Source organism: Echeneis naucrates, chromosome 21 (genome assembly GCF_900963305.1).
Source record: "Echeneis naucrates chromosome 21, fEcheNa1.1, whole genome shotgun sequence".
In the NCBI taxonomy this organism is placed as follows: Eukaryota; Metazoa; Chordata; class Actinopteri; order Carangiformes; family Echeneidae; genus Echeneis; species Echeneis naucrates.
In genome coordinates, this window is record NC_042531.1 from 5857009 (window position 1) to 5960252 (window position 103244).

The window sequence follows — 103244 nt, forward strand, 5'->3', positions numbered from 1 at the left end:
GACCTAACGACCTGCGTGGCTGTTCAGGTTTGGAGGATTTGCTGAAAGTTGCACAAACGTGGAGGGAATCAAAACCAGAGCCACATGTCTGGATTAATTTTGTGTTTACAGCTGCCGGAGTGACATTGGGCTCCAAGAATTATTTGTACAGATAGAATCAGGTAGCTGGGAGCCGGAGCCCAGAGCACACTAAAACACACCTCAATTATTGGTAGAGGTATATCCAGGAGAGTATTATAAAAACGCAAGAATAAGCATGAGAAAAAGTGAAAAATGCAACCTTTAATTTCTCCTCCACTCTACGTTACACACAAACATGTACAAACAACACACAAACCAAATCTAGCCTTGGAAGAAACTAACAGGAAAAACACAAAACACACAACAGAGGAACGTCCCCATGGCACGAGACAGTAGATGTCAGTCACCACAGTCTATCCCGAACACCACAGACCAGCTTCGAATGCGCCCCTCACAGCCATGTGTCGCAAAGGCAGAGGAGGCTACGCAGTGCATCTCAAATACATGATGACAGTTTTGCATGAAGAGCTTTCTTTGAAGTTAAACTTGCAGTATATCATTGTTTACAGCCAGTGAGCTCAGTTTTTATGTCTATTTGTGTTCAGATGTTCGTGTAGTTTTTGGAGACGGTTTTTCAGGGTCAGCCAAGACATTCTGCCAGAACTGGGCCTCAAGGACAAGAAGTGTGTGTGTGTGTGTGTGTGTGTGTTTGTGCACAGCTCACACATGTTTGCTTGCACATGTATGGTGGTGTGTGTATTCCACCCTCCAATGCAGTCGATTATATCCCACATGTCATCCAACGAGACAGGAAATGATGTTGTGCGCTAGAGGAGGTGTGTCTCCTGAGGAAGTCCCCGACCAGATTTTAAGAGTGGAACCCCGGCCTTCATCACGCCAGAGCCCATTAAACACAGATGGATCACGCAGTGAGCACACTGAATATGATAAAAGAGCTTGGGGTGTAACCAGTCTGACTAATCCTGTTTTACTGATTAGGTTTATTTGTTTATGAAGTCACAGTAACACTGGAATATAATAAAGGGAAACATGATAGATACATATTAATGACCCACTCCCTTGTTTTTCCACACGGGTGGAAATATTCAGAGGCTTTAGTCATTGGCATTTGATGCAGCGTTTGTGTAAAGTACTGATTCAGCTTAAAGAATCACAAGTTAAAGTACTGGTGGCTCACAAGTGTCATAAATACAACTGTAGCTGCTTAAGACGGAGCTGCGCCTCAAACCTTTAAGGGGGAAGAAAAAAAAAATCATGCTTCACATTTTTAAATTACGTTCCTCTAATCATGTTGCTTCTATTTTTCTTTGACAACTTTCTTTTTGGCCTCACACAGTTAGTGGACCAAAATAATTTAAGGAGTTCAAATGTCTTCTAGACTCTGCTTGATTTATATTTTTTGTAGAGTAATAAGGAGATCGTTCAACTGAAAATAACATACCCTCTGGAATTTAGTAGAGGAAAAAGTACCATAAAATCGAAATACTCTGGAAAGTACAATTACCTTAAAACATACTTTCCTTCACGGTTTCATTTCATCGTCCACAAAATTGCTCGTTACTATTTCACCTTTGATCTTCCACCATCCTTCTCTTCCAACACCTCCCACCTTCACCTCTTCTTCCTCCTTCTCCACCTCCACTTCCCCCTCTTTGCTCTTTCATCTCACTTTCTCTTCTGGAAGAATGCTGTCTGGTTTGTATCAACAGTAGAACCGACTTGTCGACATAATTGCCCTGCAACTCTATAACGGACCTCGTTTGTGTTACCAGGTGTGACACCCTGAGGACGTTTGATGATCTCTCTCTCTCTCTCGCTCACGGACAGTCTTTCTAAATTAAATTCAAGTTAAATTCAATTTCCGCTGGTATCTTGTGACAGGAAGTAACATTTTAAGAAGCCAGAGTTCACTTTGATTTCTACTCAAATGAAAAGGATTTTATTGCTGTTTGTCAATTTCAGAATCCAAAATCAACTCTGAACACATTTAGAAAGAATTTTCTTTGATGCTGGTGTATTTCCACACTCCAGCTTTCTAACTCTTGGCCCTTTCCTACAGCCAGATGATCCACCACTCAGTCTGAATATTGTGATAGTCTGTTTTAGTTTATTAGGAGTTGAATCTCCAAACACTGTCAGGGCCGTGACCGTGTTGTTTGTGTTTGTTACCCTCATAAAATCAGCAGTGACAGGCAAAAGAAATCAGCTTTCTCTCTCACACAGTTTAATTTTCCGATGCACCTGCCAGGTGATGTAGGTGGTGTTTGGCCTTTATCGTTTCAGTTTATGTCTCTTTAGATCTGCGGCTGCAGGCGAAATTGCTAATAAAAAGGACTGGAAAGCTGAAGGAAACACAAACGCATCAATTGGTATGTCACAGAAGAATCAACCAAACAAGCAGAAACTGCATCTCCAACTTCCTGAATGTAGTCAACTTCCAGATTTTCAGCTCTTCAGACTGGACTAAAAATGAAACTCAATAAATAAATACAAATCTTACCAAAGGCAGCATGTGCGGTCACTTTGGATGTAGATTTGTTGTTTTTTTTATACAAGTTTTATAAGTCATTTAACTACTGAAATATTTTGGTTGTTTGTTTAATAAAATGATTTATTAAAGGCTTTTGGAAAATCAGATCTCTCTCACTTTGTAATTTGTGTGTCATCCTTCGTTTGTCACTGTGCCTTATTCGATTCTCGCCACTACATTTCTTTCACGACTCTTCCTCGTTCCCTCGGGGTGTGTGACAGAGGCACAGGCTGGAGGATAACGAATCAGGCATGCCGTCCTCATTCTGCTTTTGTCATCACTGATTTGCCTTTTCTTTCTTCATTTTATTGCTTTTCAACACATCATCAGCCTCACCTGCCAACATGCGCCACGCGTCCCTGAAAACTGTGTCAGGGATGGGTACCAAGAACACACTCGCATATTAGTCTGTGTGTACATCAGTTTCCATGAGGTCAACGACAGAGATACAAATAAAAGTATTTACTCCTTCTCTTCCGTGGACTAGTAGCCAGCACGCTCCCTGAAGAGGAATCACCTTCACTAGGTGGAAAAACACTCAGTGAAAGCAAAAGCTTCCCCAATATGAAAGTGACATGATGAACTCTTAAAGCTCTTTTTTTTTTTTTGCATCCTCCTCAATTTCTTCCTTTCAGTTGCAGGTTATTGGAAAACGTTTGCTGCTGTGGCCAAAAGCAGAAGGTCCTTCACAGCTTAGTTGAGTGTGCAAGTTTCCTCACTTGGACCGGTTACGATTTTAAGTATGGAAAAAGACAATAATTTTAATTTTTTTTCCACTCTCCTTTTCCGATGTGCTGACGCCATGAATGGAGTGGCTTATTGAGTTACAGTGTTCATTACCAGGTCACAGCAGTTCCAGGCTGAAAATGTTGCAGACATTAAAAGACACATATTTGTACTTCGACTCTACTTCATGCCACACCATGGAAATCAGACTTTCCCTGTCATCACTATTTCACTACATTCTATATTATAACCTTGTACCAATGCATTTATTGAAAGAATATCTTGGACTTTCTTCTGTAATTTTATTATGTGCCTGTCAGGATGTGTGGTAGTGCACGAAGTCTCATTTTCCTGCCAAATAAACCGGATCTGCTCTCCATTCAGTAGCAAAGTGGAAAATGTGATGTATGGAATATTCTTCCAAATATTTACACAGTTTCTCAGAGGTGAAGGCCAAACTTACACATATGCTCTCTTTCTGTTTATGTAGATAACGGCAGGATCCGCTCAGGATCGTGTTGCTGATAATAATATTAAGTCATAAATTTTGGGATCACAGCAATACCTTCATGCACCCTGAGCATGACTTCATCCATGATTACTGTAACAGTTGCGGTTGCTGCTCAAAAACTACACAATGGTGAAACATCATACATTGCCACACAAACACACAAGAAAAAAAAAAAAAAAAAAAAAAAACACAGGTGAACAACATGTGTGTCTTCCCACATCTGCTGAAGATTTCTGAAAAGTCAAAAACCTACATAAGAGGCTATAGTATGTCCAAAATGCTTACATCACCACAGTTCAAGGCCAATAGTTCTTTTTGAAAATGAGACCCGTAACCACAATATGATGATGTTTGATGGACAAATATTATAGCCAACTGCCATGTGGCATTCGGTAAACCTTTTCTATTTTTTTGGAAAGCCAGGGGGGACAACAGTGATGATGAAGCAGAAGGATTTAAGGGGACCAGAGGACACAGAAAAAAGTCAAATATAATTCATTTAGTCTAACTTTGTCTCAGAGAGCAATCAAAAGCACAATATGGTTCTCATCTTGTGTGTCTTTGTTTGTGTGTATGTGTACGCACACTCACTGTGCCTGTGTCGGCGTGCATACTTGAAGTACGTGAGCGCGCCTGTCAGGATGGATCCTCCATCTGAGAGATAAAGAAGCACATTACATGGGAGGATCACGTCTGCAGCTTAAAGCTGACAGCAGATAGAAAACTAGACAAATCAAGCAGCTCTAAGTGAGAATATGGCTCAACAGCAAAACACATGCTGGCATCATAAATTTAGCACTATTCTTCTTTTTTACGCCGTCTTCTCTGCTACTGGTATGTTATTTCACCCCTGATCATTTAAGAGCTCTTTAGTACATTCATCCTGACTGACAGACTGACCACCCTCAGTTAACCTGTAAAATAAGTCTGCACGGGGATTTTACATCTGTACATGTGGAGGAAAGATTTGCGTTTGTGAGGAAAAAAAAAAAGAGATTGAATAAAATCTGTGCACAAATTATGTCAGCAAGACGGTCACACCAAGACTCTGAAATCTGAAGTGCTTTTGTGAAGATCTGTGCATCGATCCAGAGCAGAAAACTGCATGCAAGAATCTGCACTCAGTCCCCATAGTGTGTGTGTGTGTATGTGTGTGTGTGTGTGTGTGTGTGTGTGTGTGTCTGTGTGTGTGTGTGTGTGTGTGTGTGTGTGAGACACTAAAGTGTAAATTTTGAAACGGTTCTTAAACCTGAATCTGATTGTGCGATGACATTCCAATTAGAAAACAGATGTTATTTCTATCCTCGTCCTCAAAGGTGATTTTTCTGAATCAACAGCATTTTCCAGCACTTGCACTACCCAAGTGGCTTAAATCACTTTTGACGATATTTAATGTGATGCGTACGTATCCACCTGGATTTTTCCCCGAAACACTGCAGCTCCTTTTTGTTTTTAAAGAGAATTCATGTGAGATTCAGCTCACTACTTCAGTTTTTCACTCAGAAACTTCTCTGCGCTCACGAGAATCATTTTCAGATGCAGGAGACTGACATCTGTTTGGAGCAAAAAAAAAAAAGCTCCTACACATCTCCTGTGTGATACCTGAGAATCACCACACACACACACACACACACACACACACACACACACACACACACACACACACACACACACACACACACACACACACACACACACACACACACACACACACACACACACACACACACACACACACAGAGCCAGATATTTCTCTCAGGAGATGGAGGACACCAAAACAGAACTAAAAGGAAAGATGATAATGAAGTCTACCGGGAGAAGTCCTAGACCTCCATAGCACGAATTTCTCCAAAATCTTGTAACCCTTTTAAAACTTAAATTTTGGCTAAAATGCAATTAAATTGAATCATGATGGTGGTCAGATTTTTACAGGTTTAGCCTCTAGGTCTATACCGGATACACTGGTGATATATTTGGCTATACTTTGATATTTTATGTAAACCAGCTGATGGCTGTTGCTTCATAAGTAACAAAGATGAGATTGGTAATTATTCTCAAGAAAAATCAAATCAGCATATTTTCCAAAAAGTTTAACTACTCCTTTAAGATGAGTGCTTCAAGCTAGAGCAGAAAAATATGTTTTCCCTGTGAATAAGCGGAAAAGTATGCATAAAGAATAAACCAAACATAACTTAAGGCTCAATGAGGTGTGTTATTAACCACTCAACCATCATATATTACGATATGCACTGCGTTCTCCATGATTCCATTAGTCCATAAAGCATCCAGATTCAAAACACAGACTAGTCAAACAGGGAAAAGGGTGCGTCCTTGACAGTAGTTAAAGCCGTAATACTTTACGCAACACATTTGACTAAAATCACATAACAGATGCGCATCATGTAAAAGTCATTTTCAGTCCACGACACACTGAAAACCGCTCACCTCTACCTTCATTCAAGTACAAATCCAGCATCATATTCAGTTTTAAAGTTAAGAAACATTCAGATAATACTGTTTTATAGTGGAACGTTGGCAGGCTGTCAGAGTGCAGCCTTGTACCGTACATGAATCCTGCAAAAGCGGCTCTGTGCGCAGACAGCAGAACAAATACAGGAGGCCACCAGGAGCCAGTGGCTAAATTATTTGGACGCGTTTGTACACAGAACATGTCTGCATGCGTCCTTTCACTCCTGCTCGTCATTGTTTGTGTTACTGAGCGAGGAGATGTCATGAGGAATGAAATAAATGTTGGGGGACGATGTCGGTGCAACAGTTACAGTATCTGTTGTCTCGCCAAGGAAACATTTCAGACGTCGCATGATTTTGATTTCAGTGACTTACCACCCTAAACTATAGTGAGCCATCTTGAAATAGTGTTAGACTCGACGCCGGACAAAAGGAAAATACATTATTAGAAAGAGGCTCAGTGACTGAAAGGAAGGAGACAAAGCTGCTGATAGAAAGTGAGTTTGATTTCCTGGCTTGATGATATGATTGCATTATAAAGCTCTCTTTGGTTCCTTCTTTTTTCTTCTGGGTGATTAAGACAAACCTCTGGACCAAACTAAAACAGCTCCTGAAGACAGAACAGAGGAATGCAGGACAGATTTGGGTGCATGAAGCGTAACCCAGCTCAGTAAGTGACCTGGACTTTAAAAAAGTCATCAGCCACCTCACATCATCACCTCATTTCACACCAACAGAAAATACGAGCACCAAAGTTTACAGCAACTAATTTTTGAATTCTTTTATCTGTCTGCTGAAACAATCTGGATGGGACAAAAGAAAAGGACCCCCCGGCAGAGTTTAGCTGGACGTGAACCAGAGTAAGCTTACATACAAACAGACAGCAGTCCTTATTTGACCTCACGGGAGTTGCATATATCTCTCCACGGTTTTCATCCATTTGTCTGGACGCCAAGAAGCGGCAGGGCTGGTTACCACTCTGTGTGCTGGCAGGATATTCCTACAATAACAGACTGAGGGACCAAAACAAAAAGTGACTCAAAGGATTAGATTGTTTAAGCTACAGAAATCTGCAGTTAAACAGAAAACTTTTTCCAGGTGTAAAAAAAAAAAAAAAAAAATCAAGCTAAGACAGAAGTCAATTATAAGTTTTATCACCCTAAAGAGAAAAATTGATGACTTGATTCCAACTAAAACATCAAGGTGTTTCTCGCAGTAAGAAAATGGTCTTGTGAAAGGAAATTCTACGGTAGGAACTGAAAGAGGAACATATGTCACTGAACAACACTGAAAAGAAAAGGATTACAGATTTATTAAGACTTGTGTCTTATCTATGGAGAGTTCCTCACGTTACGCATTATCTGGAGACTCTGCACAGACATGAGTAATCCGATGATCATTCACGTTGGATTACACTGAAAGGAGCCAGCTGAGGTGGCTCAGCCATCTGATAAGGATGTTACCAGGGTATCTCCCTAAGGAGCTGCTCCTGGCACGCCCAACTGGGAGGAGACCTCGGCGCAGACCCAGGACCAGGTGGAGAGATTATATCTCCTCAGTGGGATCCCCCCGTCAGAGCTCAAGTTTCCAGGGAAAAGGAAGTCTTGGGCTCATTGCTAAAGCTGTTCGCCCCCCCCGCCCCCGCCCCCGACTTTGGATAAGTGCTTGAAGATGGATGGATGAAGTTCCCGTTAAATAATATTGTACATTAGGGACACCACTACAAATGTTTTAATTACCAAGTAAACAACGCAGTGTTGTTCTAGAAATAGATCACAGTGAATGAGAATGTCTTGTTCTTGCAACCACAGCAACATCTGTATTCCTACTGGGAGACGTACACAAAACATTGTGTTAGTAACTGAAGCTTATTCACACATCCAACTGTGAGGGCTCAATATTTGTTGTTATAAAAAATAGTCAGCTGCTTTAAGAGCTTAAAGAGATGAGTTCAGAAGTGGGTTTGCAAAGTGAGCTCATATTTCCTTGTCCTCACAGATTTCAGTTGAGAGTGATCATGGAGCATTTTATATCTGCTAGTTTAAGCTAAATGGACTCCGAAGAAGAAACCAGAATACAAGATATGAAACTCTGGATTCAGGAGATGGAGATGTTTTCTTTAAAATCTGTATATTATATTGAAAAGAGTTGGTTGTTAGTGATTTACCACTTTATCTTGGTCCATTCATCTATTAGACAGTGAGAGAAATGGATAGGAACACTTAAAAAACAGGTCACTGCATGCGCAGGTTCTGCAGTGGGACTCGTTCACAGTCATGCCACGACATTCAGCACACGCTGGATGCAGACTGAGGTCTGGATGTGATGAAGCCAATCACAGCGCAGACTGCTGCACACTGTCTTAAATCAAAACACCCTGATGCCCTCAGGAGCTGTGTGCGAAGTGGCTCTCAGGGACAGACAATGATGAGCAGCATTAGTGCTGGAGAGGCGTGTCCCTGCCCTGCCAGGGAGATTCATGTGCCAGTCGTCTGTGGTTGTTTACTATGTTTTCAATCTCCTCAAATGACAGAAGCATTCATTCACGCGCAAGTTGGTTTTCTGCTGTGCATACAAAGAAGGGCTGCTTTTAATACAAAAGAACAGACAGACAGAGACTTTGCATTCTGGAAAATATTTAACACGCCAGCATAACGCTGCTGCATCACAAGCTGCAATTAACACATGCAAGATTACAGATTGCATTACACTTCACGGTTCAGAAATGTCAGGCTAACTCTCAAGTAACGTAACCATCTCATGGTTAAGGAGCTAAATAGTCAAGCTATCCTCCCTCATGTGGTGCAAAAACCAAAGCTGAGGGTGATGTTCCTTGAGTTATAATTAAGTATTTGGTGGATAGAAACAAGTGACACTTGAATGGTTTGGCGTGTTTTATCCCATTAAGTATGTTTGAGTTTCCACTTTCCAAAGCACACTATAAGGTTTTTTAAATGGATTTTCCCAAATTCAAGGAAACCATTGGTTTCAGTTTATAAAAAGAATTTGCAGAGACTTTAAAATTGCTTGAAATGTAATCCATCAAAGTAATCCATTTTGTTATCTTTAAAAGATATTGTCCGACCTACAGGCTGTCATTTGCTCCTTTTTTTTAGAAAATGTTTGGTGTTTCAGGAAATTCTCAGTGTCCAAGTTTTCAGAGTGAACGGCTGCAAAAAAAAAAAAAAAAGCCTAAAATGAATTGTCTTTTTAGTCTTTTTAGAGTGGCTGCATGATTAAAAACAAACCAAACACACAATACCTGCACATTGGTCTTCCAAAATGTACAAGCAATCACAACCACAGGTTTCATCCTTTGTTAAGAATTTTTTTTTTTTTTTTTGAAAACCATCAGAGACAGATTCCTAGAATCAACTCTGACCTCTCCTAAATGAGCGTGACTGCTTCCAGCAAAGAGCAGAAAAGTGAATGAATAAATACCTGAAAGGCTCCCACAGTAATTCAATGTAGAGCAGGCTGCAGTGAACTGCAGATAACCTGACATCATGTGCAGCATGTGGGAGATATTCTCCATGGCAGCAGTCAGGTCCAGCTCTGTAATGACCATACTAATGCCTGATTTCGGTCAATTTGATACAAATAAGCACATTATCGAGCAATTTACCAGGAGCAATTATTATATAATATCTCATCTGATTACCAAATTCGGTATTATGAATATGATGGCAGGTCAGATGAAACAAGTGTGTTTCGTGAGCTGGGTATTGTGTCGATACACTGTCCGTGTCTATTTTCTTCACTGTGGAGAGGAGATGTGCTGCTGGTGTTACAAACTACGATTTTCAGAAAAACTGCTGAAGGACTCCCGAGAGAAAGTGCCCGACAACTAATTGGGCCTGGAAAAAAGGAAGTTCCAGCTCTTAACACTTTCATTTTTTTATTATTCATCCCCCGTGTTTCCCATTAAAATAGTTTCCAGCCACTGAAAAGAGTATTTGAAACAGCCAGCCTCAGGTAGTACCTGCTGGAGCTTTTGCCAGACAGGTGGGTTGAACTCTAAACCTCTTTCTGGTGTTGGAATTTTCCAGTTACTTGACTTTTCAGCTAAGACATTTATTTATTCCCCTTCCTAAAAAACAACAAATCACACTAGTCACAATGCATAAAATAAGCCTGTGCGTCAGAGAATGTACAGCAATTTTTGTCCAAATCAGGAAGAAACATTTTGACTCTTTTGTCCTGTGCGAAGGCTAAACATGAACAACCATGCAGCCTCCGATTCAAAACAATGAGTTATGGTCTCCTTCAATTGGTGCTGGACACAGAAGGACTACATGAAGTAATTCTGAGTTAAATTCACTCGACTTCAGACTTAACCTCGGGTGTGGTAACCAATCTAAGGCTCATTTAGAAAGCCATATGGACAATGTGTGGTGCGTGAAATAAGACGTTTGACAAAAGAAAAAATGTACACGAAAGCAGTTCCATGTGTAGACGCACATGGTTTTTATCCAGCTGGAAAACTTCTGTCTGTTGGGGAATTATGCTCACTGCGATCATGGATTAAAAACACTAAATTTAGAATCACTGATATAAACCAATCCTAGCAGCTCAATTTATGTTCAGAAAATATTAAAGACATTCCAATAAATCACACTGTTGTGCAGGGCGATATAGTTTTCCCATCTGCAATGTAAATGAGCCTTAGAGCATCATCTGCGTTAATTCAACATCCACCATCAGGCTGCTATAAACGATTTGATCACCTGAAGTGAATTAATCTGCATCTGGAAATAGTTCCCAACAATCACAATTACTGCTGTTTGAGTAGCATTTTCTAAAACTATGATTCCTTGCTGCTTAATAAAATTCTGAAACTTCTTTTAATGAAAATATATATATTGAGACTTTTCATGTTTTTATACCTTTTAAGTTTGTTTTTTTTCCCACCAATCTAATATAATTGCCATGTTGTTTGATGTGATGTGTAATTATAGCCAGCAAATCCCTAATCGGACTCAATAAGACAAGTCTGAATCAAGGATTGGTCCGAGGTTTAGACCATTTCCAAGCAGCAGTATTGTAAGTGATTTCCAACTCATTTCAAACATTGGTGACAGCCTTTGTGGCGGTCCAAGACTTCAAGCTGCATATATGGAAGGTATGACATAGTTATTGTTTTGTCAAAATAAGTATTGAGCTGATAAAATGAAAGTCACCGGCTTTTCTTTTAAGTCCTAAATTAGTTATTATTTTGGGAGCGCCAAACTGTCCAATTTTGTTTCATAACTGGGCTTGGAAGAAATTTGAGTCATTCCATGTGATCCTGAAGTGCAATAGCAAGTTTTTGGTTTAAAAAAAAGTTGTGCTGCAATTTTTAATTTTGTTGATTAATTGTGTTTAACATGTAATGTTTAATGTACATTTAACGTCCAATCCATCCTGAACATAAAACTAAATTTGTTGACACAAAGCTGCGTTACTGGACTTAGTTTCCAGTCCCTGATGTGTGTGAGAGAGGTCCTGTCTGGGCAGTGATTGCTGAGGAAGAAGGAGAGAGGAGCAGACATCCAGGTCTAATTGTGACCAGGTGATCAGGAGGCAAACGGTGGACAGATTGGAAAAACTGACCCCACTTCCAAATGCCACAGCCACCCTGACTGGCCCTTTTCCCTCACAGGCCTTTTTCATTTTCCATAACATTCCTTAATCCACCTGGCCGACTATGCACGCACCATACCCAGACACATGCACGTACACACATAAACGCACATTTTTTGCTTCGACGGAGCATTATATTCCCAGTAAATGTTGTGTGTGTGTGTGGGGGGGGGGGGCAGCTTTCAGTCATGCATGATGAACACAAACAGTTAGTCAACAAACAACTGAGAAAAATCCACAAACATTTCTTCCAAGGACACAAAGAAGTACACATTACATACACACATGTACATGTGTTGTGTTATACTATGCATGAAACAAAATGCAAGACTGAATTGTTTATCTTCAGTCAACAGACGGGTGCGTAAGCCACAATCGCTTGATTACACACGCACACACACTCTCTTTCAGCATGACACACACACACACACACACAGACTGGTTAAAGACCTGGAAGATTTGTTTGGGCAATAGACCATCTGGTTTCCATATGTAAGTCAGAAACAACTCTTACGATTGGCTGGAAACCAAAAAATATCAGCTTTGCTAAGATCAGCATTTGGCCAGGGGGTCTGTCCCTTCCTGATGAGAACAAAGAGATCTGATCTATTAAAAACCCAACACAAAATTCAATGTGGGGGGGTAAAAAAAAAAGATGTTTACAACACAAAGCTAGAGCTTAGTTCATAGCAAAATGCCATATTTTGTCAAATGCATAATGAACGGCAAAATGTGTTGAGTTTTTGTGATTTTACTTGATTTGCAAAGATTTAAAGAAATAATTTTGTACTTCTGTAAACATGATTATTGTCTTTCTTTGCAGGGTTAGATGAGAAAAATTGATACCAGTTGCATGAAGTGACCATCGGCAGCCGCTAGCAGCCACTTACTTTGGCATAAAGAATGGAAACAGCTAGCCTTGATGTGTGGAAACAAAAAAAAAAAAAAAGGGAACAAAATCTGCCTGACAGAAACTCAAGAGGAGTATCCCACTTTTAGGAAACTAAAAATAACCATAAGACCTGATGTGTTCACAATGAGACAATCTGAACTCATCAGAGCAAATGAAACTGTTTCTCAAATGGTTTCCACATTTGAGATGAGAGTGGAGAGGCTGTGACGCAACAACAGCATCTATATAAAAACGAGTAGTCTGAAAAGTGAAACCAATGTGCCACCATCACATGGCCACACCCCTGGTTGTGAAGACGGCCTGACTCTAACAAGTTCTTAGTCTCAGTCTCTAGTTTCAAGTCTTCTTCAACACAACATGGAGTTAATTTTTTTTTGTTTGTTTGTTTTTATCTTGAACCCACTTATGCAGGGTACAGTATGCGTTGGGTTGTTTTTGCCCCCGTGATTGACAGACGGCGCCACACATGGCAACCTTTCCTGGCAATCAGATGAATAGAGCAAGGTGGAGCCACCCTTCACTTCTCAGCAGCTCCGAGAACAGGTTTTCATGGCTCCAAAAAAACCAAGATGGCAACCGCCAAATTAAAAACATTATCGTCGCACCACCTGCTGGGACACACACATTTTTTCTCATCGGTGTAAAATGACTTCCTCTTGTAAAAATGCTGAATGTCGAGATCAGTTCAGACAAAGTTTTTGGTAAATATGAGGGCTCCCTTCTGAGGTCCAAACTCTTTAAAGCGCATGTCATCCAGCCAGGGAAGAATGTGCTGAAAAGCAGATGGAGGCGAGTTATCAAGTCTGAAAAGGAAGCACTAAGTGGATTATGAGATTCTTTAAAGGGAGTATTGTAATCACATATGATTTAAAACATCCTTTCCTTTTGAGCTCAGACTGTAATTTCTGCCTCAGATTGTTCAGTAAGGCACGGTTTCCTCCTCACAGCACCGGGTCTCTAAAAGCATTTTCACTATCGACAGCAGATATGAGCGATACCTCAAAAGTCCGGCCAAGCAAAACAAACAGACAGCAGCGCTCTGTAGCCTGCAGGAAACGTATAGAGGCGAACAGTCTTCCAAACTCAGTTCTCTGGTCGCTTTGGGATCCTTTCTTCACGCTCCCTATGAACTGCAAACCAAGACACATCAAATCATCTCTCATTATGTTTGAAGGATGATTGCTATTGATCAACTGGAAGTCTAAATGTCCTTCCTTCCTTGATGAATAACAGTTGTCCTTTCGTTTTCAAGTGGAAAGACACTGGTTCACATTAAAAGGACAGAGTGCCTGGAAAATGAAAAGGAATATTTTTTTTCTTTCTTTCGCAGTTCTTATTTCCCCCTTCATCTAACTGAGTAAGATGAGAAGACTGATAGCACTATCACATCTGAACACTAATATGAAGCTCCAGCCAACATCTGATGGAAAAAAAAAAAAAAAGGAAATTACACAAATAGGTAGCCCAGCTCTTTTCAGAGGCAACATGACGGTCTACTAGCATTTCTAAAGCAAGGAACAAAGAAAAGTAATAGTCTACCTATTCTTTAACATTGGGTACCTTTCTGCATAGACAAATATTTGGCAATAAACATTTTTTGTTTTGGTATTTGTGTCTTCCATCTTGTTACATAAAGGCTTTATGGATTTATACTGATATTGTACAAATGCTTCACTGCTTGATGAAGTCAAAAAGTAATTAAAGAGACATGTGTTGCCATTCCTATAAATAGATTCAGCTTTGATGGGTGTCAGATTCACACAGCTTAAAATTGTTTTTAGGGACCATTACAAAGTAAGATATATTACAATGCAGGGGGAAAAATTGAAGCAACAGGTGAAGGCAGTCCATCATCCCTCATTGCTGCAGGAACCTGCGCTTGTCATTTTCATATGATCTTTGACACTGTTGTACAGATGGCCCCACAGATTTTATTGCAGTTTTGAGGCCCAGGATAACAAACTGTCCCAATAGGGAGAGGACCATGATGTGGCTTAAGTGCTCTGCCTGCTCCTCAGTCTGCACACAGAGGTTACTCACTTTCCTGTCCTTTTTAGTCCTGTTAAGAAAATCCAAAGTGCAAAGAATCAATTGATAAAATAACTAGAATAACTTATGTATATGCCTTGACTAAGTGTATTGTATTGGTAGGTAAATAGATTATTTAGTCATGGGCAAAAATGTAGTTCTGTGAGGTAGCAAGGAACTTAATCCTGAACGCTGAATTGAAGCAGTTCGTCTTCAGGTCCAAGCAGAAATTTGAGCCAAATTTGAAGAAGCTCATGTAAAATATTCCTGGAATATTGTGTCCACAAGAGTCTCCAGCTATGGCTGGCACCTGTGTAGTGTGGAGACACAAAGATTAAACAAAGATTAATCCAGACAGTGTTGAATTTTGTCATTGAATCCTCACAGTGCGACTGTTGCTACGACATCTACAAAACAAGCAGAATATGATGTGAAAAAAATCTGCGTTATGCAAGTTTTGCACATCTCTGAAAAATATTTAGGATAAATTGCACATGCGCAAAATTAAATTGTGGAGGCTAAACAATAAGACACGAGTAAGTGTCAAAGAAGAAAACCTTGCAAAGTTTGAAGTTATTTTCCTATTTACATTGTTGATGTCATGCACAGTCTAAATTTGCATTTGGTAGAAAATCTGTGGTGTAATCATGTAGTTTATTCAACTGGTTGGTGCTATGCAAGTTACACCCTGCAGGATGAGGTGCACAGAAACTTCCTTTTCTCCTGTTGTTTTAAGTGATCATATAATGCTTTTTTTACTTGTTCTGGAGCAGTTTCTATTTTATTCTACATGCGAACTTCCAAGTTTTCAGATTGATTAGCTGCCTCCAGGCAACTACAGCTATCCATTCATTTCAGCACACCATGAGAAGTGTAATTGAGATAGATCACAGTGAATATTCAACAGACCTCAGTGTTACATTTGCCAAAGATACATACGCCCATAGAAATTCAAGATGTAAGCTGGGAGGGATTTTCAAATTAAAAAAAAAAAATTTATTCTATAAAAGGTGCATTCGAGGAATCTCCAGGGTCGCAGACAGCAGCCAAGTCAAAGCAAACAATAATCTAACTTACATCATCCTTCTCCTGACACTGATGTTGGTTACTGCTTATCTTTGCTACAAACCACAAAGAGGGAGTATTTAAATAAATCTCTGCTGCCAGCTACAGTATAAAAACATTTTTTAAAAATTGTACCACATTTTTTCTGTGATGGATTATGTTGTCCAGGTTTCTGCTTTCCCACAAACTTAATTTCGATACCACGGAAATTTCCAGAAACCTCGAGCTATTTTGTGAGCTGGAAAACGTGTAAATCTGGCACGTTTTAGAATACAGGACTTTTCCTTAACTAGCGAACTGTTAAGAAACCAGGTGCATCTCAAAAACTGCTTGGTGGAGTCTTGAAGAACACATTATTTGGCTAAAAAGCTGAATCATGTTTGTACAACCAGCTATAACAGGGCCTGGGCCTGGAGCACACCTCTGCGAAATGCTGGGAACAACAATAACAGGCAACAGATGTGCCACTTCCCACCACAAGTTCAACATGTACGGAGAGCAAGAATAACAACTTCTAATCAAAGGAAAATCATTAAATTGCATGCGTAGAGCATTTGTACAAATGTAAATGAAATGAAATGATGAGTGCAGTTATGTTGTTGCTGTCTTGTATTTACAGACTTAAATTAGACGCTCCAGCTGCTCTGTCCACATGACGAGAAGTCTGCAGAGGTTTTTGGTCTGCACGTTGTCTCAGACTGTTCTTTTTCTCCACCCAGTGTCTCTTTTCCAAATAATGCCTTGATGCTCGTGCCAGCAGGGTCAACCCCTGGGGTTTAAAAAAAAAAAAAAAAAAAAGAAGAAGAATAAAAAACTGGACCCCCATCACAAAGGATTCTGACATTTGCTTGTGGACAAAAAGTGGAAGTTTCATGGAGGAGATCTGAAGTGAAACCAGAACTTCCAGGTTCTTTTCCAGATGTAAGAAAAAGGACATTTGTAACTACACTCGTAACCTAAAACCACCGCAGCCTTGGCACAGAGCTTTTCTCAACAGTATCAACATATCTAGACAAGAACAGTAGTCTTCATAACAGAAATGGCTTGTTTATGATCTCTCATTAAGTAGCATTCAAACGACATCATTTCCCAAGCTGTAATCCTGCTGTTTAAACATCACAGCTAAACAAAAATGTTTTTAATTAATCAACCTTCAACATATCTGTAACAACAGAGGACTGAACACTGGACACCTAGTCCACCTAGTCAGAGGTCAGCAGAGTTTTGAGGTTTTGTCACTTTTATGTACGATTGTGAAATAAAATTAGTGTGTTTGTTTTCATGGAAGCTGTAGGACTGGCATCATATTGGGTCTCCTGGAGTGCCTGCAGTTAGAGATTCACAGTGTGGGGTCTTTGATTTTCTGTCTGCCATGCACATGTTCAAAATGTTCAACAGAAATGTTAAAAAAAAAAGAAGTAAGAAAAAAAAAAAGAGGAGTAAGAATATGTTTTGTTTTGTCAGAAGGTCCTGGACAGGACGTGTGACTTCAACTCTATGTTTTTGCAAGATCTATCAAGGCCAGCAGTCCGACATTTGGGTCAATATGGTGAAAATCAGTGAAAAGTTAAGTTCTAGAGATGGTGACATAAAAGCAAGCACAGAATTCAGACTCAAAGAGTCTTGTCAAGAGTTTTGTTATTCAGCACAGAAAGCCAAAGATAATATCAATGGATCTTTACAAAGTCGATCTTTGTTCAGGATCCTGTTTTGTCGTCTGTGACACAACAGTCTTGCCTCATTAATATTCAGGATGGAAGCAGTGACGCGGCCAAAACAGCAAAGAACTCCAGATGACCATTACTGTTGTCGCAAAAGCAATATTGTAATCCCATATTCCCATTTCCCACTTCCAACTATTAACACTGTACAGTACTCTCTAAAATCTACTGTCAATCACATCCATTTGTGAGCACCTTCTTCTCCAATCGAGAATGTGTTACCTTGGCTACGGGGTGCTTCCCTGCATCATCTACTTCCTGTGAGGAACTATTTGTTCCTTCCCACCCCCTCAGACAGTGGAGGTCATGTTTTCTTGCATTGCACACATCAAGTCACGGGGTAAATGCTCCATCACAGCCATACAATAGCAGAAGAACATGAAATGGAAGGCATACAAAACCAATATTCCTTTTTGCAGTTTTTATGTCAGTAGGGACCAATGCCTCATCCCATCAAAGGGAAATTTTTTGACAGACTGTCCCAGTGTATTACTGGAGGCCGAGTGTTTGCACATCACAACAACAATCACCAAAACAAAGGGATAACCAGTACCAAAGAACTGATACTTGCTGCTTCGGGTAAATGCCAGAGAACTTGGCCTGAATCTATTCCTAATTAAATAAAGATAACAAATTGCAAACAGTGCTGCTATATATAGAAGCCCAGTTTTTATCCTCAGATACATCTTCCAGTCTTGAAATGTATAATAATCAATCTAATGAAGTGTACCAGGTGTTTAAAAATGTGCCAGAACATTTTAAAAATATGTGAAATTATTTTAATGTTTGAAATATTTAGCTACGATGGTTACATAGCTGAAATTGTTAGCTAAATGGAATTAAGTAAAACAGGAAAATAAAAGAAGAGATGTGTGATAGTTACCCAAAGGTAACAGTCAAATGGCTGAGACAGATTACAAAAAGTAATGGATTAATTACTTATATATCTAAATCTAATGGTAAAATAGCTAAATGTCAGGGAATAATCCAAGAACGACAAAAAGTAATGTTTAATATGGTTAAACAAAATGCGACCAAAAAAAAAAAAGGAGTAATGTAATTTATTGACTTCTGCTGCTTGGGGAGGTGACAGTATAGCATGAATAACCAACTGCTGACAGTATGAAAGATATATCATACATATAAATAAAATAAATCTCTTTATTTGAGCACTTGGGGTGTCCCGCAGTATCAATCTAAAGGTAACTGTGTTTGTTGGACTGACCTGTGAGGTAAAAAGGTATTGAGAGGCTCTTTTAATTTCACAGCCATAGGACTGTATGTGTTCGCCCTGGAGGCTACTTTGGATGGCTGCGTATCAGAGCAAATAGCATTACACTCATCATACAGACATGCACATTGCTTCCCAACAGGAAAACTGCTCATCCTGGAACATCTGTGGGATATAAATCACCCTCAGAGAGGTTACCTCACAAACCACCAGGCCTCAGAGTGACAGAGACAAGCCCTTGGCAGCGACCGCCAAGCAAGAGAAAGGGGTTTAACTATCACAAATTGCAGTACATCATCTTAATTGCCAAAGCTCTGAACTTATGGTTGAAGTGGGATTTGAGGATAAGAGGTAGAAGTAGGCTGAAAAATGGACTGATGCAATGGCGAGCAGAAATCAACACCCCATTATGCTAAATGTATATTCAGAAGTCTGTAATGGTGTAGATGTTAACATGTCTGCTTTGGTTACGACGGGTGTGAATTAAATGGCGCACAATAGATAGTTCAACTACTCCACTTTGCTGAGAACTGACTAAAGCCCGTATAGCCTATATGAGTCCATATAGCCGATCAAATTCTGACTGACTAGCAGCCAGACAACAGTCTGACAGACCAACCAACAATACTACTCCTATACATCTGTTTGTAATCTAGCCTATAAACATGAAAGCAGAGGTTTAATAAAAGTTCATCTTAAGTGTTCCTCACAATATTAACAGGAGGTGACCTTCAAAACAGGATGTGAAGTTTAATATTTACATGTTCAAAAGATAATCACTTAACTAGAAATATGAGCTTGCCTTCCAAAGCACTATGAACGGCTTCCTGCTACATCTGGAAGCCGTGCTAATGAGAGCAATAAGACTGAACCAAAACAGTTGCAGGCTGGAAAAGCAAAAAAGAAATTCAAAAAAGCGAGTTAATTAATGCTAATTCACTTATAGCAGTTTTATGAATTCTGGCCCTGCTGTGAGCGTTCAGTAACAGAGTGGCTGTTGGGCCAGCAGGAATGTGGAACAGCTAAGATGACTTGGACATTTGTATCAGCCAGTGAACTTTTGGTCACCCATTACATGCATTACCCTGACGGAGAGGCACGTGGGCTGAAAAGGGAACGACAATCCTGCCACGTGCCTCATTCTGATTCTTTCTCCCCCGATACGTTTCCCCTCTCCCCTCTCCCCCACCCTTCTCATTCTGACACACACACAAAGAAAATATTCTGGAGACACCAATGAGGCCTCATCAGGCTAAGAAACAAAATATACATTCATGTCTAAAAAAAAGGAAATGACAACAGGAGGAACGAGAACGTCTCGGGAGAAATAACAAAAAGAGATTAAAGAGTGTGTAAAATGATCAAATCCATGTTCTTGAATATTAAAGATGACTTCACTGAAAGAAAAGCCGCCGCTTAAATTGTTTCAGTAAAACATTTTGTTTTTGATTATTTCTGATTTACATCAAGACATAACAATTTAATTTGATCTCTCATAACAAAAACCTTCCCCAGGCAGCTGCTACGAGCAGTTTAAGTCCTTGCTGTAAATAGGGTCACATTCAGACGCAGCAGCTTGCCGGTAGCAAACAAGAGCAGTAAAACTCTTTTTTTTTTTTTTTTTAATTTTGCTGCCCAGGTACAGCAGATAACAGAGTTCCTACAGAGCATCTCAGGCAGCTGGTGAGGGGCTAGGATTACACTTCTCTCGCTCTGTCATTTATCTGCTCATAAATCTGCACTTTTATAAGACACTTAACAAGAGTCTGCAGAGACACGAGGGGATGAGCTGCAGACTTATTGAGATATCAAATAACAACTCTGCAGCCTTATCAGCATAATTACATGTTGAGACAGATGTCAGAGACGGGGAAAGAGCTGTTCACTTACATAATCATGTGATTTATTATCTTCAGGAAGAAGCAGAGTTTACTTACAGTGTCTGTCCAAAAACTGGGAATCCCACGCTATCAGGTATTTCATCAATGTTTGAAAGTCATGCACCTCTGCCAGACGTAGTATCCATCACAAAGTTCCCAAATCTCCCTACTGGAGCTTCTCCAAACTGATTTTTCGACACAAGACATATCTGCTAAACGCACACCTTGACTTATAAAATGAAAACAACAAAAGTTAAGAATCAGTTTTGAAGAGTCTTCTTTGTTTTCAAATAATGTATACAGTTTTCTTAACCGTTATATAAATTTTATGGCCCATTTCAAATAAAAACACAAAATGAGCTTTTTTTGCAAATTGCAATTGATAGAGCCATCTTTTAAAAACACACAAACACATGCATGGCCCTCTTGTGGTTAGATTGTAGCAGACACATCCAACAAACCACAGACTCATCATGTCTTATCTCTGTGCAGAGATTTGACAACAAAAGAGTCCTTTTCAAGCACAACTCATATTATAAGCTCTGGACGACCAGTGAGTTCCCTAACAGGTTAAAAAAAAAAAAAATGGTAACAGGTCCAGCAATGGATGCCAACACCATGCGGATATATTAAGTAATCAGTATGAGTGATTAATGCCTCCAGAAGATATACTGGCTCAGTTTAAAAAAAAAAAAAAGAGCCAAGCACAAGACAACAGAACAACAAACTGCCAAAATTAACAAAACATCAGCGTTCATCATCATTTACAAATACTGAATCAGACAATCTTTCACCATCCTGCTCTTGTTCTGAAATGCCAACATGCATCTTTAAGAAGCAACTGAGATACAAAAAAAAAAAAAAAAAAACAGGAAAACGGATGACAAAAAAACTTAAGTCATATTACAGAAGTTCACTGAAGTAAGCTGAGCTGGTTTGCCTGCAGAACACAGCATGCACTGTAAATCCCTTTTCACTCATTCAGCTCAAACGCTTATTAGAAAGGGCCTGCACAAAACTATGACGGCTCTGGAACCTGTAAGGTAACACCTGCTACATGACCGCAGCCTGCACTGTAGAACAACCGCCTCAACTGCGACCGGCTTGGTGCACTGCTGGACCTCCGCCCAAACACCAACTATTTCCACAGCAAGGGGCAGGGGTCATCTGACCTACTATCAAATTTAAAGGAAAAGGTCATAATATATACATATAAATATCAAATGTTATGGTAGCTAATCCCAACAAATCTGCAGGGGAGGTGACACCTTACAGCCATGACTTAGAGGATTTCTAATGTAGATTTTGCAGCTTTTCAAAACATTTAAAATTACACATTCGTGAATATTCTGTGAAGATCATCAGCCTGCTGGTTGTGTGGGACCATTTTGTCCTGAGTTGGATTCTACTGTCCCTGTGAAAACATGTAATCACGCCAAATAAAATGACTTCCAAATGCAGAGCAAAGAGGGTGTCTTTAAGCTTACTAAACAATGTTTTCAAACTTTTTTTTTGTTTTGTTTTGTTTTTACATTTTATCAGATCTCGATTTTAATGATTGCATACAATTTTAAATTTAAGGTGAATTTGTTTAGTGGCAATCGTCAGGATGTGACTGGAACCGCTTACAGTTTGTGTTTGGTTGTCTGTTTTTCTTTTCCTTTCTTAGCTGCTTATTATCATAACTCATAAAAGAAGAAAACTTCTTGGTCCCAAAGCAGAGACAATCAGCCAACCTTCCCGGATGTCACTAATGTTTTCGGTTTTTTTTTTTTTTTTTTTTTTTTTATCCCCCTGTTTCCCAGCCTGGCCAGCAGATGTCACACTGTTCAAATGAAGCAGTGAAGGAGTTAAACTTTTCTTTCACCGTAGTGTGTTGATGAAGGAGAAGCTGCTGTCCTCACCTCAGCCTTCTTCCTGATGTGAAGTCCCGGTTCGTTTGGAGGCCGGCTGCAATTCGCCGTTGTCCGCCGCCATCTTGGTTTTGGGGCCGACACGTGAAGCAGTAATGGCGCCTTGCGGTACCCGGATGTTGGCAGCTCCTCAACGCAAATACCTTTTTTTTCACCCAGCTTCCGTAATTGTCTCAGGTTTATGTTTCTGCTATTGCTGCTGTTTGTTTTCCTAGTTTATTTTTCTAACGCTGTTGTTATTCAGATTATTCTTTCAAAACCAGCAGCCAATCAGGTGCTTGTTTTTCATGCACGCACACAAAAAATAAAGCAACAAATCAAGCAAAATGGGCTGCAAGTGAACGTTCATCCATAAAATTCAGCTGCTCACAGCTCACTTCAGTGCAGCTCACAGGCTGCACTGAAGGACCCGAGCAGCTGTGTGTGAAGTCCAAGTTACTTATCAATAAACAACCATGAAATCTTCCTTAACATTTGAAAGCAATTTTTACTAAATGAAAGGCATGAATATCACTTTTTTTTTTTCCTGTGTTGAAGGAGATAGCGGATATCCTCATACACTTGGAATATTATCAAACCTAATAACAGGAAGCAGTTCTGTCTGAACCCAAGCTCCATGTAGTAATGCAAATGTTGACTCTAAATAAGGGTTGGATTAGCTTTTCTGTTTTTCCAGAGTGGTTGCAGAGAAATTGGGCTGTCATACATTACACACCCAGTAAGTTGGCAGCAATTGGAGCGGAGGTCAGAGGCTGGAAGCAGAAGCTTTTCTCACACGGACGAACATCGACCCACCTGGTCAGGAACAGCCAGCTCTATTGGAGCCTGTCGTCTTTTCAGCGGGTCTATGATCAAATCATGCTCCAGTATGAAAACATCACATGTCAGCGTTTCACCATGCAGCAATGATTTCTGCTCTCATTTGGTGTTTTCCATTTTTCTGCGCTGAAGTGACACTGACGTTATATGCTGCTAGATATAATTTAATTTGGGTCTTTGCGGAGCCAATTAGCATTTAATACAACGAACGCTGAAGCAGACACACCCTCCTGCTCGATTACCAAAGTGGTTTTGATTTTCTAAAATTCTGAAAAACTTTAAATGACGCCATCGTTGGCTACCGACGCACACACTTACTTCATGTAACCACAACAAATACAATCCAAACCTCCAGACCAAAGCTTTTACTAAAAACATAACAAAAAAGGGTGCAGCAGGATGTAATTTCTCTTTTGCATGCCGTACAGTGACACATTGTTCAATATTATTCCACCGGGCCAGCGATATGTTAACACAATGTTGTGCTTTGGCTTCAAAATGCACATGAAGGTTCTGGCATGTTTATATACATGACACAGAATAATTATTGCTGTACGCTCTCTTAGACACTGTCGTGGCCACGTGATAATCCACAACCTCTGAACCTAATCTGCTCGTCAGATTATCCGGGTCCAACTGAACACTCGGCCCAACAGCATAGTGGAGGAAGCCAATGCGTCAATGACTTGAAGAGTCTCACTGTTTGTGCAAGCAATCAGGAATAAAAATCTTTACATCCATTATTTACATAAGTAAAAATAAGTAAAAAAAAATAAAACAATCATGCAACTACAAAAAAAAGTCCTGCAGTCTTTATGTCTGAATTTATGTGACATCTTACCGTCAGAATGTTCAAGTATGAAAATTAGAAGTTACTCATTTGAGGAGTGGCACATTCAAAATGGTTAATATGATTATTACTAGAATTATCATTGCAGCTACAATACATCAATATAAGCAGTAACATACATCCTAGAGATGTGTTTGAAAAAATAACTACAAGATAGGGACATAAATTCTATATGCAAATATTCAAAAAGTACCTTAACCTTAAGTAAATTTCATAAATTTAACCACCAGAGCCTGCATTTTATATAAAACATTTTATTTTTCTTCATGTTACACTTTTTTGTAATTAGTCATTTACACAGCTGCACAGTATGATTATACAGTTAAAGTGGTGAGAGTTATCAGTATAAAAAGAACATGTTCATATATTGAAACATTTGCGACACACAGTCTACAATGCTGTCAGTAATACAGTATATTCAGTGATATTTATGTGTATGGGATGATTGGCTGTTTATCCAGGTGGCAGATGGAGGCTGCTGACAAAAACTGTCTGTAGACACATTAAAAGCATGCGTGTAAAAATAAAATTGGATATGCAGGTTATGAAAGGCATGACACTCACAAGAGTCTGCTTCACGGCCATTTATCGCTTTTGTAGACAACATCTGAAGAGGAGCTGAGGATGAGAAGCATGTAATGTAAACAAGAAGCTAGCACATGCTCTACGTGTCAGTTTCTGACCCCCAAAGGAGCCGAAGGTTACACCGGCCAACAACGAATAAAAACCTACAGATTGTAATCAGCAGCAGCTGTTAGGATCCATTCAAGGGATAAGAAGGGTCAAGCACAATAAGTCCAGGGAGGAATGTATAAAAAATACCAAAGAAAACCCAAAGTTAGCCTGTCAGACAGCTTGAGAATGAGGAGGGGGATCATGGCCAACCAAACAGTCTGAGGTCAGAGCTTTTTTCTTTTTTTGGGGGGGTGGGGGGGCAAATTGCTGGCAACCCTGAATTTCTTATTTTTTCCAATAAGGAGACACAGCTTGAGGTTGTCTTTTCAGAGAGCACAGCTTGTTTTTCCTGGTTTTCCTATTCTTTCTGTTGCACTACATATGACATCTGAAAGCAGAGTATTTGATCAAATCCCTGGGCCGCTTGCCTCACAGCATTTTTCCAGTGAAATGTGTTTTCACTTATTTCTGGATCCCAGAGCTGTAGAGGGTTCATGCTCACTGCCTTTTTCGCCTCACCACTGTTTTTGATTTTCTCATGTCTGCCAAGCCGTACATTTACAAACATACAAAACAGCTTCTGAGTGATGGAGGCGAAAAAAATAAAATAAAACAAATCACTCGCCAGCAGAAAACTACTTGGAATATCTGCTTAATTATTCAGACTGTGAGGTGCTGCCTTTACATCTTCGGATGCTATAACTTGTGCTATGCTACGCTAATGGCTGCAGTCTCAAGCTTCATATTTATGGACCAACTACAATATTTATATTTCTCAAATTGTTGAATTATTCTATTCGTGCAAAGCAGTACACTAACATACATGGCTGATCCTTTGGTTTCCTTTTAAATTGTAAAACTGAGCTATTGCAGATTACTACATTTCAAAGAGTATTTTAAGTTAAGATAGCACCAAAAAGCAGCAACTCTCTCTGTACTTTTCTGTGAAGACCTAAAAAGTCCATTTTAGCCTCTGAGACACAAGAGTTAAGTGAAATACTTTAAATATGTTCCTAACTAGTAAAACATCCATTTGTACATATTCACAAAATTTTTATGTTCTTCCTCGTTTAAGATTGGACAAATAGGATATGATGAAATAAAACCATCATGCCACTACACAGTATTGTTTGTGTCCGTCAACATTTCAAGTAACTGAATGTGGTGCAGTTATATTTCCAAAGGGAGTCCAGTAGATGAACAGCAAAACATGTCCCTCGATGTCACAGCCAGCTCACCCAGTGAAGAGAAGGCACCGAGGAAGGAGGAAGGACAGTCAACCACCCTGCCAGCTCAGGCAGAGGACCTTCGCTGAGGAAATAACGGTGTACAGAGTGATAGTCCTTTTCAACAGTGCAGTCCAGCCTCCATGAACAATGGCCAAGAAGAAGAAAGTCTTGACAGGGAGCTTCGCTTTTTGAACATAGAGGTATTTTTCTGTAAAGCAGAGGATGTGTCAACATATCAACTATCACGCTGAACAACCTTCAACGACCATGTATGTCTTTTCTCATATGATCATATTATATATGATATTATTATAAGGCATATTAACACGGCGGTGTAGTGGTTAGCGCTGTTGCCCCACAATAAGAAGGTTGTGGGTTCGGTTCCCTGGGGTCTTTCTGTGGGGAGCTTGTATGTCCTCCTTCTGCCTGCTTGGGTTTTCCTCCCACCGTCCAAAGACATCATAAAGCTCCTGGAAGGGCCCTGTCAACTTTGATTTAAGGGGGTAATATGCTGTGAGCAGATGCTGTCGATCAAGACTTTAGGAAATACATGAATTGCTTTCTTAAGTGAGATGATCAGACACTGGAGCAGTTCTTATCTTTGTTTAGCATGACGTGTGTTTCTTCTGTATCGTCAAGCCTTTATTTTATTCCTTGCCCATATGAAACAAGACCATAATTTGTCCCATTCCTAAAACTGTTCCCTGGGTATTGACTGAAAAAATATATATTCTTGACATCTTCATAACTCTAACTTCATCGGGGGATTGTAGTATAATCGAGACACGCAGTTTTCAAAGGAAAAGGAAATACCTTGTTGTTCACAGCAGCGTTTCATGTCAGCGTAGAGGAGCTCTCTCTGCGGGTATCCAGGACACTGCAGCAGATCCAAACACACAAAAAATATTGGATTTCATCTTTCAGGGGGAATGTGTTCCTCTATTTACTGCAGAAAGAATTATACACAGCTTAACTCGGGCTTTTCTGGCATCTCCATGGCAGAGAAAAGGCACTTACAGCCAGATACAACTTAAAAACATTCCTCTGTCTGCCAACGGTTTGGCAGTAACAGTGGATCTGCGTCTCCTAATGTTTTCTGTCTCACTGTATCAGCATCAGACCTCACTGGTGAGGATTGGGGGCGTGATAAATCTGTCTGCTTACTGGTTTGACATGGCTTGAGCTCCTCATCTCCTCCAACTCTCAACCAACAAACCAAGCCTCTTAGGTTTTGTTTTTTTTTTTCATCCACTACAATCTTGTCAGCCTCCTATTCCCACACAACCTGCCTGGCCTGTTTATCTCATTGCAGCGTAAAAAGGAGAAAAACAAGAAAAGAACTCACGCTTGATGCTGCCGGACAAAGTCTGCAAACTGTCGGTCTTTTGCGTAGAGCTCAATGATGCGTATCCTGTCTTGGATTTCCTGTAGACACACATGACAACATTCAGGAGGGAACATTACATCACAGAACAGGCTGTGGATGAATCAAAACATTGCACAGAAAAGAAGCTAAAACGACATTCAAATTTCAAGGATTTATGGGTGTTTTTTCAGTAAAGTTTAGATCTAGGAATGGAAAAAAGCTAGCCTGGTGAGGGTCGAAGGTATCTCTTAGGCGCATGATAAAGATAGCAGTGTTAAAAGGTGGTTTAGGACTTCATTAACGTGGCTAAAATAGCCCCCCCTAAATCAACCACACACACACCTCCTTGGTCAGTTCACTGTTCTCATAGATGTGTCGAATCTCCTCGCTGCTGAAGTCGGTGGAGGCCTCCGCGCTGGCACTGCTGTAGACTGGAGGCTCAGGATAGCGGCGGTAGTAGTGGCTGTAGCCCGTGGTGGCTTCACTCTCATACATGGGATTGTACTTGGTGGCTCTCTCCAGAGATGGAAGACTCTCTGCTCGTCTGCAAACAGCAGAGACGGGACAATGAAGCGACAGACCAAGCTAGAAAGCACAATGGGCACGACTCGAGAATGTGTTGGAGGCTTTTTGGAATTAGTTCAGTGCCGTATCTGATCAGTTAACACAGCGTTTCCCTGCAGGCTGCTGTGGTAACCAGGCCACACATGCACGAAGCCCATATCAGATGTGTGTGTAAGAGAAAAAAAAAAAAAAGACACAACGTGGAGACAAAAAAGCAGACGGGAGAAGAAAAAACAGCCAGGCATGAGGGAGTTGGGAGGCCACAGTGCTGATGGTAAAGAGATGTTGCACTGGACGGCTGCCGGGGGATATTATCCTCTCCACTCAAGAAAATAGCCAGACTCCGTTAATATAAATCTGATCATGTGGAAGAGAGAATTTTTTACGATACATTAAAGTGAACTCTTTCTGTTGGATGATTTTACTTATACAGAGCAGTAGAGCTGGCAGCTTTTGCCAGCTGAAAAGGTTTTCATTTTACTAAGCTGAGTGATTAAAGTTATCTCCACAAAGAGTAAAATAACCGTTTGTTTACTTGTAAAACATAATACGGTGAGTATTAGATGCGTGTATCGTGTATGATTAATCATTTCTGTAATTAATTTTTCAGCAATGACTTCTCACCTAATGGGGTCCTCAGACTCATCCTTGTCATACTGATCCCTTAAGGTCCTGGCCAGGAAAAAGATCACTCCGGAGGCCACGAGTAGGAAGCCAGCTACAGAGGCAATGGCAATGCCGACCACCAGCGGCTCAGACACATACTCCTCACAGTGCTCTCCTCGGTACCACCAGTTCTCCCCAACGCGACACCTGGAAGTTTGTCACTCTTCCATAAAACACTTTCAACCTGGACCCTTTTCAGTTTAACGGCCAACAGCAAAAGACTGAAGAACACAAAGAGACTAACAGGAAACAGCAGAAGAAGAAAATGTTACACATTTCTCCCTCTTCTGTCTTTTATTTTCTGCTGAATAAGTAAGGAATGGAAAAATGGTTTGCATTTTGTCTTGACATAATTAATAACTTGTCTATGATTATAGTATTCTGTGGGCAATAACTCATGTCATGTTTAATAATATGATGTCAAGAGCTTTTCCTGTCTAAATGCAACAATGCTGTACTTCAGCTGCACAGCAAGAAGTAAACAAGAATCCAACAGCATGTGGAGCTGCCTGCATGTTTTACGATGTGGTAGTGGGTGTAAAAAGAAGGTTACCATTCATCTTGGCACACAGCCTCGTATGTGTCTGTTCATAATTACTACAGACAGCCAAAGGACACGTTTCTGTCTCTGATTGCAAATGTACATTTGGACCTGGAAACACAAGCACAGATACTAAAACCGTACTTATTTATTTATTTTTTGATTTTTGGTAAAACAGTAGGGCTGTAATATTATGTAATAGCATTACCATGTGGCCCATTTCATAAAACAAAACAGTAATGATGTATTTGCTGCGGTTGAAAAATGGAACAACATAACCAGATCCTAGCAATTATGCCTTTGCTTTTATACGTGGTATTCATTTCATTTATACACTGCACAGTACTTAAATATCTTGCAGTGTAAATAAATTAACATTGTGAACTGCCAAAGGTTTGAGTTAAAATGTTGACATGCTGATTTCATTTTAAATCTGTTCATGTCCACAAAATATAAATCTCTGAGGAGCCTTATTTTTTATTTTTTTATAGCCAGCTAAGGTGTAAAACCAAATCTTTATTCCATTTAGTTGTTTATAATCCGGATTCCTTAGGCTATAAGATATATTTACCACATAAACACATCGAGGCAAATTTAAAACAGGAGTTTTGAACAGAGCCTCGGAGTTCACTGGATAGCTCACATCGCCACATGATTTTGGAAAAGCGACTCCATTTCAAGCTACAACTTGGGCCTCCTGCATGAACTGCAGTAACATTTGAAAATCTGTTCCAAACCTACCAACACAGAAACTCTGCTCAGATCACTTCACCTAATCCCCACCCACCTGCAGATGGCCCCCTGGCCGGGGATGATGTCACACTTGCCGTCATTGAGGCAGAAGTCAGTCCGCAGCTCACAGATGCTCTGACAGGGCAGGCCGTCCACGCTGAAGTAGCCAGCGTTGCAGACACACTCCGCCTCCCCCGACCACTTGTTCACCTTACACTCCGCATATTCGTTGCATGCCTGGAACTTACAGGGGTCAGCCTGCTCACCTGGGTGTTAAACAAACATGAGAGAGTCGACTTAAAACTGAAGGACTGCAGGTCTGCTTCATTTTAATGCCTTAACGCCTGCTTTATTTCAAAAGAATCATCAATAGGCTCGACCCCTCCTGAAAGGTGAGGCAGACTCAAAAAAACTGTTCAATATTCTGCATGTTTATTTACTTTCTTGCAAAGATTTAGCTGAATTAAGACACTTTCACGTCTGTACAGTGATTACAGACGCATCTTTGTGCAAAGAGATCCAGGATTGTGTGCAAGCTGTGACTGTCAACAAAAGCATGTTTAACCAGTCAATCTTTAATGGACACATACAAGCTGACTGATGCTCTCTCACACAGCAGCTTGGACTTAGATGCCTCACGTGGAACTGAGGGAAAGTGTCATCCTGGGCCCATAACTGAGATATGCTAAAGAAATGAAGTGTAGTGAACAGTGTAAAGAAGCACACAAGGCTTCACAGTAATCATGCAGTCAATGACATGTGACAACTTGGCTGCAGACCAGGGAAGTACTGATTATCTCACTGAAGCTGATGTGACCGTGACTTTGCCCAGGCACTCTCTCACTCAAACCTGTTTTCCAGAGTGACTTATAATGTGCTTATTTTTGTTCTCTTTGCAGCTTTTTTTTTTTTTTTAATCACAGCCTACATCTGTCTGCACCTACCTGATTCAACGTCGAGCGAATACTTATCGATGGCCAGGTTCATTGTCTGGTAGGCTGTGTTACAAAAATCTTCCAGGATCAGATAGACAGTGGTGGTGACGCCACGAGCCACAGGTCTCCCAAACTTCATCCGGCTGTTGACCACAATGCTGCCGTTCCTGAAATTCAGGATCTCCAGGTTCTCAAAGTGACTCAGGTTGGACTGCAGGTAGGGCACAAGCTGAGGAGCGATTTCAAAAAATATACTTTTATTTCACAAAGTAATAATTCAACAGTGAGACTCCACATGAGTGAATGGGAAAGCTTTTACCAGCTCCAGAAAGCGTTGCTCCAAAGCTTTGTACTCCGGAGAGCTCTTGTTAAAGAGGTCCTCAGAGAAGATCATGTTGGTCACCCTCAGGCTGAAGAAGACCATCAGGGCTCGGCCGGGGTTCACGGGCATGGCGATACTGGCCTGGTCTGTGCCGTGTGCCACGCTGAAGGGGAAACCAGTGCTGCCCTCCTCTGTGTGGTTAATCAAGCCATAACCATAGTGAACCACGTCAAAGTCCTGGTCTCCAACGGTGGCATCATCCAAGCCTTCGTTAGAGGTCTGGAACACATTTTAAAATGATTATTCAAAGTGAGGAACAACATTTTTTAGTTTGTCTGGACTCAGCATTCTCAGTGATGGATCGTTTTTTCCAAAGAAATCAGCATAGATGACGTTAAAGTTATTTGTTTAAAATGGTTGTTGCCAAAAAGAAACTCAAAAGCAAAAAACAACCTCCTCTTCATGCTGTGATGTCTTTACACTACCTTAGATACTGGTGAGTTACCAAACAAAGGAAGTGTTTGTGTTGATCTTTTTTCTCAACTTCAGTCTTCAGTATTTCTGCTTAGTGTACATTTTTGGCATCATCATCATTGGTCGTAGTAATTTCTTTGGTGTGATGAGTGGCAGGCAAGACAAAATATTTAGTGACTGCTAAATATTATCATCTGTCACTTGAGAACTTTGTGCATCCGCCTGTGATAATGATACAGTGATCTGAAGTTACAGGACGGCTTGACACTGCTTTTAGACAGTCTGATCCTTTGATCTCACCACGTCTGGACCAATAAAAGAAAGATAAACCCCCTTTCCTGTGTAGACTATAGGAAAAACAGAAAACGAGCTTCTGATCAGCAGCCGTCACAGCTATCATCAGTAAGCTCGGCTTTTACTTGGAAGCCACAGAAGTTGGGAGTGTGTCACCTGGAAACACTGGCTCTCAAATGTCAGCCAGCTAACCTGAAGTTTAAATTAAGATCTAATGGATTTTCGTGAAAATAAATTTCTTTTATCCATCTTTGAAAAGACAAAAACAACAAATACATTGTTATTATTATACTTTATATCCTTATTTGAGAGGTGTGACCTGGTTGCTCAAAACATTCGATGTATATGTATATATGTTTAGTTCTTAAGTCTCATTTTTCTTTTTTGTTTCCTTTGTCGTGCTGAATTGGTTGAGTGTCTCAGTCTAATTGCTGTTTTAAAATGAGTTCTACCTCCACCAGCAGCGGGATGATGATGTCAGGTTGCCCATCAGAGGAGGGATTCACATCAGCAGTAGGAGTGAATGAGGACAGGACGGTTGGTGCGACGGGGCTCAAAGACTCTGTCAGTGGTGGAACTACTTCATCCTTGTTCACCAGAAAGATCTCATCCTCAGTGAGATCACCTGCTGAGATCCTGGGAGCTTCTGCGACCTCTTCCTCTAAAGCTGGAGCTTCAGGTCTTTCTGGGCCTTCCCTCACCTCTTGGCCGTTGCTCTTTGATGACACGCCACTATCATCCTCAAACACAGATTCTTCACTATTTTCAGGTGCCCCATTTCTGTCTGCATCTTCTTGGTTCGCCTCGACATCAGCAGGGGGAGTGTTCGTGGGGTTTAACTCTTCAGCTGCACCCTCCACCGAGTGTTCGCCAACACCTACCTCTGCAGCGTCTGGGGCTGATTCTTCACTCGATACATCCACAGCCTCAGAAGGCACCACGAGGGCAGGCGGGCCTTCTTCATCTGTGGTCTCGGTTGCAATTGTGGAGATCTCCAGCTCTCCTGGAATCTCTCCCTCACTCACAACAACCTCAGCAGGATGGTCTCCTGCTTCCTCTGTGTTAGCTGTGGACGTAGCATCCGCATCCACAGCAGCAGCATCTGTAGTCAGTCCATCTTGGGAAAGAGTGTTCCCCAGAGACTTGTCTTCTTCTTCAGTGGCTGCAGTTGGCCCCAGGAGGTCCTCCAGGTCCGCCGTGCCTAAGCCAGAGGCTTCAATCTCCACCGGTGGTTCAGGCAGGGTGATGTCCTCCGGCAGCTCAGGGGAGGGATGTTCTGCTGGAGGTTCCTCTGCTGGGGGGTTCTCCACAGCAGGAGTCTGCACTGTGTCCTCCAGCAGCAGACCCTCCTCCTCAATGCCTGGAATAACAAAACTGACAACTCAATGTTCCTGATACTCTCTTAGATACTCTTTTAGAAAGTAGTTACCTTTTTCCAAAGCCCACAGATCTATCTTTCAACTTAGACAAAACCTTTTTTCAATAAACCAACAAAGAGAGGAAAAAAAAAAAAAGAAATGTATCTTCTCACAAGTAGCTGAAATGTTACTTTAATTGTTTTTGCGTGCATCCACTTCACCATTCATCTCTGTTAAGCATAAAAGTGATACAAAAAGGAAAAACTAAAAAGAAAAAGGCAGATTTGACAGCGGGTGACAAACTGCACCTGTGATTCAATGCTTGTGTGCAGGATTAACACTCACTGCCAGCTGCGGGTGCGCTGGTGATGAGGATCGGAGCAGGAGACGCAACGACACTCTCCTCCAGGACAATGATGTCACTCTCTGCGGTCGCCGCTGCGTTGGATTCGGACAGCTCAGAGGGGATGCCATCTTCATTGTCCTCTTCCAGGATCATGACTTCTGGCGGCTCATCAGCTATACTGACCTGCATCACAAAGGAATTGGATTATCTCAAGTGTGCGGTGCTGTTTCAGTGCGAGCGTGCCACGCAGTCAGTTGAAAATGCTCCATCTTTGAACTGTCTCCGTCTCCCTGTGATGTCAAAGTGGACCGACCACAGCCTGACGTACACTTATACATCACCAAATGAGACGAGGTCGACTGTGAACGTTAACAGAGAGGAGACTTATTGTCTCCAGCTTTTTGTAATAATTGCATGGAAACCTAACTAGAGTTGGCAAAAAATAAAATAAAATAAAAAACAGCATTACATTGAAAAATGTCATCACAAAATGTGGAACCATGGATGGCATGAGATGGTCTGTGTGTTCTTCAGCTTTGTTTCAGTCTTATTAACAACATGTAAACTACTCCAACAACATAAAAACAAGATTACTACAGTTTATCGTGGATCTTTTGACAACGGTCCTGTGGAACTGCTCAAACTGTAAAACCAAGCCAAGCTGAATTTATGATACGCCAGAAATCTATCAGATCATTGATCGTTCATACTATTAATCGGAAATCTTAACCTCCTAAAAATGCAAAACTAATCTGGCAGAAATGATTTTTTCTAAAAGTAGTCAGGACTAAACGACCCGGAGGTAAAACTATTGATTTGTCATTGAATTTTTTTGTTTAATTCTATTACTGTCTGTTTTTTGTAGAGCTGTGCATATAGTGTGGCAGGAGATTTCCTTTGTGCTTGTTGAAAAAATCCCATGTGCACGTTTTTGTGTAGATTTGTATACAAGTCTTATTTCAGTGGCAGACCGCAGACTCCACACTTCTTATATTATCTCGATGAAAGACGTTCAGAATCCAAACCTGGGTCAGGAAAGGTTTCAGTGGCACAGTAGCTCTCTGCTCTGGCATGTGATTTAATTACTGATGAGAAGTCAAATGAATCACTCTGTGTGCCATGACATAAAGCGAAGCAGCAGACTCCGTAGTGCGGGCCTGACTGTCACTGAAAGGCACGCTTCACTACGAGACGGCAAAAATAAAGACAGTCTTTAGATTGTATTTCATGTCTGAATGAACTCATATGTGCCCTCTCTGTGGTGCGGCGCAGTGTAGCCTTTGCCCCAGAATAGCACTGGATTATTATGGCAAGAGCCAAACTAATCCTCAAAGCTTCACTTCATCCGGGCTAGTGAGCTCATCCTCTACCTGTACTGGTGCGGTCTGGATAACATTACCGGCCAGTCACAGGCTACCACGACATCGCTCATACCATGAGTGTGAGCTGCTTTCAACAGACCAGAGGAGAGACCGCTGTTGTGATCGTTGTGGAGATAACTCACCGTGGATCCATCTGCAGCAGTGACAGACTCTGGGATCTTGGACACTGTGAAAGCAACGGAGGAACAAACATTAATACAAACTGACATGCAAAACACAAATGTGCCAAACAGCCTTAATAATAATAGCTGCCAGAGTTTAGAAAATCCTTTTAAGTGTATCTGTTACAGCAGTGACAGCTCTTATTCTGACAGTGTTACCTTCAGGGGTAAACATCTACAAATCAGTGCTAAAATCGGGAGTGAAGCTGTGAGCCACAGCTATTACTGCAAGCAAGCAAAAACAAAGCCAAACCAGGCTTTTTAGTTCCCCCGGCTACACATGTCAGCCATATGAGAGTGTTTAGTTTTCAGTTCACATGTCACAGCGTATGACTGATGCATCAGATAGCATCCATCACAATGGGAGCTCTCCAACACAGTATACTAATAACCCATATTCTCTCAAAAACATGAGCAGGGAGAAATCACATTGGAGGAGGAGATGGTATAGACATTATCACATCTTTCATATTTCTGGACATCAGCCCAAACCAGCAGCTAGCCTACTTCTGACAGACGCAGAAGTTTGGATCTCCCAACTGTGTGACTCTGTGACTGCGACTGCATTGATGTCTATCCACTCTGTATTCGAATACAGCCGCAGCACGGCTGCATATGTGAAACAAGAAGCGATGAGGTCGTCTTATGTCCTGCTGTCAAAAGTGCACAAACGCTCATTGTACACAAAATACCAAAACTTTCAAAAGACTGCCAAGTCGCGTTGTTAGTGTGTGTGATGATTTCTCTGATTGTGCTGCATCAATGTTGATCCTTCAATGTGAAAATGTGAAAATGATAGTCTTCTTTTTTAGAGTCAACTCTATGATCAACTGGGCGTGAGTCAAAATAAGGACCAGAAACCCGAGGATTGGCAATTCAAATGTCATTTTTTGGCTGAATACGTCGCAGGCCGTTTAATGATAAGGATTCAACTGCAGCACAGATCCTAAAACTGATGACTCTGTGATTTGTTCATTAAAAATGGCCCACTTTTGAGCTCAAACTTGTTATAAATATGTGTCTGTCTTCTTTTACAGAAAAAGCAGACAAATAAGAAACAGATGAGACTAATAAAACGTTGGAATGTTTTCTCAATTGCTGTACCATACAGTGTAATATCAGTGTTGGGTCTGCTGTGTCTCCATTCGATGACATTTAATGCACGCACTGACTCTGCCAGTGCATTCTCAGGGACTTCATTGCCATGCCAATGAATTAAAGAGCTATAAATCATATCAAAGAGGCATGCACAGTGTGGGATGCAGGAAAGGCTATCTCCTTACTGCTCTCCAGCTCGTCTTTATGCAGGGCTTCAGTGGCAAAGTTTCTGATCTCAGTGATGGCGTACACCACGGTGGGGCGCTCCTTCACCTCACGGTACGAGTTCTCCACCCGGTTCGACTGCAACGTCAGGTAGTCCAGCTGTTCGGTGCTAACCCCTGCTCCATCTACTGCCACTGTGACAGCATAGTCCACTACAACGCCGTCCAACCTGAAAATGCAAATATATATATATTAGCGGCGTGTTATTTAATGGAGCAATGTTTGGCCACACATTGGAAGAGATTATATAAGAATAAGGTTGAAAAATGTCCAACCTTATTCAGAAGAACTTGTTCACTTATGGGATTGGATGGTCTTTTCTTTCTCTGTCTCATTGGATTCATTGTCATAATATTTTATCATCATTATTTTTAATGGTTTGATGGTTTTCATTCTCATTTTATTTACAAGACGTCCGTGAAAAGACACATTGGCAAATCATAACATTTTATGTTTTATTGCAAGGTTTGAGGTTTGATAATTCTATTCCCTCTGACAATAGCAATAAAAGTAAGTCTAAAAAACGTAACTGTCACATAATTTATATGTAGTTTATGGAGATTTTACTCCCAATGGTAAGGGTTGGTTTTTGTTTTTTTTTCCTTCGATTTTAGCCATATTCCACCCAAAATATTAAAAATTATTATATATTATATTATTATAAAATTATTACTCTTCACTTCACTGCAAGATTTAGAGAGTTGAGTGATCTGCTGGAGAACGCCTTCACAGCAGAGGCTCCACACAGAAAAGGATTTCCTTTTTGATTAAAATCTGAAATCGGTGAGCGAAATTTCCAATCAAGCATAAACAGTTTTATCCTCAATTTATCTGCATTTTTACAATAAAAAGGGGGGAAACAAATGTCTCCTGGATGAGAAGAGGATGAAAGTCGGTCAGGCATTAGCGTGATTTAACGTCAAATTTGCTAAAAGAGCTGTAGAGCATGCTCACAGATGACTGATGACCCCAGTGATTTACTCAACTTGGAAAGCCGGGGTTTGACGATGTAGGTCAAAAACATCAGCGTAGGCAGAATGATCAATATCATTATAACAAACATGGAAATCTCACAAGACATTTCAGGCCATGGAAAAAAAAAACATTTATCAGGGTTTATTTGAAGGCTGGGAGCCCTCCACTCTGACCTAGTTTGTAGGGTTTCATGGCAGACAGCTGTGCACGTGCCGGCCCAGAGTCGGCCCCATTTAGAAGGAGATCCAGATTTAGTTTCACAAATAAGTGCAGACACGGAGAGTTCTGCTGCAAGTATCATTAACGACAGAATAAAAACGAGCAAGAATTGCGCGTTTAAATTTTTTTTAGAATGGTGGAGTTTTGAAATTTGGTGAATTGCAACTGAGTAAACACTGTATTCACACTAAGCAAGCATGTTTATGTACTCTACACTCGTTGGTGCCTTATCGTGCTGGAGGTAGCCATTAAGAGATGGGAAATCGCAGCCATGAAGGATGCTGAGGCTGTCGTTTTCAAATAATGATCATTTGCTAATGAGGAGCCCAATACATGCCAAGAAAATCTAACCAGCTAGCCTACTGACTTTGGCCAGTTACTGCAGGATTCAAGCTGGTGACACCAAATTCTGATCCAACCATCTGCCGCCTCTGCAGAAATCCAGATTTATGAAACTAGGTTTCAGTATTCAGCCCTGGTATTCAGTTCTGGCGACTCTGTGCCCACCGCAGCCTCAGATTTCTCTTCTTGGCTGACATGAGTGGAACCTGACATGTAGCCCATCGACCTCAAGGTTCAATGTGCAGCAAATCATCACAGTTGTAAAGCGTCATCTGAGTTTCGTTCGCCTTTTTGTCGGTGCCAACCAGTCCAGTCAGTCTCCTCTGACCTCTCTCATCTGTTTCTCTCTGCAGAACAGCCGCTCTCTCAATGTTTTTCCAATTTTCACCTCTCTTAGTGAACTGTGCCATCTGGCGCCATTCAATCATCCCATGCTTAACATTACTGACATCACTTTTTTTTTTTTTTACTTTCGCTGAGGTTTGATGTGAATATTAACTGAAGATAAATCAGACACAGGTCAGAAACGGGCCAATCATGCGGCTGCCCTGCATGGACCCTGGATGGACCCATGAATAAGCAGGTGCACTGTCAATATACTACCGCGTTAGACTCAATACAGCAAAGCTGTACTTAGTTTCTTTGCAGGTTTTTTAGGTTTTTTTTTTTTTTGAAGGTGAAGACAGGACACAGGGAAACAACAGTTAGCCAATTTTTCTCCTCACCTGCAAGCATGTTTAAAGCTGACAAAGTGACTTTATTTGCTCCGTATAGTAAAAATCTGACCCACATTTAAATTTCAGTTCTCATCCAGATTAAATAACCACAAACTATATTATTGGTGAGTTTTCAAAGTGCTTCAAAGGTGAAACTACCCTTTTAAATAAAAATTGAAATGCAAGGCTTGTGTTAATGTATGGCTATTTGCATTTAAGGAAAGTCACTGAATACTGGTACAGCAGCATGAGAAACTGACACAGCTTTTTTTTTTTTACTATTTCCAACGTGTTTTTATTATGTTTCTTTTCTTTACTGCTTTTAGACTTCATCTTCCTCTCTAACCCTTCCCATCTCAATCCGTCCAGAGGCTGATTGGTGAGGTCGTAAAGCTCAGATAATCGTCTCTTTGAAAGAGCACCTGCTCGCTCAGTTTGGCCCATACTGAGCCCACTTAACAGGTGAGTGACTGCACTAAGGCCATTAGCACAGGCAGCTAGTGACACACCTCAACACGTGCCAACGCTCACAGGTAAACACAGTGTGGGATGAAGGCGACGCCACACGCACTCACACTTCTCCAGCTAAGGGATAGTTGATGGGGATCTGAGGCTTAAATATCTGACTGAGAAGGAAGAACTATTCAAGGTGAAACTACTGCAGCCTGTAAAGATGACTCACCCTTGGGTTTCCTTCTGCGGTCTGAATAAATCAAGGAGAAGCTGTTAAACATGAGCAGACAGCTCAAATGGTGTTAAAACTACAAATTCAGATTGATTTGGCCATCATGCCAGGAAATCCTTTAAGTCCAGATGTTAAAAAACAAACAAACAAACAAACAAACAGAGAGAGAAAGAGACTGACCTGAAGTCCAGTACAGTCACACTCTTAAATCCAGGAAGACCCTCCAGAGCTTCCTCAATCTGTAAATGCAAACATGATCACACATCTTAAACAGGCCTCAGATAAAGCTTGTTTCTCATTTAGACAGTTATCATCAATGAGCTTATAAAAATAAATCTGATTTATTGTTCCAAAAGGCCTGATTTTGTTCCTAGTAGGTAAAGTTTGAGGCTGAGACTTTTATCTGTGGTCTGAATTATGATCCTCAGGAGGGGACTGTACCACAGTCCACTCATAACAATCTCTAGTTTATTGGTCTACGAGGTCGTGCTTCCATGTTCTTGGAGAAAACAATACTTATGCTGTTCTGCAGACTCATTGACCCAATTTATCTGATCCATCTGATGAGGAGGAAATTTGCAGTGTTCCCAGTACCTGTAAAACCACCGGAGTTGCATCCAAAGGTGAGTATCTGTGCGATCTGTGTGTTATGGGCAAGAATTTATCTTCTCTCAGGACGCATCATAAAGCTGAGTTTTCAGCACATAGTTACCAAAACCAAATGTGTACCATAAAATCTCTGTTTTTCTGAACCCCTGCCTTAGAGTTTGGTTTTAACTACTGCTGTTAGAGTGTGTGTTATTAAAACTAACAAGGCATCTATCATAGACCATAAACCAGAACATATAGCAGACATACACCCGAGCCAGGATACAGTAGCACTACGGGGAATCATAAAGAGCAACAGACAAAAGGAGGCTGAGCCAGAGACAAACCTTTTCAGCAAGTTGTCTGCTGAGTGTTTGGAACTGGAGGCTGGTTGGATCCCCGAGGTCATCGCTGTACATCTCTCCTGTCAGGAGGATGCTGAGCTCCACCACCTGCTCCAGCACCGCCGGTGTGAGCGGCTGCACGGCAATGTCATTGTCCAGCTGTGTCATGTGAAGACAAAACAAGTGGGTATGGAAAAAATAATACATTTGCAAACTGCACGTATGGTGTGTGTGTGTGTGTCTATGCACACTCTCTTCTACCTCTGGAATGATGGTAGCTGCTTCCTCCTGCGCTGCTCCTTCAGCTTCTAAAGGGTTAAATTCAAGTGCAAAAAAAGAATCACTTTATTCCATAAGCTGTCATTTGTGAGCTGTCAACCAGAAACAGGGCAGACGAACATTTTTTGAAATGTTTCCGGTGTGCAGATAATACTGACAGCAGGGACAGGGACAAGGAACGGGGTCCGTCTGCAGTGTCACTGACCTTGCTTAGATCCAGCAGCCTGTGAGGTTCCAGGTGTTGGAGTGCTGTGAAACAGAAGAAAAACTGAGGTCACATTATTCCATCACCTCAAAAACAAATGAAGTATACAGGCCTTACAGACAATTTAGATTTCTACAATAATTTTGAACTGACAGTCTCCTTTAAAAAGGATTACAACACATTAAGTTACTTCTTACTTAATACAGAGTTGAATGAGATGGCTTTGTTTTGATTTCATTTCCCAACAAATGTTTTGCTGGAATGGATACCCAGAGAGGAAAAAGTGGCTCAGTAGTGTGTTTTTGATAGTTTTTGTCGGGAAACAACACAATGGATGGGTGTGGCTACAAAAACAACGTTAAACTTTTAGTTCTGGGCTTTCAAAGGGGCTTTGTTGAAAATATAATATGTAAGGCCTTTGTTATACTTCAAAAATAATGAGAGAACACAAAAACATTACACTAGAACTTGGATATTTAGCATCCAAGGCTGAGACACAACAGAGGAACGTGAAGAACTGTGGAAACTGATGAGCGGGAATATGAACAGGTAAGGTTGAAGAGTGCTGACAACCTTACCTGCACATATGCTGCCAGGGCCTGGTGGGCTCACTACAGAGTCAGACACAGACACGTTTACAAAACAAAGATTTTTACAGTCGGATCAGAAGTATTCCTTCACACTTCTTATGGTTCGTTTTACCTTTTCAGGCCAGTCATTGACATTCTCTGAAAATAAAAATAAAACACTCTTATTGTCAGTTTCGGCCTCCTGCAGAGAAATGCATTATGTTTTTTGTGCTGTTAACATATCCACTTTTATTAAGTCACGACTTATCCACTAACCTTTTTAACCAGAGCCTGATGCTCCTCTGACTGGCTAAAGTAGCTGCCAATGTCCTGTGCTGAGACGGTGCCTTCCTGGCACTGGCTCATCCAGCTTTGGTACTCTTCTTGCTCCGGGAGGCGGTCCCAGAAGATCTTGAAAGCCTCCCATATGGTCTCCTGGCACACTGGTCAGACCAGAGAGAGACAACATCCACTGAAACAGACCATATTTCCAAAGCATGCTTTTTTTTTTTTTTTGGTGACACATTAGAATGGCTGCCTTTTCTGGGATAGAAAAGCTTTTGTTGGTTCAGTTGCTGCAGACAGTAGTAGCATTTAAGTTAATCAAACAATACCAGACATTTTGTATATATTACCTGCTTGAATTTGTAACATCCAAATCTACGTCTCCTGCCATGTTAACGCCATGACATAACGGCCTTTCGTGAATCAGCCCAGTGGGCACTGATCCAAGGCTGCTGCGCTGACATATGCTCCAATCTCCTCTAATCAGCACTGTGTTTGAGACCCGAGGCACCAGCAGACACCTCCAAATCCAACTTAGGTAATAAACTTCAGCTTTTCACTGTCACACACTCTGTTAATATCATATTCATCTTGTCAGTAAAAGTACAGGGTGATTAGCAACAAAAGCCGTGGAAAAGTTTGGGGTTAAAGGCAAAGCTGAGTTGAGGAAAAAGTGAATTACAAGTATAAAATAATTTGTGACATATGACCCTAATGTCCAAAAACCTTAATATCATGCAATTATGCATATTGTGGTATATAATGACTATCCAACCACAATTGTTTTGGACTTAGAGATAAGTCTGTTTCGGTTTCTGCAGTTCATTTCATTAAAACTGAAGGTAGTTTGTCTGTGGAGATAGAAGTATTTGGTATATAAAACTGAATTTTTTTTTTAACTCAGCAGCACTTAAACTTGCAGAAAGCCTCCTTTAGTCTGAATTATCCATATTTTTTAACCAGAACTACTCTCCATCAAGGAAATTGTGCATCTGTTGCTGTTAAAGTTTATAAAATATGATATTCGATACAGATGCGATGATATGACGATGGATCGATATTATTACACACAGGCGGTGCCTGACGATTACAAACAAACTCGACTTGTTTTACACGGCATAAAATTAACAGCTACATTAGGTCATCTGCTGCCTCATGGGGAGCTGAGAAAAGTGAAATGATGAAATCGTTTCAGCGAGGGCACCTGAGTCAGCATCAGGTGGGTCTGAAAACTAGAAGTTTGAAGCTGAAAAGATGGAGAGATTGGAAAGAGAACAACTCAGAGGCCTTTCTGTCACTTTGTCCATGTCTGCTTCAGTGGCCACAATAAGCATAACTCTTTTAAATGCTAATCTCTAAAGGTCTAATTCTCACTGACAACACCAACTCCCCTCAGCCTGACTTTGGTAGATTTGACGCTGTAAATACGGCAGATTAACACCATGAGTGGGCATTTCCTTCTACGCACACTGAGAACATGCTTTATAAAATCATTTTTGTTTATTTTACTTTGTTGGCATCACCTCCTCCTTGTGTCCTCCTCACCTCGGAGATGAAAGTAGCTTAGATGGTTTGCAACAACCTGCTCAGTTGTCTCCTGTGCACACAGTTTGACACCACTTGGGAAAAGGATGTTCCTTTTCTGTCGAGAGATAACTGCATGTCCATTGTGAGATGCCTTCACACTAGACACCCGAAGTACGCGTGGAAAAACTGCAGACTCCTGAGTGTTAGGCAGACCCAGGTATCCCATAGAGGAGCCTTCCAGCGTTGCACCTAGGGTACCACAAAAAGACAACATTTGACTCTTCTTTGGGTAAGCAGAGGATAAGAAGCTTTTTGCACACACAGTTAATACATACCTGTCCTCACGTCCAAAAATGTGACAAGAAAGCTAAATGCAACAGGATAAAAAACACATTTCCAAGATGTGGTGTTCATGTTAAATCCGTGATTGTGATTAAATCCGTGGACTTGGAAAAGGATCGAGTAGATATGTACTTCCTCTTAAGTCATGTAACAGCGGTGTGAACAGCTTCTTACACGTTTGCATAGTTAAAAAAAATAAATAAAATAAAATCCCCAAATGTAGAAAAGTAACAACCTCGTCAAGAAATCATGTGTCAGTACAGTCACACACACACACCACCACAGCTGAAGGGAGGTGTCACATGGTCCAGAGAGGACTGCTCCTGGCTCAGGTAGATAGGCAGATGGTTCCAGGAGAGAGGGGGGATTTTTTTTTAATGCTTTCTAATCCTGTTTACTTTAAGCACTTTACAGGAGCAAGCCAAGAAGTTACTGGAGCAACAGTGAGGAGGGAGGGCACTTAGTGTGGAGGAAACTGAGGCAAAACAATCAACAGCAAGCAGAGCAATGCAGTGACCCACACAGAGATCACGGCAGTTTCATTTATCTGGGAATTACTGCCAGAAATCTTAAGATCAGCACAAAGGCCTCAATCCTCGTCATTCAGTTTGAGGACACGATGACTCACAGACAACTGGCAGCATTCACATAAGAGTCTGCGCAGATTAAATTTTATCTCGTCAAGCTGATGACGACAGGATGAAACCAAAGTGATGATGTAGTTTCACATACAAGTTGGTGACGCAGCTGATGGTCTGAGCTGAGGTGTGACAGTTGAAATCCTCTCAGTATGCATATATTGACAGCAGTGAGAGTTAGGTGCTTAGCCTGGGGTCGACCTTTAACCCCAAATTCTCCCTCTGGGGTTTATCCTGTTTATAAATGGGGAAATCTCTCACTTCTTATCCTTAAATAGATGTTTTATGTATGTGAAAAGACGGAAGAATGGGACAAGTAATGAGGGCTAACGAACTTCTAGGGAATTAAATGTCTCCATACGTTTCTAAATATTTGTTCAGGCTGATGAGAATGTGATTAGTTTTTGGGAATATGTGGTCATAAGCCAATACTGAAGAGTAAAAGTACTCGTTCAGGATATTAACTAGGTGGCTTAGTCCAATGGAGGGGTGGACCCTCAAAAGGGTCGTTAATCTGCATAAATGTGGGCGAGGGTGGGAAAACTATTTTTAGTTAAATATCAGATCATATAAGTGATTCAAATCAAATCAGAGCCTGTGTGGTGGAAGTTTAAATTATTTATTTCCACCAAAACACAAAAAAGGGCATCTAATGTAACTTCAAGTGTAAAAAGCTGCAGATACAACTTTACATATAGAAATAAAAAAAATATTTCTTCCCATAGTGTCAGCATCCCCAGAGACTTGTACCTAAAAAGGTGCCAAGTTAAACTGTCATGTCAACTGTGCAACAGCTTGCTGGACAGCATTTGGTTCTTATTCAACTCCAGTAAGGACTTGATCCTGTAACCTGAGATAATGGACAGCTCGCAGCAGAGCCAAATGGGTGTAAAAGTCCTGTATGTTTCGATACCAGTGACGCAACGGCTGAAAAGACAAAAGCACAGTGGGAAGGGATGGCCATTCCCAAAAAAAAAAAAAAACCTACTAAGCACAGAATGGGGGGAGGATTACCAGTCAGTCTAAGAGGGGATTTGACAAACAATGTAATATTTTATCATGCCGCTATTCATCCAGAACACGGGGGGTTTGCTCAGTATAACTGTCCCAGGAACAAAGAACACAAACAAGTGGTTTGGTCTGTTAGTTTTAATACACCAGTGAAACCAAAGATAATTTTGGAATCAACTCCTGAACATTCATTGATGGAAAAAACAAACAAAAACAAACAGGAAAAAAAAAAAAGGGGTGAGGAGAACAAACTAAGAGGATAAAGGCTATGGCGTATTGAGACCAACAACTCTGTTGAGAACTTAGACAAAATCCATGATGGACCACAACATCTCATTGGGTCAGAGCATGCCTTAATTAGGTAGGTCACCTTACACAGGGTTGTGCTACATGCCAACGTATGTGCACCCCGCAGCTTTTTCCAAATTGAAAATATTTTACATTTATTTAAGGATTCAGAGCACTCGTATATTGTATCGAATCGTATTGAAACATGATTATGCTGACAGTAGCAAAAAGTAAAGTAGCAACCACTTCATCATCCACATTTTGTACCAAAACCTTTTCTCTTGGTCTGCAATATATACAGCTAATATGTTTATTTGTCAATGATAGCAGCAATTGAATTCTAGAAGGATTATCATATTAAATTTGATCAAAGAGAAAGTTTCATGAGAATATTCTACATTTTTAACTGTTAATAAGTAGTTGGTCAACATAATTATACTATTAATTATTTGAATTTTTGACTTAAGTTTTAAGCTGTTTGCTTTTTTTTTAAACTGGCAAAAGATTCATCTTTTCATTTGTGATGACCATCATCTTTTCTTTGATTTGCTTGTATGCAAATTCAATATTTTTGGATTTTATTTACTTGCAGTCCTATACTGTAGACACCTGTAATATGAAATGGATGCATAAATATTTTGATATTCTGATGCAGTGCAGTCAAGCTGAGGTACAGCTGGTTCCCCCTGTATAACATGAACAGGCCTGACAGCGTCACAGATGCACAGCAGGATACACAGATCAGGTTTGTTGCAAAGCGAGTGAAAGATCTTAGCTTCTATACGTTACACAGAAGACCTGTTGGAGCGAACTAATGCGCCTTTAAATGAGACCATGATTGACCGAAGAAGTCATTGATGGAGTAGCTGTTAAAACTGATGTAGGACAGATTCCAATTCCTGAGTCTTCAGTTGTACATTTTACATTGAAATTCAGCAAGGCAGCTGAGATTTACCAGTACAAACTAGGCTGTGTTAAACATTCACTCAAGACTTGTTTGCCTTCAAATTCTACATAGAAAATTAAATAAAAATAATCAATTTTATAAAATATCGTGCAGCATAAAAACAATCTGTAAAAAGTCTTGGGTTTTACAAACACTAGTGGGTCTAGAAATAAACAGCTTAGTACCACAAGTATTTCTGGTTGAACCAACAGCTACTAGCTTAGTTAGAATTAACTGATGCCTTCACATCCACTCCCTCAAAACAGCCAGAGGTTTGTGTCTTGATGAAGTTATGGCGTAAAACAGAATCTAGAGGAAATATTTTCGGATGAAGCTGAAATGTCCGTTGCTCAGTATGAGCAGCGATTTATAAACGACTACAGGAATGAGACACAATGAGCACAGAGCACTATCTGTTTTCATCCACATTCTGCCGTCGGTAAAGGTAAAGTACCAGATCTCTGATTTCATCTCGTTTCCTTCGCACCTCCTGCCGTGGGAACCATCGTTGTAGGTGTAGCGGGAGGTCAAAGTGAACTACAGGGTCCTGAGAACAAATGGCCGAGCAGAAGAAGTTTCCAACTGTGAGAATGCCTTAAAATATTGCGCATAATGAACAGAGTTAACATTTAAAGATCTGCTGATCCATATGACTTGTCTTTTACCTTCAAAAAACTTTCCACATACTGCAGCAGATAAAGGCCACAGTCACTGCTGTTGTCCTGGAGGGGAACACGGCAATGTGAGCTTTTCATCTGATCCGGGCCAAAGTCCCTCGACGAGCCACGACGGACCTCCCATTCAGACTGAAGGTAGCTGAGGGACACACATGCAACACATAATAAAAACACAGACATGACTTCAGGCAGACGGGTTAAAAGTTTCATACTTACTCCCGTAAGAGTTTGAAGACTCGTTCATGTAGGGAAAGTTTGAGGGAATCCATGATGAGAATACACGGCCTGTAAAGAGAAGAAGCATTTATTGTGAATCCTTTTCTCACATGTGCCGCTTATTAGTTATTTTATTATTTCTGTTGTCCTTTCCAACACACTCACATCTTGTAAACATCCGTTTTCTGAAAGGTTTTCTCTGTGCAATTCTAAAAAAAGAAAACAACAAAAGAAATAATCAATTCCATGGATTTAGAGAAAACAACTGTTCAATATTCTCTGTGAAAATAATTACAATGAGCACAAAAAGGTTTTATTTCCTACCACTTGACCAGGTGGTTGATCTTTGGTGGATTCTTCCTGTGCCTTTTCTAAAATACAAAAATCAACCACAACCTTCAGCTTCCACATCAATGCTATGACAACGGAAAGTGCTTAAAATATGAACAAAAAGTAGAGAAGAAGTGATTTTTATACACAAATTATTGGTTCTGACAAAGAAAACATCAATCAGTGGGGACACCAACCAACCTGTCTCCATGTCCGTGCTGTCAGTTCGGTTTAATGTGAATGGCTTTGAATGGTTATTAGGACTTTTAGATTCTTGAACTTCAGCTTGATCCTGTGACTCATCTGTTCCACTGTGGCTCTTTGGCACCTTTGAATCTGGGCCAGTCCAGGGCTCAAATGTGGGCTCGTCCAGCCCAGGAAAGCATATAACAACTAAATACCAATGCGCCCTAAACAGACAGAGGAATGTGATGTGCAAAGTGACATACCACCAAAAAAAAAAAATAAAATCAGCACAAAACATCTCTTCATTATTAAACTCACTCTTGATTGACAGGCACAAACAGGAAGTCCTTTTGAAAGATGTCCACATGGCGTGTCCAAGTCTTAACCCGTTGGTGCCGCCTCTGCCTCTGACAGCTGAGGACAACAAAAGCAGAACAGGAACACGGTTTCAGAAATCCCCAGAGTCATTAATAAAATTAATAGCAATCCATTCCAAGGTACTGGACTAAAGCAGCTTACACTTCCAAATTATTAACTCGAATCGTAAAATGAGTTCATCGATTATGAAATCATAGAGTTGTATAATGACACCAAGTCAGGTCGAGGTGAGTATACTGGTCTGCAGTGCAGCGAGTGGATTTGGCCACAAAAAGCCCTGAAGATAAAACATCTATCAGTCTGTCTTGAAGCGCATTGCTTAGAGATAAACTTTGAAATAGATGCATTACATCCCTTGAGAGATTATTTAGTGTGTGTCAGTCTCAGGCAGTTAGGTAAGGCGACACATTTTGCCAGTTCAAGACCATTTCCTAGGGGCAGTAAATACCAAGCTTTGACAGCAATACGTACGAGTCACTGGTGCCGCCTTCACTGGCATTGTCCCTCCGCGTCAGCTGCTTGTAGAAGAAGCTGCTAAAGATGTGTGAGCGCTCAGCCACAGCAGCTGACGCGTTATGGAAGAGGTATCTGTTTCAACACAGTCAGCTGTCAGTCTTCTACACAAACTCATGAGAAAGTAAAGTAATTCTGTTTGCTAAAAATGCATGCCTTACTTGAGGTAAAAATCAATGATGACATCATTGAGGAACTGCCCACTATCAAGGCACTGCAGGTCCTCCATTGTAACAGTTATTCCTCCTTTTGCTGGTGGAGGAGGATACTGGATCAATCTAACCGAGGAGGAAAGATGAGGAATGAGCCATCTTAAAATGACCGTGGAACAGAGATTATTGCAGAAACATGGAGGAAAAAAAAAAAAGCCAAAGATTCGATCTTCTGCAGACTATATTATCACAATATTTCTGACTGAGCTGATCAGTATCAGGACCCACTGACATCTAAAGAAATAGTCCCTACATTAAAGTCTGTATGAATGTCGACATTTTCCTGTAATCCCAGATCTCTTCTGATTTTTACATAAAAATAAACCAAATGAGTTATGCAGAATCACATTTTAAGTTTTAACGTTGGTGAAAAGAGTACTGGGAACAGATCCGTATTCTGTCACAGCAAATACCTATGAGCTGAGGTATCAGAATCCAGGGAATGCAATTACAGATCCAAGCAAAGCCTTGGATCTGTGATTCGTTCATTTCTAATATGTTCTTGTTTGCAATAATGAACTGTAGAGCCAAAGATCCTTTTTTGGAAGCTACATGTCAGTCCCAGCTGCACCTGGTTGCATTAGACGCTGCATATAAAATAACGCAGGTTACTTGCCTTTGGGCCAGACCCTGATGTCTGTATTTACTCCAGCTTGAGTCTGGTTTACAAAGGGACACCGAGTACGATCCTTTGCTTCTCATATGGCACAGTGTATATATGTTGGTGGATTCCTCCTTTCTCTTCTATGGGAGCACATTTATAACACACATTGTAATCATTTACCATCTGCAGATCGCATTGATCAATACTGTCAGAGGAGAAACAAAATAAATCTGAGGACACCCTTAAAAGGAAATGGAAATGCACACTCTTAAGACTTTACTCCAATTTTTTGTTAATTCACACAATTCTACTCTATTTAACTTTAATTGATTCAAACAGAAAAAATAGACAAAAGGGGTAAGTTACTCATAATTATTAGACTTTTTTTAGGGTTCAAAAGTCAAAGATTACCTCAAGGTGCTGCTCAACCTCTTCTTCATTGTGTTCTTCTTCAGGTTTGAGTTGCATCTCTTTGTCTTCCTCTGATTCTGTCTCTATCTCCAGGGCTGCCTTCTCTCGTGGCTCAGCCTCCAGCTGGTTGTATGTTTTATTGATTTCATCTATGTCAGAATGTGAAGCATCCTGCTCTGTGATAAATTCAGGGTCGGTGCTCTCCTGACCCAGCAAAGACAGCAGGTGCAAGTCCAGTCCAGTTTTTCCAATCAGCTTCACGCTATCATCCAGAGAAAGAACAGGAGTTTGGCCGTCTTCCCAAAAACTGAATTTGTCTTCACTATGGGATTCAACAGATTGGTCACATGCCAGGCTGTTCAGACAGTCAATTTCCAGGAGGGAGCGCAATAACGCCCCCTCCATGCCCTCTAGGGGATCCCTCAGAGTCAGCAGGATGAAGGGGCTGGCCTTGCCTATTGAAATAAAAACATCACAACAATATCATACATCATGTAGATTAACAGTAAGGTCAAATATCAAAGCAATACAGAAGATGTTATCAGAAATGTGTGGTAGCAGGTCTGTCATGACCAGACTATGTTTCACAAAAACACTGAGACTTACAGAGCGAAGGCAAAGATATCTGAAACAGAGATGAGTTGAAGGTGCTAACTTCCAGTACTGAAGATGTATTTACACGGAGGACTGTAAGAATCTTACCAGGTTTCGAGGTTCTGTCCTTTCTGACACAGAGCCCACTGAGGTCGCGCTGTACAGCGGCTGCAGCAGTTTCGGACACAACAAACAGAAGGACAGCAACAGGGAACGGTTCCTCATCATCCTTGAATTGAAGCTCCCGCATTTCCATTTCCTGCTGCTCCCAAACACTGTACCTCCTCAGCTCTTTGCGCTCAAAGCTGAGCATCACCTCCACCTGTCCACTCCTGTCTGAAGAAACACAAGGAGCTCAGGTTAGTTCAGCAGCCTGCAGAATTATCATACAAGGTAACAACTCTCAGATAATAATCTTGGTATCAACAGTTACTTGTCCATCTTAGCAGACCCATAAAATATCTCCTGTAGATGAGGTTATGCAGCAGCATCTATTATAGCAATGTTTGTAACAACACAAAATATTAATCATAATAAAAACAAAAGTTTGTGAACATAGTTGGTGCCTGACGTGCTAGTCCTCCAGTTTCGATATGTGAAACATTTGTTGATGTTGGTCTGATCTCCCTTTGCATGAAAAAAGGCAGTTACAGTTATAATGATCATGAAGTTATTGTAATTTATCTTCCAGGATATCTGCAGTTAATTTCACTAATCCATTCAAATGTTGTTCAACTATTTCACTTTGAACTGAAAATGTAAAGTTCATGGCGGTCCAAGAGGAAAACAGGAAAACAAACAAAGTCATTAAACCCCATGTGCTGGGTGCATATGCCTTTAAAAAAGTAATGGCCACACATAAAGCTAAACTAAGAATATGGCTATGATAGCTACAGTGATGAAATGTGATTTCACTAAAAGGTAATTCCCACATACAAAGTCAAGACCAAATCTGAGTCCTGAAGGGCCGATTTCACAGGGTCAGAGGTGAAAGTACACTCAGACCACGAGGGTCTATTCCAAGAACACAGACGGACACCTTAATCCCTGAGATAGACCACTAAGATGGGGAAAATGGTGAGCAGACAGCATGGCCAAAATAAAGCAAGATGACTTTTCTCTTGGGTCAGAGGCAGGACACATCCACTCTGTATTTCTATATTACTGTATGAAAACCTGTTTTACCTCGCACTGGTATGATGATTTTGTGGTCTCCCATCTGTGAAAGGAGGAGAGGAGAAAATTAGTTGCATGTGACCTGAAGTGATGAATAACTGATGTGAACAGAAAAACACATATTTGTGTCTCAGTCAGGTTACCACGATGTTTCCATTGGCTTTTGCCTGGTAACCTCCAGAGTACAGGGTGGAGAAGGCTAAACCCATGCAGGAGATGCCTACAGTGAGGGTGGGATGAAACACCTCTGAAACGGGATGCTGATCAACTAGATGCACCACCTGCAGCACACACCCAAACACAGGGTTGAAGAAAAATGCAAAAATCATGCTTCATCGTAAGATTGACACAGTAAAATAATACCAATACCAAGTTCAGGAACATGGTCAAAGCCAATAAAAAATTAACAGTAAAACTTTTATATGAATATGAGAATTTGGAAATTTGGCTCCATCAAGTGGTTGTAACAGGAATGACCTTAGAATAAATAATTAGAGGTATTGGTCTTATGTGTAACACTTCGTACTTATGTAGCATTCTGAGTGGATTCTCTAAATAAACAAACTTATGGGACTTATGTTTTTTCCATGCAGGACTTGCTTCCATCATCTTCCCTTTGACTGCCAAAGATTTAGTCATTAACGGATTTTCTGAGGTTTGGTTGGATTTATGACTATGGATTACATTTTGTAATCAAAGTATCTTATTTTAAATCAACTCATGTTATATTTAAAGACATAGTCCTCCCACGCACAGGAAGTCTATTATTAGTTCCCTATCCAGTTTCGTCTGGGAACTGCTGTCTTTGGGAGACATAGAATTACAGACAGAAGTTGTATTTACAACTAAAAGCAGAAAGCTGACTTGATCACTTCCTGTGGTTCTGAAACAACAGCTGAGGGGTCGTCTTTGTGCAACTTCTCACAATAAATGAATAAATAATATAAAATCTTTCAGGCAGTGAGTGAATTGGTGGAGTACCAGGTAAGGGGAGGGGGATCTCACTGCTCATTTAATGCCCAAAAACATGTATTACAAGAGGTAAGAGCAGTCTGTCTGCTCCGTCTGTTCAAGAATAATGAAGCATGAATGAAGCCCTTGAGACCATCTCTCTACAAACACATGAATTTTTATATGTGATTTAAAATTTAAATTGTGAGCTGGCACTGAAACATTTTGAGTTATATACTGCTTGTGGCACAAAATAATTGGGTAGTAATAGGTAGAAGAAAAACGTTTCTATGTTGGGTATACCCAGAATTTTCCTTTTAATTCATTCTAGGTCGTTCTAATCTGAGTGAGCCAGTCACAAACTGTTACACAAGCTAACCATGCTCTCATTTGTTTCAGTCAATTAGATGATGGTAAGCAGGACCCCCTGCAGTGAAATAAACCCTTAGAGCACTGCATGTCTCTAAAACACCTCTTCTGATGCCACAGTAATCTAGGAATTAACTTAGCTCCATTTAGAAACATGTGCAAGGTTGTTTCCTATGTGTAAAGTAAACACAGTGTCTTAAAATCTTTTGAAACTAGATTCTTGAGCATCAATAAAAATCAAAACCAGTTTTTTTGAGATTACTCCATGACGCGTTTTCTTGTATTGAAGAGGAGTTTTTGAAATATAGCAGAGGAGCCACATTCTGCCAACCTGCACTTCATTAATGTCAGAAGATTCTGGCTGCTTGTCGACAACTTCCTGTATCACTCCGTCTTCTTTTCTATTAACTGCTGGGCTGCATCTCTCTGTAATGTCAGTGTTCTCATCATCGCTGGACAGCACAACTGAAATATAAGCATGAAGAAGCCTGCATCAGTGTGATGACGTTTTTGGAAATCAGAGGGACAAGAATAGTCCCAAACACATTTGCGCCCTTATTTGACACTGTAAAATAGATGTAATGGCCCCGAAAATACATGTAAACGGATTAAATAAGAAGAATCACAACAGTAAATGAGATACAGGACAAAATATAGGAAGAAAATATTACACACAGCTTAGTTTGTTCGCTTTCTGTCATTTGTCACAGAAAATTAAGCACCCACCCACCGGTGCTACCTATTTGTCTAGCATTACTATTCCTCTGTTGGTGTACTCACTTGGTTCAGAGGAGTCTCTAGTCTTGGTTCCGCTGTCCCGGCTAGATGATAGACTTTGTCCGGAGGTGCCAATGATGTCTGCATCTTCAACATTATGATTACTGACTGGGACCAAAACTAGTGTTCCGTCATCTCCTTCTACAGTGAACTGTACAATGCTACGGTCCAGGCTCTCCAAATCCCTGTCCTCTTCACTTTCTTCATCACAAACAGGTACAGGATCTGGTCTGCCATCTCTTACATCTTCCCTATTGAAGCGGAGCACACTCTGACGGGACCGTTTGTGGATGCTTGTTTTATTGCACTGAGGCCCTGACTCCTTTTGCTTTCTCTTCTGTTGAGACAGGAGAGTATACGGTATACCATTATTATTGTGTACTTGCTGGATAAGCAATGTACTAACAGTACTGATACTGGTAGAGAGGAGATCAGTGAAGGCTTTTTAATAGTCATTTGGCGACTGAAATTATGATTAACATTGGTGAATCACAACACAAAAACTGAAATTATGAGTTGCCACTGATGGAGTTGCCAACTTGTTTGAGAATATCATGTTCAACATTTTGCTATATATATATATATATATATATATATATATATATATATATATATTTGTGTGTGTACCAAAAAAAATTGCTGATTACTGTGATGGCTTCTGTGCTAAATAAATAAATAAATATATAAATAAATAAATAAATAAATATCAAGGACTTATTCTGAGGCCACCACATTCACAGTACAAGGCTGAAGTCTGGGATTTAGTTTCCTGCTTTTTGTGGCATTGGGTTTGGTTAAAGTCAGCTAGTAAAACGGACAAAAATTTGAACTAAGACACCGCCCAATACCCACCAAACTGTGCTGTTCTTTTTCTGGTACAGACCACTTAGAGAACTCATCATAATCTCCTACATCTTCTGCAGGTTTCCAGCTCACTGATAACCCACAATCTATATGAGACAGAAGAACATTGATCAATCCAACATGCTGAGGTAAACATAAATGCACGCTACTAATTGCAAATGACATTAGAGTGTGATGGATATGTTCCCAACAGGACATTAATAGTGAAAAACATATGGTTAAGTTATAAACTCAGATATCTGTTCGGAAAGGCACAAATTCTGAATTTGACTTGTCATTTAATTTGTTTAGTGTGGCAGTAATAAAGCTCTCCAACTGCGACACCTATTAAAATGAAAGGCCACTGGGAGAAAACCTTCATCAAGGTCAGGGGAGAATTGACAAAATAAATGTCTGATGCTTTCTGCAGAGTAAGACAAATGATCGATTCAAGGCTAAAGCCAAAACCACCAGAATAACTCTGACATTCAACAGAGCATTATATCAATACATTTGTCGGGTATTTACTCACCTACAACTTCAGCAAAATTATCTGCATCATTGTCCTTGCCTATTAGCACCCCCTTGACATCTTTGCTTTGATTTTTGACTTCTTCATATTCAACATGTAGCCCTCTCCTGAGTCTTGACCTGGGAGCATGAGAGAGATAACATTCTGTTTATACAGAAAAAAGGTGTTCTCAATTTTAGGAAATGCAAATGAAGTAGTGCAGAACTTCCGTAGCTGGATCTTTATATATAAATGGATAAAAAAGGAAGGGGAAAAAAAAGTTATACAACTACACATCTGCCTCAGACGGTTAGTCTCCCTTTCTCTGCTGTTTATCTGTGGGATTATCATTATTGCAGAGATGCTGCACACCCCCAGGATATACGTTTTCCTCCACAGCTTCCACAAATGGAACGGGCCACCACCTGACACCCAGACATCCAAATGAATGACGCTGTCCATAACATCTAGATGTGTAAATAAAAAATGCTTGCAAGTGGGTTTCTGTGTGAGGACGAATACTGCCATCAAGTGGCCAAAAAACAAAACAAAAGAAAAAGAAACTTAATTGCAGGAAACAGTAATTTCTTGGCAATTCAGCTGTCTCATCACAAACGAAGGAAATCCCTGCTCCAAACATAAACCAACCCTGTCTGGTTCAGAAGCAACTTGCTGTTTTTACACCTTTTGTATGGCTTGATCCAACTAGATATAAAACGTGAGTAAGCTTTTAATAAGTAAGGTTTGGTTTCCGGTCTAAAGTGGCTGCTGGCTGGAGCCGTTTATTTACCAGAAAGATATATATTGGCAGTGTTGCTCCTGCAAAATATGTCAAATCTGTTCCTTTTACAGTGTTTTCCTACCTTTGTGGGGGTAGGGAGGTGGGACTTTGGTTGTGTTTAGGGCTAGAACTCCTGCTGGCATCTCTCTGAACAGATCTTCTTTCTCTCACAGGCTCCTCTTTGCGACAACTCTCCTTCCGCTTACTTGACATTTGGCCTTTGTTTTCCATTGGATCTCTGCTTTTTATCCTTTCCATATGAGTCTTACCCAGCTCTGTCTTCAGGACATCTGTCAGGATCAGACAGGGCTTCCTCCTACAGAATGAAAAAGAAAACATTCATTCAAAATCTTCCTACATCAGTGGCCTCCCTGCTACATGGTGCCCTATCGAGGTATTCTGCCTTACAGTTGATCAACAGAGAGTCTGTTGCTGTAGATAAGCTGTACGTGTAGTCATGTGCCCAAGTGCTTCCAAGTAATGTCTCCTGTAAACAGTGAAGCTTGTGGCACTGCGAAAAATTAAAATATGCAGGCACAAAACCTGATACCTGAAGATAAAACAGCAGGGGTTTTATAATTCCTGCTGTCTGGGGGGGTGGAGTCAAAGAGAAGGACCTTAGGAGGATGATAACCATTATCCAAAAATATGTTAATGTTTGTTTTTTTGTTTGTTTGTTTATATATATATATATATATATATATGTATGTGTGTGTGTGTGTACTAAAAATACAACTTTCTGTTCCAGTTTAGTATAATTTCATGTAGAATTTTGTATAATTTTAGCTATGGTTAGCAATTCATGGGACAGAAGCTTTTCTCCCAAACAGTTACTTCTCACAATTTAACATTAACATTGTGGCAAAACAAAATTATGTCACTTGTGTGTGCACACATTGGCTACTGTATTGAAAAGACAGTCAAGGCATGGCCACCCTATTTCACGGAAAAAAATAATTTTAAATTAACTGAACACACAAGTCAACTTAGAATAAATAACAGCATGTACTGAACACAACACTCACACTTACCTGTCCATTTCCATCCTAACCATGGCTCCTTGTTTGTGATCAAACAGCACCGATCCGTTTTTATTCTGTGAATCATGATGTTTGAGTCTGCATCCCGTAAATGCAGTCCAGGAAACCTGTCCATGTGAAGGAAATATTGTGAGTCTCAAATTTTCAACCCACAGTAATGTTATCACAACAACATTTGTTCATACAGTCAGTCACTGAACAAAAATACCCCTGTACCTGTCTGTCTAACCTCCCACACTCTGATGACAGACATGGCATGGAGATTTTAAGTGGATTTTCCATCTGAAATTTACAGGGTAATTAGTTAATATGCATAAAATGTATTATTTAAACAGACAAGAGCTTGTCAGAGGTGTACCAGTGCAGCCAGTTCAAATGCAAAGCTTGAAATTTTGGTTAGTCATAATTTTTAGTTTTTAGCTGGTTAGCCAAACAAACTAAGCCAATTCAACTTATAAAGTTGAGCTTTAAGAAATTGTAAAAAATAAAACAAAAACAAAAATAAAATAAAAGACACTCATCTACAAGGTAAATTGATTATGAAAGTGATAGAAATGAGTCGAAGCCTGAGCAGCATCTTATAATGGAAACTGCAGCAGAGCAGCATCTTATAATGGAAACTGCAGCAGAGCAGCAAGGAAGCAGCTTTAGTTATGTAAAAGTATGCTGATTGGAGCTGCATAAGCTTAGCTTCCCTGTTCTTATTGTTATCCCCAAACCCCCGATGCATACCAAGTCCTCCTTGTTCACATGAAAAGGGAGCTTTAAGGCTCTTCTTCGCTCCATCATGGTCCACAGCTTGGTAAGGCAAGAGCTGTCACAGGCCAAGCTCTGTATGATAAGATCAGATCATAATATGGAAATTTTAATTTTCAAACCAGCCAACATAAAACCTTTCTTTGGAAAAAAACAAACAAACAAAAAAAAAAACATCAAACTCGAAAATCTGTCTCAGCAGTAAGTTATAATAAACTATTTAACAGGCAGACTGTGGATGAATTATACATTAAATAGATTGAACTGTATTATCATTACCAGTCAGTTACTGGAATAAGATATCACTTCAGTAAGAACCAGTTATTTGCTCGCACAACAGATAAGCGTTTCCAGTTTTGCAAGGTGCAATCACTTCAGGTACAGCGTTAGACCACGATTGGTTTGGAAAAACAACAGAAAACGAAACTGTGTTGGTTCTGGTGAAGGTTATCATTTTTCAGGTTACTAAAAGTCACCCAACACCGACACACTGGATGTTTCTATTGTCAGGAAGCCGGTGTTTGTGCTGCACAGTTAAGACGCTACCCTCAGCAAACAGGCTGCCGGTAAAATATGCACTTTGAGCTCACTCTTACGACTCAAACTGTTTGATTTTAGACGTGGCTTTTTCGGAATATTTGGACTCAACAGAGTAAACAAACGATTAGCTTGCGTTAGCCGATACAGTTAGCCAAATTAATGCTACTTCATTCGACATGCAACACAAACGTGGAGGAGCCAACACTTACCCACCGCCGGAGCTTCACTTGGTTTCAACAGCCAATATCTGCTGAAAAAGTGGGCCAAAATTTCGCACAAACGTGTCCACCAACAAGCGGGAACACATTTCGCTGGGTCTGATTTTGTCCTTAATGGGCGCATCAGTATTCATTAGCAACATCCGGTCGGCATCCGGAAGTACATCAGCGAAAACGGCACCATGGCACGAAGAAGAAGAGACAGCTGGTTCCCGAGCAGGAGGCTCATCAAGAAACAGATCTAAAATAAAAATGAATAAAATATTATAACGGACAGCTTGTCCACTGAAGATGACTGTTGTCTGTAGCTGAACTACGTGATTTTCGTTTCTTTTCTCTTCATAGCAGGTGCAGCGACTTAAGGAGCAGTGGTTGAGTCATGTGACCAGGTCACATGATTCACCGCAGGTCCTAATGACATCTCCTCACTGAGTTGAAACCCAATAATAATAATCATAATCACAATAAAATAAAATGTAATTTATTTTCAGCTTTGAAATTATTTTGCCCTGTCCCTGAAGAGCACCTGATTTTAGACATTTCTCCTGGTCCTCGGTAGCGCTCTCCGTTTTTTCTTCCTGGCTCTCAGTAAATATCTGGTCCAGAAACTATTTAATGCTTGGTCTTTTGTGCCAACAAGCAGGTGTAAAAGCAAACATAATAAATATCAACCAAGGAACACTTGCATTACATGCTATCACCTACAACAACATGGATCAAGGATTCAAAGCACCATTGTAATGTTGTAAACCTAAATGGGAATTAAATGATGTAGGTAAAGAAAGATACATCAAAATAGTTTTCCTTAAACCTATTACCTTATGCTAGTATATATATGTGTGTGTGTATTTTTATTTATTTATTCACATACAACACATACAAACATAAACTTGATGGCATTTTTAGAATCCCTTTTATTGATACGACAGTAAAACCATCAGGCCTTCTCAGCCCCTGGAGAGAGGTTAGTGAGTTGGCCTTCAAACACTGCAGTACACAGTATAAACAGGTCTTTCTCACAGACAATATTTCGACTTATTAAATACTTAATTTGCATGGCATTTAGTCGTGGCTGTCACAGGATTCTACACTGCAGTGTCTACAGTAGACAGCCTGGTACCTCGAAACCAAAGTAATTGATAAACTGTTTGTTATGAATTACACCTGTGTGTTTTCCTGCTATGGTCAGTCAAAATATTTGCTGTGACAAAATGCCGAATTACAGCTGGACACTGAGTGCAGCACTGACACTTGATTAGTATCAGGAGATCACTGGAAAAACTGTTGTCCAAAATAGTGTTTTCTTCCTCTGACTTCTGTTTGCATGTCAGACTGTCTGTAACAGTTAATTATTGCTTTACACTTGCTTTACAAAAAAAAAAAAAAAAACACAAGGGTGACAGATTTTCATTGTTATTAATAATTTTCCAGTAAACTGACCACAGTCAGAGTGTCCAGCTTAATCTTTACTGTCAGGAGCCACATTTCTTAACAGCTGTCAGCGAGGAGTTCCCCATGCCTGCTGCTCCGCCAGCACCTTCATCAGGTCCTGACATAAGCGGGGCCACTTGGGTGTTTCCTCTCGACTCATGTCCCGCTCTCTTTTCAGCTGAGTAGAGAAAAGAAACCTCAGTGAGTCAGTCACTTGAACATAATGCTCTTCCATAAGCCTGCACACATACACACCGTCCATTCCTCTAATTCCCCTAATCTTCCTGACATAATTGCCAGGAAAAGAACAATGATGTTTGAGCGGGTTACAATGCAAAAAGGGTGTGTCGATCAAGGCTTTGTGAGGTCATAGGGACAAAACCATGAACCGACTACTTTCATTTGTTATGCAAAAGCTGTTGTCACTCACTGAGTAGTCATTTTCTTACCACTAGCACTACATGGTGTTGTTATGGCTTCCTCTGGTTCCTCTCCATGATGAATAGAGGCCCGGATCTTCCTCACCACGTAGATACTAGCTGTGAAATGAAGACATAACAAGATCATAAATCATTATCAATATGTTTTTCACAACAATAGGTTGTCTTCACATATGCATCCACAGCTTTGTCGTCATTCACTCTTGAAAATGAAGCTGTTGTAAAAAAAATAAATAAAAAAAAAGCTGCTATAGACAGACACAAGTTAAAGCAGTAAACTTTATTTCTATCCATCATTTATTCGTGACAGCCCACTAAAGCTGCCAACTAACTAGGAACCAAGGATATAAAATAACTGTGGTGTCGTAACAAGAATAATATTTCCTTCTCAAATACAGTGAGGCAGAAGGATTGAGTAGTATTAAATGGAAATCAGCCAAATAAAAGCACAACCATGTAAAAACAGCACTAAAACACTGAAATAAATAGATAGTACACATCGACAGATCGATCGATAGATAGATAGATGGATAAATGAAAGCAAAAGAAAAAGACCAACCTTTTATTATGAGTCAGACCATCTTTGTTTATTTCCTGGATCAATCTTTACTTAATGAAGGTCCGTCTGATCCCGGAAGACCGCAGTTTCCTGAGCTTGTCAACGTCCTCCGCTTTTATACATTCGATGACGGTTACAAAATCACACAACCAATCAGACACAGCGGATAAAAGGAGGGCGGGACTTCAAGCGAATATCCGTGTTCTCATTGGCTGAACGCTTACGCAATGTAACACACAACAACAAACTGAACAAAAGTGAAGCTGTTTTTGTTTGGTCAAACTTCAGGAAGCAGAGAAACAAATTATTTTTCCAGGAAATTTCATTCAAAGAAATATGCAAATAGATACAAATTATCCAGTGTTTACTGCCAATATAACATTATTATGTATAACTTATATAAGTTAAAGGCATTCTAGGAACTGCTGGAGATGAAGTCAGTGTCAGCTCCTTTAAATAACATTCTGAGTTAACTTCCCATCTTGTCTTCTGTTATGTTTTTGTTTGTGGTTAATTTTGAAATGAGCTCTGACGACAGAGCTTGTTGTTGTGTACAGTAAGCTGGTAGTGGGTGTGAGTAACTTAAATCAGACAACAAACAGTTTGATCCATGTAATAATTTATTGTCAGGCATTTTAATTACAATTCGTAGAGCATCATTTATCCATATCCAAGCCTAATACCCTACATTACGATCAAGTTCTCACGTAACCCAATATGTAGTTATCATTAGGAATAGAAGCATCGTGCCAGGATTTACCTGGAATTAACACTGCACAAATCTTTTCACAATAAGAGTACAGCAGTTTCTCATACAGGTGCATTTGTATATTCAATATATACACATAAGAGTTCATTTAACTTAAAACAGTTTCACACATCAAGACAAGTACAACAACTTCACACAGAAACCAGACAAATCTCATTCTTCCATAACCTTTTACAATGAAAAATACATTTGTAATCACCAAAGGAGAAATTAAACAGTGAGTTTAAGTCATAAGGAATGATATGAGCTGTGAGACTGAAAGGAGAAAGTCTGAATTTGTTCAGTGTACACACCAGAGGAGGATGAAGTGTAACTGCTTTATACAGGGAAATTTAAGAGCCGGCTATTGTAATTTTTTTTTTTTTTGTTTGCTTGTCTCTTTGTTTTTCAATCCATTATTATGCTAGTGCTGTAAACAACGAGGTGATTCAGTGTTATACTCTCTCCCTTCAAGCAGTCACAGTTCTTTCACTTCACAGGACCTCACACGAAGCACTAACATTCACTACAGGGATCTAAAAGGACAGCTGGAGTATTGATGTTTAGAATCTAATCCATTCTGATCTTCTGATTGGTCATCCTGTAGATGATGCTGTCATATCCTGGGTCCATGTTCCACAGGTTGTAAGCGACGGCAATGACGGCAAGGGCCAGTGCAATCATGAGCCACAGCACAATGTTGAAGATCACAGCATAGTTGAAGTTGTATTTGTAGGCCAGGTTGTATGGGCTGCCTGGGTTACTCTGCAAACAAATAGCAACAGTCACAACCAGGTAGAAACGTTATTTTATTTGTTCCTGAAATATTTCTGCATTCTATAAATGACACCACCCAGTTAACCAGTTAAATCAGTATAACTCATTTTTGAACCAGCATCGCAGTAGATATCCCCTACGTTCCATTCTAGATCTCTTAATTCTAATTTGTCTGAGCATGTGATGAGTATCCAACAGGATGTGAGCGTGAGAAAAAGGCAACATCTCAAAGGATCCAGTAACACTACTGTCAGGTCTCTGCAGGACCCCATCACCCTCTCAACCCCATTCCCCTTCCCAATTTTATTAGAGTGGATGATCAAAGCATTCCATGGGCCCAGACCCAAGTCATAAAAACCAAGGCACATGAACTAAAACTGGGTTTAAATTTGACATAAAGGTTGAACGACAAAAACACTTAAAATATTAGGAGTGCAGGTTTTGATCTTTGGTTTAGCGTCATACTGAGCGCACCACAACATTGGACACATCTATCAAATACGATCAGTTTGTAATACGCTTTAATCACATTTCCCACAGTAACGCTGTTTACACTACGTCCATTACTTTGTCACATCTAGGTAGGTTGTATTTTCCCAGTTCTCATTCCTAAAAAGAGGCTACTGCTGTAAAACTGCCATTTTTATGTTCCCTCGCTGTGATAAACAGCAGCCGTTGGGCGAGCAGAGAGTTTACAAAACAGATGGCTTTGCTTGGTGTGTGTTCCTGAAGATTTCCTAATAATCTCCACCTGCACTCAAACTTCCTGGAGAAAACACAAACAGCTCCGTAAACGTTAACTTTTGTTTAGTAAATGCAGCTATGAGTTTCTCCTCCTCTCATGCCTGCCTTCAGCTCACGCCTCCACATCTTGCCCGTACTCTGTAAACTCACTCCTGATGGGTTGCAGACACTACTGTAACTTCATTTGGTGTGGCTAAACATATACCAGCAACGAATGCAGCAACCAAATGAATCATTGTGACCACGTGAACGACTTCCTGAAGAACAAAGGTTTAACTGTTTGCAGCATATAGAAGAAGTTGAAAGGCCACAGAGAAGGTCTGAGTGAGCTGTGGTAGACTGCTTTTACATCACATAACCTCCATGTCATCACATTTCACTGTACATTCCCATAGATACTCTCTGTGCACAATGTTATGCTACTCAAGTCATACACAAAACAAAAAGGCCAACAGTGGTTGGACACTATACTGGTTACAAACCTTGGCAAAAAAACACAAAGGAAAGTCAGTACATGTCATTATAATATAACTTTTTGTCGAAACCATTTTCAATGTTTTGATTGTCATTACTTAGCAATCATTTTCTAACAATCCACTGTATAATTATTCTGGCCAGCCTCACACTTACAGTCTGTTGAGACTGCAGGATCGAACGGGACTTCCTGGTCAAAGGAGCCTCAAAAGTCTTCACCGTCACAACCTCAACCACAGCGCTGTTGCCATAGAGTCCATACACATCCTCGCCAAACTACAATGGAAAAGGAATGGTGAGAGTCAAATTAATTTTGAGTAGATTAATTGATGAGGCATCTACCTTATTCAGATTTTCCTCTTACCTTCTGCAAGACAGAGGCAAGAATGGCAGTCGCATCACGATACTGAGCAGAGTCTTGGCCATAGAGCCGGCTCAGCTCCTCAAGGCCAGACAGCTCCAAGGAGTACAGGTCAGGGGAGTGGTCCTTCGCCAAATGTCTGTGTCTCTGCAGCTACAAGAAGGACAGGAGACGAGGACACCCAAGTAAAACCTAACAGACAATCTTCGTGAGAGAGAAAAATAAACAATTTCACCAAGCCAGGTAAACTTACAAGAGCTGTGATATCGTGCAGTACTTGGACCTCAGACAGGAAGAGCAAATCAGCCTGAAAAGTACCAACAGACATGAGAAATATAAAAAAGACTTCCCAACAGTGTAGTGAAATTATAAGGACATTACTAATATTCTGGGTATGATGGCAACATTGCCAAAGGAAGAACATTTTAATACCCTACTTCAGATGCAGAATATGACACAATTTTGTCTTACAAAGGCACTGCACACGTGGAGGAATTTTTCTTGGGTGATAATAAGGACATGCCCCAATTTTGCTGCTCAAAGCTGAGATACAGGAAGTCTGTAAGGCCTTGCTTGGGCACAGTCTTGCACATAGAAACAGACCTCTGCATTTCTGCTGAGGGAGTTGAGGGGCAGTGAGGCCAGTACAGAGCCGTCCTGGGACAGGCGGGCACGAATCTGCTGCAAGGTGACCGGTAGGTCCTCAAACACCGCATTGGCCTTTCCCAGCATATACAGCCTCTGACAGACGCAATAGAAAGATAAAAATAATTTGTGAGCACCGCAAGAGGGATGCTAAAGACTTGTTGTACTATCAGTATATTTTCATTACCTCCTCACTGGGGGCCAGCTGCAGCACTACAGGGGTGTCCTCAGCAAACAGAGAGTGCACCGTCTCTGCAACACTATCCAAAGTGAAGGGCACTGGCTGTAAGAAAGAAGACGATTCACTGAAAAACTGAGCCAGCTCTTTCAAATTGTGTTCCAGCCTTCAGCTGTATTCATAGCACAGTCTGATATTTGATCTACGAAACATTCAAATTAGCCCTAATTCCGGTCTGACTCACATTTTCCAATGGGTAGGAAGCCACGCTCTGAGGTAGGGCTAAGCTATCAACTCCTCTCACCACCACCAGTACATTAGCCCGGGGACGCTGGAATAATGGACCAACCTGCAGGCCTGGCCAGGACAGATCCTGCACAGAAACACAAACTGTAAACGAAAACTATGCACGTTCAATTATGAGCTAAAGTTACTTTTCTAAATAAATACATAAGACAAACAAGATTCTGGTGTTTGTTTTTGTTGTTTTTGTCTTTTATAAAAAGCACCTCCTGAACAGAGAAGCCCATGGTTAAAGCCACCAGGTCAGGGATCTTTTCCCCAGAGACAGGCCAGTCTCCTTTCTGGAAAGACACAAACTCTGGAGCCTGTAGCACAGTTAGGCTGTCCCCGTGTACACCTTTGGGAGAAACAAGAGGGCAGTCAATGAAAGAAAAACCTGTGTGAATGTGAAAAGATACAGTAGCTCTACAGCCAACAAGCAAATGAGCAAACTTCCTTTCTACATTGTTAGCACACAAGTCTTTCGATGATTTGGAGGCCAAAAAAAAAAAATTAATCTAAACCCCAATAACTTATCCAAAACGTTTAAGATTTCTGTATTTATTTTTGGATTATCCAAGTTTTCTGTGAAATGTAACACATGGTTTTCTGTACATCCATGAGATCCGAACAACAAAGGGAAGCATTCTAGACAGGAATAATACATTTTGTCCTTGATTTAAAAAAGAAAAACGAGACTCAATAACTGGAAAAATAAGTGATTACTGTGTGCTACTAATTAGTATATAAAGTGTTTATATCATGATGTGTATATATACTGCATGTATAAGAAGCGGACTGTGATAAATTTAGGCTCGGATTGGTCATAGATTTATAGATTTATGGTCAGACATTGGAAAGTTTTGCAGAAGGATCTCTGAAATGACAGGACAAGTCTTTTCTGTCACTGTGACGTTATTGTTAATTATCACTGATGTGTTTCTCAGCAACTGTCTGACCCCTCAGAGTCAGAATGAACCAACTCCAACCCCGTGACACGGATAATAAAGAGGAACCTCAGTTTGTACAGCCGGTCACATGACAGGACACTCTGAAGAAGCAACCAACAATGAATCATTTTCCTTCCATTTTTTTAAGATATCGACGAATTTCTTAACTAAACACAACCTCGCAGTCGCTGCTAGCGGTTAGCAGCCTGCTAATGCGCAAAGAGCAATAAGCTAATATCACGTCCTTCATTTGTCAACTCAGATATTAGTATCGCAGCTCATAGAAATATCAAAATACGACTAAAATCACTGGATTTTCTTCACGTATTCCCATCTACATAAAGAGCCACGACTTCAAACCATCCGTAAGAAATGATCACCAGGCTAAAGGGCGATGCTAACGATGATCCAGAGGAGGAACATGACGCGAGATTTAAATGGAGGAGCGAGTTTTTTTTTTTTTTTTTGGGAGGGGGGGTTGTTTTCCGGGGTCCTAAAAGCGACTCATGACCTGATCTGTCATTTCATATTTCTTACCGGTTGAAGCAGACAAGCAGAGGACAAGCAGCGCGGAGAAAACAGCCTCCATCCTTCGGCAGATGGTCGGCGACATCTCTCTCTGTGCTCGCTCACCCAGAGATCAGCTGACCTGACGTCACGACGCAGCGAAGAAGGACGTGACGTAAGTGGACGCACGCAGAATATATTTGCTCTTGGATTTTACATTAGAATTTTTTTTTGCAGCCCACCCCCCATTCTTCTGTCCTGAACAAATCTGGCTCTGTGGCAGAGTTTCCTTCCTCATCTACGTAGAGGTTAGAGACAATGGGAGCGAGCAGCGAGGGTTTATGGCCGTAAAGAGCCTGCAGATGGTGTCAGAGTCCAGCAGTTCACACATCTGGCCTGGGATGAAATGGTCCCATTGTGAGGGGGCTTCTCGTGGAGCAGGTGTTGCAGCGTGTTTTCCACCACCTCCATGTGGAAACGGGTTTGTGTTGCACGCCTGATTCAAACTGAGTGGGCAAAATGGGATTTGCACCACAAGGTTATATATGGGCACTGTGGTCGACGCAGTCCAGTTTTCCTCTGCACGTCATCTGACAATGTGACTCAAAGACTTCACTGTTTCCAATACAGCAAGCATTATTCATCTCTTTTCCCATATTTTCCATCTCATCATACTCCTTCAGCTGCCTCATACAAATTCAAAGCAGCAACAGTGTTTAGTTTCTGCCTGAACAGGAGTCAGCAATCCCACCTCAATTTCCTTGAAAATTGCAGTTTCTAGTTTTTGGTTTGTAATTTATTTTATTGCATGTATGGAAATTTCTGATTGGAAGGATCTAAAGTTTCATGCAAAAGATTAGGCCAGTCAAATGACATATTTTGTAAGTAAAAGCAACCAATGTCCACTAAAATATAGACACATATGACTATAAAATACACACAACAAACTTCAAAATAGAAATATCTTTTGGGCGAAGTCAACTAACAGGTCAACTCCCTGGTCTTCTGTAGCAGCGGAAGTGAATTAAGTCTCAAAAGCTGATGCAAACGATTCTTGGATTTCCTTCACATCTTGACCTGACTTTCTCTGTTCCTCTTTGCTGCGCTCTCTAAATGACATTTCAGTGGACGTTATAAGCAGAGAGCACTTTGTGGGCATCAGTTAGTTTCTTTTTCAGACCTAAAGTCTGCTGCTTAGAGGAGCCGATGGTTCTTGAGTGCTACAACAAAACAGAAAAGCAACTGAGAGACTTTATCAGCTCTGGAAATGTCATCACCAGGCTACTCCTAATGACAATTCCTGATCTCCTGAGCAAGGCCTAATGACTTAATTAAAGCTTAATGTGGGTGCTTAGGCCTTTGCATACAACTGTATGCCATACAATAATTAATTCACCAAACCATTAAAGTTTCTGGAGCATTTCAATAGCGCAGAAAAAACCCCATGAACCACAGAGGGGCAACCAAATAGTTTTGAGGCCACTTGCTGCAACTATAGTGCATCTTATAAACAATCAGGAGTAAAATCCTTTCATAATAGAATGACTGACTCCCATATAACGCAGTCTTTGCCTCACAGCAACTTTTTTCCCCACTTCGATGACATCCTTTATAAATGATAATGGCGGGTCATTAGAGACTTATACTCAGAGCCAAGCCTTTATCTCTAAAATACGTCCTGCTACTCAGTAAAGAGGGATGTTATTCAGAGAGCAGCTCTTGATGCTGAGTGTGGCCCCCCCTGCACCCTCTGCCTCAGGATATGACTCCGACTTCTGTGTTTGGGTTGAGAAACTGAGGTCTAAGAGGCTGACTGGACATTCTCGTCACTCCACAGCCGTCACCTGGGGATGTGAAAACGGCCAACTCTCTGTCTGGGGCTATAAAACTCAAACTTCCCTTCATAAACCTCACAGAACCTCACAGCTAAATAGAATGAGCATTCATGTTGCACGTTCATAATAATCTATTCCACATGAAAATAAGTCTAAAGATTATCCCCGGGTCTGATAATGATTTTAGGCTGCTTCCTCTCTTTCATCAGAGGATTTCTCCAAGGGTTTATCTGTGCCCCGAGGGACTGGATTTTCCATGTCCCCCTCTAAAGCTCCATTGTCTGCTCGTGGATCAACCAAACCCTCCCCCCTAAATTTTGGCCTGGCTTTTGGCAGCCTGCCATGGATCCTTTTGCACCCCACTCTGTAACTACTGTGCAGTTGGAAATTTAATTTGGAATCTTTCAGGTTTATGGGCTTCCCGTTAGTTCAGTCATCATTCCTGTTGACACTTGACCAGATTGTCATGGTAGACACAGTGCTGCAGAGTCGTTATGTTTTGTTTTTTTTTCCTCCACACCAATACTAATTTACAGCGGCTGAAGTCCAGATCTTCAGTGCTTGATTGAACATGTCCGTGTGAGAAAAGCTCAGGGGTTCAATTATACTCTCAAATCGTATTGAGGATGTATTGCAGACTGTGGTCAGATTAACCAGCTGTGGGGCCAGCAGGTGCCACACTAACCCTCAGTATACTGTTACACTATACACACACCCAGCAGCCTTTTATAGTCTTTAAAGAAAGAATTCACAAGTTCCAGCATCTTACATGTGAATATTTATGAATCTTCTGAAATCTGTGACAGAATATTAGACAGCTCTGGGTTTGGGAGTGACGGTTGCACGAATTATGGGGGGCATCTAAATTATTAAGAAATTAACTGTTACACAAATAAAGTGATCATCACATGCTGAAACAATACCACCTTGTCCCAGCTGTTAATTACTTTAGATAATAGACTGATGGACATGAGCACAAATATATCAGTCCACACAGAAAAAAATGCACATCAAACTATGAATTTCTCTTCAATATCAGCAGCACAGCTCCAGGTCATTAGGGCCAGTCTTACCTGGTATTGCTTTCAGAAAAAATCATCCAGTTGAACTCAGCATAGCAGGATGCCTGGTGATGCTCGTTCTTCTTTATGTAGAAGTCCAGTCACCCTCCTGCTCTCTGCGGCCCAGATTTTGTGTCAGTCATTACTTTACAACTTCTTCACCCACTGGATATTCTTCCTGCAAAGATGAATCTTTTCCAAACCAAATCTCAATCTTTTTGCCTCATTACCTAATTTCAGTTGCTATTGTGATGAAGTTGTTTTTCCAACCCAAATCAAGTGCTGACAACCAATGAACATGAGTAAGCTTAGCAGTTTAACACTGGAGGGCGCTGCAAGCCACCAGCTGTTAAGAGAACAGCTGCAGCAAATGGGAGATGAATTACTTGATCAAGGCTGCAATGAACCACATGATGCCTACAATACTAAAATATTCCAAAAGATGGCAATATAGGATTTTGTTGTCGATTGCACTTTGCTTACATACATTCGCTGTAGGAGCACACAATTAAGCAAAAATTATTTCCACAGAGGAGCCAGCGAAAGTTTTGAGAGTTCAGCTTAATTCATCCACACTGACACAATGAGAAGCACAACTCATGTTCCATCTTGCAGTTTGTATATTTATTTTAAAGCAACTTCTTTTGTAAAATATAAATACAAATTATGAGATATTTTAATTACAAAGTTAAAACAAAAATGAACACACCAAAAATTACTTTACTGCAGTAGCCTCCCTGTTATATACAAGCTCTGTGCCGAAGGGTGAATATCAACATTATCTTAAAACTTTATTATACAAACAATTGTTTAGTTTTGCATGTTAAATTACAGACTAAACAGGAAGCAAAATTTGAGCATTGGGAAAAAAGATACAACAAAACAGCCCCTGAGGCTCAAGCGAGTGCTAAAGTCGGAGGAAGGGGGAAAATAAAAAAAAAAAAAACAACAACCAAACAAACATCAAAAAGAAAGGAAAAAAAAAAAACAGGACATCATGTGCTTCCTATAAACACAAATACCACATTCAATAGCACAGTCATCACTATCCTGTACAGCTACACGCACTCCATCCAGTCGCTGACAACACTCTGCTGACATACAAAATCTTTCAGAGGAGTTGCAAGCAACATCAGGAAAAAAAAAATCTCTTGATATTATTCAATTATTTACTTATACATATATTAATTTATAAAAATAAGACCACTATTATTCCCACTGGGCCACAAATATGTCGATCCTCAGTTGATGAAGGGAGATTTCTGAGCAGCTCGGTCAGCCAGCAGGTCAGTCTATCTGTACAGTGCACCGGTGGTGGTCCGCAGGTGGGCCGGCGCGCAGGAGCTAAGAGTCAGGCTAAGGCATTTCATCATGACCCCTGGTTAGTTCTTAAGCAAACTGCAGTCGGTATGGATAAAGGTCCAGGTTTAGTGGCTCCAGAGGTCAGGATGAGCCGAGCTTGCCAACAGCCTTGATTTTGTCTTTCAGTTTGTCCCCTTGGTGGTCCCAGCGGTCATCCAGACACTCCAGTGTGGAGCCCAGCATGGCAGCCAGCTCGGCACTGTCCTCCACCAGGTCTAACAACTCCTTGCTGTCAGGATGGAAGCCCTCCAGCTCCTCGGGGCAGGAGAACAGCTGCGACAGAGAGGCTTGCTGGTAAAACTCTGCCTCTGCCACCGTCACCACCTCCATATGGGGGAAGGCCTGTCGGAAACCACGAGCTGACATCCGCAGCCGGCGGAGCACGTCAGACAGCAGCAGCCAGTTCCTTGGCCTGAAAGACCAAAATCAAAAAATGTTTAGGAATCAAGGTCAACAATGAGGTAAGGAAAACTGAAACAGGTGGAGATCAAAGCTCACCCTTGCGAGAGAGACACCTGGATGTTGTAGCAAGGCAGGAGGGGTCGATCGGAGAATTCAAACTCAAACACCTCCCTTTTATCATCCTCATCCTCATCTTCGTCTTCTGGGCCCGGTGGGTCAGCTAGGATGTCATAGATCCTGCCGTCTTCGCTCGATTCTATCACAAGAAAAGTAAAAGGATCATTTTTATTGAGCATCCATGTTTTCATAGGATTTGTAGACGTGTATTGCTCAAGCTATAGGGCACTGAAGAGGGGGGAGAAAAAAAACAACAGACTAAGCAGGAAGGAAAAAAAAAAAAAAAAACCAACAAAAAACCCCCCCCACATGCACAGCACTGATCAGTACTCACCACACACGGAGCTGCCATAGAATTCCCAATAAAGTCCTGGGTCGTCATCTGTGCGGCCCTGAAGGTCAGCAAAATAATCTATGGACAGAGGAGAGGAGCGAAGCCGGTTATTCAAGAGCCGAAGCCCTGGGGACAGGCAACAGGGCAAATACAATTGCCCTTGGAGACTACAGCAGAAAAATGGATAAAGAGTGTGGTAAAATAGAGGAGGGGGAGGAGGAGGAGGAGGGGCAATGTCAAGAGAGAAAAGAGAAACAAACAGAGCAAATGTTTTAGGGGGAGCAGGAGGGGGCTGATGGTCAGGGGCCAGCGGCTGTACCACGGGGGAGGAGAGCGACTGTCTCCGCTGGGTTAGAGCTGGCTCAGTTCAGAGCGGGGCTACAGACGGCTGCCAGGAATCAAACAAGAACCACACACAGTCGCCGAGTGTGCGCGCACGCACACACACACACACACACACACACACACACACACACACACACAGAGCGAGTGAGCTGGAAACAAACAAGCAGAGGGAGCTGGGTAAGCACACACAGAGAGAGCAAAGTGTGTATTCAGCATGCGCGAGAGAACACACACACACACACACACACACACACACACACACACACACAGTTGCTGAGTGAGAGCTGGGCTTTGTGCCAGTGCTGAGGCGTGGGGCGTCTGGCGTGTGTTTGGAGGGATTAACGGCCTCCAGATGAGTGGGACCAGGTGGAGGGAGGGCAGCAATCGCTCGCTCTCACTCATTTTCTCCGGTGCTCGATCTCCCTCTCTCCCCCACTCTGTCAATCTAGCAGCCATCGATCTATCCATCCACGCTCTTTTCAAAATTCGACACCATCTTTCCAGCCAACAACATATAATTCTCCCTTTTGTGCCGAACCTGTTCACTCCGCTGCCAACAGCGAAGTCACACCTGTTCCTTTCCTTCGCTCTGCGCTCTTTGACTGAAGCCTGTGATGATAACGTTAAAATTAGGCATTCATGTAATATTGAGCAGCCAGCAGCGAGGGAAGCGTGTGTGTGCGTCTTTGTGTGCTTTCATTTCCTGCTCGTGCAGACTCGTGGTGTTGTTTCAGTTTAACTACAAACATTCAGACGAGGACTCTAAACAGGCTCTAGCGTGGCAGCCTTGTGAAAAGACACATGCACACATTCAAAAGCAGAGTCTCCAGCCAAAGCGAAGCCCATTTCCGCACGTACGCTGAGCAAACACAGTTGGCGTTGCTAAGTAACCAGATAGAGGAGCTCAGAGGCGGCAGCACGCACACTGGCGGGCTGAGACTCCCTGTCTAACAGGTGGTCAGGGGAGGAGAGGGGAGGGCAGGGGAGGGGATAACGGAGTGCACTGGTGTCAGGAAGGGGGGGTCCAGAGGGGAAACAGGATGACAGATCTGGACATGTCTGGTGGTGGTTTGGAGGCAGAGGACAGGGATTTAAAGAGAGGGACCTGAACCAACAGGTTGAACAGAGGTCAGAGCACAGAGAGAACAGCAAACAGTGCATGAGCCCAGACTGGGGCATTTGGGAACTGGGTTGCTTTCAACAATTTACCCTTGCCCCACCTTGGTGCACACTCCCGCCAAAAAAAAAGAAAAAAAAAAAAAGAAAAAAAAAAAAAGAATAACAATAAACCTTCGGTCTAGCAGCTGTTGACCTCTTTTTCAAGGCTTTGTAATGTCATGAGTTGTCATCAGGGCATATTTATGCCCCCATTTCTTAGGTTTTTGGGCAATAAATCTGTAATTTTAATCAGATTAGATTATATTCCAAAAACCCAACAAAAGATATTTCTGTGAATTTGTGTCTGGGAATGTTGGGGGTGTTTCTGACCTATGATGCAATTTACAGAATCTAATTAAAACTCCCACCACTTTTTCCTTATCCAATGCTGACAGCAGCCTTGTCCTTAACAGATCCACGTGCTTGCTGTGTAGTTGCTGCTTCAGAGCACTTGGATGGATGTGCGATTTAATTTTAATCATTTCTGATTGACATCATTTGCAGGGGAATCCCTGCTTTACACAGAAGTCCTCAAATCCCTGAGGCTTCCCTTTTTTCGCTCCTAGGAAATCAGGCAGCCAGTCTAATCCTGTGACTCATGACCTCTGTATTTCTAAATTCTAAGCTAAATCTTGTCTGTGATGAGACAGGAAGAGCCAGCTGTGATCTTACCAGTGAGGAAGCGCTCCATGCTGTCGCTGTGGGTCATCTTGAGGAGGCCACGTCCAGAATACGTGGCGAGTGTCGGATCAGCACCGTAGGACAGCAGGACTCGCACCACGTCCAGGTGGTCATTCTCCACAGCATCATGAATTGGTCTACACACACAAATTTAGATTTATTTGAACAATAACCAAAGACTTGACTACACTTGGAGGGATAATCATCTACCTAGACTAAAGGCTAAACACGCTGTGTTGAGCTTCAAAGACATTCTAAATGCAAAAGTGAGGTAATACTTTTATTAGCAGTATCTGTGATACACAGAAACAGAAAAAGACTCTTCTGCCATAAAATATTTTATTTAGAGTTCCCCCAAGCACAACCTGAAATACAGTTTACAGGGGCATAAGATTCTTCTACATTTTTCTCAGCAATGCTCTCACGTAGCTTCTGTAATGCCACCAAATTTGAAAATCTGATAGGAAATAAAACCTGAACTACAACACAATAGATCAACAGATCAGATCCACTACTGTAAAAATGAATGTAGTGTACTGAAAACAGATGGATTTTCCCATGTAAAGGAGCAGCTAAGCATGTTAAAGAAATAGTAAAATCATCAAGCGATGGCCTGTCCTGTCAGGACATGTAGAGAAAGCACTGATGTTTGTATAACTCGGGTGAATTTACGCACGTTCATCACTCTATGTGCATATTAATGAGTGAGTGTATTTTTTTTTTTACCTGGTGCCATCCTGCGCACTACAGTTGATGTCGGCCCCGTAATCCAGCAGGTGTTGGACTATGCTGAGCCAGCCTCTGGCGCATGCCTCGTGGAGAGCGCAGTAACCAGCGTAGTCCCTGTGATTCACCTCACAGACTCGGTTCTCCAGACAGTAGAGCACCACCTCCTGAAAGAGAACAACCACAGAGGGAGAGCAGGGTTCAGTGTGCGAGTTTGTCCGTGGCTGTGTGTACAGACGAATGTGTGGCGACGACCCAAGCAATACAAGGCCAAACATACAAGTCAGACGGAGCAGACACATACGCAAACAGTCCTTCCCTTTACAGTTCCTGTGGGAGAGAAATTAGGGAAAGGAGGAACTGACTGTGTTCCTGCGCTGGACAAACACACATACTCGCACACAAATGCTCCATAATGCGAGTTCTGGCACCAAAATACAGCGAGGAGACTAAGTGTGACTCAACTGTATTTAGCCTGCCAGATTCTGCTTGTGCATGTATGAGCGTGTGTGATGGTGTGTGTGTGTGTGTGCGCGCGCATGCATGCATGCATGCCATGTTTGGGCCTGGATGCCGCTGTGGCAGCCAGTTACGATGATTGGGCTCTGAACACAGCATAATGGAAGCGGAACAAAGAGATTTGATAGAGGCGCTCAAGAGCTGGAAGCATTTTCTCTGGTCTCGGGCTGTGACAGTTGGGCATCCAGCACTAAGTAGTCAGACTGGTTTTCATTGGACTGATGCAGTGTCTGCTGCTACTAAACAGTGAGGAGTCGGCGAGATGGAGAGCAGCCCGGCGTGTTGATACGGGGCCTTGTCCGAAACAGCACTGCAAGTATGTTTTGATAGACAACATTGTGAGACATTCTCATAAGTATTTGGATGTTTAATTATTTCTTTTTTTTAAACACACATAAATCACGTCGCTTGATGTGTATTTTAACGTAGATATGTATGCAAGACTCATACATGCAGACGCACTCACTCTGTCCTGCTAACAGTTCTGTGCCGAGGGGAGGAGAGCTGCTCATCTGAACCTGGGGAATGACTCCAAACTTCCATTTCTATGCTAATTCTAGCCTGCCGTCTAGTCCAAGTGTTTATCTCCCTCTCACCCTCTCTCTTTCAGCGCAGGGCGAATGGAGGGAGGAAGAGGGAAGGAAAGGCATGCAATTGAGAAAAAACAGACTGACAGAAGGACGAGCGCCGGGTTAGAGAGGACGGAAGAACAGTAGACGTGAGAGGCAACACCCCGACAGATGACAGATAAATGAATCTGTGGATGAAATCTGCCGTGGCTGTCCTCTGGGCTGAAGCTGATAATAACAGGAGATGAAAGTCGGGTGGGGCGGGGGTGTAGTGGATGGTAGTGGCTGTTCAAGGTGGGGGAGTGAAGTGATAGGAGCGGTGCAGAGGACGACCACAATCGGGGAGGAAAGAAAGACAATAAAGAATGACGAGGGGGGAGGAAGTGGAAAGAGGAGATGGAGAGCAAGTGTGAGCAGGAGAAAAAGAGAGAAAGGGGGAGCAGGGATCTGGGGGTGCGGGGAGAGACAACGCTCCAACTGGTTTTCGCTCGCTGCCAACACACTGTTTGCCTGCTGGAGAGGGATTCAGGAGCGCTCTCACCCCTCTGGGGGATTCCTACTTGCTGTGTGTGTGTGTGTGTGTGTGTCTGCCTGTGTGAGTGAATGAGAGCAAGTGTTAGCAAGAGTAGAGAGTGTTGATATGCAGCTTGCCTTAGCGTGCCCGCACACATGTGTAGTTTTGTGTTGCTGACAAGTTTGTGTGTGTGGCTGTGGAGGAGGCGTTGCGCTAAAACCTCCGGAGCCCTGTTTAATATCGCTGGGAGAGAGCGAGGAGCTTAGCACGAGAGCCCCGGCTTCCCGCCAGACTGACACACACACACACACACACACACACTCCTCCGCAGTAAAATGAGACACCGCTCCCTCCCCTCCTCTTGCTCTTTCCCTCCGTCTTCTAATCTCCCTCTCTAGAATGCTTCCCTGCGCTCGCCTGCAATCAATGCATCACTCAGACATTTAACCCCTTGCAGCGCTGTCTTGTAGACCCCGCACATACAACAAATGAGTGTGTGTGTGTATCACAAGTCATGTACGAGTGACTTTCCCTGTGTGATGCAGAGCCAACAATTTATGCAGTAAGGTTGGTGCATGCCCAGACGAGTGAAATGTGAAGGTGTGCGTTTGTGTGCGTGCGTCAGCCTCTTGTTGAATTACTGGGAAAACATAGGAAGCCTGAGAACGCAGCCCCTGACGATGTCAGATACCTCATCTCAGACACACACACACACACACACACACACACACACACACACACACACACACACACACACACACACACACACACACACACACACACACACACACACCTACCTCATTAGGAACTAAAGAGTAAAGATAAAATAAGAAACATTTCAGTCTCAATCAATAACCTGCTTTGTATATCAATGCTCATTCAGCCCTTTCTCAATGAGACCTAATTTTTGGTCACGTCTGAAAGTGGTAAAATGTTATTAACAAATAAAAAATTGTTGACAATTGTTATCACAGAGCTGGTTAGCTATGTTTGTGCTAATCTTGAACAAAACGGTAACCAGCCAATGACATGATGACGCCAGCCAACTTAAAGCTAACAAGCTAGCCTGCTTATTGGCTACTAACTATCAGTTAGTTAGCTAACTCAGATGCAAATTGGATAACAGGTTGACTGCTAATTTGAGGAAACCTAAAATACTGCGGAGCAGTTTAAACTCAGACAAAATGAAAAACGATGGGTTACGTAGCTAATGTGACTCTTCCTCTATTCTGGACTGATTCAAAGGTTAGCACTGTCAGGACTCCCTGCTCTTGGTCAAAGGGGCAAATTTTCAAGCCACAGTTCTGAGGTTGAACTTAAAAAAAAAAAAAAAGGTTAGTTTCGATCTACGTAACCTCCACGACTGAATCCCCTGATCGCAGCGATTTAAACTTACGTTTTCCAGTGTGGACGCTAGCCTGCCTAAGCACTTAAAATGCAATCAGTTCCTCACTTTGCTTGGATCAGGGATTTTTGAGAAGCAAAAATCAGAAGTGATTTGTGGAAGGGGGAATAAACGACAGACTGCACCTTTATCAGAGCTTTAAATGGGAAACGCTGAGGGGCCCCGAGCCCCGGCACGAGAGGGAGAGGGATGAAGACATCCGCAGAATCTCTTCTCATTACCATTTCAAATGCTCGGCGAGTGAGGCAGACGAGGGAGCGCGAGAGAATAAAAGAGGAGCGAGGGAGGGAGGAAGAGAGAGAGTGGGCTTTCATGTGCGGAGGCACGGATCGCAAAACTAAACGAACATGAAATATGCACAGTGTCGGCTGGGCACAGCACAGAAAAGTGCGTGTGTGTTACATTGCATGACGTGTGCATGAGGTGATTCTGCATCCTGCATGTGCACGGCTGTAAACGAAACAAAGCCTGTGCATGTGCTCACAGGCAACCAACTGGTGTTTCCTTGGGCTTCTTTGTGTGGGTTTCTTTGCGCGCGCACACACACACACACACACACACACACACCTACATGCTGACTACAAACATGTGTGCATGCACATGTGGCTGTAGTCAGCATGTAGGCTGTGTTTGTGTCTGTGTGCATGAGGTGATTCTGAATTTGCATGTACAGGTCTGTGTGGGTGTGCGACAGTAGTGAGCAATGAGGAGTCGTTTCTCTGTGCAGCATATGGAGAAGAACACGTCAGGATGCCTGTGCATGTGCTTACTGGGTCATAACGGGTGTTTCTCTGTGCATATTTCTGTGTGTGTGTGTGCTTGTAATCAGCCTGTGAGCTGTGTGTGTGTGTGTGTGTCTGTGTGCGTGGCTGTCTCTCAGGCCCTCATATCTCTCTGCCTGTGTGTGATAAGCCTAGAGCTTGCGACGCAAAAACAGCAGCGTGAGACAAGCGCCGTGTGCGTCTACAGGCTTGTATGCGAATGTGTGTGTCTGTGTGTGTCTGTGTGAGGCTGTATGCATAAATTGGTGTGTCTGTGTGCACATGTGTGTGTGTGTGTGTGTGTGTGTGTGTGGGAGCCCCACGGGTCTGCCCCTGGCTTATCACACACAGGCAGCGAGAGACGAGCTTCCTGAGAGAGAGAGGGGGGGGGGGGGGGGGTAAGAAAGGGAGGGAGGTGGAGAGGGGGAAGGCGGGGGTGTTGTTTGCGCAGCGGTCAGCGCCTTGTTTGTGTAGTCTCAGGTTTTCTCCTCCCTCCTCCTTCTTCTTTCCCTCTCCACACGCGGAGCGCAGGAAGGGAAAAATGCGAAGAGGGAATGAAAAAAAAAAAAAAAAAAGGACAGGGAGGGAAAAAAAACGTTCGAGAGAGACGCATAAATCAGAGAGACGAGCCAGCTTCTCTCCAGCACGGCTGACTGAACCCTGCTGCTGCTGCGCTGCACCCTGTGCACGTGCGTGCGTGCGTGTGTGTGAGTGAGGGGGAAAAACAGCCGCCGCCACTGCTAACCACAGTCACCACGGCACATTAGAGGGCCATTAGAATGCGATTATACTCCCAGTGCTTACCTCTCATTCACACTCTTGCTTTCTCCCACTCTGACTCACACACATATTCGCGGACACACACGTACGCACGCACACCATCATCATAAATATGTATAACAAACACACACAACCATAAAGCAACCGGTTAATGAGCAACAAAAGATACCCACACGTATTTACAGTTCTGTGAAGATACCTCTGCTGGTGATAAAAATGATCATGTGTGCACACTCGTGCATGTGCGCGCATATGCATGCACGTGCACACACAGAGCATAAAATGCGAGAAGACAGAATGGACACACTGCAAAATCTGCAGCTTAAGTGGCATTAAAAACACTCGGATCAATAAATCAATTTGTAAAATCTGTCAACAAGGGAGGAGAAACATTTAGGCTCACGCGAGGGATGAGGAAGAATGAGACAGCAGGCCATCCAACTTTGATTAAAAGCTTTCAGAGCAGTGGGAGTTGAGAGATTCAGTAAAATATACACAAGCCTCACTTTTTTCCTGGGATGTGCAGAAAATGAGCTAATGAACGGCGGCTACACACAAAGAAAGAAAGAGGAAAAAAAAACTTGCGATGCTAGAGAGAGGCAGTGAGCATCAGTCTCTGTATAATGATCCCACCGATCCCTCATGCTGTCTGCGCACACATGTGGATGTGTGTGTGTGTTTGTGTGTGTGTGTGTGCGCTTGCATGTGTGTCACACTTCGCCTCACGGAAAATTAATGAGATGTGAGAGTGGAGCGAGGCAAGAGGACAGGAGGCGAGGAGTGAGCGAGAGAGAGTGTGTGTGTGTGTGTGTGTGTGTGTGTGTGTGTGTGTGTGTGTGTGTGTGAGAGCTCGCTGGGAGGAGGAGGGGTGCCAACGACAATCTGAGTCACAAAGAGAGGAAGAGAAAGAGTGCTGAGAGGAAAGGGGGGGAGGGAGCGAGCGGAAACCTGAGAGAGAAAGAGCATAGCGAACGAGAGGAACAGAAAAAAAAAAAAAGATGGAGTATGTGCGGGTAAGGGTGAAATAGAAGAAATGCTACAGAAAGCAAAAGGGTGAGATGGGGAGATGGAAAATGGGACAGATGTAAAAGAATAATCAGAAGAAAAAAAAAAAAAGAAAAAAAAAAAAAAACAGGAAAGAAGTCTGCCAGCGCCACAGATAGCAACAAAGGGGAGAAAATTAGCTCAATTTAGGAAGAGAGGGAAGATTTGGGTGAGACAAAGTGTGAAAAGGGTAAAATGTGAAGAGAGAAGGTGCTAAGGCGAGGACGGAGGTGGCTTATAGCAGAGCTTGTTACCTCGTAGCCGAGACGCGCAGCTCTCTGGAGCAGAGTCTCCCCGGCATTCTTGTTCACGATCAGCCGACGCGCCTCTGGTGGGATGGGACGCACTGCTGGGGGCTCAGCAGGGGGGGTCCTGTGCACCCCTGCCCCTGCCTCCGCTGGGACAGTGCCCATTCTGTCATTCACCTGGGGCTGCAGGGAGGGCGGGCAGAGGGCAACGGGGGAGCAGGGCTTTACTGGAGAGCAGGGATAATGATTAGGAGAGGCAGCTCTCTTCCTCGGAGCGCCGCGCTGCTCACTCGGCTGAGGAGAGAGAGAGGGAGAGAGTGTTACAGCCACTGCCACATAGCAGACGGGACACCAATTCTCTCACACACAGAGACAGTCAAGGGCACATGGATGACACAACCCACAGATACATGCGTGCGCACACAGGAGATCCAGTTAAGGGCACGTGCGCACACACATTCATATCAAACTTAAATGAGAAGTCTTTAAGGCTATCCAGAAAAAAAAAACTAAACTATTTTTACACAACACTTGCTGTTTGTTCACCTAAAAATATTTTTCCCTGCTATGACTTTTTGAACCTCTTTTGTGTTCTACCAACACACATGTAGCTTTGAATAGAGAAAAGATTTTCCATTTACATCATCTATACTTGAGTGTGATTATTGTGTATGGAAGACACATTATGCATCACAGAAAAACACAGTTTTCACACCAACTGTTCACACCCCAAACAGTGCAGGTTGGCACACCACTTTTCTTTAACCACTAAACCAACAACACTCTCAGAGCTCAACACATGAGAGAGGGAGTTGTCTTCCTCTGTGAGCGACTGTGCGTGTGTGTGCGTTTGCCCTCTCAGTGGAATTCCATGTTGAAGCAGCTGTCAGGCTGAGGAGGAGCAGCGCGGGTGAAAAACAACTACCCTTCCTTTTTTTCCCCCTCAATTTTTCCCCATGCTCATTTTTTTCCCTGTCTTTTGAACTCATGTGCTTCATGCGCTGGACCACGGCTGCTACATTCCTCTGTGTGCATGTGCTTGCGTGCGCGCGTGTGGGTGTGTGCGTAGCCTTGTGTTCAGCAAAGTGTGATGCATAATTGCTCCTGGGCCCTGTTGTTATGTCAGGAATGCTCACAAACACGCAGACAGTCACGGTGCTGGCACGCACCTACCACACAAAACAGCACCGATGACACACGTTCAACAATTAAGGCCAGAGACAAACACAAATGCATGCAGGCGCTCCACAGGGAGTCGCTAAGGGCAGGAGGAGGTCAAAGCTCCAGCAGCCCTCTAAACATTGTAAACATACTTCCTTCCTCTCTCCCTCCCTCTCTCTCTGTCCCAGCTGCATAATCAGAGGCGCCGACAGGCATACTGAAACACACTGCTGCAAACATCCAGACGCCCATATCACAGCCAGACACCCTATCAGCACTCACCTTGTCATCTTCAGCTGCTCCCAGATGAGCCACACAATGCTGTCCGGGGCTGCTGGGAGCAGCCTCTTTCCTTTTCTCCCGCTCTCGCTCCTTCTGGCTTGTGTGTTTGGTCTTGCAAGGCCGCTTGCCCTTGGGCTTGTCTGTGTCACTATGGCGACGAGGCTTGAGGGGAGGGGTGCCTCCCATGGACGGCTCTGGGGCCGGAGAGGGGGGGCCCCTCCTGGGCTCCTTGAGGCCACGGTCACCTGAGAAGGGGTCCGGCGGGTATGCTCTGTCCTTCAGCTGGCCGGGGGGAAGGGGAGCAGCAGCTACTCCTGGAGCAGGAGGAGAGAAAGGAGAGAGGCAGAGTGAGCGGCTGATAGTGCGAGAGCTCAGTGGAAAGGGAGGATGGGAAGGTATTGCAAGGCCATCTCTCACCCTCTGTTGGTTTATTAATGAGTGCACAGAGCTGTCTGGGAGCGCAGCATGCCTGCTCACTCAGGAAAAATTTTAAAAATAAAAAACACACACACTTGCATGCACAAAACAGACTTGTATAAACAACCCTGTAATAACTTGTGCGTGCTCATTCATTGCAGCAAGGACACTGCTATGAGTAATCTCCTTAAACAAATGTGGCACTGTCTGGTTCCAGCTTCTTACAGTACGTATTTATATGAAAACTAAAAAGCTGCCCTTGAAAACACAATGTCAAAGTGCTGTTTAATAGCTTAATTGGGATAGATTCTCACAGAAGGATGGCAGCATTTCTAACAGGAATGTGGTCTAGGTCTGATTATTATTGCAATACAGGCTTTAGAATAAAGATTTCATCAAATCAGTCAAAAGCTGGGAATAAATGAGGAGAAAAGTGAAATTATATCCTGTTGATGCATTTTTCAATGTAAATCCTGCTGCAGAAAAAGCTTTTTAGAATACAAGGTTCTTCATCGAGATGAATGTGTTTAACTGTCTGATTAGTGGTATCCTGGGGAAAAAAAAAAAAAAAAAAAAAAAAAAGAAAGACCATAGCCCTGACAGACACACAATGGAATAACCACATTCATTGCAACAATATGGCTGTTGCCAGGGTGATGTTATCTAAAAAGGTAAAAGTAAAAAAAAAAAAGAAGAAAAAAAAAAGAAGCTGCGGCCAATCAAGGCCTGCAAGACCTGTGGTTTCTGCAGGAAACATAAAACCAAAATCTCCCCTGCTTTATGCACTTCTTTTAATCTCTCTCCGGCTCTTTTATTCTCTTCTCCTTGTCTCGTCTGTGCCTCCCTTTGCCTCAGTTTGGGCACATGAATAAGGGAAAGCCCTGGTTTTAATAAGTTACCCCACCCCACCCCCTTCTCACACACAGTACTCCTTCCCTTTTCCATATGACTGGTCTTGGGGGGGGGGGCTTGGGGGAAAAAAAAAAAAAAAATCATTGATCACACATTAGTCACACTACACCTGCCCACGCATATCTCCGCCAGCCACTTCCCTCATTCAGTCTTTCATCATTCTCTCAGCGTAGGCCAGCTGAACAAAAATCCCAAAACCACCAAAAAAAAAAAAAAAAAAGAAAAGAAAAAGGAGGTGTTAGCTTCGAGTCCCCTGGTGCTGTTTCTGATTGCCCAGCCTTTCCACTGGCAGGAGGAAGTATCCCCTACCTCATTTCCTCTCACCCCCTCCCCCCTCAGGCTCCCGGGAAATCCCCTAAAGAAATAACGCTCAACAAGAAAGTGAAACGTGAGCCAAAGATAGATTTCCGTTACCCTAGCTGAACTCAGAGATACAGAAGTGGTTTGCACGGCTGGCGGTTCAGACTTACCATTAAGTAGCTTCTCGCAGCCCCATTTCCTGTTGATCTCAGCTCTCTGTGCCGCTGCGGCCCTGTCTTCTGGCTCACCGGCCCTGATTTTGCGCTCCCGTATGCTCTGCGCCGGGGGCATTAATCGAGGCTGGGGCCACACCCTCTCCTGTTTGATTTGGGATGCATCAGGCGAAGCGTTGCCAGCGGTGGGCTTGCTGAGTCGTAGTCCCTTCAGCTCAATGCAGACCTTGAGCTTTCGCACCTCCTCGTCATCATCTTCTTCAGCACTGGCCTGCTCACGCTCATCTGTGAACCACATTTCTCATTTTGTCATGTTGCCTAGAATAGATTTTGTCCTGTGAAAATCTAATGATGCAATAATCAATAAATAGATTTTTTAAATGTTCAACTTCTCACCCCTCATTTAAAATAATGAATGTATTTTAAAGCTGACTGGATAAACTAAGAAGTGTATTATTGACAAGCTTACACCACAAACAGTTTTTCCACCCTTTCAAATGTTCTGCTCTCACCTTCTGCAAAACACAAAACTATTGTACGCACATATACACCAATCTGTAGACAACTGAGCACAAAGAACAAAGTCCATTAATCACTACATTCTTATGGCTTGTAAAACCCCCTCTGAGCCTTACGTTTAACGCACACACACATGCACGAGAGGCAGGGAGCAGACAGATTGAGAAGAAAAGGGGGAGAGAAGTCAAGAATTGGGCGGAGAAACAAAGCAATAAAGACTGGGGAAGCAGAGGGAGAGCCCCCCCCCCCCCCCCCCAGAAATTCATGGGGGGACAAGTATTTGACTCGTCTGCCAGTGCCAGGGAGAGCAAGCGCAATACCGCATGCCAGAAAAAAAGGAAACCCAAACAGATGAGGGAAGAAAGCAAGGAGATGAAAAGAGAAGAAAAGAGCAGCTTTGAAGAGGGTTGGTAAGCGCAGCGGAGGAACGGCAGAGCTGAAAGAAGAGAGAGAGAATGGCTGTCCCTCTTTCTCGCGTCTCTCTAGCACACTGCTCAAAGGCAGGATTAAACACTTCTCTGAGCTGGCTGCCACACAGAGCGAAAGATGGGACAGGGAGTAGGAAGAAAGAGGGGTGGGGGGGGTGGTAGGTTTGGGGGGGGGGGGGGGGGGTTGGTTCAGAGCAGGTTGAAGGTGGAATTGATTGGAAAGGAGGAAGCATCAAAAGGAATAGAAAGATTGTTTAAGAAAAAGAAAAGAAACAAGGGATAAGGCTCCAAAACAGACAAGGAGGGGAAAGGAAGGAAGGGGGTGCATGGAAAGCAGATGAGGTGGGGGGACGGAGCTTGAGGAACACGAGAGGGGCGTCTCACCTGCAGAGATTTTGGGTCTTTTCTCTAAGTAGGACAACCTCTCTGCTTGATCCCGCTCTGTGTCCTCTTGCTCATCCTTGATGCAGAGTGGACGTTTCCTGGTGGGTGGAAAGCATGGGCTGGCTGTCTCTTCAGGGTACCCCTTTGCTGGTGTCAAAGTGGGGGGCAAACAATGAGCTCCTTCGGACTCCCTCGTCACCTTCTTGGTTCCATCTTTTAGCCCTCCTTGGCTAACACTTCTGGCCCCATCTCGGGCCCCGTGCCTCGGGGACAAAGGCTCCCTCTGGCCCCCACACCTCTGGAGGACGGGAACTCTGTTATTAGTGTACGCCGGCCGGACGCCTGAGGAGAGCAGAGACAGACGGATGGAAACGGGCGGGGGGTGGGGGGTTGAGTGGGCAGAGAGAAAAATAAGCAACAGAAGATGAAAGGGAGACACACACACATGGGGAGAAAGAGCAGAAAGACAGACAGAGAGAAGCGGGGAAAAAGGGGGGGGTGGGGGTGAGACAGGGTGAGGGATTGACAGAAGGAGAATGCCAGTTAAACACCAGCCAGCTTTTATTCAGCTTTAAAGACAGGCAGTAAAACTTTGATGGGGTAAAGACTTTTTAATCTGATGTGAGCCGAGCCAGCGGCCTGACGGTTCAGTGCAGCCGCTCGCACTTCCAGGGAGGAGAGGCAAGAAAACATCCTGCGCACTCACTGCGCACGGTAACTCCCATCCCTCTCCTCCCCCCTTCCCTGTCCTCCCCCACGGCATGACCGCACCACGCCCTTCTCACACAGAGCGTGACTCTGACCCCCCCACCCCCCCTCCCTCTCCGTCTCCCTCCATGCCATAATTAGGCTCACACGTCAGCCACGGCCTCGCTCCAACACACAGCTGGGCTCTCAGCCAACGTAACTAACCCCCCCCTCCCTCCCTCCCTCCCTCTCTTTCCGTTGCGCGCTCCCATCCGCTTTCACCCACCAACTCTCCCCCCGCTTTCACTCTCTCTCTCTCACGCAATCTCTGCCCCTCCTTCTCCTCCTGCCCTCCCTCTCGATCGTCTCTCCGTGCAGATAAGCACAAAAGGCTTCTTGAAAATAAAACTCCCCCTCTCTGTCTCTCTCGCTCGCTCCTTCGTTCGCTTGTGCTGTCTCGCTTGTATAAGAGTGCGCACGTATGTGTGTTGAGTCTGTGTGTGGAAAAGTGTCTTTTTTTAGAGTGACCCGGTCTCGCTAAGCATTTGCTGCAAATGCATGTGAGTGTGTACGCGCACCTATTGTTTGTGTGTGTCCCTTTCTGAGTGTTCATTTGCAGAGTGGCTCTGTGTGTGTGTGTGTGTGTGTGTGTGTGTCTGTGGTGTTGGGTTACTCACCCTCCCTCTCTCCCTGCCTGGTGGTGTGTTGGCAGGTTTCCAGCGCTCGCTCTCTGCGCTGGCCGTCTGCCAGCTCCCGTCCTGCTGCCGAGGCAGACACACACACACTGCCACCCTCCTTCTCCTTCAGCTCCAGCTCCGAGAACCGCATCATTGCCCGCTGTGCGCACACAGACACACACACAAATGCAGAGAAAACCCATGAAAACCACTCATCGTCTGCCCACACCGCACACACACCTCTCTAAGCCTCAATCTGGCCTCAACAACTACAGAAGCAAAAAATTGCATCAGAAATCACATTGTCTCAAAAAAAAAAAAAAAAAAAAAAGAATAATTAAAAAAATTATCATAGAAATTGCCAAAGAAATTAAACCCACACACACAAAACGCACACACAGGACAAAAAGGTAGACAGATAAATCACAAGCATGGCATCAAGACACAGGTTAGACTACTGCAGCCACTGTGAGTCCATGCGCTCTGGGGCTTAAGTCCTGGCATCTCCCTTCCTGAAACATAAACATGGCTAGGAAACATATACATCTAAGCCCTGAGGCAGAGAGAGGAGAAGAAGAGGAAAGAAGAGAGTGGGGGGAAAAAGGAGTGTGCAGTGATACAGATTACAAGGAGACAGAGCCCATCAGAGGCAGATGTGATAAGAAATGTAAAGAACTGACCTCCCAGTTAGCTGCAGGTTGACTTATATTACTCCCCTCTCGTGATATGACTTCCATCTAAGCAATTAGAATGGGGGGGCTCAATATATCTGTCCATCATTTCATCTTTAGTTTTTTTTTTTTTTTTTAAGAATTTTTGAAATGTTTCTCCACATGTTTGTTTACACACAACAGGCAGCCACAATCCCACAAAATAACACAATCAAATTAAATTGACTCAACAGGTCAATTAACACTGCATCAAAACTATCAAATAATTTCTGAACCGCATCAATGAGAAATTTGAAAAAGAGAATTAAAACAATGTTAATTCTAAGTATGATTGATAATGCTAATTCAGTTTTAACTGTCTCATTTAATTATTTTTCCCCAAACAGACTTCCGCATCTAATTTCCTTTTAATGTCCAGAAATAGAGGGTTTGATAGCTTTGTGTTGCAGCTGTGCATTGACAAGCATGACACAGACAAAACCACAGTTTTCTAGGGTGCGTTCACAACAGACAGACAACACATGTCCAACCTAGTCACATATCTGCCTCGGAGCCAGTGGATGAAGTAACATACGGTTTGCTTGTGTGTCTGTGCTGAGCGTTGAGCATAAGGAACCAGAGATAACCGTCTGAAACAAATAGCTCTGTATGTGTGTATGAATGATGGTTGAGAGTGAGTGTGTGTGTGTGTGTGTGTGTGTGTGCGCGCGCGCGGGGGGGGGGGGTGGGGGGGTGGGGAGGGACTGCTACAATTGTGTGCTTTTAGATGCAGTGCAATGTGCGTTAGCAGAGAGAGTCTTTTAGCCAATGGGATGAGGAGAATTATAACCTTGGACAGCAACCAGGCAGGGCAGCACAGGCCATTGGGGGGGGGGGGGGGGTAGCAACTGGTGGATGGGGGCATGCGGAAAGCCTAAGAGAAACCCCAAAGATGGCAGCTGCTGGTTTTTAAGCACACAGCAAGCCCTCCACTGCCCCTAACCTTGGGGTTAAGCATAGCCAAAGGCAGTGTGAACCGTGAGGCTGCCACAGTCATGCTCTGAAACTACAGTATACGGCTTTGATAGCACAGTCAGCACTAACGCATGCTTTAGCCCCAAGGCAGTCACACAAGGACAAGCACGTACAGACACACAAACACGCACGCACAGAAATAACCTTTACAATGACTGCTCACTAATCACCATACAGAGATGGCAGCTCTGGTTAACCCTATGAACTGCCCTCCCTGATAGAGGACCTCCAACTAGCCTTCCACTAAACCTCGCTAAGACAATGATAAATTAAGGGGAAGGTCAAGTCTATGGCCAGGACAGTAGCATGACAGCACTTATATGATTCTGTACTGTGTTGTAAATGCAGAGTATGCCAACTTCATGCAGGGTTTGTTCCACAGGCAGTTCTGATTATTGCAGAGGGGGATAAAGACAGTGGCCCTTGGGGGTTTGACTCCTGCGTGAATGTTAGAACTGAAAGTATGTTTGAAATGTCTGCACCTGAGAAAAGTTGGTCATATTGACAATTTTGTGGCCCACCACCAGCTTGAGACCAATATATCCTGTTCTCTATATACACACAGCCATAAGTGTTAATAGTCTTACCTGCAGAGCTCTCTGTTCACGGCTCAGCTTGCTGGAGTCAGCATACAGCTCAGTGGTGACACATTTAAAGCGGTCGCCAACATAGCCTGAGGAATTAGCAATCCTCTTGGCCAGACTGGATTTACGAGAGTTTTTAGATGAAGTTTGGTTACCATCTTCTTCCTCCTCGTCCCCTTCTCCTTGAGACTCTCCAAGGTCAACAATACTGTCTTCCTTTTCAGTCTCCCCTTCGCACACTTTTTCCTGGTTTGACCCCTTTGCCACATCAGTGCAGTGCTGAATGAAGTGACGAGCTCGGCTGTCCCGGTCCCCTTTGTCCTTACCAGAGCCACGCTCCCCTGAAGTGCGGGCACAGCGCAAGGTGCTCTGGTCTTGGTCTCCGGGGTCTGGGCTGGGACTCTGTTCCTCCAAGCTGTCCTCTGCCTGAGCGACCCGCCCAGGAGATGCTGGGGATGTACTCGATGTCACACCAGGACAGTCTGTGTCCTGAGGAACCTTTGGTTTCCCAAACGGAGTTTCTGGCTGTCTCTCAATGTGGTTGGGTTTCAGGTTGGGGCTTTGTCCAGGGTGGGTTGGATAAGGATGGGAAAGGTGATGTTGGTGTTTTGGCTCAAAATCAGTCCTTGTCAGTTTTTGGTTACTATGACAACATTCATTTTGGTTAACCTTGGTATTGGTCTCACAAGAGGGCTGTTTGGGGGCTGTTGGGGCAGACTCAATATCTGTGTCTGAGTGAACAAGGTCAATGCAGACTATCTTTTCTCTTGATGTTACAGAGGAATGGGGAGCTTTGCTTTGACTGCCACATTGTCCTTGTGCCCCTGATTCCCTGTCAGGCTTTATTTGGCTTCCTTCACTGATTTCTTTGCCAATATTATGATCTCTGTGGACCCCAGATTCTTCAACAACTCCCCGGGATTTTTCCTGCCCCCGGGGCTTCAAAGTTGCTTCTGACCTTTCTGGCATCTTGTCTGAGTGAGTCTGCATCAGGGGATGGGCCATCTCCTGAGAGTTATAAGTGAGGTACTCCCCTCCTGGCCCAGCTGGGAGGTTGTGATAGGGTAAAGGGTGTTTTGCTGCCAGTTGTGCTGGGTAAAGGCTGTTGCTGCCAAGCAGTATTGGGTGAGGGTAGACAGGGCCTTTTCCTGTAATTGGCAGGGAGTGAAGCGCCATGCCATCAGGGATGGGGTAGTGCAGATATCTATTGGCATAGGCTAAATTGTGGTTCAGGTATGTATCACTTTGTGGGAGGTACAGGGGGCCTGGAGGGTGCCCATTCTCTAAACAGGCCCTCTTGTAGGATGATACTTCTGGAGTTGTTTCACCTCTTTTAGTGGTCAGAGAGGGCTTCTCTGTTCCTTCTCTGTGGTGGCCTGCAACTGAAGTATGTTCTGATTGACTGGGGCTGTGTTTGACCCATTCGCCATTAGGTTTGGGTGAAAGGGCCCTGGAGCTCACCAGAGAGGAGCCAGAGTGTTGTGTAGAGGGAACATTATGACTGGACTCTCCAATCCTTGGACAGGATGAGCTCCGTTGCTGAGGGAGTACTCTCTCCAGACCCTTGTGTTTGATGACAGAAGTTGAGGAGCCTTTGGCTTGTGAAAGGGCCAGGTCTGTATTAGGCCGTGGGGAGGCGGGCAAGCCAGGTGTGTGCTGTGCATGGGAAGGAGAGGGGCTGGGTACAACCCAAGAGGAGTGTAAAGTGCTGATCATCTCTGGCCTCTCTGAGACCTTTGAAGAAGTGCTGCTAACCACAGAGTGAGGGTGGGAAGAAGGGGAGAGAGACAGGTTTTCCTTTAGGAGCTCTCGTCCCGGGGTCAGACCATAACGTGCACTTGATGTTATAGTGTCCATCTTAACTGGGAAACCATTGGGAGGAAGTCCAAACTCAAGTATTCTTCCAGACAAATCTAAGGGCTTCTCTGCTGAGTCTTTGGTTACTTGGGGTTGATGAGCTGGCCTCTCAAAATTAGGTTTGGATGGTGACCTGCTGTGTCTCCTCTCAACCCCAACACTTCTGTGCTCAGATGGCCCATCTCTTGGCCTGGGTTTGTGGGGGCTAGGCCGGGCAGGGGAGGGCTGCTCTGACGCCATGCTGCTCACAGAAAATGGATGAGGAATGGACTGTGTGGATGAGGACGAGGCAGATACTGAAGAAGTAGAGGAGGTAGGTGGTTGACCTCCCCTAGCAACTGGCCTTTGTAAATCCAGTGAACTGTCAATGAGAGCAGGAGGAGGGGGAGGTTGAGAAAGGCGAGACGATGCATGAGAAGAAGAATCAGTAGCCAGACTGTTATGATTGCCACCATTGGTGCCACTGGTGCTAGTGCTACTGGTGGTGGTGTTGTTGCTGGTAGCCTTCCTTGAAGGTGGTCTGTTTGGTCTACTGCCTCTGCTTGGGGATCGGTCCCTTTCTATAGCAGCCTGATGGTGCTGATGAGGGGAAGGTTGGTGAAGTTGCTGTGCGAATGGGGATGGAACACCAAGCCCCTTGTCCTGGCAATGTACCAGGGATGTGGGGGCCACCGTGACAGCAGGAATCCTTATGGGGGGTGCCACCAGTGAAGAAGAGATCGGAGAGGGAGGATAGGGTGGCATGTAGTAGAGCCTCTCTGCAGCAGAGGCGGCTGCAGCAGGGTTAACATTACCCCCTTGAGCTGTACACAGGGAGGGGTAGGCCAGGTGCTGGGGAAGATAGGGGTTGGGTTGGCTGAGCAAGGAGGCTTTGTACATGTTTAGAGCTGCATACTTGGATGTGTCCATGAAGGGATACATGCTTGCTTCAGGGTAGGGGCTGAGCCAAGGCAGGCGGAGGTAGCTGCCTCCAGCACTCGCCAAGCTAAGCTCAGATGCTTTTTCTCCAGGCCCTACCCTTCGTTCCAAACCTAGACTTTCAGCTCCAGGAACCAGCACAGGTTTGTGGAGAGTTGGAGGGGTGCCCTTATAGAGGCCCAGGTATCCATTAGTGGGCTTACGGCTATCGAGAGGGCCATCAGGCTTGTAAATGAGCTCTGGGAGACCATCTCGGTTATAAGTGAGAGGGAGGCCTGGCGTCTCTCTGCTCTTCTCTGCTGGTAGTGCTCTGATCCCTGGGTATACAACCCCGCTATGGAGACGAAGACCGTCATGCATTAGAGTGCCTCTGTCCAACCCCATGGCTGCCAGGGGTGTCAACCTTGCATCCACCTGCGGCAAAAATTGGATGAAAAAATTAAATGTGACTCATCACCAAAATCAGACGAATGTAAGAAAATGATAATTGTGACATTTAAAAACACCACGCTGCTTAAAGCTATTTCTTAACTTGAAACAGGCATACACAGAGTGAAACAGACTGACGTGTTTCACTCTGTGTGCTTGATTTCTAGATAAAGGTGATTCATGACTAAATGAATAACCAGGGCACAGGGACTTGCCATGTTTTGTGTGATGTGGTTCCCTTGTCTTAGTTCCAGGTTGGTTTGTGTCTCAGCATCGACATCACGAACAGATGTTGCCCTGTGGAGATGAACAAACAGTTAGCAGTCAGTGTCTTGGCTCTGTTGCACGCACACACATACATGCACGCAGGCACACACACCAAATCTGAGCTGTTTTGCCAACCCCCCCCCACCCAAAAAAAAAAAAAAAAAAAAAATTGACATGGCAAAAATATTTGTTATAAAATCTCCCAAACAGAAATTATTTAGAAATTAAATATTAAAAAGTCTTTTTAGGGCCTGCAAGTCTAAATTATATATAAATATATGTATTATTTCTATAGAGCAATCAAAGGTGGTACATAGATGTATATGTGAAATGCAGAGAGGAGCGAAGTACACAAGAGGAAAAGAAAAAGAAAAAAAGATAATGACACCGCAAGCTACAGTCATCATAACCTTCCTCTCACTCTCACACACAAAATTGTACCAAAGTAGTCACTGGAGATGAAAGCACTGTGTGGGCCTCCCCTCCCCTTCCATCCGTCAACACCCTGCAACGACCCACCCCCCATTCTCCACTCGCTGCCCCCCCTCCCTTCAACCTTATCCTTCCTACCCTGTGGGCTAGACATGCATTGCGGGGCCGTGTCTATTCAGTCACGTTCCCTGCACACTGGTTTGTGCGCCCTCTTTGACCTGCTCTCTCAGCTGCTTCAGCCAGAGGAACGAGAGGAGATTATACACCAGAGACCACTTTGGTGGGAGACCATTTACCCGCCCGCCAACACGGAAGCCACAGATCAACAAACACACCAGGGAAGACATGCAAGAGAAAAAGACAGCTGTACAAAATTTACACCCCCACCCTTAAAGAAAGAAAAGGAAAAAAAAAAAACTGAATGAAAAGAGAAATGTAATGAAATAGAATGAAATTACATTTCTTTGAAGTTTTTGAAAATCAGAGTAATGACAATGAGCAATAAATAAATCTCACTTAAACCCCTTTGTGGGTGCAATGTCCTTTAATCTGAGCATGTTTTGTATACATTTGGATTTTCTTAAAAAGCACTGGGTCATAACAGAGATCTTATCACGTTAGTTTTGAAATAAATTACACTAAGATTATTATTGACTATCCGTTAATGCACTATTTCAGGAAATTACTAATTTAACAATCATCTTGTAACATTTAATCTGAAATTTTATCAGCTGACTGCTGATGGGTGTCACAACTTCATTAAGATAAAAGATACAAAGATAGCTGTAGCCAGGGTGAGACCCCCCCCCCCCCACACTTCCAGGACATGCAATATTAGAAAATAAACATACAAAAAATGTGTATGATGTATTGATTGCTACGGTGAGAAAGTGAGGGTCAAAAGATTTGAGGATGCCGTGGCAGTACTTTTTTTTTTCTTTTGCTGTTGGTACTTAAGATGCTGTTTTAGTGAATATAAAAAAAAATCTGCTTCATGCTGAGAACTCTGACAACACATTGTTGCCAAATTACTGAGTGAAAGAGGCTATAACCTTGTTTGGGAAAAAATGAAACTGGCAAAACACATAAATGTGGCATTCATAAATGTGAAAACAAATGGCAAATAAAATGGCAAATATAAGAAATATGTCAGTACAAAGAGCTTCTGTGAGTCGAGAGGTACCTTAACAGCCCACTAAGAGGTCTGCCCCATTTCAAAGAACTGCTCCAAAAATCTTAAATCCTTGTTCTGCTTCAGAAAGAGGTGAAACAACACTGAGAAAAGGTGAAATTACTGCTCCCGCTTGTGAGGCTTTATTGAAAAGTTATTATTCGAGTTTGAATATTTGAGCACTAGACTGAATGAGTCGTTAGGGTGGACATTTTTGTTAAGGCATCGCAGCTAATGGAGCCAATGCAAAGGAGAGAAGAGGTGGGAGACAGAGACAGAGACAGAGAAGCGCCTTTAAATAGTGAAAATGAAGCCTCGGCGCTGGGAGCAGCAGAGAAACTCAGCTCCTCCATCACGACACAGAAACGCCTCCGAGACTTGCTGCCGCGCCACTGGCACGCCACTTTTATTGCCGTGACCCGGGGCCCATTAATCAGCCTGCAGCGGGCCCCTTGGCATGGCTCCTCCCCCTCCCCCCCCCCAGCTCCCCGGGGACAGTCCTGCTTCAACAACATCCGCATCTAACGGAACTGAAACGGAGTGCGGCCACATGCGTTTCTCTCTGCAAACGACAGACAGCGAAGAGAAAATTGCGTCATTCCCGTGTCCTGTTTTTTTTTTCTGAAGCGACACACACACACACGCTTTCACTATGAGAGACACACACACACACACGCGCTTTCACTATGAGACACACACACACACGCTCATCTAGCTCTGAAAAGTAATTGACACTGAACGTGACAAAAACGCCTAAAATAAACACAGCCCCCCCTCCCGGAAGTTTCTCTCTGGCTCCTCCAGAGAGGCAGAAAACAAAGAGGAGATGAGGCTCTGTTCTTGTTCGGGTCAGCAGAATTAAAAGACAGCGCGGTGTCTAACGGCCTGTTATTACTCAGCGACGCGCCCACACGGTGCGAAACACCGATTTCATTTCCATGAAATGAATCTCAGTCCGGCTCAGATGAGACTCCGCAGCGGCGGCCTCAAGGTCAGGCCCCGGCACCTGGCTGCAAACACCCGGAGCACCGCCGGGAACAACAACTACTCAGCTCCCGGACGCCTCTGGACTCCGAACTGCGCACCGCCAACACGCAGAGTGCTCTGTAGGGTTGTTGTTGTTGTTGTTGGACGGTGTGTGGGGCCTTCTTTATCCGGAAATCTGTGCGTTATAATAATAATAATAATATAATAAAACAATCGTATTAAAACAGTTGTGCAGATTACCGTTTGATGCTCATGTAACACTCAGAGCAGTAAATGCACAAACACAGCTTTCTCCGGGGTTTTGGACAGGCCTGCGTGAGCAAAAGAAATCCTGCCAATGTGTCACATTCAGGGTGGAAGGAGAGGCAGAGAGGCAGAGATAGGAAAGGAGGAAAAGGCAGCGCGCTGACGCCCATCCCCGCTGCTAAGAATAGTTTGCGCAACAAACAACTCCCGACGGCCGCCCAATCCATCACAGTGGTCGGCAGCAGCAGGCGGAGGGGGGAGGGGGCAGAGGGAAGGGGGGGAGAGAGAGAGAGAGAAGGGGGGGGGGGGGGGGGGGGGGGGGGGGGGGGCAGCGGTCGGAGCCGCGTTTATAAACCAGACCGCTGGAGCGGAGCCCCGACTCGCACCATTAAACAGAAAACCACCGGGTGTTTTCAGCGGAACCTCGCGCAGCCCTGCAGGGCCAAATTCAGCGCTGTGCGTTTTGTTGGGAGGAGAAGCAAACAAGGCCAGAAGGATAGACTGATAAAGAGAGAAGAAAAAGGGAAAACCAGACCCCCCCGTTTCCTGCCTCTGACGACAGCGACTTGAACTCTCCGTGACCCGCGGTACACGCACCGGAACAAACACTGGCACAGCTCACCATTTCCTCCAAAGCGGAGGCCTCTGAGCTCCCGGTGCTGGGGGGGAGGAGAAGGGGGGTGACACGTGAGGGCGGCTGTATCGCCTCCCCCCGTGAAGTTGACAAATGGACCCACTACAAAACGCAGATCCACAAGTAAATGAGTCCGGGACATATCAATCATTCACTGTGTTTATGATCCGGCTGCTGCGCGGTCTCGTTGGCAAATGAGTCCGCTGCTATAGCGGGGACGCGGGGTTGTGGGCCGGGCTGTGTAACTGGAGTGACGGCGCCCTTTCGCTCCGTGTCCCTGGAGCTCTGCCAGGCTCTCTGAAGCGCAGAGCTCCGATCAGCTCTAAAAAAATGCAGTGTGACGCAGGATAATCTCCGCAGCGACGGGGGTGGGGTGGGGATAAACACGGATTAAAAGCGGGTGCGCGCGTGCACACACACGCGCGCGCGCACACACACACACAAAATACAGCGAGGCAGTGTGAGTGTGTGTGTCTGTGTGCGTGCGTGCGTGTGTGTGTGTGTGTCTCTGTGAAATTTATGCGCACGCTGTCGGCGAACAAAATAGAAATCAGCGGGAACAAATCCGAGAAAACACGTGAAAAAAAACCAAAACAGCTCGGTCCAAACCTGGACCCTGACTGAAGTCCACAGCCTGGGGGGCAAACTCCCACACTCCCCCCAACACACACACACACACACACACACACAGCTTTAGAAAGTGCGGTGGAGGATGTGAGCCCAATTTTAATTGTTATTGATTATAGGCCGACGTGTGCCAAATGGGCCAACTGATCATCCTAAACGCAGACCCGGGGCGCAGTCTACGGGGAGTTGACACGCCGTTAGTCGGTGTAGTTTCTGATGGAACAGATCGAGCTGGGGGCTGTTGATGGAGCGCTGGGCTGGAAGGAGCCAACGGCGTCTCTTCATCTGTCACGTTATTAGCAACCGAGCTGTAAACAAGGGGCCCCTGCGTCCTCCCGGGCCGCTGCACAGCCGCATGCAAGTCGGTGCACGGTTCAACTCCCCCCCGAGGCAGCACGGCCATCAACAACGGTAACATTGTGAGTCGTCGCCCCCCCCTCACCCCTTCCACCTCTCTCCCCCTTCCCGTGCTGTCACTAGAGCCCGGGCGGCGGCTGCTGAACTGGCTCTATTCATCCCGGGCCAAATGAGGACTAAATGGCCTTTTATGCCACCAAAGGACCTGATTGTAATCGGGATGCGCATGCACGAGTCGCCCCGCGTTTACCGGAGGTTTCTTGACTTCTCTTTGAAATGCCGGCGCTGCTTTCATGTGCTGGATGCCCTTAATGAGAGCACATGACGCTGAAGGCTCCACCCCACCCACCGCAAAATGTTACATAGGCTGTTTACACAGCTAGGCTCGGTAACTGGTGCTGTGTAAAGGTTTGCATCGGGGCCAAATGAATGTTAGCTTTCACAGGTGTCTAGTCGGTGTGAGGTAAACCGCGACTTTCACACCTCTGATGGCCTAGATTTTCAAAAGGTCACAGGTCACGCGAGGAAATGACGGTGGTGCTGCAGAACAGCAGCCCCGGAAGATCTGGTTTTATAAATGGCCTATGAATTAATTAAACCAATGGTTTACCAGAGCGATGACCTGGTTGTGCGAGCTGTATCTATCCATCTATAATCTCCAACTCCAAGTCAAAACCTTTCCAGCTGCCCCGACCCCAGCGATGAGCCATTCAGACAGAAGATAACACATTCCTGCTTTGAACGCTGCTGCTGTAATAAACTCCTATCGCCATCACCCCGCTGCGCTGCCAAGCGTCTGTGGGATTTCGTCAGATAGATGCCCGAGGCACCGACATCTAAAAACAAACGAGGAGGCCTGATCGAGCCTGAGCCTGCAGAGACTCCGAGGAGGGAGCTGAGGTGTGTCATCATTACTCTGCTGCTAAATCAGTCTTCCTTTCGGCTCGGCCAGAGCGAGGTTAGTAAAACACAATCATGGGGAGATTTGTGGTTTCACTTCAGCCCCTGTGCTCACACGATTTTCAGCCACTGGATCTAACAGCCATCAGCACCGACATTCAAATGTTGCTTTTGGAGACGGAATTAACTAACATTGTGTGTAGGGGAGAAATTAATGTCTAAAACCAGACTCATAACAAACTATCATCTGCGCGTAATTGGCTGCAGAAGCATCAGCTGTAATGGTGAATAATGTGATGTGTGAGCTGCGGCTCTCCCGGGCCGGCCTAACCGTCTCGGTGCCTGTGAAGCAGCGCTGGGGGCCGACACATCTCTGCGGGGAAGTGATCCGTGCGCTCCAGACCTCATCGAAACAAAAAGGTTGGTGGAGCGCTGAGGGGAGGGGAGGGAGGGGAGAGGAGGGGCGGGGGTGGAGGAGGGAGGGAGGAGGAGGCGGGGGAGGAGGGAGGGGAGGGGGGGGGGGTCTCCCGTTTCATCGCGAGGTCCCGGGAGGCCAGCACGGAGCATAGCTTCAATCAAACCGTGACGTCTCCTCCGGGAGCTGCGCAGCGCCTGGAAAACCGATCTCTCCCCGGCTCGCTGCCGCGCTCCGCTTTTGTTCACACGCACCTCGTCTCAGCAGCGAGCGCAGCGCCGGCAGCGACGAGGCTGTTGTTTTATATCCAGGCGTGAGAGAGGAGGGGAAAAAAAAAAAAAAAAAGAAACAACAAGCGCGACAACAATAAGACAGACCTCATGTCTCCGACAGAGGGTGGAAAAAAAAAAAACATCGGGGCATTTCCTTTGACAGATTTTTACCCATTTCTCCGCCTGCCTCACCAACACATTACAATTGGCTTGATGTGAAAAAGTGGCCCCGTGATTTCACCGACGCGTAATGTTCCCCACGTGGTCTTTATTGATTCCAGATTAGAAAAGCGGACAAACAGCAGGTTAATGGGTTTACAATGGAGGCAGCGTGACTGTCCCTGTACAGCCAGCAGCCCCCCCCCCCCCCCCCCCCCCCCCCCCTCCATCCCCCCCAGCAACACACTGACACATCCACTGTCACAAATCACTCAGCGTCACATTGTGACCCGGGGCTGGCGCTGCCTCCAGGTGCGCGACCCCCGACAACGTGCACACGCACACAGAAACTGCTGGAATATTTTCTATCTAAAAAACAAACACACACACACACAAACAAATACAAAACTAAACAAAACACATCGAACCACGTCTGAGACTGGAGCGGGAAAGGGTTGAAAGTGAAACCTCTGACGGACTGAGATTTCGTTTTCACATTTCCGATTAGAAAATCATTTCCAATCCACAAACTGACATCGTGACTAAACCCCCCGTTTTGATGGGGGACCACCTTTGAACCCCCGCCCCCACCCCCCAACAACAAATAATAGGCCCGGGATAATAAAAGTGTTTGTTTTACGTCCTCTTGGATGAAGACAGAGGGAGAAATATGAGTGTGTCAATAAGCAGCCCTCCCCCCTCTGTGCTCCAACACCTGGAGAAGAGATCAGTCTCACACTGGCTTCACAGCGCACAGTGGAAAAATGATGCGCAAAACACTCCGACGGGGCTCACTATAAATAAACTCGGCCCACACAAAATGTGAACTATTTGTTTTACGCTTCCACAGCATGCACCGCCTGCTCTATTAACCTACCTAAAGACCAGACGACCAGGCCCTGCTGTGGGCTGCAGGTAGTGGATAGGTGAAGATAGGTTCTATGGATTACCCCTTTATTATTATTATTATTATTATTATTGTTGTTGTGATTTGTTTTTTGTGAGAAATCTGGACCAAATGCATATGGAAACGCTCTACTGCGGCCCATCCAATATTAAAGTCTGACCCTGATGTCCCGTCTCAGCCTCTTTATCACCATTACCACCAAAACCAACCAAATCCGTGAACAATGGCTTCATATTATTCAGCCAGTTTGGTGAATAATTAACCGAACAATCTCATAAATCACCCGCCTTAATCATCACCAGTAATTTCATTAACTACAGCTCCAGACCTCCAACAGCCACTGTTTGCATTTCGCTAAAAATAAAAACAAAACAAACAAAAATGAATCTGGTTTGGTCACCAAAAGGACGTCTGACATGTGTCCTTTACATTCGCCATACCAGCTGAGACCGAGGCCCCATTTAAATACAATTAAGCTTTTCTTCTGTATAAAAGCCCCCTGAAGTAGCCCCCATCCGCCCCTCACCCACCCACCACCAGTTAATCCCCTGCCCTGCTCCCCCCTAAGGTCCCAACACGAGGTCCTGTTCGGGGCTCGGCCGAGCAGACGCGTGCGTTATGAGCGGAGCTCACTGTATATCCTGGCCGGATTGGCTGCCGGGATTTAAGTGGTCTTTTAGTAGCTGCTTCCCTCACTAAGCTCGTCAATGAGCTGGAGCCAGAGCCAATATGAGGCACATCGATCGTCCTAAGAGAGCGTCCCCTAATTAGTGCCTGTGTGGCTCCCGGACAGGCAGCACGGGGGGAGGAAGGGAGAAAAAAAAAAAAAAAAAAAAAAAAAACCTCACCACACACCTCCGACGATCGAGATAGAGAAGCTGGTCCGGACAAAAAAAAAAAAAGTCCTTTAAGAGGACAACGCCAAATAAACAAACCAACAAATAAATGCGTTCTCGGTTTAACGCCGCTTTGGCTGTAAAACGCGAAGCAGCCCGCGGAGAGTCTGCTGGGGAACACGGTTCCGTTTGAACACGTCCGCGCCTCGCAGCACTCGGCCCATTTCAATTAAACTGCAACTTTATATGAAGTGATTCACGCCGATCGCTGCCACCCACAGTGCTGCAGAGGGAAGAAAAACAGCTTTCACACCGGCGACGGCGGATTGGATGAAACTCGAACTGAGGAAAAGTGGTCGGAAATTTCGCGAAGGCAACAATGAAACGAGCGAGTTCATCTGAAATGGCTAAACTTTAATGATATTAATGAGTGGGGGAGGGGGTCCTAACTGCCGCCGCGCGGGTCCTCCGTGCGCAAAAATGATATTTCCCTGCAACGAGAAGACCAGTCACACAGCGAGACAACACACTAACACCTGCAAGACACGATGCGAGACAGTGCGAGTGTGTGTGTGTGTGCGTGCGCGTGAGAGAGAGAGAAAGAGAGGTGGCACGATGCCAGAGTGGTTTCCGTCACCCAGACAGGAAGGTGAGCGGTTCTTCCCCCCCCCCTTCCACACACACACACACACACACAAACCCCCTCCCCACAAAAACCTTCTCCCACTGCTACCTTTGGGACGGACGAGACGACTGATCAGCGTCCACTCTGTCCAAACAAAGCCTCCACACCTCCCCCATGAACATGAACACACACACACACACACACACACACACACACACCGACACCGCGGGGATGCCCTCCAACTGAACTGAAGCGTGTATAAACGGAGCAGCGCCGCTCGTTTCCCTTTGGCAGGGCGAGGCTGGATTCCGTAACCTTGTTTAGCGCAGAAGCTCCGTTTGCGCGCACGAACACGCGCACAGACAGACACACGCGCGCACGCGCGCTCCTCGCCCCACAGGCACTCACACACTTCGTCACACAACAGAGTGCGAAAAGCCTGAATATTCACCGTCGAGGTCGGCGCCACTTTCAAGTCCGCGGATCTCTGGGGCGTCCTTCTCACTTCCGTCCGGCTGACAGGACAGTTGTTTAGAAGAAGAAAAAAAAAAAAAAAAAAAAAAAAAGGCCAAGCTCATGGTCGGATCATTATGTGTGCGCGTGTTATTTATCAACCACATGCCACTGCCCCGCCGAAACGCACAAAGACCACCCTATGCGCTATTCTTAGAAGTGGCTGATCCGCTCCCCGTCTCAGCGCACAGCGCCGGGCTACAGCGTCCACATTCAGCCGCACAGGGAGACAGGTTTCCATTTAAAAACACACCATACGACAACACCAGATGCTTTCAACTGACCTTAGCTGCTGGTCGTTTAAAAAAAAAAACAACATTACACGTTTCAGCAACAACAACAACAACAACAAAAAAAACCCAACTAAACAAAACAGTTTTCTGCTCCCGTGCGGGGGATTTCACACAGTCCCAAACACTCGCCAAAGACGTGTAATTCTGACGGGTCATTAATTGTCTCACCTGGTTAATTGGTGCTGGTTCCAGACGTCGGCCGCTCCAACTCACGCCTTTTTCCTGTTTTGCCAAGTTAACTGGGAGGGCAGCGATCCGAGCGAACGCAGACTAGCCCGGTTACGGTCCTGTCTGCTGGAGGCAGACAATCCCGGCCAAATGAGAGAGAGAGAGAGAGAGAGAGAGAGAGAGAGGGGAAAAAAAAACAACTAAAAGTGTCTAACAGGTTATCCACTTGTCACGAAACAAAAGTCTGGCACGGGAAGCTGTGGGTCTTTATTCTATTGTCTCTGGGTAACTCTCATCCATTACCCTATAATTCAAACGGACTTTTCGCTGCTGCAAATGTCACTTGGGTTTCCATGAAGCAACCAAAAAAAAAAAAAGATCCTGCGCGGAGGAAACACGAGCGGCCAGCTGAAGAGAAATCCACAAAAACAAAGATCCTCCGAGGTCTTTTGAAGTCGGAGAGCCCCTGCGCCGCTCGGCCCGGGCCCCTGAAGGATACAGGTGGCGAGGTCGGAGGACTCGCTGAGAAATTAATTCAGCTCGGCCGTACCTCGCAGCAGCGCCATGTTGGGTTTCAGCGGAGCACGCCGTCCTCGGAAAAAGCCCCTTTCTCCCGCTCTCCGTCACTCCGCGTCCTCTTCGACTCAGGAATCCGTATCTCGGCAGCTTCGCCCGAGGTTATTCCGTGTAAGCGTTTCCGTCCCGCCGGTTTTGGGTTTTTTGTTTTTTTGGGTTTTTTTTTTTTTTTTTTTTTTTTTGGAGGAGGAGGAGGGGGGGGTTGTTTTTTTTTTTTTTTTTTTGTTGTTTTGTTTTGTTTTGTTTTTTTCTTCGTTGAAGCTTCAGAGAGCAGCCCGGTCGGAGTCCCCGGTTCGCACCGAGGACGCACGGAGCCGTACGGGGAGTGCCGCTCGGAATGGATAAACGCTGCCGAGACCGAGCGACTCGCTCCACTCCCACTCGCGCAGACTCTACCCAGAAGGCCAGTCGGGAGACCGCAATTACCATAAGCCTCCAGCGCACGGCAGCGGCTGCGCGCGCACGCATACACTGAGACACACACACACACACACACACACACACACACACACACACACACACACACACACACACACACACACACACAGAAGCTCCGCTGAAACTCCAAAACAGGAATAGGCGAGGTTTGAGCAGCAGAAATAAGGCAGAAAATAAAGTTAGAATAATAATCGTCACAATATGAGCGGAGCTGAGTACAGGTTTGGCTTTTTGAGAAATAAGAAACACATTTAAGTAAAAGTAAAATGGTAATTAAAAATAGACCTATGACTAAAGTAAAGGTGCATAAATACATTCAAA

The 103244-nt window shown here is 43.3% G+C and overlaps 5 protein-coding genes and 1 long non-coding RNA gene across 9 annotated transcripts; 1 reads left to right on the top strand and 5 right to left on the bottom strand.

The window, feature by feature from the left end:
* Positions 1 to 24627: 24627 nt before the first annotated feature.
* Positions 24628 to 43648, bottom strand: impg2a (interphotoreceptor matrix proteoglycan 2a). The gene is made up of 15 exons (XM_029530758.1): positions 43441 to 43648; positions 41887 to 42053; positions 40561 to 40716; positions 39806 to 39864; positions 36649 to 36857; positions 35222 to 35370; positions 33822 to 34005; positions 32571 to 33478; positions 31348 to 31629; positions 31038 to 31257; positions 30149 to 30359; positions 28779 to 28967; positions 27933 to 28134; positions 27570 to 27649; positions 24628 to 27101 (listed from the first exon to the last, which is right to left on the bottom strand). The coding sequence occupies exons 1-15, from the start codon at positions 43646 to 43648 to the stop codon at positions 27059 to 27061; spliced, it is 3267 nt and encodes a 1088-aa protein (XP_029386618.1). The 3' UTR covers positions 24628 to 27058.
* LOC115061983 (mucin-19-like) lies at positions 31131 to 34253 on the top strand. Of its 2 annotated transcripts, none has more exons than XM_029530583.1 (2): positions 31131 to 31245; positions 32580 to 34253. In XM_029530583.1, the coding sequence occupies exon 2, from the start codon at positions 32587 to 32589 to the stop codon at positions 33511 to 33513; it is 927 nt and encodes a 308-aa protein (XP_029386443.1). In that variant the 5' UTR covers positions 31131 to 31245; positions 32580 to 32586; the 3' UTR covers positions 33514 to 34253. The 2 variants fall into 2 exon arrangements, with proteins under 2 accessions (XP_029386443.1, XP_029386444.1); XM_029530584.1 differs by lacking the exon at positions 31131 to 31245 and adding an exon at positions 31566 to 31627.
* A 2460-nt stretch (positions 43649 to 46108) lies between the features above and the next one.
* Positions 46109 to 59024, bottom strand: LOC115035262 (sentrin-specific protease 7). 2 transcript variants are annotated; one of them, XM_029493005.1, is made up of 23 exons: positions 58722 to 59024; positions 57949 to 58047; positions 57433 to 57498; positions 57208 to 57323; positions 56259 to 56492; positions 55417 to 55535; positions 54894 to 54991; positions 54045 to 54378; positions 53596 to 53729; positions 52088 to 52225; positions 51954 to 51987; positions 50877 to 51104; positions 50175 to 50629; positions 49776 to 49903; positions 49109 to 49225; positions 48906 to 49022; positions 48375 to 48470; positions 48072 to 48280; positions 47865 to 47911; positions 47706 to 47749; positions 47541 to 47609; positions 47313 to 47463; positions 46109 to 47194 (listed from the first exon to the last, which is right to left on the bottom strand). In XM_029493005.1, the coding sequence occupies exons 2-23, from the start codon at positions 58003 to 58005 to the stop codon at positions 47057 to 47059; spliced, it is 3129 nt and encodes a 1042-aa protein (XP_029348865.1). In that variant the 5' UTR covers positions 58006 to 58047; positions 58722 to 59024; the 3' UTR covers positions 46109 to 47056. The 2 variants fall into 2 exon arrangements, with proteins under 2 accessions (XP_029348865.1, XP_029348866.1); XM_029493006.1 differs by lacking the exon at positions 57433 to 57498.
* A 596-nt stretch (positions 59025 to 59620) lies between these two features.
* LOC115062326 (uncharacterized) lies at positions 59621 to 61276 on the bottom strand. Its single transcript, XR_003842373.1, has 3 exons — positions 61161 to 61276; positions 60611 to 60700; positions 59621 to 60339 (listed from the first exon to the last, which is right to left on the bottom strand). It is a non-coding gene; the product is annotated as an uncharacterized LOC115062326 (long non-coding RNA).
* A 491-nt stretch (positions 61277 to 61767) lies between these two features.
* Positions 61768 to 66978, bottom strand: atp6ap2 (ATPase H+ transporting accessory protein 2). The gene is made up of 9 exons (XM_029530579.1): positions 66857 to 66978; positions 65597 to 65727; positions 65332 to 65460; positions 65097 to 65192; positions 64868 to 65005; positions 64518 to 64571; positions 64268 to 64417; positions 64060 to 64179; positions 61768 to 62673 (listed from the first exon to the last, which is right to left on the bottom strand). Exons 1-9 carry the CDS (start codon positions 66930 to 66932, stop codon positions 62479 to 62481), a joined length of 1089 nt encoding a protein of 362 aa, XP_029386439.1. The 5' UTR covers positions 66933 to 66978; the 3' UTR covers positions 61768 to 62478.
* A 3352-nt stretch (positions 66979 to 70330) lies between these two features.
* bcor (BCL6 corepressor) lies at positions 70331 to 102869 on the bottom strand. 2 transcript variants are annotated; one of them, XM_029530347.1, is made up of 14 exons: positions 101910 to 102869; positions 92316 to 92397; positions 88900 to 92085; positions 87308 to 87364; positions 86628 to 86787; positions 85264 to 85605; positions 83930 to 84217; positions 82131 to 82444; positions 80694 to 80981; positions 74848 to 75014; positions 74113 to 74258; positions 71938 to 72015; positions 71583 to 71742; positions 70331 to 71496 (listed from the first exon to the last, which is right to left on the bottom strand). In XM_029530347.1, exons 2-14 carry the CDS (start codon positions 92316 to 92318, stop codon positions 71166 to 71168), a joined length of 5520 nt encoding a protein of 1839 aa, XP_029386207.1. In that variant the 5' UTR covers positions 92319 to 92397; positions 101910 to 102869; the 3' UTR covers positions 70331 to 71165. The 2 variants fall into 2 exon arrangements, with proteins under 2 accessions (XP_029386207.1, XP_029386208.1); XM_029530348.1 differs by lacking the exon at positions 87308 to 87364.
* Positions 102870 to 103244: the final 375 nt, after the last annotated feature.

Coding starts and splice junctions, on each gene's coding strand:
- LOC115061983 (XM_029530583.1), top strand. CDS start 32,587: ATGATGATGTCAGGTTGCCCATCAGAGGAGGGATTCACATCAGCAGTA.
- LOC115035262 (XM_029493005.1), bottom strand. CDS start 58,005: ATGATGGAGCGAAGAAGAGCCTTAAAGCTCCCTTTTCATGTGAACAAG. Junction 48,471..48,905: donor GAAGGCGGCACCAGTGACTC/GTACGTATTGCT, acceptor TGTTGTCCTCAG/CTGTCAGAGGCAGAGGCGGC. Junction 47,912..48,071: donor CAGCACGGACATGGAGACAG/GTTGGTTGGTGT, acceptor TTTGTATTTTAG/AAAAGGCACAGGAAGAATCC.
- impg2a (XM_029530758.1), bottom strand. CDS start 43,648: ATGGGATACCTGGGTCTGCCTAACACTCAGGAGTCTGCAGTTTTTCCA. Junction 33,479..33,821: donor CAGCGCACCCGCAGCTGGCA/GTGAGTGTTAAT, acceptor TTGTTATTCCAG/GCATTGAGGAGGAGGGTCTG. Junction 31,258..31,347: donor AGCAACGCTTTCTGGAGCTG/GTAAAAGCTTTC, acceptor ATCGCTCCTCAG/CTTGTGCCCTACCTGCAGTC.
- atp6ap2 (XM_029530579.1), bottom strand. CDS start 66,932: ATGTCGCCGACCATCTGCCGAAGGATGGAGGCTGTTTTCTCCGCGCTG. Junction 65,728..66,856: donor CTGCTTGTCTGCTTCAACCG/GTAAGAAATATG, acceptor TTTCTCCCAAAG/GTGTACACGGGGACAGCCTA. Junction 64,418..64,517: donor TGCACGATATCACAGCTCTT/GTAAGTTTACCT, acceptor TCCTTCTTGTAG/CTGCAGAGACACAGACATTT.
- bcor (XM_029530347.1), bottom strand. Junction 82,445..83,929: donor CTGCGAGAAGCTACTTAATG/GTAAGTCTGAAC, acceptor CTCCTGCTCCAG/GAGTAGCTGCTGCTCCCCTT. Junction 80,982..82,130: donor GAGCAGCTGAAGATGACAAG/GTGAGTGCTGAT, acceptor CTCTCTCCTCAG/CCGAGTGAGCAGCGCGGCGC.